General features: G+C 42.3%; 6 protein-coding genes across 10 annotated transcripts in view; 5 read left to right on the forward strand and 1 right to left on the reverse strand.

Annotated features, from left to right (window-relative positions):
• BCL10 (BCL10 immune signaling adaptor) overlaps positions 1 to 2016 on the forward strand; it is a 6771-nt gene extending 4755 nt beyond the window's left edge. For both annotated transcript variants that reach the window (XM_062606551.1, XM_062606553.1), the window contains exon 3: positions 1 to 2016. This exon is cut by the window's left edge and continues 394 nt beyond it. The gene's annotated coding sequence lies outside the window, so the exon portion shown is untranslated.
• A 916-nt stretch (positions 2017 to 2932) lies between these two features.
• On the forward strand, positions 2933 to 5843 carry CUNH1orf52 (chromosome unknown C1orf52 homolog). Its single transcript, XM_062606554.1, has 3 exons — positions 2933 to 3421; positions 3507 to 3714; positions 5276 to 5843. The coding sequence occupies exons 1-3, from the start codon at positions 3020 to 3022 to the stop codon at positions 5359 to 5361; spliced, it is 696 nt and encodes a 231-aa protein (XP_062462538.1). The 5' UTR covers positions 2933 to 3019; the 3' UTR covers positions 5362 to 5843.
• Positions 5844 to 24478: 18635 nt separating this feature from the next.
• On the forward strand, positions 24479 to 51531 carry SYDE2 (synapse defective Rho GTPase homolog 2). 2 transcript variants are annotated; one of them, XM_062606517.1, is made up of 8 exons: positions 24479 to 24758; positions 28344 to 29069; positions 38351 to 39444; positions 42055 to 42181; positions 45523 to 45704; positions 46413 to 46644; positions 48557 to 48615; positions 49198 to 49329. In XM_062606517.1, the coding sequence occupies exons 1-7, from the start codon at positions 24653 to 24655 to the stop codon at positions 48565 to 48567; spliced, it is 2478 nt and encodes an 825-aa protein (XP_062462501.1). In that variant the 5' UTR covers positions 24479 to 24652; the 3' UTR covers positions 48568 to 48615; positions 49198 to 49329. The 2 variants fall into 2 exon arrangements, with proteins under 2 accessions (XP_062462501.1, XP_062462500.1); XM_062606516.1 differs by lacking the exon at positions 48557 to 48615 and having other exon boundaries at positions 24481 to 24758; positions 49198 to 51531.
• Positions 51532 to 55362: 3831 nt separating this feature from the next.
• On the reverse strand, positions 55363 to 58724 carry CEP19 (centrosomal protein 19). The gene is made up of 3 exons (XM_062606573.1): positions 58618 to 58724; positions 56559 to 56757; positions 55363 to 56283 (listed from the first exon to the last, which is right to left on the reverse strand). The coding sequence occupies exons 2-3, from the start codon at positions 56686 to 56688 to the stop codon at positions 55922 to 55924; spliced, it is 492 nt and encodes a 163-aa protein (XP_062462557.1). The 5' UTR covers positions 56689 to 56757; positions 58618 to 58724; the 3' UTR covers positions 55363 to 55921.
• A 251-nt stretch (positions 58725 to 58975) lies between these two features.
• On the forward strand, positions 58976 to 63924 carry PIGX (phosphatidylinositol glycan anchor biosynthesis class X). 2 transcript variants are annotated; one of them, XM_062606570.1, is made up of 6 exons: positions 58976 to 59065; positions 59428 to 59491; positions 59966 to 60107; positions 61028 to 61238; positions 62497 to 62597; positions 63526 to 63924. In XM_062606570.1, exons 1-6 carry the CDS (start codon positions 58993 to 58995, stop codon positions 63682 to 63684), a joined length of 750 nt encoding a protein of 249 aa, XP_062462554.1. In that variant the 5' UTR covers positions 58976 to 58992; the 3' UTR covers positions 63685 to 63924. The 2 variants fall into 2 exon arrangements, with proteins under 2 accessions (XP_062462554.1, XP_062462555.1); XM_062606571.1 differs by having other exon boundaries at positions 61028 to 61342; positions 63526 to 63750.
• A 2986-nt stretch (positions 63925 to 66910) lies between these two features.
• On the forward strand, positions 66911 to 108819 carry PAK2 (p21 (RAC1) activated kinase 2). Of its 2 annotated transcripts, none has more exons than XM_062606520.1 (15): positions 66911 to 67077; positions 86497 to 86707; positions 92717 to 92817; positions 93335 to 93485; positions 94395 to 94426; positions 94747 to 94851; positions 95806 to 95938; positions 96581 to 96644; positions 97516 to 97564; positions 99451 to 99563; positions 100083 to 100200; positions 102060 to 102159; positions 104722 to 104918; positions 105355 to 105492; positions 106305 to 108819. In XM_062606520.1, the coding sequence occupies exons 2-15, from the start codon at positions 86521 to 86523 to the stop codon at positions 106389 to 106391; spliced, it is 1575 nt and encodes a 524-aa protein (XP_062462504.1). In that variant the 5' UTR covers positions 66911 to 67077; positions 86497 to 86520; the 3' UTR covers positions 106392 to 108819. The 2 variants fall into 2 exon arrangements, with proteins under 2 accessions (XP_062462504.1, XP_062462505.1); XM_062606521.1 differs by lacking the exon at positions 66911 to 67077 and adding an exon at positions 79303 to 79323.
• Positions 108820 to 112750: the final 3931 nt, after the last annotated feature.

Here is a 112750-nt window from a genome sequence, read left to right on the forward strand (position 1 = left end):
AGATGGTACTGAAACTCTGAGTGATGGCTCGTAAAGGTTAAAGCAATGTTTTCAAACTGCTAACTAGCAAAATCAGAGGTAACAATCCATTTACTGGTTTTAAGAAGTAACATTTTGGTTTGGTTTGGGGGATTTTTTTGGTGTTTTTTTTTGTTTGTTTTTTTTTTTTTAATAATTTGGTGACTGGAGCTGCTAGATTTAATGTTCTCTGGGAGCTGTTTTCCAAAAGATCATGGTATTAGTATTATATGAGCAAAAGGTTATTTTTTAAACCAGTGTATTTAATATTTCAGTTAGCTGCAGATCCATAATATAAACAGTTTTTTTTTCTTCCTACAGAAACTAAAAATCTACTTTTTTAAATGTTTTTGTGACGGGTAAATTGGGAAACATGGTTAGGAAAGACACTGAGTATTGAAAAATAACTTCCTGAACTAAAAGCTTAAGCTTACTTACCAAAAAGCTTGAACTCATTTACTGAATTAAAATTTATCTTACAGAGAAACATTTGCCTTCTATGTAGGTGTGGGCAGCTCCACTTGCGAAACAAAATCCAAACTGAAAACCCAAATCTGTAGTTACACTTGCAAGAGGTCTTTTAATTGTCTCAGCTTTATCCTACTAGTCAATCAAAAGGCACTCGGTATCACAGTGATTTGAGTTAGCAAATGTACTTCCACAAGTCTTAGCATATTATTCTTGTCTCTTAGTGACAGATTTCCGATTTGATGTGCACTTTAAATAAAAATTCTCAGTGCTGGAAGAGGAATGTAAACTGCTGTAACAGTATCATGTGGGCTATAAGAAAATGTTATTGTATAAGGCTATTAAGGAGCAAAGCTTGTATGTTTTGTCCCAGTAGGTAAGTAGAGGAGTCCTGTAGCAAGAACATATCCATACCTGAAGGATTCTTGGAAATGTTGCACTTCAGATACTTTTCAAAGCAGATAGATGGGTTTACATTTCAAATTGTTTAGAGTCAAATGCATTTTAAACTATTTCAACATGGGAAGGTTCTCATTTCTTAACACAGTGTAACATGCTTTATTCCTCTCACACTCTACTCTTGTCATCTTGTTTCAAAGTTGGCCTATAATAACTTTAAAATTACTTGGCAAAGACAAACTCATATGTGGAAATGGGTACGGTTGCATTCTGCATTACACTTTAAAGTCATGGGATGTTTTGAGCATATCAAAGGGTAGGTTTCTATTTAAGGCTTTAAATTACTTTGGCTCTCAGGCAGGGCTATAGCTGTGTAATTCTATTCAAATTCAAACCCAGGTGGTATTCCTAAGCTGTGTTCTGTTGTGGAGACAGACCATCTGCATGACCCCAGTGCAGCCTCTATTTTTTTTCTTCATAATGTTTACTCTGGTTTTGGAAGTAGGTTAAAATAAAGTGCAATGTTCAGCTACCCCCCATACTTAGTATATGAATAGCTTACATTCAGTAGAGGTGTGGGCTTCTGCTCAGTGTTTATAAAAATCCTTGATTTTCTTCTATACCTCTAAGTCATGAGACTGCCTGGATGGTAAAAATGCTCTTTAACAAAAGTACTTGGTTCAGAAGGTACTCTGGGAGTTAAGTGCCTAAATATATAAGCAAAATTTTGCTCTCTTAACATGAGATTAAGGGAAGGCTTAAATCACCCTTTCCCATTAACTTGAACTGTAGTTGCATGTACTTGAGATGTCTAGAATTTGATTTGTCTAAATACCCACTGTAACCACTTGAAGAGCTGTGCTCAGGTTTGGGTCCCTCCTTGGGTTCTTGTCAGTGGAGGACAGTGAGCAAGCTTGGCCTTAACTGAAACAGCATTAGCTCTGGGTGAAGACTGCCGTGCAGATTGAAATCCAACCATCAGGGCCCCATACAGGGATCGCTCCTGCACGCATCCTGTAAACCTGTGGCTTTGGATGAATGTATTATCTTTCAAAATGGTTGTTAACATGCTTTTTTAAAACTGGAAATATTTTTATCACAATTTTTGGAATAAATTCTTTTGTATAACTGTCTGTTTTCCTGTCTGCCTTCCTCATTATCAACATGCACAGGGTGTAAGAACAGTTCATGCCAGTGTCTGGATGTGTGGGTTTGGGTTGGTGTGTGCAGGCGGCTTTTGTTCTCGTTGGCTCATTAGAGAGGTTTGTCTTTGGTGCAAAGGCTGACTTAATGTGAAACAACCTTTGCCTGTGGTGCTGCATTCAGGCACAGTGTATAGGGAAAACGTGTGTAAAATGAAGGCTCTGCTGCTTAACTACGCTTTCTGTGGTTAATGACTAGTATTGCTAACCTGCGTCTTGCTTGTCTTTTTTCAAATGCTTCAATTGTTGAAGCTATGAGAAGTGCTGCTTCCAGCCATGCATATATTGACTGAATTCTTAAAGTAAGATTTGTTTTATTAATAGGGAAGGAGAAAGAAAGCATTTGAGTGATGAGGAGAACATTTGCAGATCCTTTTCTGAATCGTTGCAGACTCTGCTGTGTGGTTGCTTTCATCAAACTTTGTGTATAGGGTTTCTGTCAAACTAACCATCATAGTATAGGCTATGAGAGATAAGCTGGTTTATCCTTACAGTAAAGGAATTAATCCTATAGAACCAAAGCCCATTCTTTGGGCCTTACTTTGCTTTTGTGGTACCAGGTGACCTGACAGTCCCTGTAGGTGAATTTTAGCTGATGTAGATAATATGGACCTTGTTTACAAGGGAAGCCCAGTACAGGCTTTTTCCACCAGGTTTGAGAAGCCGTGTTTGGGTAAGGACAGCCCGAGTGTCTGGTTCAGCACTGGGAGGTGATGGTTGTGGCTTCATCTGCTCTGTTCTGGCCAGCGTTCGAACACAAGGAAGCCGTGTTTTCCTCTCTACGTCGCCGTGCAGGTGTAAAAAAGGAGACACGGGGGTTGTCTCGATTTCACGTCTGGTTTTCTGTCTCTGCCCATAGAGCGGAGAAACTCCGGGGCGCACGGAGCGGGCGTGGAGAGCCCCGCTTTTCCCTCCTCCGGATTCATTTCGTCATGTGCAGACCGGGGCCCTCCCACACGGACACACGCGTGGGGTTGGCCCCTAGGGCCCGGCTGGGGTTGCGGCGGCGGCAGGCGGAACCCTCGTCGCGGGCCCTGTTTCCGTGCGGTTGGTGTCGCGGCGGCAGCCCCGCCATGGCGGCGGACGGAGGGGACCCGCTGGGGTATTTCGCGGCCTACGGCAGCTCCAGCTCGGACTCGGAGGCCGAGGAGCCGCAACCCGACGAGCGGCAGGCGGAGTCCGGGGCGACGGCGGGGGGCAGCCCGGGGAGGCGGGCGCGGCTGCCGTCACCCGAGGAGCTGTTCCGTAGGGTTTCGCAGCCGCCCGCCTTCCTCTACAACCCGCTCAACAAGCAGATCGACTGGGAGAGCCGCGTCCTGCGGGCGCCCGAGGAGGTGAGGGCACGGATGGGGCCGGGCGCTGCCGCCGCCCCGGGTCCGCGGCCTGGTGTGACGGGACGGGTCTGTGCTCTCCCTGCAGCCCCCCAAGGAGTTCAAGGTGTGGAAGAACAACGCCGTGCCCCCGCCCGAGAGCTACACCCCGCCCGAGAAGAAGCCCCCTCCGCCCCCTGGCCTGGACATGGCCATAAAGTGGTCCAATATCTATGAGGACAACGGTGAGGACGCGCCGCGGCAAACGGGCAGAGCCAAGTTCCTGCCGGAGGAGGAGCAGGAGCACCTCGAGTCGGGTGAGGGCCCGGCGCAGGGCAGCGGTGCCTGCACGGAACGCGTGTTTACCGGTTGTGTGCGCGGAGCCCACCCTCCACGGAGCTGGGAGCTCTCCTTGGGGACATGGTCTAGTGTGAGGTGTCCCTGCCTGTGGCAGGCGGTTGGAACTGGGTGAGCTTTAAGGTCCTCTCCAACCCAAACCAGGCTGTGATTCTATGCAGTGCTGCCGGCAGCGCCAGTGGCTATAGGCATGGTGACTGCAGAGGTATCTACTGGTGTGCCCAGAGCACAACCTCCTTGTGCCCCGGCCATTGTCATTAGCCGAAGCAGGTCTTTGCCTGTATCTTGACTTCGTGTCTCAACACCACTGGGACAGCAAGGACTCCTCAGCTATAGAGTCTTTCCCTGTATTGGAGGAAGTGTTTTCTGGGCATGGTAACTAGAGGAAAATGGAATTGTTCTGCAGTGATCATCTAGTTTAAATGGTGGGCTGGACAGTGGACATCAGCTGATGGTGGACACAGGCTTGGTAGAGTCAGTGGAAATCCAGTGCTGTGCAGGGCTTTACTTCAGTGTTGGTCTGTAAGAGCATCCTGCAGGGTGCATGTTTTGGGAAGAAAGGGTGATACAAACTTGGCAGCATTATGTTTACAGTTGGACTCAGTGATATTAAGGTCTTTTCCAACCTGAATGATTCTGTGATTCAAGAGTCTTTAGAGCTGTATTTATATGAAATAGGCTCAGTTATAGTACTGCTAAAACAAAGTGGTGTGAGGGCTTCCTTAAGCACTGCTGCCTTGGCTCTGGGTGTAGATGTAGGTCTGATTGTCTTTATAATGTTTGTAAAACCTGGGGGCCAAGAGTGTAGTTAAATGTCCATGTGACAGATTACTGTCCTTGTCACTCTTCATGATGGTACAAGCTGTAGTGGTAATCTCAGAAGTAAAGGAATAGTTGACAGGAGGGAGATATTTTTAATTTATCTTTTTTAATTGCTGGAGAAAGAGACTAGGCAGCAACAATCAGAACAAAACCAGAAACAGAAATTCTGGGCTTTCAGAACACATAATAGTGTTTTGGTTCGCCAGTAAAGTTGTCAGCAAAGGAAGGTTTTATTGCTCTCTTGCTCCTTTTGTTGTTGGGGGTGTTCCTTCCCCAGGGTAGTTATTCTGTCTTTGTCTCACTCCATTTCTGGATGCTTTTTAGTGTTTTCTCCTAGACATTTCTCTTAGCCTTCATCCAGAGATGAAGAAGATAATCTGCTAATTTACCTGGACATTACTTCTAAAATGTAATTTTCTAACATTTTATCTTATCTGTTCAAATAATAAGGGTTGTTTTTTAGAACGGGTACTGTACAGTAGCATAACACAGCCTCTTGTTAGTTATCCTCAATGGCCTGTGGTAGGAATAGCAAGTAATCATTCTATTCTGTCCACATGCTGTCCACATTCCATGAGTGAGGATGTTGTCAGTTAATACTACTGTGTCTTTTTTCTAGGCATCTCAGGTGTGGCTAAGCCAGTTGTTTTGACATGAGGATCATTTGCTGACTTGATTAACTCTGTCTTTTATTTAAAGATGGTGAAAATGATGATGAACCAGCTTCTGCCAAGAAACGTAAACTGGACTCTGGGGAGCAGACAAAGAAGAAGAAGAAGTTATGATCAGGGTGTGTTGGATCTTGCCATAATGAGAATTTCAGTGAACTAGGATTCCTCTGCTGGAATGGGAGACAAATCCATGTTTACCGAGCTTCCCTCTCCTATTTGGTAGGGAATTTTATTTCTGTAGTATGCTTGCCTTTTGGAAAGCACAAAGTTAAATGTAAAGTGTCGTGATAGAAACTTGTCTACTGAACAACATTGTAAACTTGTCTATTTAAAAGAGAGATGTAGAAGAGGGATCCATTGTGATGGATACTTATGCTCATGCAGGTTACAGGGCTTCATGGAATTTTGTTTATCAAGAAACCTGGTAATGTGAGTTTTTTCTGGACTGACTTTTCCATTGTGTCAAAACCTTTTATAAAGGAGTATTATACTAAAGAGTTTTTAAGTATTGTCCTGTGATATGTTTGCATACTGTTGTTTTGAAATGTGTGTAAAGACTGCAAATAGATCACTGGAATAAAACTACATTTGAAGACCTCTCTGGTGTGTAAATACTGCATTGCATGCTTGGTGAATAGGAGGGATGAATTCTGTAGGTGTTCCAGCAATGTATTTCTTATGACTCAACACATTTCTCAGAGTTTTGTTTGTAGTAAATATACAACTGCAAACTGAAAAAAAGAAATTACTTAATAATGGAGTTTAATATTTGATAATGGGATCTGCATCCATGAAACATGAGACTGAGTTATGCAGGAAGGAGTTAATGTATTCTTCCTAAAATTGAAAATAGAGCCTATTTATTCATGTGGAAAAGAAAATTATGACAAAGCTGTGATAGAGTCTTTTTACTGCTGAATTGTATTTATTTCAGTACAAACAGCTGGTCAGGTGCTAGTCAGGATGTGTTGTGGTTTTGATAGGCTGCTTTATGGATTTTTGGGTCTGTATATGAAAAAGTATCAGCAAAACTGTGTGTGGATGGTTCTCTAAGTTTATTTTCAAGTAAAGCTTCTGTGTCTTAAGAAGTCTGCAGCGAGATTGAGCATACTAATAGAAGTTTATGTAGTTAAACCATTAATCTAAATATAAATTAGCAGGGAGCAGAGCACAGCTGGGCTCCGAGATGGAAGGAGAAACCTTAATGATGACCCTGTTGAATTCCAGTTGGGATAAAGACCTCTTCGCAGGTCAAATACAACTGCTTGCTGAAATTGAGCTTTTACTAGATGGACCGCTATTGCAGAATATCAATTCAGGAACTGTGGACATTGCATTTTGTCGAGTGAGTATAATGACCCTTACTGCACTTCATCTAGAATGTTCATGTAAATTCTCCCTCATTCTAGTAACAGTGTGTGAAACTTTCACTAAAAAGTTGTCTAATGCAGTGGGATCTCTTTCAGGAATAGCTGTCTCCATGCAGGTGATGCAGCCTTACATCCTCCACTTCAGGACGTGGATTGTCACAGACAATACAGGTAATTGGTCCCTAGGTCCTGGTCCTCTGAGATCAAATGGTTTCGGTGAGTTTTGCTTACAAAGAAAAGAGGGATGTTTTGCTTGAGCTGCTGAAAGTGAAGTCTCTAAATAGAAAGGCTCACTAACCTGTTGGATTTATTTCCCCCAGTATCTATGGTCCTAATGTAGCTAGGTTAAAGGTGCTACTCTTCAGAGAATGTGGTGGGAAAAGACTGCTTGTGATCCCTTTTTTTTTAACAGAAATATGTTTGTACTGTAGCTGGCTTAGAGAGCTGAAGGTAGGGAATAGCAGCGAGCTCCTGCTCAGATACGAAAATGGGATGTTTGCTCAGTTTCCCAAAGGTTTGGTTTGCATCCAGGCAGCAAGTTGCAGATCTTAGTATGTCTAGGAAGCACTTTTTAGCTATCTACCTCTGTTATCCTATACAAAATTTATCCCAGGGTTATGTTGGATGAGTGAAATTTAATTGAATTTGAAGGATTTGACATGAACTACATGGTGCAGCGGACTGCCTGGTAAGCCTTATAATAGTTCTCTTTGCTACTGAAACGCTCCTTGAAGAGCGTTATAACTGAAGGTTAACGTCCCCAGCTCTGGCAATAGATGCGTTCACACAACTGCTGTGACGAAGGAGGCTTTTGTCCTTTTGTTGTTTACTCTGCTATTCTACAAGGCAGCCCAGGAAGTTACCATGCCAACTGCTCCCTTTATTTTCAGATTGTATGATGCATGTAGTATGCAGTTGTCTTGAGGGTAAAACCATCTGATGCTCAATTTCCAACAAGAAAACCAGTGTATCTAATCTGGGAGAAAAATGCTTAGTAGTATTATTTACAGGTTGAAGAAATCTTCGTTGTAAGCAGTGACAATGGCTGCTTCCCTATTCAGAAGAAATAGCAAAACCAACTGTGCTTTTTCTTAAGTAAGACATCTCAAACAAGGCTGTGAGAGCCTGTCTGAGGCCAGGTTACCTGGGTGGCTTGGTTCTGCTGCTAGATGGTTGTTTTTTGGTAGAGATGCTCTACCATTTCATAGGGATACTGGATCAGGAGCTGTGAAATGTGTGAGTGAACACTTACTAAACTTAAACTGATAGCTCAGCTGTTTAAAAAATCTCATAACTAAAGAACAGTTTATCCTGGGTTGTCTTTCAAGAGGAGATAGTGACAGCGAACATACACCCCCACTGACAGGTGGGGAAAACTGCTTCTCAAAATTAGCCTTCTATTAACTCATAATTGCACTGTTTGTACAATGAATCAAATCTGATGATCAGCATCATGTGTAACAGGGATTAAAAAAGCAGTAAAAGACACAGAGGTTTGATTTGAGAAAATTCTCTTTAAAAATTAAAGATTAAAAAAATAGTAGCTGGAAGGCAGTTAATTTGCAGTTAACCCATTGTGTTGCCTCCAGATGCTAGCACAGCAGCAGCTGTAAAGCCAGGATGATCAGGAAAAGAAGTATTCACATCAAAATAGTAGTGCAGCTGTGGAGGATAATGGCTTTCATGGCAGGCAGTGGTTTCTACCAGAAATGCTAGTGGAGGTTGTTTAAGGCATCCCTCCAGTGGGACAGCTTGATATATATTAACACTATTGAGGAACTGGTTCGTTTACAGATGGCTGCCAATCTGGAAGTGAATCCAGGGAAATGCAGTGTGTTCCACACAGAGTGAGTTTATTGTGAACCTGGAATCTGCCTGGGAGGAGGATTTTTTATCAGCAGACAGAAGCAGAAGCTGTGTGGTGCTGGCTGACTTTCTCTGGGGACAGGAAACTCACCTGCCAGTTTGCTAATGTTGCAAAATCATGGCAGAATGTAGGTGAAAAGGTGTAACTCTCAGTCACTAGTAGGATGGTACAATTTGGGTTTTCTTTTCAGTCTGGAAAGAGTCTTGTGCCTGTTTCCATCTTAGCTTGCTTCTGTTTCCAAACCCCTTTGACTTCTGGTCACAGATGCTTTTGCTGTGGGTGTGGGGTTAATGTGAGAACAACACAGGACAGTTTTAAAACTGTGGAAGCTGATTACATCTGAAGTGTAAGTTTTTAAAGGATAAATGGCTGCACCAGTTGAAAGAGACCCCTGGCAGTGGCTACAGCTGTGCTGCATTTCCATTTGAAAGAAAATGTTTAAGAACACCCACAATTACTCAATAGCCTGGAAAAAATCTGAAAGCCTGGTTTCCAAATACCTGGAAAAATCCCAGCACCATCAGGCCTGGGCAAAACATGGTTGTACTGGTGCCCTATGGAGACGAGCTTGTTGACAGGCTGGTTGCTGTAGCAACAGCAGAGTGGGAATGGCTGCTCAGGCATGCTCAGGAGGGGACACCGGCTCCTCTAATTCACAGGAGGGCAAATGTGACAGGGGAAAAAGCTTCTCAAAAAGACTAGCATGAGATGTGTTTAGAAAACCCTTGGGCAAATGGGGCACCTTGCTAAGAAATCTGATTCCATTGGTGCCAAAGGCGTTTTCTGGATGCATTGACTAAGGTGAACAGCAATGAGAGGCAGCTATTATCTGGGCAGTCTGCAGTTGTCTCAGAATGTCCAGACTGAAACAAAAGCAGGATTTCTGCAGAGTAAAATGCTGGCAGAATACAGAAAATTACTGAAAGAAATACAGTGTTTTCATTGCACAGGATGTTTCCTGTGGGACACAGGAATCTCAGGGAATGGTTCTGTTCCGGAGACAAATGTGTTGGTGATAGTGGACTGCTTTCTAAAAGCTTCTAAGTCATATAATTAGGAACTAGGAAATAATGGGAGTAACAGAGGGACAGAGATTCCTGTGAGCTAATTCTTTATGCATAGATTCTCACAGACAAAAGGGAGCAACATCCACTTTGGAGGAGTCTACAGAATTTGTGTCGTCGATAGAAATGCGCAAACATCAGTTGGACCTGGAAGGCATAGTCACACCAGAGACTGGAATGGGTTTGCGCTGCTGGTTCCTTTGAACTATTTTCTTCAGGGCACTTCTTAAAAAGCAGGAATTTTCAGGAAAGCCAGGACCTGTGGAGCTGGATTGACAGAAGAATGCAATGAATTCAGTGAATGGAGATAAGCATTTTTGGTCTTTATCAAATAATTTTATCAGTGCTCTTCATTTAGAAGTTGAAGTCCTCTTCATCTTTAGAATTCTTTTAGTCTTGGTAGCTTCAAAAGATAAATCACATCTTGGCTTTGCTGTAGGGGTGAGCAGCAACATAACTTACTTTTTGGAGCAAACATCAATTTCCCATTCCTTCACTTAACTTCTCCCATTGTCTGTTTCTAGCTGTAGATGGACTGATATGAGAACAAACACAGGATTAATACAGGGTAACCCCAGGAAAGTGTAATGGGGAATTACACCTAAACCACAGGTCTCACCAAGAGATGATTAACACACTTTCCTCAGACCAGCCCGATCAAACAACATCTCCCCTCAGCCAGTGGGTTCCCAGTAAAAATAGTTGGACAGCCTTTTTGTTGGGAAGCAGCTGGGTCCCACAGAGGGCTATGAAGATTGTGAAGAGATTGGAGCACCCCTTTTCTGAGGAAAGGCTGAGAGAACTTGGCCTGTTTAAACTGTAGGAGATGACTGAGAGGGCATCTTATCAATGCATACAAATATCTCAAGGGCAGGTATCAAGAGGATGGGGCTGGACTCCAGTTGAGCCCAACAACAAGATAAGGGACAACAGGCACAAACTGAAGTACAGGGAGTTCTGTCTGAATATGAGAAAATGCTTACTGGGAGAACTGTTGAGACAGTAAAGTATCACGTAGCTGGCAGAAAGATGCACTGCTCCATTGGCAAAATCATCCAGCAGACCACTGGGCATACGAAGCCCTGCAATAATTTAGCTCTTGTATTCTATATCTGCTACCTTTATAGCTGTGCTACTCCAGTGGAGGGTGGTTTTATTTTGAATTTTCAAACAGGAAAATTCCTGTTTGAATTTCCAGCGCTACTTTAAACTATAGACCCTGATTTTCTTCTAATTTCCTTGATTAAGTGTCTCTTGAAACAGTACACATCTATTTTGGTTGCTTTCTTGATGTCTTGCTCTAGATTTTCTTAGTACTAAAAAATCATGATAAATTTTACATCATTTTTGAACGCTGTCTGGAGAGTTACCGTAATCTTTCCTCTTTCAAAAATACATCCATTAACAAAAATTACATCCATGGATCACAATGAAAGATTTATTGGCAAACACAGTTTTAGTCAAGTACCTTTGTCTGCATCAAAGCAGTGAAAAACAATATAACAATAATGAATGATTAAATGTCATGCTAAGATTCCATTTCAGCCAAACTAAGTTTTTAGTTACAGTTTCTAACTTAGTAGAGCAAAGCCTGAGAGCATGGGGTTTGTCAGCTTGCGATTGACAGAATAATGTATTCTGCCATATTCAATAATATTCAGAACACTTACACATACCTGTTATTTCTGCAAAATAAGAAACTAGGGAAGAATTAGTTTTCAAAAGTTGCATTTATCTGATTTCCTGTGGATTCATAAGCTTCTTTCATAGAACACTACCAAAATAAGGCTGGAATGTGCCTTCGCCAAGGTGACCCAGCCCATTGTCTGCCACAGGCCAGCCAGCCAGACCCACGCCATTCCTGGCAGAGTCCTCAGCTTCGAAACAATGCTCAAAGTGAGGACAGCGATGCAGTGAGCACCACCAGCCCTTCTTCCACTGTGGGCAAATTGGTACATTAATGAATCAGTAACAATCAGCAAAAACATGCAGCTGAAAAGAGAGTTTGTAACTTTCCTCTCTGTTTTGGGGAAGCATATAGCCCTGTCAAGCAGCTCTGCGTTTCATAGGTTTGTGTTCATACAGAGCAGATGTGTTGTAAGCACAGTGTAAATGGCTCACAGTAATGTATTTGGAGTTATAAAATGTGATTTATCTCAGGTTTTTCTTTGGCTCTTTGGTTGTGGCACAACCATGGGGAAAAAAAGCATTTTATGTAACAACAACAAAAAAAACAACCAAAAACAAACCATAACAAAACAAACTAATTCTAAGCTAAATGACAGAATTGTAGCAAAAAACACCATTTCTGAGGGCAGTTTGTCTGCTCATAGAACTTGCTCCAGCGCACTGTGTCCAGATTTCCTTGGAGCAGACTTCTGCCTGAGGATTGTGTGGCTGCTGTACTGGGGTAGCTACAGACAGGATTTAACAGTCAGGCCCTGCAGTTATCTCAGAAGTTAAATCAGCCCTTAAAAACAACTTTTGCCTCAGCATTCTTTAGAAGGAATGAAAAGAAACTATTATACTTGAGAGAAGAATTGGGGATCCTGGAGATGAACTGACCCACTGTATGTGTTTAGGCTTTTATTTGAAGACCTCATTTAATGTGTCACAGGATTTTGGCAACATAAAAAGCTGACAGTTAATGGTGTTTTTTTTGTTTTTTTTTTGCTGTGGGAATACCTAATGTGATTTACTTAAAGGACAAATGTTGCCAGGGGCTGAACATGCCCCATGGTAGGTAGAAATTTCACCTGCGGCTTGCTTTGGCTACAGTGAAACAGTAACACTGGGGGCTACACAGTTGCCTTCATGGATTGCTCCGAAATTCAGAGTTTAGTGGGCAACGTGAAGGGGCGTAAATGAAGTGGTCATTTTATGTCGGGACTATTTTGAAAACCTTGATTTTTCTTTTTCCTTCTCATTTTGCTAAAGTCCCATAGATTTTAATAGCATTCTGCAGAAATTAACCTGAAAAACTATCACATTTTATAACAGCACTAATTCCTGGGAAACTCCACAGGATTTTCCATCAGAGCTGTGTTTGTGTTTATATTTCAGAATATGCATACACATTTGAGCATTAAGAACCAGAAATATAAGCAGTTGGGAAATTGGTTCTCCCAGTGCTTGGGAAATAATCCACTTCAGAAGGTCAGTTCCATCTTGAAAATCTTTGTTTTTCTCCATGGAATATGGCTTTTGTTTGATAAATAGGGAGCTCTTCTATTTTTGTAAGAATAAGCAGGTTTACTGACTATTTCTAATAATTTATTCACTGGTTCTTATATTAAATTCAAGAGCTGGTGGAGAATGAGAGAAAGAGTACATTGCAACACTCATCATTGCTTATCTGTTCCCAGACCAGTAACATTTTTCTTTAGAGGTGCAGCATCCATTCCTGCAAGAACCTGTTATGTGTGTATGAAATTCAGCTATGTATGAATCCCACTGTAGGTAATGGAAATAAAGCTAACCACACACATGAATTTACACTGCCAGGAGCCACAGCATTGGGCCTTTGATTCTTGTTAGGGGCTGAAGCCTTCTTGTGCCCCTAGCAGTAGAATAAGGAAAGTGATTTGTGGTTCTTTAATCCTAGAAAGAATGGATCCCTCTCCCTTCTCTATGCTTTTTTCTCAGGAAAACTTAACTAGTGTCTGAATTCAGTTAGCTTACAAAAGCATTTTGTTAATTTCAATATAGATGTCTTAAAAAGATTAATTTCTCCCTGGGGATGTTTAGGCAAGGTGGAGAGAGAGACTGATAATTTCCAGATGCTCTTTGCTGACAGGCAAAGAAAAATTCTGCTTTGGGTTAACATTTGTAAGTGTATTTATCAAAAATGTATTGTGTATGCAAATATGACAGGGAGAGCACAAACCAGTCCAACAGACATCTTTAAAGTGCCTCAGTTTGCATAGATTTGCATTGTCATAGCTGCATTGGTAAGATGGGACTCACATCTGCTGACTGGGCTAAAAGCCTTTAGCTCTTCCCTCTCTGTATCTCCTATGGACAAGCAGAGGAGGTGGATGTATTTTTCAGACAGAAACACAGAGGCCACATCCAGGATGCTTTGCAGTAGACAATTGACTCAACAATGCTTGCTGGATCAGGCATGTAAAGAGACATCATTCACCTTCTCTCTGATAGCTGCATGCATTTCCTAATGGGATTCCTAAGCATTGCACACTAAGTGCTGGCAAGACTTGGGCACAGTGAATGACAAGTAGTTTGACTCTGGGCTTTTGGGGGCTACCCTGAATTAGAGAAGCAGGGAGAGCTGATGTCTTATATGTTGTCTGAGAAGGGAGCTAGTTGAACAAAGCAACTGTGCATTGGCATCCTGCTCATCATGCACTCTGCTTTCTTCCCCACAGAGCACGAGCAGCCCCTCCAGCCTCAGAGCTGTGGTTACTACCACTTTTGCACCTGCAGAAGAAATCAGTGCTTACTTTGATATAGGCTGTCTTGCCTGGCCGTAATGACTGCAACGTGAGGACTTCTTAATGGTGAAAGCCAAGCATCAACCTATTCTGTCAGAGACTCTGCTTCCTGGGAAGAGTGTATTCTTCTTTAGTTGATGCTTATCTCTAAGGCAACAGCAGCTGCAGCATTGAGCATGGGAAGTAACAGGGCTCATGCCTGTCAGCAGCAAAGGAAATTCCTCTTGGGGAAGCAGTCCTTCCAATGTCCATCCATAACAACTGTTGTCCTTCTCAAATGATGTGCGGAACCAGCAGCACCACTGGAGACCAGAATACTTTTTTGAGTCACAAGCTGTTCTTTTCACTGGGTGGGTAGAGGAGGTTGGGGCAGTCAGTGGAGCAGCCATGTGTGCAGCCTGCTGGTGCACATGGAATCCTGGAGACACAGGGTTCTGTTGAAATGATAGTAAACCTGTCACCATTCAGAGGCTGCTGACTGTTAAAACTGTCTTAAGTAGCTGACTGTCAAAAAGACTGATTGAACACATTTCAGCTATCTAGAGAGGGCCCTGCTCCTGCACGTGGCAAAGCTCAGGGCCCCTGGGAGTGATACAGGCAAAGCTCTTCCAGGGCCAAAGGAAGAGGTGTGTGAGAGTTGCAGTAGATATGAGGTCTAGAGATGGCAAAGTCCCACTTTGGGAAATGAATCGCCTATGGAGCTGTGTCATGGCACTTGACCCAAAACCCTGCAGTAAGCTCAGCTGTGACAGAGTAAGCGAGGGTCAGGAAGTGATGAGGGGAAGAGAGGAGGTAGAACTGGAGGTATTGTTCTTTGGAGCAGGTAAATACCTAAGGGTCTTCATTAAGCCCATTTGCTGTTTAGAAAGGAAAAGCAAATGCTGGCTTAGAGCATTAATTAATTTCTTGTGTTTCAGAAACAGGAAAAGTAGAGAGGGAAGATGACCCTAAGTGAACTTTTTGGAGTGTTTTCTATGAGAGCAGGATGCTGGTAGGAGGAAGGGGCAGGACCGGGGAAGGAAAAGGAACATACAGTTCTTGTCCATAAAGAAGGAAAACATACTGTGTAGAAGACGGTGTTGAATCCTAAGGCAAGGTGTTAATGATATCTAGATATTAAAGCTCTGAGACTTGATGCTGCAGGTAACAAAGCATCAGCTTTTCTGCATCAGTAGTGTTGCTGAAACAAACTGCCAATTTTGGGGTTGTTTGTAGAGCAGTGCAGGAGGCAGTCTTTGCTGTTTGTTCTGGTTTCCTTTTTTCCCCTAAATAACTAGTAGTGAACATGTATGAAGATCTGCAGAAACACATTCTCTGTATGTGTCTCTGTGTCCCCAGGGTTTTCCTTTCACAGCCTGCAGGCTTTGACCTGGCAACAAACAGTTGCTCAGACAGGGTCCCGTCTGTCACACAAGTGCACAGCAATATTTCAGAGAGGCTGCAAACTTGTAATGGGGTCTTTGTGCAAAATTTAGCCATAATATGTGATAACTGTATGCTTGATTATAATGGGCTGCTTGAGGATACATCTTCTGATTAAGGAACATTAACATTGGCAGCTTTTTGACTAGGTATTCCTTTGTGTCTGATTGTAAAGAAAGAAGCTAAAATACACAGTTAAAATCTGTTTTGTTGTGTTTGGTTGGTGGAGTTTTATTTTGAGAAGGAGATGGATAATTTTAGTCCTTCAGAACTAAAAATTATCCTGGCAGCTGTTCAAGATAAATGAGGAACCTTGCAATAACAGGGTTGCTGTTGCCTTGGAAGCACAATCTGAAAAAGCCAGTTGGAGTAATTTTAGTTTCAGCCTTCCCTCTGCCCTTCTCCTTCCCATGCAAATTCTGTTTTTATACTCAGTATATCCGGTTTAGCTGTGTCTCTTTTCTATATAGACAGGAGGGGAATTTCCCAGACAAAAGTGGAAGAACACTGAAAATTACCTCGTTTCACAGCAGAAACCAATGTTTGGAAACACACAAAGTTAAACCCATCCAAAAGTAGATTTAAAAAAACAGTAATTTTAGGTCTTAAAGCTCAATGTAAAAAATAAAGCAAACCCAAACCAAATAGTAGTTTAAGTTTAAACACTTTGTTTTTACATACTATTGAATCTTTTTATTCTGGAGAAGAATATAGCATTTAGGTAGCAAGTTTTAGCAATGGGAAGGAAGGTTTGAATTTTTAAACAGGGAATAATCTACTTAGAAAAATTGATATAATCTAATAAATATACATGGCCTTTCAGAATCACCCTGTTGTGATATCCCTCTGAAATTTGCTGTATTAAAATGCTGTGGGTCTTTGCTGTGGTCGTCACACAGATTATGCTGTCGCATGGCTGGAAACTCAAGTAATTAGAGAAGAGATTAGGATAAAGTAGTGCTTCTATCCACTAAAGAATGTAAATATTTTGAATATTTTCAATAGCTCACACTTCTCAATAACAGGTCTCACCTGAAGAGTGCCCTTATTGTGAGGGCCCACTAGAGAAAGCATAGAAGCCATTGTAGACTTTTCTTCCTGCTTGGAATCAGCTGAGGTACATGGACTTGCCACCATTCCCACTCGGAAAATGTTTCACTATGAAAAGTAAATTGATTTTCAATTATTACAAAGATTCAATTGCATTTAAATATATATTTTATTGTCCTGGAAACTCAAGAGGAACCCATGCAGGGCTGGTGGACAGTCCCTGTGCCAGGTTTTGGTGTCACTTCTGCTTGTTGGGCTGCTACGGGCTGTGTGGTCTGTTAGGCTGGGTAGGAAGAGATGCCACCTAGGACCATGTGCCACAGACTGAGCAGCCTCAGAAGGTTAGCGTGATGTTATGCTAAAACGTCATGTGGGATGTGACTAGATAGAATACCTAACAGTTGGGTTAAAAATTTGGACGTGCTTCCTAACCACATGACTGGTGAGACTGTTGGGATAACAGTAGGACTACATGACTTGAGATATTTAAGATCAGGCTGGTCTGAATACAAGCAAACGAGATGTGTGGTTAAAGGAGCGCAAATGAGATTAGAAATCTATGTTTTTACCTCTATTTTCTTGGATTCTGTTGTGTCTCTGAGGGGTGAGTTGATGTTATGCTGGACACTAATAACTAAAAGAAGCTTGACCATGCTTGACCTTCCTGTCAGCTGCTGCACTTTTGTCTCTCCTTGTTATCACAGGAGCGACTTGTTGGGAGCAAGCTGTCAGCAGATGGTAGGCAGCAACCCTGGCAAGTTTGCAAATGAGGGATTTTCCCTGCTGCAGCAGGATCAAGTACTAGTCTTCTCCTTGCTGCATTGCTCTTTACAAGTCAGAAAAGCTCATCAGGTCAAAACATGCACTTGATAGTGCCTGATCTAAGCACCCTTTTTTCTCTAGTGAAACCCAGTTTCATTCTGTTCTGCCTAATAGCTGCACTCCAGGAGATGCAAAAACCCCTCCAGGGCTCGCCCATGTAGCTCTACAAGAATGCTTTTCTAGTTTTCAGCCACTGCACTGAAGCAGTGTTGTTCAGATTCTGCAAACCAGCTGGGGATGAGCACGCTAATGTATGCACAGAATTCACTGTCATAGTTTCTTACCATTAACTTCTCTGATTGCTCTGTTTGACACACACACACCAGAAAGAAAGAAGAGAATATTTCACATATGAAATTCCACAGATCTCTCCGCAGCCTGAGGGGATATGGTGGGTTTCTCTGTCTTTCCCTTGCACCCCTTTCTTTTGGCTTTGCAACATACAGCATGACTATCATGAAATGATCATATATGCACACATATATAGTTGTTTGAGTAACAAAATCATTTAGCTTACGCAAAAGAGAAAAATAGACTAGATTCTTTCAACATGTGAAAGTCACTGGTAGATTTTGCCTACAGAAACAACATCTGTTGCTTAAAATTTAACATTTTAAGAACACATCTTCAAGGCATCCTTATGATTATCTTAAGTACTTTGAGCACAACACACTGTATCCAGTTCTTTAAAAGGATCAGTCTTCTAATTTAAGTACCTTCCCACTGCTCTTTTTAAATGCTGCCTTTCCTTTTACACCATTTAGAAGTCCTCTATGCTTTGCTCTAACTCAAAACCCAAAAGTTTCGAGGCCGATGATTTTAAATAAAAAAAAATTAAAATAAAATAGCTATTTCTAATGGTAGGAGTGGAAGAAAAGAACTTTAACAAAGTGGATTCCCCTAAGAATGGTTCATTAAATGTGTTCCTCATTCTGGCATTTTCTTGGCTGTTGGTATGTAACTGGAAGCCATTCAAGATATTCTTCTTATATTGTTTAAGTTTTGCAGGGTTTTTAATAAATAAGTTTTGCATAGGCAGCAGGTTTTAGGACCCTGTTGCATAATGGGATTTATGGTAGATGTACTTTGCAACAGCTCCTGGACTATGCTGTGTGGTCTGGCAGACCCCTGGCTGTGCTGAGGAGAAGGACGGACCATGGGCAGACGTGGCTGAGAGCTCTGCTTCTCTGCCCACAAATGTGGTTCTGGCCTAAAGAGATAGGACAAAGTAGATGGAGAAATGCTTATTTAGTGTTTTCAGTTCCTTCAGAGGATCTCCTAATATTTTGAGCATGTATCTGAATCTGTTTCTCTTTTGCTCAAACAAACTATACACTTTGTTTATTTTTTCTTCAAAAAAGGTGGAGTGTCACCCATGTGCTGGTTTTGTCTCCATGTTAGGAGAAGGTAATAATGATGATGGTCATGGTACCAACTATTTTTGCTACATGGGTAATGCTTTGCCTTCTTTGTATCCAAAATACTTTGGTATTTTTAGCATATCTTCAGTGAGACTGGCATCCTACCATAGCACTGGCATGCTGTAAGATTGCAGTCAGAGGTGGTAATGACAGCCCTGAAGTTCAATGTCATGTTTTGAAAAGCTCATAGGGATGTTAGCTTGCACTCCCTCAAAAGGCAAATGCCAATTCAAAAAATATAAGTGCAAACACTAAAAGGAGCATGAATTACTTTCTTATTTCTGTTCAAACAAAACACAGAAGGCAGAGCCGTGAACGCTTCTGCTGCTTAACTTAGCTGATAGCTATGAACAAAAGTATTTCCATCACAATGCTCATTTCTAGGTTAACCTTACATGGCTCTTAAAATGCTTTCCTGTTTAATTTTAGTCACACCTTAATACGACAAGTAGACCATGCCACTGGGAGAAATGGGCTCAACAGTTTGCATACAGGCAGGGTAGCCACCATCTTGATGCTACAAGTCACATCACCAGAGTCAGGTGTCCTATGCCACAGGAGTCAGAGAGGAACTGATGGTGGCAGTGGCTTCTCAGCGGTCTGGTACCTCCTTCGGAGAAAGCACCAAGTTTGGTTGGACACAGCCAAACAAGAGCAATGCAGGTGTGGTGCAGTGGGTATCACATCTCAATAGCAGTGGAGCAGTTTTGTATTAAGGAGGTTCCTGGCAAGGATGCACTCTAGAAGGGAGTCAGTGGTCTAAGACCTGACTGCTCTTGGAATTTCTCAGTTTTGCTTTTTAAAAGTGCAACTCCATTTGCAAATGGTTCCACTCACCAGGAAGCAAATGGTGGAGCCATTTTGATAATGAACACCTTCAGCTTTGGTCAGCCTGTTGTCTAGCAACCTCCTCAGGTTTAGAATATAAATGTTTCATTCTCCCATAGGTTTGTTTTCCTAAGAAGATAAGCAGCTGTATTCTGGACCCACTGGGCCCCTCGGGTGCCTTGGCTGGCCAGCTCAAAATAGGGTCTGGGGGTAACAAAGGTATGGATAACTGTAGTGGTGTCGGCATCTGAAAGAGATCAGTCTTTTGGCAGGCTGGAGATAATGCACGCAGCTATTAGCTGCTGATAGAGTTTCACAGGACTCTTATTTCAGTCCATTTTGATGTCAGGAAGGCAGACACTTTCAATAAAAAGAGTGCTCATAGATTTTATTGTGGCATTCAAGTGCTTCCAGTTCCCATCTGTCAGCAGCTCCACTTTGGTCATGTAATTGTCACTTTATCCTCCTGTCTGCGATAGGTGTTGAGAGAAGAAAGATACCAATTTGCTAAGCTTTAATGAAAAGGAGACTCATTCACCTTTCCAGACACTTTTAGTTTTACTCGCACAAATTAATCCCATTGAAGTAAAATAAAGTGTGTCTTTGCACAGTTGCATCATAAATTAATATGAAACTTTTATTTCAGGTACATCTGAGGACATCCATCTGATGCTGTGACAGATGGAATTTTCCTAGGTCAGACTGGAGCAGTTCAGAACCAGCCCTTGAAAGTGTACAGAAATGAAAGCCTGTGTACTTAGGAAAGTACAGCTTCTTTGACACTATCTGCTGAATTGGAGCTGATCTCTGACACTGTCAGCAAGGCTGTGAAGCACATTTGTGAGTCTTTTATTAGAATCTATTTATCTCTGTACTTATCTGTGTAATTTTGTAATTCAGCTCAGTCAGTGCCCAAGCACTGCCACCTGTGCATCAGCTTCTTCACCAGAGATAGCCTTCTTATCAAAGCTTTTATTTTTCCTCCAACTGAAGTTTGCGCAGTCATTTACAATCCTCATGTCATCAACTCAGAAAAGATTAAGTAATTGGCCAAATCTGTCTGTTAATAAAAAAAAACCTTTCATAACATTTCTCTTTGTACCTTCAGAAGAATACTACTGCTTTCTATTTGCTTAAAGTCACACTGTTTAACCAGTCCTGAATATTTGCCAGTCTCCTAATAAGAAGCCTCTTCAAGCTGATGCAAGCTCTAGTCCCATCCTCTTAAAGTTGCTTCTGCTTTTTGTAGAAGGCTGAGTAAAAAGACTTGTGTTCAGCACAGTGTGATTTGCAGCTCCTGAATGAAATAGGCTGAGCTGAAAACAAAAGCTCAGCTTTGACTCTTACTCCACTGCCTCAAGTTAGTTCCAGCCAGATCCTTAATGTTATTTTATCTGAAGGTTGTTTGTTTTTTTTTTTTTGGTGTGTGATCAATGCCAACTCTGTTGGGCAAATACAGGATGCATAGGGATTTAAAAAAAATCCATCTGCCAACAAGAAAAAGTGCTTTGTAACCACAGGTTGGAATGGAAACAAATTTCCAAGATACAGATCAAACTGTGTTTATAGGCTCAACTATTGGCAGCTTTTCACTGAGCTATTTCCTGTGTGCCTATTGCATAGAGGAATAATCTAAATGCTTAAACTAACATTTAAAACCATACAGAACATGAAGAAAACACTGTGTGAAGCAGCATGGAAAATACAATGATGTTGATTTTTCTTTTCTTTCCATAGCTAATAGTCATGGGAGAAGGCAGTACTGCATACCAAACAGCAGTGCCCCAGTTCTTTGCAGGATTTGTTCCTTACTCTGACTAGTACCTATTTTCTACTAATATTGTTCTAATTGCCAAAAGGAAATACCCAAGTAACAAAAATTTCCAAAAATGTCACCTAAATAAACAGAAATTTGCTAAAAGTTACATACAGCTCTTCGAAGTGCAGTAAGTTGTTACTCATTAGGGAACTAATTCAGACAAGCTATGGCACAGGTAGGCAGGAGGAATCTGATTTCTCATTAGAACAGGATGGAAATATGCAGGTGTGAAGATGACAGCCAAGGTAGGTGTAAACTTCCGTTTGCTCAATTTGAAATGGTTGCCACAACTATTTCTAGCTTGGAGTACATCTACTGCCTATTTTGAATCTTTTCAGTGTTTTTTGGTAGGGTAGATCTCCTCTTCCAGACTTCAAACACATGCCCTTTGTCTCAGGCATACGTATGGTGGTGGCACAGCTAACCTCCTGATAGCATCAGTAAGGTCAGTGCAGTTGAGCTGTGGTGCCCATGCAGAATTTTACCTGGGATTTTGTCACTGGTGTTCTGCTCGGCTGGACTTCATTCATGTTATCCAAGCCATCTCTCAGCTAGGGAGGGTGGCAGCTCCAGTATGAGGAAAAGTTTTGAGCTGGGAGAGTAATTTAGGTTGGATGGAACTGCTGAAGGGTAGAAGCCACATAGGTTTGCTTGGCCAGGGCCAGCCGAATTTTCAATGTCCCCAGAATGTATTTTTGATAGCTTTTCTGGGCAACCTGTTTCAGCATCCAACTATGAAATGAATAACAACAAAAAAAGTGCCATCAAATGTGTTTATACCTTTCTTCTTTGACTGTGTCTTTACAGACAAGGATCACAGTTCTGGAAGGTATCATTAAAGTCTTAGTTTTGCTTACCGATTCCAGACTAGAAATCAAAGTGTTTGTTGGGAATGAGAGCTTAACCACTCAGATGAGAGTAGGTTAAAGGAGGTGGCATTACCCCTCCTGGGAGGTGGCCCATAGGTTATGAAGAAACTGTAATTGTGAATTAATCTGTGGAGATAGATTCATTAACTGTGCACAGGAATGCACTGCCAGAAAAGCACTGATAGGTTTTGTTTTACGTATTTCTTGCATGCTACTTTGCCCGAGATGCTGTTTCTAACCCAGGCCATGGGTGCTGTGATACAACTATCAGAGGGGGCAGGATGTGATCCCTGCAGGATCCTTGCCTGCACAGCAGTGAGCATTGAGACAATCCCAGCCACCACCATCTCATCTATGCTTTGTCCCAACCAAAGGCATTCTGTTACGGTTTTACGTCTTGCTCTGAAACTCATACAGAGATGTTTCCCAATACGTGTATTTAAAGAAATGCAAATGGTTTCAAAGGACGTAATGTCAAAATGGCATTTCAAGTTGTTGCAATATGACACATGATAAATATCCTGAGATCTGGTTTCGATTAAATCACAACTATTCTGTAATGTTTTGGCTTGGGTTTTGGTTTGCATTGTGGAGATACAGGTATTACTGTGTTACTGCTGTTGGGTGAATCTAAAGATTCAACATTTAAAATTTGTTCTTCATGAAGATTTGGTTTCAAATGATCAAATTACTACTCCTCCCTTCAGAATCTGGTAAAAGAGGAAATTGTGAATGTGTGTGATGTTCTTGGGCTGTGGTTGGTTCCTCCAGAACTTAATGAGCCCTTCCTTTGGCCCTGTTTCTGGGCATTCATCATGTTTCAAGGCAGTGCTGTGCTTGGCATGTGGAACACGTGGAATGCCCACCTGCTCCCGGCTGCCTTCTGCAGAGAGGTGACATCCAACACACCGCTAAAGGGTAGGAGATGGCAACAGCTCCTCTGCTCTCACCCACAAGACAGGTGTGTCATACATCGTTCATAAGGTATGTAGTGTAAAAAGCTGCAAAATATATTCCTGAAGCTGTTTACAGTGAAATGAAATGTGGGAGACATAAACCCACATAGATGTTAACCAATGAAAGCTGTCCCAGTAGTTTATCTTGGTAAAAAATCAGTGCCACATCATTTCCCAAGATAGGTTTTGAAGGGCTGTGTGCTTGCATTAACATTGCACGATGTAGCTGAGCAACACATACACCAAGACCAGATTTTTGCTCACTTCAATAGCCTCAGTACATTGTTTGCTCTGTCCAAATGCCGCTTGTCTTATACCTATGTGGCATTTTGGCTGGAATACTAAAGGCCCCTGACATTGAGGCCAGCTTCATCCCTGCATTGCTGGTGTTAACTGCACTGAGAAGGGCACAAAGGCTTTTCATGAGAGTGAGAGGGCAGGTAAACAGTCTGAAAACCTGTCAGGGACTGAGAACTGCCACATGCACAGAAAATAAGTTTGCAGCTTACTTTGAATCCTGTGTTCAGTTCTGTGCCCCTCATTGCAAGAGAGACATTGAGGTGCTGCAGTGGGTCCGGAAAAGGGCAACGGAGCTGGTGAAGGGTCTGGAGCACAAATGTGATGAGGAATGGCTGAGGGACCTGGGGTTGATTAGTCTGGAGAAGGCTCAGGTGGGAGTTTATCACTCTCTACAGCTACCTGAAAGGAGGTTGTAGTGAGGTGAGATCGGTCTCTCCTCCCAAGTAACAAGCGATAGGGCAAGAAGTAACAGCTTCAAGCTGTGCAAGGGGAGGTTTAGATTGGATGTTTGGAGAAGTTTCTTCACCAAAAGGGTTGTCAGGCATTGGAACAGGCTGTCCAGGGCAGTGGTGGAATTACTGTCCCTGGAAGTGTTCAAATACTCTGTAGATAAGGCTCACAGGGACATGGCTAAGTGGTGTACTTGGCCGTCCTGGGCTAACGGCTGATCTTGATAATCTTAAAGGTTTTTATGATGCTATGAAGTATTTGAAACATGCTGTGGACCGTTTGGCAAGGAATGCCATGCACATGGCTACCGCAGGTGATGATACCCCTCTCTGTAGTCTGACAGACCATGCGTACAACTCGGGGTATTGCTGAGAAGTCCGTGCCCGGGCCGCCTGCCATAGCCCCGGGAGCCCCAGACCCCTCTGGCAAGCACCCGCGGGGCCTCCTCCCCTCAGGCCGACCAGGGCAGTGGAAGGGGGATCAGCCGTGGCCCCTCACGGGCGGGGCGGGCCGGGCATGCGCACTGCGGACGCCCTCTCACCCCGCTCAGCTATGCGAGGTATGTGCGCGGCGGAGCCGGGGCCGCGCTCGCGGAGGCACGCCGCCATGGGGCAGCGCGGCCCAGCGCTCCCGCTCCTGCCGCGCAGCGGGGCTGTCGGGTCCCGCGGGCCGGGGCGTAGCGCCCGCTGAAGGCGTCGGGGACGCAGCAGCCAGGCATGGCTGACCCGCTCCGTAGGACGCTCTCTAAGCTGCGGGGCAGGAGGTCTCAGCGAGGGACAGCGGGCGCCGGGCACCGCCACGGCGGGGTGTGCGCCCCGCAGGGTGAGTGTCTGAGGGACGGGGCTCCTCCACCTGAGACGGCAGGGAGGAGCGGGACGAGAGGGACGGGGAGCGGTCTGGGGTTGAGGTCTGGAGTCAGTCCGCCGCGGTAGCATCGTCCCGTCAGTGATTGCTGCTCCTATCGGGAATAAAGATTCCTCGTTAATGTGAGGGGCTCTCGGGTTTAGACCAGCGCTTCTTCGCCGTGCTGCTCTCTGTCACTCCTTGGCTTGGGTTTGCTGCTTGGCTTTGTGGTGGTTTGGGTTTAAGGTCGCGTTGAAAGCTTGCAAATCAATTTTGCTGTTGTTTCGTCTAAATTCGTAGCTATTATACTTTGTAGCTGCGTTAAGAAATGTAGTGAAAGAAAGCGTGTTTAAGGAGCAGCCAGGAGAACTATAGATTGATCCGTATATGGAGAGGCTGGAAAAGCTGTTCCCCTCTTCCTTACGCTTGGAAAAGCAGTGCACAGCATCATGTTGATTGTATGTCTGCGTAGTAGGCTGAATATCAGTTTTGACCTCAGTTGAGCTGAAATGTTGAAGTTCTTTGGCTTTGCTCATATATGAGCATGTATGTGTTGTTACCATAATGGCTTAACTTTAAATACTGCTCTGTTTATTTTCTTGTATATAAAGTGGAATGTGAAGGAAAATCCTGCATTTTTTTCACTTTTCTCCCTTAAACACCTTTTGAGGGCAACCACTGACATGTTCTGTATCTGTTTGGAGGCCTGGTCTGGTTTTACATTAAAAGTATTGAAGTTCTGCACGCACATTAAAGATATGAAAGTGCTAACAGAGAGCAGGCAGCATTCTTCTGAATGGAACTTTGCTCTGGAACAAAAAGTATGTGCCTGGCCTGTCTATGTCTGAGTGCTTTGTATTTATTTAAAACCAGCTCGTTACTATAACAGTTAACAACACTGAAAACTTGCTCTGTGATATTGAACCACTGGTTGTGCAGATACTTGCATGGGAGACTGTTTCTAAAATAAACACAGGCATAAGGGCTTTCAGGAGCATGGCCAAGTTCGAATAAAGGGGAAGCGGTGGTTGCAGGTACTGCTGTCAGTTGCAAAAACTACAGTTGGAAGATGTGCTTGTAAGTGTATGTTTTGGATGGGATTCAGTGAACATTTGCCATCGATGACCCCTGGCAGTGTGCTGGCTCGTTCAGAGATGGGGTGGCTGTGAATAGGTGTGATAGGTGCGGTGTCTCTGCCAGCAGCAGGGTTGTTGGATGTGCCTGGTTAGTAATCAGGTTTTTGCAGTAAGCTTTTGCACAGGGTTTGTAACTGAAATGTGTGCGTGGATGTTGGAAACAAAGCTGAGTTTGCTCTGTGCAGTCACTGCTGCTGGGACCGAAGGGCATCTTGAGGCTGGTGCCAGATGTGTTGCTGGCTGTATATTTAAGCACATTGTACCTCATAGGAGCCTACTGGTTTGGGAATTGTGGGCTGCCTTAACTGGTGCAGATGGGCCTGTGTTCCTACAGTGGAGCAGGAAGTAGCAGATACTTTTTTTGTGTGGAAGTACAGTTCTCAGATACTCCATCTATTTATGTCACTGGAGCAGAGATGTCTCCTTGCGCTGTCCATGCAGAAGTAGAGGGCTTTGAGATAGGAGGGTGCCTGCCTGAGAAGTACCTGATCCAACCTGGCTTCTTGGAAATGCAGGCCTAGCCCTGTGCCCTCTGCAGATTAGTTCCCTGTCCTTCTGGTTGTTCTTGAAATAGTAGTGAAATTTGTGTAAAGGGGAATGTTTGCCATGGCACATTTAAATCTTGAGGCTGTGGGTGGGGGAAGGAATACAGTTGCTGCCAAATCACTGAAACTTTGCCCAGAGATCTGCTCCCTCAGCCCTGCTTTCTTATTTTCCTCATATTCTGTTAATGGACTAACTTAGACCCCAGTGTAGCGAAGCACTTCAGTGGAGGTGTGCACAGGCTTCAAAATGAGCATGGTTAATTCTGTTACTTCTTTGAACCAAGTTAATTCTTCAGATCACAAGCTGTTCATATTGCAGTTTAGCTAAACAAGTGAACCTCACCTTAAAAAAAAAGAATCACCAACTGATGAATCTTTCATCAAATGGTGTATCAGATCTTATCAAGGATCTCTTCTGTCATTAAAGTACAAACCGAAAAAGAGGGTAGAAGGGAAGATGTTAAAGTGACAGTCTTTTTCCTGTCTCCCTGTCTGCAGTGAACATAGCTAGATTTGCAGAGCTGCTCCTTGAATTCTCCAGAGACATGTCCCTATTTTAACGTCTGTGATTGGTGTTCAAATATTTTTTTTCTGAGAATAACGTTCAAGCAGTATCAAATAGCTGCTCCCATATGGAATTTCAAACTGCGGAGGGCTTCCCATGAAAACAAGTTGTCTGTTTTAGGAAACCCAGTTATCCCGATTCAGTCTCAGTAGCTGAGCAAACCCTGTCTGGGTTGTTCTGTGCAGAGGAGCATGAGGGTTATCTGTCCTCCATTCCCTGTTTATCATTTGAATGTATTTGCAGCTTTCCTTCCAGTCCTAGTGACAGGACTGGTGCTTGCCTGGATGTGCTGCTGCATTTGGTGCCATGCAGCCTGCCACTGCTGGTGAGTGGGCTGCTTGGATGTGCTCTGACAAGGACCTTGAGTGCAGGTGAATTTTTGGATGCATAATTAAATGTTTGGTGATTGCTTTAAGGAAATAGTGTCAAGTCTTGGGAGCAGTCAGTGGAATCTGATCAGGTGTTGCACTAAATTTTTGGTGTGTCATTAGATATTTTAAAACTTTTTTACGTTTAGGTTAGACATGAGGAAGAAGTTCTTCCCTGTGAGGGTGGTGGGGCAACGGCACAGGTTGCTCAGAGAAGCTGTTCATGGAAGGTTAGATGGAGCTTAGAGCAACTTGGTCTAGTGGAAGGTGTTCCTGTCCATGACAGGGGGTTGGAATTGGGTGATCTTTAAGGTCCCTTCCAACCCAAACCATTCTGTGATTCTATGAGCTCTTCATTCTCCTTCCTTCCTTTTGTGATGGTTTTATTCCCTACAAATCGGGCTTGCGTCCATCTTAATTATAGGATAAAGCTGAAAAGACAGTCCTTTCTGGAGGTTGTTATGCAAGAGATATCATCACCTTAATTTATATAAAAATCTAGAAGTGAATCTATGTGGGTTTCTTGTAGCCGTTTTAGTAGTACATTATACCAAAAGTAAGGTCTGTTTCTTCATTGGCTAAGTAAACTGGAGAAAAAACACATAGCAACTTCTCAAACCAATTGTACCTGAACTTGGCAGAAAAACCCCAGCCATTTCTGTGTAAGTATGCATGACCTTTCAGCAGAGCTATCTTGCTGCCATTTATCTAAATTACATGGTGTTAAAAACTCAGGCAAACAAGTCTGAGTCTTTATTAATTATGTGCACATTCTGCTTTGACAGGCCGAAATCTAATTTTATAATCGCATCAACTTGTCTTTTGTCCTTTCACATGAGGTTTAATATAGATGTCATATGGCAGCTTGTGTGTTCATCTGTTGAAAGCAAAATGATATTCTAAACATTTATGTTTCCCTCTTTTTTTTTCCCCTTTCTTTCTGGGAACAGATCTAATCGAAAATGTTTACATAGCTTCGAGAAGCAGGAAAGAGCCTGGGTCCCCCCAGGCCAGCGCAGTCCTTGAGCCCAGGCTGCTGATGAACAGCATCACTGTTTCTAAGAAACGCAGCTGGCTGCAGCAGAGCATGCACCGACCTCCTCCTCATTCTCTGGAAGAAGAAAATGCCTGTAAGGAAATGCACAGGGCTGTTACCCCGGTACGCAAATCTCCTATCCCGCTGCCTGAACCCGCTGTACCACGGGTTCCTTCCGTGTCACCGGTGGGGCGGGAGCGCCCCATACAAGGCTGCGCTCCTGTCGGTGGCACTGCAAGCCCTGCCTTGCCAAGAAGCCCTGCTTTGGACTTGGGTGAGGATAATGATGCAGATGATGAAGGAGAAATATGGTACAACCCAATCCCTGAAGATGATGAGCCTGACTTGCCGAGGGTGCACCTTTCTGCTGTGAATAGCCCTGTTGCTGTGGGCTCCCTGGCTATTCAGTACAAATCCCTCCCTGGAGGTGACTCTGGGATGTCTGTGGGTCCCCGTGAGGGTCCCCCATGCTCCACGGAGAGCACAGGGAACAGTCATACAGCTCAGCCCAGCGAAGTGAGTCAGGCCGATGCTGCACATCCTGGGGAGCAAATGCAGCAGCATCGGCAGAGGTTTGCCTGCAAGGCTCCCAGTGTGCCGTCAGCGGAGGACAATCCTACCTTTAAGTGCCTTTCAACAGGTAAGAGGGTTCAGGAACATTAAAGTGTTTATGTCCTCTGTTTTCTTTTAGTTGAATAATAAACCCTTCTGATATCTCTCTTTTCTCTTTCTCCTTCCTTTATCTTAATCAAGCAAATTTCTGCTGGAAATGCTTGTCAAGTTCGTAAAATATGACTCAATTTGTGAGACTGATGTCTACTAGGTGTAGAGCTGCACAGTCTTTTCTCAGTCAGTTTGTCCATGGTATGTCCAACTGTGGTTGTTCTCTGTGCTTTTGGGCCCTCACCTTGCTGAAGACAAAGGTTTTACAAAGCAAACTTGCTAAAGCCTGGGTAATGTGAGGATGTAGTGGTGGGGTTTCCTTTGTTAGCTAGTGCCTAACCCTGGCCTAAAGCTACTTAATGTCTGCAGAACTTTCTTTAACTTGCTGTCTGGGTCTTTTTAATAAAGACTTTTTGGAAGACCATATAAATGCTATTCATCACATCCTTTTCCATAATTGCTGTCTTGTTGACTGTCTCAGGCTAATCTAATAGACTGGAGAGGAATGGTTTTCACTTTCAGAACCTAGTCTCTTTGGTCCTTGTTATCTTTGGCTGAGTGATTAATGGTCTCATTTCCATAATACCATTACTACATGAATTCAGCATCTTACTAAATATTTTTCCCAGTCTATTAAAAAAGCCCAAACAAAAATAAAACCACAGCAGAAAAAGTAAGCAGAAAAAAACCCCCAAGCCTTTCCAAAAGGTATTATTTTAATTAGTGATGTGTCTTATATTATCTTGAGCTTAACTCTAGTATCCTGTTGAGAGTTAGAAATAGCATAAAGCTCAGGAGACAGGGAATTCCAGGTTCCCCTCTTTAGAGAAGGCTCATGTTGTCTTTGCACACTTTTGCTCTTTGTAAGAGCTTGTATTTCTGCCTGCCTCAGCAGAGAGGACCTGAAACACTGGCATTGTGTCCAGAGGAGGACCCCCATCTGTCTTGCCCTGCTCGCCATCCTGGCAGGCTTCTGCCCTCACAACCTCACGTGTCCAGAGTTGCTGTGCCTGGGTTCCCAGTGTGGAGACTGCTTCTGGGAACAGGGCTTGTTTTCAAAGGCACCAGAGCAACTGCTATAAACAGCAGAAATAAAAACCACTTGGTCTTCTGGGAGCTCATGTTTTGTTCTTTTTGTGGGAATGCTGCAGACACAAGCATATTTTTAGTGGCAAAGTTACTGGACATTCATTTAGAAATAACTCACTTTATAGGTGCATTAAATACTTGGACCAGTTATATTTGCTTGCAAGATAACTGAAATACCATGTTCTTAAGTAGATTTTTGTCATCGTTAGAGCTCTAGGTGCTTTGGAGAGGTCAGTAAGCATGGTTATTTAGGGAAGCCATGTGTGTCCTGCAAACTGTTTGACCCTCACTTAGGGGGTTCGTCTCCCAATATACAAGTGACTATTTAATTTTAAGAAAAATAAATCCCTTAATGTGGGAGAAGGGAAAAATCCAAATCGTTTTCATACTGAAGAAACATTAATTTCTCAGAGAAAAATTGCCTATTTAAAAATATGTCTTATGAAACCGGGAGAAAAGTTTTTACCTGATTGGTTTGTTATGCATTGAGTTAATTGAGGTACTTTAGATGCAGCTCTCATTTTGCATGTATTGAACAGTGATCACGCTGAATAGATTAATTAATGATGAAGTGGATCCCTGCTGCTCAGTAATCGGCTTGATTATGGAGAAGTGACTTAGTAGTTGTTTTTAATCCAGTTAAGGTATCTACAGTTATTTTCAGTGAAATTTAAAACGACAGCTCATCCATACAGAATACTGCATGAAGGGCAACATGGCCAATTTAGCTTTATTTGTGTTAGGACCTTACTTGAATTATACAGCTGCTATGAAACAGATGTCTATATACTTAGCAAGCTGGGTACATTCAGCAGTAACTCCTGACAAATAAGTGATTACAGCTTTGGGGAAAAGTCTGCTTACCTTACTTAATGATATTATGTAATATATGTCAATATTGGTTAGAGTCTAAAGTATAAGATTTTGAGAAGCATAGAGGGATTAAAGGGGGTTCTATAAAAGCCAACAAAATATACAGTTCATTTTGTCGTTTGCTGCTTTCTTCTGTGGATAATGGAATCAATTTTATCTTTAAAACTTTAAATATTGTTGCCTTATTTGGATTTCCAACTTTGTAGACAGAAAAGGGTTGTGAATTTGTTTCTTTTTGCTATTTTTTTTTGGAAGAGACCTTGTTAGACAGAAGTTTAAGAAAAAATAAATTATAGAATTCAGTTATTTGGAGTCTTTCCAAACACAACAGCAGATAGATATTCCCTGTAAATGTTATCAGTAGAGGCTGTAGAGGTGCTAATTTGCCCCATAGTCTTAATTTGCACCATTAGTTCCTGGTGTTAATCTGGTTACTTTCTACAGTAAATGGCATTTGTTAATAGGATTTGTCAGGTAATTCCTTGGTGCGAAATTCTGGCCACACTGGCTTTTAAAAGGAGCTGATTAGACATAAGGTGCCCCTTGGTGTTCTCAGTAACAAGTGATTTCCTTCAGGGGTTGGCGTTGGGACCAGTCCTGTTCAACATCTTTGTCAGCGACATGGGCAGTGGGATTGGGTGTGCCCTAAGCAAGTTTGCTGATTCTACCAAGCTGTGTGGTTTGGTTGACACGCTGGAGGGAAGGGATGTCATCCAGAGGCACCTTGACATGTTTGAGAGGTGGGACAATGCCAGCCACATGAAGTTCAGCCAAGCCAAGTGCAAGGTCCTACACTTGACTCAGGGCAATCCCAGGTGCAGCTAAAGCCTCGGCGGCAAAGAGATTCAGAGCAGCAGCCCTGAGGAGAAAGACTTGGGGGTGTTGGCTGATGAGAAACTGAACAGGAGCCAGCTTCAGTGTGCGCTTGCAGCCCAGAAAGCCAACCGTATCCTGGGCTGCATCAAAAGGAGTGTGACCAGCAGGTCGAAGGAGGTGGTCCTGCCCCTCTACTCTACTTTCATGAGACCCTACTTGGAGTCCTTTGTGCAGATCTGGTGTCCTCAACATAAGAAGGACATGGAGCTGTTTGAGCAAGTCCAGAGAAGGGCCACGAGGACAGTAAGTGTGCTGGAGCACCTGTACAAAGACAGGCTGAGAGAGTTGAGACTGTTCAGCCTGGAGAAGAGAAGACTACGTGGAGACCTCACAGCAGCCTTCCAGTATCTGAAGTGGACCTACAAGATGCTGGAGAGGGACTCTTCCTTAGGGACTGTACTGATAGGACAAGGGGTAATGGGTTCAAACTTAAACAAGGGAAGTTCAGGTTAGATATAAGGAAGAAGTTCTTTACTGTGAGGGTGGTGAGGCACTGGAACAGGTTGCCCAAAGAAGTGATAAATGCTTCATCCCTGGCAGTGTTCGAAGCTAAGCTGGATGGAACCTTGGGCTACATAGTATAGTGTGAGCTGTCCCTGCCCATGGCAGGGGGGTTGGAACTGGATGATCTTAAGGTCCTTTCCAACCCAAACCATTCTATGATTTTATTGCAGAACTTAGGAGAATAATGTGGTTTGTTTGTAACAAGTACACAAGAGATTGGAGTAAGAAGATAACTTGGTTCTACATTCATAATATAGAAACAGGGCCTGCTTGTGCTCTTAAGTCTGTGGGAGAATAGTTTTAGGAGGAAAGCACTCTGGAGGTTGTTTTTAATTTAATGTCTCCTTGTGCAGATAAAATGATTGGATTTTTTTTTTTTTTGTTATAAATGCAGTATGAAGAATTCTACGTATAGGTTTTTTTTGCCTATATAAAATGTTAGATTTTGTTTACAGCTGTTTAGGATTGAATTCTACCTGTATATTTTTATAGATGTGTGTATCACCTGCAAAATGTTGAATTAAAACACCTCTTTACAATACCACCTCCTGTAATAGATTTACACTGTGGTGCCTTCTGAAGAATTTGTATTATTTTTGCTTTTGGGTAGGATTACTGTTGGTATTAGTGTCTACCTAATGAGTAGAATCATCTCACACGTGTGTGTATCTCGGACATCCTGATAGGACTTGATGCATTGTAGGTTGCCAGGATCTGGACGGTGCTTTTGCTGTGGAAAATGTGTATGTGTTAGCTGCCTGGGTGGAAGATCCTGGGAGGAATCACCATAAGCAGATTTCATTTCAGCATTGTAGGAAGTGAAGGTTGAGGTCCCTTCCAACCTGGTGTTCTGTGGTACCATGTTCACACTTGACCTCAATGTATGCCCGATAGAGGTTGCCTTAAATCACTTTAAAGCTACAGTGTTCTTTCACAACTTAGACCGTGACCACTATCCTAGTTTCCAAATACACCTTTTGGGGCCAATGCAAACAAGTATTTTTTGTGCTTAGATGTTGCAGATAAGCTTCCAGCAACATACAGAGTATACTGTGCAGCCAATTCTATGTACCAGTTTCATTCCACATATTGCAGATACTATTTGCTTAATTTTTGTTTTTCCAGATGGAAGATGCTTTGTGATTAAACTGTTCTCCAAGTGCAAGAAGCTTTGGGTTCATGAGGCAGAAAAGCATTCACGTGAAATATTTGCATAATATTTGAGATAACAGAATGGTTTGGCGTATGGCAGAAGGGTTCCTCTGCTCCCTTTTACTCCTGCAGAGCTGAAGCCAGTTTTTTAGTGGGCTTATGAGGAGCTTGTGCCCATGCTTTTGTGTCTTTGATCTACGGGATGACAATGCCATAAAGACCTGCTGGTAGAAGAGGCAAAAGGATGTAGCAGCTGCGGAGTGGGAGCAGTTCATTTAAAATAGCCATTGCCTGTTCCAGTTTGATTTGTACTGAACTGCAACTGTTCATATTCTCTGACTAGGGAAATAGGGGCAAAACTGCTTTTCATGTCATGAAAGACACACTGAGGGTAGGAAATCTATGAAAGCATCCCAAACAGGCAGTGCTTGGCATCAGGTGCAGTACTGCCGCTTGTGTCTTGGTGTGATGCCAGCACATGAACAGAGCCCGCTGCAATTTATGTGCATTGCAGAATCATTGATACTTAAAATATCTGCAACTAACTCATGCTTATTTGTAGATACTGAACTCTTTAAGTGTGGTGAGAGATCTAAAGTGCTGTTACACATGCTTGTTCCTCTCTCTAATGAGATACCACTTGTAAAGGATGCTCTGAGGGTCGCCACTGTGATGGAGAACACGCAGTGAGTGGTTAGCCCCTTCACCTCTCAGTGTGCATGAGCCTTGGGGGGGTTCTGCTGTAATCACTTCCTGTTTTAATTAATGGGCTATTGAAAGCAATTCATTTTATATCTTTTGCTCTAGGGATCAGGTGATCCCTGTGTTGATGGGTTTATCACAGCTTAATTAATGTCCGTGTGCATAGAATTTGAAAAAAGCAGACTATCTTTACCAGATTCATAGAGAGGTTTTTGTCTGTTTGTTTGATTGGGTTTTTTGTTTGGGTTTTTTTACCATTTTAATAATTTTTCCATTCCTTCACACTGAAACATTATGTGGGATAGAACTCAGACTGCATTGGTCAAAGTAGTAGTTTTCTAGGGGTAAAAAAGGACTTTTTTTACAGGTTAAAACAGGAGATTCTTCCATTTATTTAGATAATTAAGATGTTACATAGAAGTAATTCCATTCTATTTCATTTTTTAAAAGTTCTTTTTTTTTGTGTATGTCCTACTCCGAGTTGCTGATATGAGTAGAAATTATGCTTTCTTTGTATCCTAATTGAAATTGCTTGATTTTGATACCGCATGAATTCTTCTCTCAATGCTATTTACAGTTCTCTTTTGAAGTTTTGTATCAGAGCAGATCTGGAACTATCTGAAGATGGAGAAACCTAAGTTGCCTGCAGCTGTGTAAGCTAACAGCCCTTGACATCAGTAGAGTTGTGCCATTTGTGTCAGTTGATCATCCAGATCAGTATTTCTTGTAATCTAGCACGGAAGAGCAGTAGTCCGTTTTCACTCACCCATTGTTTGCTACGAGAACAATTTTGAGATATTTGAGCTTTTCTGTTTTGATTTGCTGTTTTTTCATTTTTAACACATCTTCCCCAAAAGTCCTTGGGTTGTTTTTGTAAATAATACTACTAAAAAGGCATGAAAAACATAGGCAGAAGGGAGGCTTTGGTTTTGAAAGTTACAACCACTTTGTGTAAACTGTGTTGGGTTGTTTTTTTTTTCTCTTTTCAAAATGAAATGGCTTAGATCTTCAATACTAATGCTGTTATTCTAGAGAAAAGCTTTCAGTGTTAGATTGTGGTTTACTTATTAAGTATGTCTGGAGAATGGTTGGAAAAATTAAATTACCTTTCAGGTTTAGTTTGGTGGGAGCTCAGCATTTCCATTAGTTGAGAGAATGGCCATTTGATACTTCAGTAGCTTGCTGTAATAAGGAACTAATAGTTTTCTGACTTATTCACTCACCTTAGCTTGTTGCCCCCAAAATAAATTACAGGTTTTCTGATGAACTTTAAAATAACTCAGAAACCCTACCTTAGGATAATCAAATGTGCCTGTAAAATAACATGCCTTGCTGGCAGCAGGTATGACAGTGATATATGTGCCCAAGCACATGTAAACAGTGTTAAACAGGGTCAGACAAGCATCTTTACTGTGCTGAATTACTGCATATGTCTGGCAGGGGCTGTGTTGTAAGCGCTTAAGATGGTTTGAGTTCTCTCTTCCCTTGGGGAAGTGTTGTGTAGGCATATGGTCCATGCGTGCCAGCCTGCTCGGTCAAGGGGACAGTGGCAATTGCCTTGTGGACATCTGGCCACATGGGGAGAAAAAGGGGGGGTAAGGGTTCATAAGGCACTGTGGGTTGGTTGTGTCTCTCCAGTTGTGTCCCTTTGGTTGTATAAAAGGTTTCATCCTTTCACATAGCCATATCACTGAGAAAAGTAAAAGGCAGCTTTACTAGTCAAGCTGATGGAAGGAGTCACTTATGATGTCAAGTCACTTTTATTTGGCTTGTGTTGGCCTTCAAAAGCTGGTTTGTTTTGTTTTTTTTTCCTTGTGTTGCTCATAATGCTAAATCTTCAGGAAAGCATAAGGTGTATGTAGGAAAGACAGCCTAGGTTGGAAAGTACCGCAGATGTCTGGTCCACCCTTTGGTGGGAAGGAGAGCCTCGATGAGATCACCTAGCACCCTGTCCAGTTGTGTCTCAAAAACCTGCAGTGATGGAGACTCTACTGTGTCCTAGGGGAGCTTGTTCCACTGATTGAGTGTTCTCACTGTAAGAAAGAAATCAATTTATATATATACACATAAATATATTGTCAGCTGCATACACAAAACTGACCATCCCGTTGCTGCCCTGGTAGTCATTTACTCAACAGGTGCCTCTTATGTTTCATCTTCTTCCTTCCTTCCTCCACCATCCTTTTGTAAGGGTATTTTTAAAGCTTAGCTGCTGAGATGGGATGTGGGATGTGCAGTGGCTGAGTGAGTAGGGGCAGGGACAGTGAGGAGTCTGTTTCCAGCAAGCCTTGTACTTTGGTAAAGGAATGAGGAGCAGCTCAGTTCCTCTGGCACCCCTGTGGGAAAGCTGTGTCAGATGGGGAAGGCTTGGAAGTGAAGTGTTACCAAACTAAGGTACAGCTCCTTTTGCAGCTTGTTCAGAGTTGTGTCATGTACACTCTTTAAAATGGCGTGCATACCTCAGCACATTGCTGGCTTTAGTGGAACAACATGTGGCTGAATGCTGATGGGAATACCATCATGCATAATACTCGACTGTTAAGTTTCTTCCAGCCACATATTTCATTTTAACTGTTTGCTGCTGAACGCAGCAGAAGTTGGACACATAAAAGTCAGGGTGTTAGATTGACTCTTCAGTTTCAAAGAGCTGGGAAGGGGGGGAAGTTTAATTTGCTGGCCTGCTTTTCCAGGCCCATGCCAGAGACTTGACAGAAAGGGAAGATTAATGTTAGTAGTCTGCAGTATGGCACTGATTGCTGTGGAGCACTCCAGGCCAGCCCACCAGTGGGACTGTGCTGTGATTTGCAGTACAAGGGAAGTCTTTGTCCACTTTTATCGAACACTACATTTCTAGCTAGCTGCTTTCCAGAAAAGCACAGCAGGCATGCTAGAAATAGCCCTTCCCCTGCAAGGGGGCTAATACCGTGAGATGCAGGGCCAAATGAATTTTCCTCTGTTGCTCTGGAAAACATATTCTAGGCGTTGTTTTTCATAACTGAGACTTTTATACAGATATTCTTTCAAGCAACTGTCTGCAAAAGTTATTAAAGCCAGATTTCTGTTGGGACTACAACTGGTCTTTGTAGGGGAATTTTTGGGAGAAAACCAAAACTACAACAAATCACCTTGACCAAAGACCAGATCACCTGATTAACTGTTTAAGCTAAGTGAAGTATTTAAAGTTATAATTAAAGGGTGAAAATTAATCTGGCTGGACAAGGGACTTGTAAAAGTCACTAGCTCTATGGTGATTTGGATTTAAGGTGATTAGTTCAGAATTGAAAGTGGTAAGCCTTTAAGAAATCTGCAAGATCTCTCTAAAGTATGATTTGCTGAGTATCTCATGAAAACAACACTTCAGGAATGAGGCGGTGTAGGAAGGAATAAATCCTTGTTGTACTCCTCTTTGTCCTGCAGTGGGAAGGAGGAGCTGAGAGAAATGATGGAAGAGAAGGTGTGAGATGTTCACTGTGTCTACACAGGAGTGATTTAGGTCTCTTTGGTGTAATAGAAGGACATGCAGAAGAGTACAGTCATAATCTTTTCTAGAGATGAGTGTCTTTCCTCTAGACCTGAGAGGAGTGGGCAGTGCTGATGTGTTGGCTATGTAGCTAAATGTTGGCTTTGTAGACAGGGGTGCGTTTGCAATATTCCAGTGTTTTCTCATTTAAGACTGGTTTCATTGCATCTGTGCCCCAGGAATTCAGCCACGTCTGCTTCTACAGGGGATACAACACAAATAGCTTGAGCTGAATGTCATGGCTGAGATAGCTCGTTTGTTTTTACGTAGTTTCTGGCCCTTTCATCTCCATAAAGCAGAACAAATCTAGCTTTTGACTATGAACTGCCAAACTTGGCTGAACGAGCCAGCAGAGCACAGCTTTCCAAATGCTCATGAATATCTGCCTGATGAATGAATGATGGTTGTCTGAATGAATTGTGTGTATCAGGTTATGACAAATCAACATGTTTCCCTCTAGCTCAATGTTTGTTTTTTCATTGCTGAGAACAGCAGTTACTGAGTGGTTTGAATATGATTATTCCTTCTGTTTTCTTCTAAAGGGTCTGGAGGTATACTTGCACACAAGGCTGATAGTCCCTCAACAGAGGTTTCTCCTCCAAGTCCCAGTCCTCTGAAAAAAAGCGGATCAATCAACTGGCCATTCCCTGATAGAATTAAATCTCCCAGAACTGTGAGGAAGCTTTCCATGAAAATGAAAAAGCTGCCAGAGCTGAGCAGGAAGCTGAGTGTCAAGGGAACTTCAAGCCATACTAGTTCAGATAATCCTCCTTCCTTGCTGAAAGCCAGGGATACAAGCCATACAGTATCTTTGCCATCTTCTGGAAACTCAACCACAGCTGCCAGCAGGAATGTGATAAGTCGTTACCACCTGGACAGTAGCGTGTTGTCACAACACACCCCCAAAAAGAAAAGGTCGAGGAGCTCCAAATCCTTCAGCAAAGGTGGTTACCTCAGTGATGGCGACTCTCCTGAACTTATAACAAAATCAGGTAAACATGGGCATGAAACCAAGTGTGGGAAAGGAAAGGAGAGCCTTCCAAGTAACAGTGGTAAAACTGAAATAGATATTGATGCCTTCAAACACTACAACTTTTCTGATCAACCCAAGTGCTCTCAGTACCTCTCTGGACTCATGAGCATTCACTTTTATGGTGCTGAAGACTTAAAACCACCAAGAATAGACTCAAAAGATGTCTTTTGTGCAATACAGGTTGACTCAGTAAACAAAGCAAGAACAGCCTTGCTTACATGTAGGACAACATTCCTAGATATGGACCACACGTTCAACATAGAAATCGAAAACGCTCAGCACTTGAAGCTGGTGGTGTTCAGCTGGGAGCCCACCCCACGGAAGAACCGTGTGTGCTGCCATGGAACCGTGGCTCTTCCCACTCTCTTCCGAGTGGCAAAGACACATCAGCTGGCTGTCAAACTGGAACCCAGGGGGCTTATTTACGTCAAGCTGACACTCATGGAGCAGTGGGAGAACTCTCTTGATGGCCTCGGTGCAGATCGGGAGCCTGTGATGTTTGGGGTAGATGCTCGGAAAGTTGTAGAGAAGGAAAACGCAGGCTTGATGGTGCCACTTTTAATGCAGAAATGCATCCTGGAGATTGAAAGGAGAGGCTGTCAGGTACTGTGCATATTTTAATTTGTTCTGTTAATACTTCTGTGTTAGAGTAACTGTTGTCACAGAGTGTATGCAGTGAGTTGGAAAGGGGAAATGAAAAACACCTTTACATGTCAGTTTTTGTTTTCTTTTGCTTTGCTGCTCCTGTTTGGTAAGCACTAATCACTGTAATGTGGGAAGAATAACAGAACTGTGTGAAATCAGTGCTTCCAATTTGGCCTTTGCAGGGGAGATGTACTCAAAATAGTGCTTTAGGACTGGGATAGTGAAATGAATGTGGAACCCCCAGAATGTAGTCACCCTCAGAATGCAGAGTTGGGAACTTGAAAATGCTTGATTCCTGAGACATAGATCATTCCATAAGGACATGTATCTAAATGCAAAAATGAGTATAATGTTCCCTCCTCCCCAAAACTGAGGCATCCTGTGCAGTGACACAAAGTGATGAGGACAGGTCTTTTGACAAGATTTTACTTACATGTGTTCAGTCTCAAACCAACATGCCAAAGACTTGGCTCTGCCACACTGGTGATGATGGAGACCCCAGGGGGCTTAATTAATTGTTTCCCCATGCTGCTGCCCCTGGCCTTTCTTTAGGTTGTTCTCAAAATCAGGACAGGAGATGAATGCTGTAAAGCAGCAGTGCCCAGTTTCTTCTCTTCATCTTAATACAGTTTTTTGGTTGATGTAAGGTAATGGACAAAAATATGTTTGAGGAATGAGGTATGAAAACAAATAACCAGTTATGGATGTTAGACAAGAAGGAATAGGAAGGACTATTCACAGTCCTATGGTCGGATGGTGGGAGGACTCTTGCATGCTATTCCACAGCATGTGTGAGCCCTTGGTTTCTTGTACACCTGTTCTTGCTCAGGTGAAATACCACTGTTTCTATTTTAAATTGCTGACAGGTTGGATATAGTTCCAGGTGTTAAGAGATTAACTCTGCCATTTATAACCTAGGTCATAAAATACAGAGAAATCTTACTTCTGTGTAATTACTTTGCTGAAAGTCACTGCTGATAACAACTGTATGATTCTTATTGTGAATGCTTCCATTGTTATGAAAAGCAGTGGAAAAGAGAAGTTTTATTCTTACCAGTGTATGTGTCCCATGGTTTCAGCATTTTATTTTGGGCTTATTAGCACCTAGTCATGCAAATGACATTGGGTAGTCAAGGCAACACTGGTAATGAAGCGATTGGGGTCTGAATTGTCTGAATTTACCTGGTGCTTTTTAGCATGAAATCTGTTTTGTGTGTTTGCACAAGGAGAACCAAAAATGAGAAATCTACTGTTAGCTTTTTCTTAACCACGTGCTTGCCTGGCGTTTATCTTTACTATATACTGCAGACTGCTGTCATGGTGTGTTACCTGCACCTGAATCCAGGTCTGGCATTAGAAAAGTTTAAATTATCTTAAGCAAATACTAGATTGTGATCAGTCTTGGGAAGAGTGGGTACAAATTCAGTTGAGTAACTTTCTATTTATTTAAATAGGAATTAATATATGGCCAGACAAATACTCTTGCTTGCAAACTGAGATTTGTATGGTCTAAGTCAGTACAGTCTAAGCCAGGGTTTGTTTTTTGTTTGGGTTTTCCTGTGTGTGTGTTTTATTTGGGGTTTTTTGTGTGTGTGTTTGTTTGCCCTTGGGTATTTTTTTGTCTTTTGAGTCCCTGGAGTTTTGGACTAACCATTTACTGCTCAGTACAGCTGCCTATGAAGTTCATTAAAATAAAATTAATATGTTTAAGATTTAGTTCCTTAAGATGATAGGAGTGCTTTGTGTAAATGGTGTTGATGAAAAGTAAATAATGATAAAATGCAAGATTTGAGTGCATGAAAGTACATGATTTAACCAGTAGTTCAGTCCAAGAGTGTTGTGGGTTTCATTCCTATCACTTTGAGCAAATTAAATAACCTCTGTTTTGCATAAAACTTTTAATATGATTTGAAACACATGTAGGTCAGCATCTTGTAATCTTTAAAATAGCATATTGTAGGTGTAATAATAGAGTATGGTTTATTTTGTTGCTTGTTGCTTGTTTCTTTTTAATTGCTTGTAACATTTCTTATTTTAATAGGTAGTTGTATGACTGCTTTTTTCTGCTTAATGATTAATAACCTTAATTTGGTATATATGTAAAATTAATGTGATTTTAAATACATAAAGCTCAAACCACTTCTTCTCCTAATTTCTTTCTGCTAAAGTTCCATTTCTGCCTTCTATAGTTAAACTAGGAAAAATAATGGTGATCTAAATAAATAGGATAAGAATAGATGTTTCATCAGTATTTCATTTCCTTAGTTGGCATAGAAGCAAAGCACTAAATTATTCCAATTTGAAACTCCTGTCAACAAAATACTGCTCAGGATGTTCACCATTATGGAAAACATGAGTGTTATTCAGCACTTCACAGACCCAACTGTGTGTCTTGTGAAATGTTTGATACTATATGTGACCATTTGATTTGCACTGATTGAATTTCTTTAATATATATTTCCAAACAGTTGGTTTAGTTACACTTCCTGGATGAGACAACACATGATGCCAGTTATTAGTCCCCTCTGCAGGGAAATGACTGATACAGGCTATTGTTTTTGCTTCTAGGTGGTAGGCCTGTATCGGTTATGTGGCTCAGCAGCAGTTAAGAAAGAGCTTCGAGAAGCATTCGAAAAGGACAGCAAGGCTGTTACCCTCTGTGAAAGCCAGTACCCGGATATTAATGTCATAACAGGTAATAGATTTACTTGCTTTCTTATAGTATGGACTTGTGCCATGTTCCTAAAGTACCTTTAGAAGGTGAAGTTTTGCTCTGAACTAGTTTTCTGTTGTTAACTGTTGCTTTGTATTTGATAAAAGTTAGGTGAGGGTGAGTGCAGTGGGGATGTATAAGTATGAAACAGCGGTGATTTGGAGGGAGGGTATGGAAGGAGCTGCTTTCAGTAACTGCTCTACCAGTTACAGAGGGAAGTCTGAAAGGAGCTGAGGTTCCCTGAGCCAGTTTAAGCTCTGCTGTTGGTTTGTATTGGAGTGGATCACTTGGCTGTGATCAGGCACGTCAGGTGCACTAGCAACTCTACGATGTGATTCCAAGGGCCGTCTCGGATAAACCCCCTGTCCTCCCTTTATGTTGTAGATTGCAGGACTTTTGGAAACCCATCATCTTGCTTAAGCTGGTTAGAACTGCAGGAAAGAGCCTTCATTTGGTCATTTCTTCTTCTAAAGCATAATTAAATAGCAACTTTCTTCTGCTCACTGGAGCGGCCATTGGCTTGCTGTCATGCAGCAAGCTCCTGGCAAAGGTGGGAAGGACTGGGAGTACAGGAGCAGGAGGTCCGCATCTGCATCAGCTCTTTACATGTGTGCCTTCACAGGAGTTGCATAACTGAAGTAAGCTGTTGAGGTTGTTTTTCTTTGCCTAAAAGCGGAACAGTTTTATGAGTATTGACACTTGTTATGTGAGCCAAAGTTACTTTAATTTCAGGTACCACTGAGTAAACCAGTTGCTCTGGTTTACTGTTGTTACATTATCCAGGGATGGAAAATGTAACAACAGTAGCCAGGGTATAAATTCCCTGTGCCAAAGCCCTTTCTGTAGCATCCAGCATCCAGCTGTATGGGACAGTTCTACCCTGTTTAGTGGTTTATTTCATTTCAGTGTATTGGAAATTAATTTTGTTCATTACACTTTAGTCTTCTGACACTACTTTATATAATTATACTACTACTTGGTGACATTTACTGGGTTAAATAAACCCTTTGATTCAGAACGTACAGTCTAGTCTGTTCGCCTTACTTGCCTTGGCAGATTTTTGCTGTTGGGTTCAGTGTTGCTCTGAAGTACAAGCATTCTCACAGCAGAAACCTGTGTTTCTGTTGGTGTACACAGATGGTATATACCCTTTATAAAGGATCTTTTAAACTGAATAAATTTCTTCTCTTTACAAATAAATTAATGAGGAAAAAATGGTGATAACTTCTAAGATCAGATTGTCCCATGAATTATTGAAGCCCTGTTTTTTCCAAATCAGTTCAGAATGGGGGGAATAAAAACCCTCTGGTGCTTTCTGCCAAACAGCAGAAACTGCCTGATATTAGCTTGTAAGCAGACAAACGGTCTGGATTGAAAGGGGAACCTGCAGTTTCTGCTGACAGACCTAGGTACCCACTGTGCTTAGTGCTAGCAATAAAAGAGCCCACAGAACCTCTCTTGAATTTCCTTAGGGAGTTGGGTTGCGGGGGAATGTTTTCCCTGGTGTTTTACTGCTATATTTGCAGTGCTGAGGCTGATGCGCACAATTCATACTTTTATCAGCCAAAACGTGTTCCATAAAATATGAATCCTCAGCACAAATCTTGGCTGATTTGGAGAGAAACGCTGCCTCGTGTCCCTCTGAAATGTGAGTAGCTCTCCTTTGTGAAGAGATTAAAAGGATTTTTTTGGTTTTGACAGGTCTCCAAAGACTAAAGAATGAACATTTAATGACTAAATCCTGACTGAGGAATGCTCTTGGGGTTGGCAGAGGCTTACACACAAATTAAGTCCGGTTGTGGCTCAAGTTGGAGTGTGCAGCCCAATTTTGGAACTGACCAGGAGTCATGTTGTTGTACTGTGTCTGTTCGCATCCACGTGAATTCATATCTCTGCATAAAGCATGCAATGCTATTAACAGCTCAGTGGGCCAGAAAAATGAGGAATTAATGAAGTGGATGGCAGTTTGTGCTTGCTGTCTAAATTTGTTGTGTGTGGTTGTGTCAAGGCAAATGTGCTAGTGGGCTGGTAACAGTGGGAAGTGTAGATTCATGACAAGAAATAGCAACAGCCTCTTACAGGGCTAATTTAGCTGAGTGAATAGCAAAAGGATTTAGAAAGGTCAGGGGGCATTAAACTGTCCTGTTATTCAGGGCTGAACAGGAGAAAGTCCTTTGACAGGTGGTAGTCCCATGACTGTGGATGCTATTACAGAATTTTCTACTAAATGATTTTTAATGGACAGTTGTGAGTTTTTCAGTAGTATGAAGGGATTTGGTTACGACAGACCAGTTCCTACTGTAAGCTGATTCTTATGTCAGCCTCCACCTCCAAAAAAAAGCACAGCTGAAGCAAAGATCCTGGTAAAAGTCAGCATCTTTTGCTACTGTTTTGCTTATGGAAAAAGGAAAGTATCCCAAACCATGCTGTATAGCACCAGCCTCTGCCACATTTGTCTCTGAAATACTTTAACCAGCTATGCATGGAACGTGGGCCTCTAAAATCCAGGGAAGATATAAAATTTGGTGGGCAGAGATGAATATAGTTAAGTTGTTAAACAAAAACTAGCCCCTTAAGTGGAGCTGTAACAGAAGTGACATATTCTTCATAAAACAAACAAAATACACCAAAACATATTCCAGATGAATATGGCAGGCAGGCCGGAGCTGGTGTTTCCCTCTCAAGGACATCCGTGTGGTTTTTGCTTTGGTAGGTGAGGAAATGTGTGTGCTTCACCAAACATGCTGCTGGCACTGGGATGTTTGCTTATCATTTTATAGCTGCAAATAAACCGAACAAATAGGCTGCCGTTGCACATAAAGGAGGAGGTGTCATGGAGCTGAAGACTTTGGTGTTTGTAAAAGCTCCTTTCCTTGGACAGGGCGCGGGATTGCTAAGAGCCCTTTCCTTGCCTCTCTGTCACCCTAATGAGGGGAGGTGCCCACTCTGTGCCTGGTGTACCCGCTCCTGCGCACACCTCTGGGGGCAGTGCACCTTCCTATCCTGGCTTCACTCCTTTCTTTGTGATGAGCTGCCTTGTGTGAGTTGGAGAAGCTGCTGAGATTGCAGGAATGGGGTGCTGGTGGCCCTAGCCTTATGGGGAGGTTGCAGAGATACCTCTTGCCTCTTCGCTGAGTCCGTGGTTCACTGTGCCATGTTGCTGTCATCCTCTCACCTCTGGCTCACAAGTGTAAGGAGTGTCACTGACACAAAGGATTTTCTTATGGTTCAGATGAAGCTGATGTCCCTCAGTGGTCCCAAAAAGTGCTGGAAAGTGAATCTGCACCTTGTTAAAGGCAACTGTTCTTGTGTCTCTTGTGAAGGTGTCCTAAAGGATTACCTGCGAGAGCTACCCTCTCCCCTGATAACCAAGCAGCTCTATGAAGCAGTGTTGGATGCCATGGTGAAAAATCCCTTGAAAATGACAGCAAGTGGCTGTGAGAATGACCCAGCTGACTCTGAGCACACAGCAGCCCTTCTGGATTGTCTGCCAGATGTTGAGAAGGTGAGTGGTGCTAGCAGGGGCAAGTAAATTGCATGCTTCAGAAAATAAGGGACATTTTCACTCTGTAAATAAGACATGTCAAAATGTGTACACCCATTTCCTGACTTAACCGTCCACTTGGATTTCTGATGCCCCACATCTTTGAAAATACTTCCATGCTGTGATTAATTGGAGGCTCTGCATTACTGGGTTTATTCTGAGTTGAGTTTTATATTGTCTCTGTAAAACTGAATGAAAAGCTGTGACCATTACTTTTACACTGTTAGATTGAAGATTATTCTCCTGTGGTATCCTCCTCCATTTCTGTGGAGCTCTCTGATCTGTATGTCGTAATCACAAGGGCAAATGCATTCGCCTTCTTAAGTATGTTCAATAAAGTGTTTACTACTGTGCAGTGTAATAGTGGTGTGTGCTGACACCTTCCAAATGTAGAAAACCACAGTTAGCCTCTTTCTTGGGGGGACATAGGGAGTGAGTGGCTTGCACAGTACCTGGAAGGTTACCTGGAAGCTTGTTCTGATGCTGGGGTCATACTGAATATTTCTTTATTTTCTAATGTACCTGGATCATCACTACTGCTTCTGCAGCTTCTCTCCCCTCTCCTCCTGTCCCCATTCCACTGTGAGAAAACTCATAAATGTAAAAATGAGATCAGGTAAGACACAAGCTGTATTTTACCAGAAAATCTATCTTAATTTGTTCTTTTAGGCTACCCTGAAGATGCTGTTGGATCACCTGAAACTAGTGGCTTCTTACCACGAAGTAAATAAGATGACATGCCAGAATTTAGCTGTATGTTTTGGGCCTGTGTTACTGAGCCAGAGGCAGGAGACCACTAACCATAACAACAGAGTCTTCATTGACTCGGAGGAGCTTGCTAGTGCCCTAGACTTCAAAAAGCACATAGAGGTTCTTCACTATTTACTCCAGCTGTGGCCAGGTACCGTTTCATGAACCACTGTTGTGCGGCTGTACTGCGTAACAGTGTATGTTAATCCACAGGATGATTGAGCAGCATTGTAGTTCCTAAAACACAAGGTACTATGTTGTCACCTGGTAATCTAAAGAAATCTTGACAATTTTGTAATCTACTCTTTATATTTGATCACTTTGTTTAATAGGAAATGTGTTGTTTTGATTGCTTTCTTGCCAGATGGCAGAGTTTGAGTATAATGTCAGAAATGGTGGAGAGTGATTTATGTGATTAAAGACATGAGAAAAAACAAACCTAGTAACAGTGAGGCTTCAGCATCTGAATTAAGGGGTTTTGGAAATGGTTTTTTGTTTGTTGTTTGGGTTTTTTGGGGTGTTTTTTGGATTGTTTGGGGGTTTTATGGGGGCTTTGTTTGATTGTTTTTTTCCCCCACTTGCTCTCCTGCTTTGACCATTCAGGATTAACTGTGTATGGAATTCATTAGTTGTTTGGTCTCATAAATGACCCAAAGGGCTGCTTTATTTCTTCCCTTGTAACTTGGCAGAGTTGGGAACATCCTGACAGCCTGATTGATAACAGTTTGCTTGCATTAGGCAGTGCTAGCCACTCTGCCCCATTTCCAGCTGAGCAGGTGAGTGGCTTTCCATCAGCTCAGATGTGGGTGCTGGAAGGATATCACTGCAGGAGCTGCTTGTGGATAATGCTCTTCACATTATTTCCATACTCTGGTGACCTGGTGGTGGCTGTGCCCTGGAGTCACCTCCTGTGACAAGCCAACCCTGTGGCTGTAACAAGCGCACACTGACCATGCTCTGGGTCAGCGCAGCAGGGAAACTGCTGGCTGTTGGCTCTGCCTGAAGATAAGAGCAAGAGGAGAGTTAGTTTGACAAATGGTGCATCTTCATGATGGGATTGAGATGGTTGAGGACACTTCTGCTCCATTGCGAGCTGCAGCTGGGCAGTCCTAAGCTGCTGACCACCAAAACTGAAAACAGGTTATCAGTTGGTGAGCCCGCACAGAAGAGAAACATGGGTGGAGGAAGAGGGAGACTGAGGGCTTTTGGGGCAGCAGATGCTGTGCAGGAGCTAATTATGAAACCCTGGGGATGTCTTATTGCATAGCAGCTGTGGAAAACAAGTAGGTAGATGCAGCTCTGCCCATAGGAGTGTGTATTGCTGTAAAGGGGACAGGAGTAGGGTCAGTAGTGGAGTTTTCCTTCACCTTGAAGAGTAGAGCCGAGCGTTGACCCTTGGATTGCAAGAACTGAACATTGTGCTAAAAGGGTGGTAAAACATGAGCACAGAGACGTGAGCAAGTGTACACCTGGCAGTGTAAACAGAACAGTTGGACCCGACGGAAGGATCCCAGCCTCGTCCCTTACATTTAATCTTCTGTAGATTGAGACAGCTTGATAATCAACATGTTGTGCAATACTTCAATTTCCGTATTTTTCCAACTGAAAACAAATAGTCCTTGTTCAGTTAGATCATATAATACTGGCAAGTTATTGTTAAGCCACGGCCCTTCCTCTTAATGGAGCATAGCCTAAACAGAAGGGCTTTTGTTATAGTAAGGGAGGGTGGGGGGGGAGAAGCAGTGATAGTTATTGCATGTTACTGTGCAGGATGCAAAGTAAGACTAAAATCCCCTGGAGAGACCTGTAATGCAGACCTAGAAAGAAAAGCATTGGGCACATCTCGGGACTGAGCCTTTGTGCTTGTGGGTGAGGAGTCCAATGAGGATTGGGTGAGACTGTGAACTGCAAGGATTTATGTGCATCACGTTTTCTATTCTGTGGGAATAGAAAGTCTCTGCTGCTAATTCCAAGAGGTGGTCTGTGTAAAAGCAGAAGTTTTGCAGCTCAGATGCTTAATGGGCTTAATAGGTCGGTAAAAATATTTGTGCTGTTTACCGTAGGAAGCCGGTAACAGTGGAGGAGACTGTTAGTAACTTATGCTGTAGAATCGTGAGCTCAGGTAACGCTGCTGTCAAACCTGTTTGAGTGTACATCTGACATGGGGTTGTGGCTGCTTAGGCAAATTAATGCAAATGAGCTGCTTTAATAGTGCAGAACGTTAGGGTAGAAGAGAAGTGCAAGAGTTCGGCTCTTCAGCTTCTCTAGGTGTTTCTCAGCAGTGGGGTTTTTGTTGCGTTTTAACCTCTTTTGCTGTGCCTGCTTTCTGTTACTCCTGTAGCCTGAGCCAAGTGTGTGAGCTGAGCTGTTTGCTTTCCTTTGACCTGGAGCCCGATGGTGATTAACTCACGCTATGAATTTAATCGGTGCTCTTGGAGTTTCTACTTTTTAGATAGGCTTTTTTCTCTGTTGCAGTTTGAATCTGGCATGAATCTTCAAAACTGAGCTTTGACAGTAGTTTTCTAATTATTTCGTATCATTCAGTGGTGGAAAATGTAATAGTGGAATGTGTTGGCTGTAAGCTTGCATGTATTCATGCATGCTCTTAGCGTGTGACATCAAGGGAGGAAAGTCGGCATCTGTTGTCGACTTTCCTTGTTTCAGCGTGGATTCACTCCTGACTGGTGTAACTTCTCTCTTCTAGTACACCACTCACCTGCCAAAGAGCCAGCACATCTGAATGCCTTTCCCGAGCACGCATCCTCCCTGAATTACCTGAGACCCAAGAGGCAGAGGCCTCAGATGCTGAATCTGAGCGGTACCGAGATATCTGGGGTACTCAGACCAAGGCCAGCAGGTCTAAACAGCCCGTCGAGCAACCGCTATGCTGGAGACTGGAGTAGCTGTGGGGAGAACTACTTCTTAAACTCAAAAGACTGCCTGACTGAAGCAGACTACGATGACGTCCCTTCGGAGGACTCAGAGAGCGGGGATGACAGCAGCAAAGCTGAGGAGCTGGATGCCCTGGCAGGACACCCCCAGTCCATCCCCAGAGAGCACACGTTTCAGAGCTATTTGACAATGCAAGCGATAGACTCCACAGTGGATCACAAAGCAAACCTCAAAGACCTGCAGGAAAGCATCGATACTCTGATAGGAAACCTGGAAAGGGAACTCAACAAAAATAAACTAAATATGAGTTATTAAACCCTGTCCTGCACGACGCCTCCTCCTTGCCCCTCACTTGCCCCCTCACACCTAGTGATAAGGCCATGGCTACCTGACGTTAACACACTTTAAGCCATTCTGTTATGTTTCTGCCGTTTTGTTAGAAGGTGTTGGCCTGATTCAGCTGTTGGAGACAAGCTTAAAGACTCTGAGGTGATTCCACATAGTGGCATTTCTCCCTAAAAACACTATGCACTTAGGTGGTGTGGGCAATATCTGGTACAAGATAAAGCGGTGGCTTTACTGGAGGAGCAGAACTCCTCAATCTTGAAATCCTGGCTCCGGTACAGATGCTCCTCTCAGAAGAGGATGGATGCTGCTTGGCCTCAGTTTGCAGCATAGACTTCACAGACTTGTTCTACTATATATGCAATGGCTGCTATGAAAAATGCTTTATATATATATAATATTTATATATAAAGTTTTAATTGTACAAATATTAATGTATTCCTGTATTAACACTTTCCAGTAATTATTTAAACAAGCAAAAATTAAATATTTTTCTAACCTTGTTTGTATATATCTATGTATAAATGTGCATGTGTCTGTAGCCACCTTTGAAGAGGAGAGGTCTCAAAATGATGCAGCGTCCCCATGTTGAGGAGGACGTGTTCAGTGATGCCGGGAGGAGGTTATCCCTTGGGTAACACAGTGTTTGTTTTATGCACAGAGATATGGCCAGGGGGAAGGCAAGGGAATGATTAACGTTAATGACCTTGTGTTCTCTCTCACACACCACCTGCTTTCCCTGTTTTTTTTTTTTTTTTCCTTTTGTTCAGGTTTTGTCTCTGCATCTTTTTTTTCATTTCCCCTCCATATATAAGGAAGGTCTGGAAGGTATTTACCTTTCAAAAAACACTTCTGGTTTGTCCTTGTAACCTGTTACATTATTGTGGAGTTTCACATGTTTCTGTTGTGGTACCTTTGTCTGGCTGCTGTAGTTAGACGTGTTTGAGCCCACTCTGAAGGCTCTGGAGATGCAAGACTCAAGTTCAAAGGCAGTTACTTCTTTTCTGAGTCTTTATTTCAATGAATCTCCCCAAAATGGAAACCTGAGTTGTTACATGAGGTAGAATGGGTTGAGTGATGTTACTCCTGGGGAGTTTGGGTGGGATTGCAGTTCACTGTGACCTGATTAGATAGAGCTGTTTCCATCTTCTCCTCTTATCTTTAGGTATTTATGGTGAGCAATTACACATTTCACATTTTGGAAATGCATTCTTGGTTTAATTAAAAATAGTTACCAGATCACATACGGATGTTTTGATAGTCCCTGTAACCAAAAGGAGATGAAGAGTCATTCCTTGTCCTTTACACATCCCCCCCCCGTGAGGAAGGGGGGAATTGGGTGGGTGAGGGTAAGAGAGTTTTGTGTTTTGAGAGGTCAAAGTTGCTGTCAGGGTAGAAGTTAATTCTCTTCATGTTCTTGGTACAATGTTGGTATCCCACCATGGCTTCCTGTTCACCCAGTAAGTGCTGTTCTGCTAACCTTGTATTGCTTAATGGAAGAGTTATTTATTTACAGTAGCAAGGAATTTAGAATTACTATGGCAAACTTCACCCCTCTTTTCTAAGGAATTATTCTAGCATGGTTTCAAGTGATTTATCCAATCCCGTTAATTTATTTTTTATGTGTTAAAAGATGCAAGACAATTATTGCAATATAATGATAATGTATGAAAATGTAAATTTAACCTGAAGCATTTATCAATAAATCGATGTATTTTTTTAAACTTTTATACCTACAGAATGTGCATACTTTTTGAACTATAAATTTAAATTCTAAATAAAATTTGAATTAAGAACAAAATCTGACTAAGCCTAGTTAGTGATTATTTAAAACTGTTGAAGCTGATGCTGTCCATTTGCACTGGCTGCACATGTGAATTAGTTCCGTGAAGACATTTAGCTTTTCAAAAGATGTTTTGTTCTGTTGTCATTTCTAGATTGACTCAATATTTCAATTACATAATTGAAGAGAAAACCAAACCACTACTCAATTTAAATCCAAAAGGAATAATACTCTTAAGGAACCTGCCAAACCAGTGTTGCAGCAGCATTTCTTCTTCTGTTCAGGATTGTGATGCTTTTGAGAATAGCGTGGCTTCTGCACTGGGTGTGTACATGTATGAGCACAGGTTGAAAGATGTTTGCCTTAAAAGTTATTTGGTAAAGGATATATCAAGTTGTCATTGTCTCTGATAATCCAGATGTTGTAAGTGAGCACCTTTTGAATGTGTAAGCCTTTTCTCCAGGAGGGTTCTGTAACTCAGTGCAGCAGTGCCCTGCTCTGTCAACTTTAATGTTTTAACTTTGTAATGGGGAAATGAATGACTTGATAAACTGTATTAATGTTAATCTAATTAATTAAAATACAGTATTCAAATGAAACATTTGTTGTTAATCTAGTTATAACAACTTGTAGATTGTGTTTTGCATCTTAGAAATCCTTTTTTAATGAGACATTTCCAAAGTGGTATTTTTCTTTTATGTTGTCCCTTACATATATTCTTACAGATATTATTATTATTGTTACAGATGCCTGAAGAACAGGATTAGTGTGGAAATTGCCCTAATCCTGAAACACTAAACTGGGAGAGGGAAACAACCTGCTTCTAGCAAAGCAGTGATGAGCATTTTTTTGTATACAGAAGAGCTGTGTGTGGTTTGCAGGGTAGGGCTCCTGTTGAACCCAAGGGGCACAGACAGGAACTTCTCTTCCACATGAGCTATCCACACGTTCTAAAAATAGAGGGGAAACATCCATCAGAAGTACGTATTCAGGGGTTTTACATAATAAATCTATAAATCTGATAAGCCAGAGACACATCTGCTATCTCTGCTGCCAGATCTTAACCCCTTCATCCTCCTTCCCATCCCAAGGTATAGGTTTTCTTAGAGTGAAAAAAATATTTGATATAAGAAGTCTTTATCTCAAATTCTGGAGCTAGCAACAGTTGGGAGATGGTTATTTGGGGTGTGGGGAGGACTGGAGTTACACTTTGGTGTAACAATGATGGACTTGTTTCAAAATGTCATCTCTCATGCTGAATTAACTGTTTTCATTCTGTTTGACTTTTTAGAGCCATGCAGGAAACCCTGGAATTTGTCTTAACAGCACCATTTGTTAGGCGAAACTAACCTGTGGAACAGTCTGCCATGAGGTAAAGTCTTCCCTACAGGTATTTGAAAGTCTAGGATTGCATTAGAGTGGATAAAAGATTGTGATGGGATGTGTAATGTCACATCTCTGGTTTTATTTTGAATAGAGATGAGAAGTTAAATGGCTCTCAAGAATTCTACTCCCTTTCCACTGGGGGATTCCTCCAGCTTCCTAGACTGCTTTGCCCTGGGGAGGGAAGGGGGCTGATGAGCAGAGCCGTGATGCACTGCCTCCTTGTTTCGCTCTTAGAAATTCAGCTGTTTTTTTGAATATTTCTCAATAAAAATACCAACATCTCCAGAGTGCCTCTGTGGTGGAGAACAAGGCTCTGAATACATTGATGCTGCCTCTTCTGGGTTGTAGTGACAAACTGCAGTGGGAGGGAGACGTTGGACTTTCCAGGTGAACCAGGACCCTGTGGTTGACTTCAGTGTACATGTAGTTTGTAGCCCTGTTAATCAAAATTCTGTGAAGATGATCTGAGGTGGTGTTCTAACGAAGTCCAGGCCTGATAACAGAGCTGAGCTCTTTAATGTCAGTTGTGCGATATTTACATATCTGTCTGGAGCAGGCTGTTAGTTAAATACTGATTTAGCAGAGGAGCTGTATTCTCTTCCTGTTTGAGCTGACTGCACACACCATGCTGCAGCTGGTGGGGACAGGCTTGCTGAGTTTTCCTTTATTTTAATTTAGAAGCAGTTTAGTATGAAGGGCAAGGAATAGTATTTAAACTTCAAGAAACAAAATACTGTTTTTCAAACCAAGTGCTATCTGATGGCACCAAACCTTGCTTAAATCTGACCAAATCTTCTAGCAAAGTGGTAAAAGTATGTGATGGAGAAATTGTGACTGTAGAAAAATTGAAGTGGCATATTTTCAGCACTGCCCAAACCCAATTTGCAGTGTTTATTTCAGGATGCAGGAGGCTCATGCTGCTCCAGTTTCGTATTTGGCTTCAGTTTCATTGTGATGAAGCAGAGCACCGAGGCTAGTTATCGCTTGTCACCCAAAGATCCTCTCTACAAATCCCCTTGTGTCACCTGCGTTTTGTGCTTTAGTGTCTACTGTGACCATATGGACACTTGTTTGACAGGAGCCTATGACCCTCAAACAGCTTGGTGAGTCATGGAAAGAGTGAACTCACCCGTATAGAGTTTAATCTGTCCTCTGATAGAGCTGATTTCTGCTTGACAGGCTCTGCTCAGTTACATGGTGTCTGACCTGGCTATTGAAACCAAGCTAACAGCAGAACACAGCTTGCAAAAGAGCTGTCTCTGAGAATGGAGGAGGAACATGAACATTCATGAGCTGTTACTCGTTTAGGCTGGTAAATACTAAAACTTCTGTATATCACTGTTCAGTCTCTCAAGAATAACTGTCTTTTGACAGAGATGTGCACACTCCACAGCTACAGTGTGCTTGGTAAACCTGACTGTTCTAAATAATGCTGATTTCTTTACGGGAAGAATGTATTTTGTTTTGGTTTTCTGTTTGTAAGCATTTGCCTGGCTTAGGTAACAATAATTTTCTAATCTGATGATGGCAAGTAGAAGTGGTTCAAAGTGCAAAGTTTGAAGGGTTTAGGAATAGTGTGGTCATATCTATGCTTCTGGTTCAGTAGCCCCTGAAATTTGTTTAGTTATTTATAGTCCCCCCCCTTAGTGTATCAACATATGGATTCAGTAGAGATGCAAGGGGCTGCCCTATCATTTAAGTGAAGTAAGTAATAGAAGACCTTATAGCTTGTTGAACATTTATTGTGGTTGCATTTAAAGGAACAGAACCAGGTTGCTGTTGAGGGAGCACTGATGTTGACTGCATAAGCAGTAGCATTATATGATGCTTTTTGAGCATTGTGGCATTCTCTTTTGAACAGGTCCGCTTGTAGCAGTGATGACCACCTCTATTCCCTGCCGTAATCCAGGTGACTACACATGCTATCTAGGGAAACAATTGTTTGTGGAAGTTATAGTGGGTAGAATAAAGCTGGCTAATGATGAAATCCTCTTTAGTGTAAAAAATACCTTTGTTCCTATGGTTCGTAAGTTGCAATGGCTCATTGATTTGTAGGAGCAATTCAGGGTTTGGTTTTGATCTTCAAATCCCCCAGGTTAGAGCGGAGCCTTTGCATGAGACATTTTTCCTTCCGTCTCCTGTGTGACTGTGATTGCTGTGGTCACCTGAGGTACACGTGTGCCTGCATGCCTCCCCTTCTCCCTTCAATGGCAGCTTGGGGACATGGGGCTGCAGAAGTCTTAGGTGAGCATTCTTTGCTCTGAAGTGCTTTCTGAGCCCATATCTCCAGAGCAGGAATTGTCCTGGTTTTCTCAAAGAAACCACAAACAAACCCCAAAACCAAACAAAAACCTCCAAACCAAACAAAAAGTCCAACAAAAGAAATAGCCCTCCCCCCCCCCAAAAAAAAAACAAACAAAAAACCAACCTACTGTTTGTCCTTCCATTTCTTAAATATAATGATTTATAGTTGTGTAAGCTGGAAATTTAAGCATTGCCCAGGAAATGTGAGCGTAATATTCTGAATGCAATGTTGACTTATCCAGAAAGACTAATACCCACTTAACATTCCAGCAAGTAATAATAAATACCATACTTACACAATAAAGCTTTAACACTGCTTTCAAGACATAAATATTTAACACTTCATTTTCAGCCAATGCAGAATAGAAATGGCAGCAAAGCAAGCTGGTGATGAGGTTTTCAGCCAAAGCTGACTGAAATATAAACAAGTGGAAGATTAAATAACTTAAAATTATTTTGGACATTTATACATAGGAAAAGATTAAAACCATACAGTAAGTTCAGCTGTCCAATTTCCATTTCATCAGGTCTGACTTCTTAAAGTTCACTTAAAACTGGAATTGCTGTAGCTCCTTAGGTTTCGCGTTTTCCGCAGCCAGTGTCATGTACATCAACTGCATGAGCTGAAAACAATGTGGCTGTGTACGCCGACATCATTCTCCGTTAGGACTCCAGGATTTGTCTCTGAGCTGTCCATCCAACACATCTTTGTCCAGAATCAGATTTCTTCACCTGACTCTATGTCCCAGCTACAGGATTCCAGGTGCTCATCCTTTGGAAACTCAACCTCAATGTTGTAGATGAAATCTGGGTCATCCTTCTTCTTCCTGTTCTTTTCAAACAGCTCATCCATGATCCTCTTCCTTTTGTCTAGCTCCCTGTCATCCAGTTTGTTCATATCCTCTTCTGGGTCAATGGGCTTTTCCTGCTGAAACTTTTCCAAGCTCTCAGCCAGGCTCTCTCCTCTCAAATGACCCTTCAGCAAACTGTACAGCTTCTGCAGCTGACACAGTGAGACTCCTTCCAGATAAGCCTTGTGCCTAGAGTTATTCTTCAGCTGCTCAGCAGCCATGCTGCAGTCTAAAGAGAAAGCCACGTTGAAGACTTACAGGTATACTCTTCTCCCAAACCCCCATGAGTGAGATGTCCAGACTTAGAGAGCCACTGCTGAGGTTAAGACATAGCCCTGGGCTTCTCAGGGGAGACAATGTTACCCCAAACCAACCCCTCTTTGCACTCCCTGCACACTGGTGAAAAGCTACCCAGTGGCCACTAAAAATGCTATTACCAACTAGCTGTTGCTCTCACTGTGTCTGGGGGGGGAAGGGGGAATGCTACAAGTAAACACACCACACCTGAGAACATGGAGAAATTCCTGACGGGCATGATCCGCTGGCGAGTCTTATTCTTGCTGGCTTCTGTGTAGATCAAGATAATGGATGGAGGCTGAAAGCAGATGCCACACTTCTTTGCAACGTAAGTCATTCCAGTTCTTCCTGCTGGCTGAAGTGTGCTCAGCTTTATGAGAGATGTCCTCAGCAATGTCGAAGCTCACTGAAAAACAGGGAAAGAAAAAAGGGACTGCCTCCTAGTACTGTTACTTTTATCAAGATCAGAGTGGTACAAATGCAGAAAACCATGCAGCCAAGGTGTAAGTCTCCCCAGTTTCAGTGGAAGCTGAGCATGTCCCTGTGTGCCCGGCTAGCACCCCAGTAGCAGGGTGCAGAGTGATTCCCGGCTGCTGGTTAAGACTTCTGTCACTGGTTGGCCAGGATTACCTTTTAGTCTAACAGCTAAGTAAAGTACTACACAGTCAAATGTTAACTAAAATATGGTTGGTCTTAATACTCCTTTTTTAAAGTGAAAAATGTCATAAGATAGTAAATCAACGTATTACAGTTTCTTCACAAGCAGTATTTACTGCATGTTATATCCATTGCTCTGGAAAGCCAGGAATTGCTCACCTACCAAACCCTTTGCTGCTCTAACTGGCAGGCTTCTAACTTTGCGTTGCCTTGTAGTTCACATGGAAGCTCCATGTGTGACATCAGGGAGAATCTGACTTTTCAGTAATGATATAACAATACAGTTTTGCTGTCAGGTTATCTGAGCATATTTGAAAAATTTATCTTTAGAAAAATGCAGGTAACACAAACATTGGAAACGTCTTGGAACCCCACTGAAAGAGTTAACAGAAAACTAATATGAATTTTGCAGGAGATGCAACAAAGGCAAAAACCTTATACATACTTGTATTTGCTTTGAAAAGATACAAACTGACTGATATGTTTCAAATATCCTTATGTGTCTCTATCACAAACCTGGGGATATCATACTCCGTATTTCATATGGTAAGGGAGAACCTGTCAGTGCATCGGTCAGCTATAACATCAAGAAGGTTAGGAAGTTAATCCATAATCATCCTTTTATTGTTATCTGAAGTATTCTGTCTTGCAGCAGGAGAGAGGAATGTTTGTCTGACTGGGAGCAGCAGCTTCTCTTTTTATGTCTTATTGCATTTTTCTGTACCCAAAATGCTCTTGAGAACAACTTGGTGTCAGCTCTGCTCTTGGCTTCATCCCTGCGTTGAGTCAGATAAAATGTTAGAGGAGACTGAAGGATCTAATTCTGCTGCAGATCCTTCTTACCCAGTGTAGGGCAACAAATAACACCAAACGTGTTATTTTTCTTCTGGTTTTAAATAAGTGAAAATATTCCAAATGTGAAGGTTATCTCCTCCAACTGCCCTACAGACTGCAGTAATAAGAAATTTTACACCCCCCCCAATAATGTATGTCTCCACATCAAGAAAAATTGCATTATTCTTCAAAAGCTACTTCAAAGTTGAGTAAAAACTCTTCGTCAAAAAGAATATAAGAAAGAGTTCAATTTTGCAATAATGTTCTCAGTACTGAAAATTTACTGCAGCTGCTTCTACCTTTTAAAAGCAGAATTCTCTCAAGAGCCACTTTTACCATCTGAAAATGAGAAATGATGCTTCAAACTGAGCTGAAATAGCTTTTTGAAGGGTCACTGGCGATCATTAGAGTGGGACTCCACCTCTGAAATGGGAAAGAAATCCTTAGATAAGAAATACAAACATAAGAAGCTGTTTGGATCCGCGTAAAAGAAGAGAAAGAGGTTTCATATCACTAGGTAAGGCAAGCAGTAGACCTCTGCTACCAGGCGTGAAAGACGGGCTTCAGGAGCTCTGAAACACAATCACGTGAGTGTTTTTGACTTGCCAGTTTCTGTGCTGCAGAAGACTACTTTTGCCGTTAAAAACCCGCTTTTCTATCGCGTGTTTCTGCCAGATAAGTAATCCCTCGCGGTGGAAGCCTAAACACTGAGGGAGAGGAGGTAAGTGGGAAAAGATCGGATTCGCCCTTCCCACCTCTCGCCCCTTCCCCTCACCTCGGGCAGGAAACCGTTCCGCAGCGGCCTTCTGCCGGCACAAGGGACGAGAAGCGGCGGCCAGGGCGGGCCTCGTATCCATGGTCTACCCGCTGTGGTTGCCATGGCCACAGCTGCGCCGCCGGCCCCTGGCGCCGAAGGCCCCTTCTGGGCTGCCCAAAATAGCGCCTGCGGGACGGCTTGGGGATCGGCTGGCCTCTACCGCTGCGGATCCCCGCACCAGGTGGGGACAGCGGCAGAACTGAAGCGTCGGAGAAGGATTTAGCGGTGAGTCCCGCTGTCGCCGAGTAGCGAGGGGCAGATATGTCCTCCGGAGTCAGGCGGGCTCCGTGGGCGCTTGGAACGGGAGCCAGGCCGTGTGGAGCTGGACCCGGAATGGCGGGCGGCCTGCGGTGGCGGGGAGAGGCGCTGCTCAGTGCCGGGCTGGCCGCGTTCCTCTGCGCCTTCCGTAAGAGCCGGCCTGGCTTGGGCGCGGGGCAGCAGCTCCTCGTTGTCCCGGCCGAGGGTCGGGGGTAAGGCGGGACCATGGGAAGCTCCTTCCTCTTCCTGCTGCTGAGGGTGCTGTGGCTGAGGGAGCCGGCCGGGCAGTCCCGGGCCAGTGCTGAAGTGGTGGAGGCCCTTCGATCAGTGACCTCATAAACTTCTGCTGCTGGTCTCAGTGAATTGCTGTTGCCCTTCTCTGTGAGAGATTTTGCAGATAGTGTGCTCATAGTTTATATGTACATATATATTATATTTTGCTTGTTAAAATTGTCCATGTGATAATGATGTGTGCTTGTGCTGTTACTTGTTCATTCTGTGCTCTTTTAGGTGTGCAGGCTGTTTGTGAGGGTGCCACTGTCACACAGGAGCTTTTGAAAGAGGGGTTTCACAGGTAAGATGTGAAAGCTGCATCAGAATAACGTGCAGGGTAATTTTACCTGTGAAGAAGTTTCTCTTAATTAATGCATAGTTGTATCCATGCACTGAGGTTTTGATACATAGGCATGGTTAGGCACTAGGATATATTAGCATGATCAAGTAACTGACAATTACAAGCTATAGTGGAGGAGGAGGAGTAGGAGGCTCTTTTCTGAGAGCTGTGTGGAGGCCGTTGGTAGTACTGAGACATTAACAAAGAAGCAAAACTTCATTCTGGTTATGGATGTGGAGTTAGGGTGAACTACCTCATCCTAACTAGAGAAGCATAGCATGGCTTGAGCGGGATCCATTTCTTAATTGATTGCACATAGTAAGAGCTGCAGCTCATTTTTGCACATTTGAGAGTATGTCCCTTGTGCGGGGAAAGAGGGGTTGTCATCTTTTGAAGCATGGGTGTAAATGTTTTGCTTCTGTTGCTTGTTTTAAGGGACCTGCTACTGAAGGTAGAGCTTGGTGTAGTGCGGGAGCATTCAGGAGAATGCACAGTGGCAGCTAGAACTCATCTTCCACCAGGAATCTACGTGGATCCCTATGAGCTGGCATCCCTACAGCAGCACAATTTAACAAAGGTAACAACCCCAAAGCTAAGACATCTGGCAGGTACTCAGATAAGGATGCTCAGGAAGTGGTAATCTCTGGTCATCTGGCTCATTGAACCAAGATCATGAACTCCTTTTCCTGGAAGGAGGTGCCACACAGTGTTATCTTCATGACACCTCATTGTATCTCTTGGCTTGATCAGCATCACCTGGCGTGCAGGGTATTTTGTGTTGTGAGAAAACTCATGGGTTGAGATAAAGACAGTTTTAACAAGTAAAGCAAAAGGCTAAACAAAGCAAAGCTAAACAAAGAATTCATTCACTATTTCCCATGGTCAGGCAGGTGTTCAGCCATCTCCAGGACAGCAGGGCTCCATGACATGTAACTGTCACCTGGGAATACAAACACCATCACTCTGAATAGGGGACATTCAGTCCTCTTCTTTTTTCCCCAGTTTTATATGCTGAGCGTGACACCATATGGTATGGAATATCCCTCTGGTCAGTTGGGGTCAGCTGTCCTTACTCTGTCCGCTCCCAACTCTTTGTGCACCCCGGCCTGCTCGCTGGTGGGGTGCTGTGAGGAGCAGAAAAGGCTTTGACTCTGTGTAGGCATTGCTCAGCAGTAATGAAATGTCCCTGTGTTATCAACCATTTTCCGGCACAAATCTAAAACATAGCCCCATACAGCTACTATGAAGAAAATTAACTCTACCGCAGCCAAAACCAGCACAGGACAGAATTTTCTTCCTGACCATGAAATAAGGCCCAGTGTTAAAATAAGGAAAATACTTTTTCCTTCTGTCACTGCAAGCAGGTCACCACAGCAGACAGTGGCTTTTTAAATCCCCGAATCATGCACAAAATGTGCATACGTTATTTTTTATCCCACATCTCTCCCTTGCATGGAGTCTGATCACAGCCACATCTGTATCTTTCTTCACTTGCAGGCAGTGCTAATTCCTGATGTTGATGTGGAGGCTCCTGAGTACTTAGCAACAGATCTTCTAGTTCTGCTGTACCTGGAACCCGACCCTTGGTGTTTTCACTGCTTTACAGCTACCTTGCCTGTGCATGGCCGGTACCACCGGCCGGCAGAAGACAGTGAGGAAGTGTTGGTTATGCTGAAGAGCCCAGAAGTACTGGTCTGCTGCTGTGACAGTGAGATTCTTGTTACCTGTTCTACTGGGGAGAGAGGAGTAACAGTGGGCAATACAGAGGTTGGAATCTGGTTCTGTATTTGTCTTCTGCAGATGGAGCTCTCGGTAGTCATGTGAACATGAAGGGAAGATAGTGGCCCTGATAAAGACCCCCATTCTTCCTCTTTGAATGCTGCTGCTGTCTGACCAAAGGCAGATTAATTGTTAATACACTTCTTGGTGTTGTGCTGCTGCTGTTGTACCATTGTGCTGTAGTGGGCAGCACTGGCAGTTGATCTGCTTGTCACAATCCTTGGCTTGTAAGGAGTTGGGTGTTCACATGGCTTTTTCAGTGTTTCTCTTCGCAGCTGAAGCCATGCAGGGCATATTTAATATTCACTGTCACGTATTTAGAGTAATCAGAGTATTCTGATGGTTTGTAACACTTCCTGCATTCCCTGCATGGTAAGGGGGGGGAATGTAGAAAACTCTGTGCCTGAAGGTTAGCATGGTTGGAGTCTCAGACTCGTGTGAAACAAGAATCTGATAATCCAGTGACAGTATTTCAAATTACATGAACAATGAAATCCTAGATTTTTGCTACAAATTGTATTTCCTTTCACAAAATTATTCTTACTTGCTGCCAAGTCAAATATGCTAATGATTCTCAGCTACTTTATCGTCATTTGCGCATTATCTGAGCAAGCATTTTCTGGGATAGACTTAAGGGCAGGGAACAATGCCTGGTCAATTAAAAAGGGTATGAAGTCTTCCTATTTTTCTGCCACATTTACTACTTATGTAAATAGTAAATAATAATAAATAAAACATATTTATTTTTCATTTGAAAGCATTTGAAGTATTGGAGGAGAATTCCTGCATGTGCCAGCACGAGGCCAGCAAGAAATGAAAGAATGACTTTGTTTTGGGGGGAAGAGAAATAATAACTGTACGGCTAAAGTTGAGGGGTCTACAGGCTAATGATGAATTCTTTGCCCTGTTAAGGATGGAAGGGCCAAGATACCACCCAAGTGAAATTGTTTCTTGGGTACCTACCATATTGGAAAGAGTTACAAAGTACATGAAAAGGACTGCCCAGTACCACTTTAACTGTGCAGATTAGTTGGCACATTTCTGTCAGTGCTGTTTCACCTGGTGGCTTTCAGGGAGTAGATTCTGTCAAGCTGTTGTGGAGGAAGGATACCTCATTTGGAAAAGCCTTGTAGACTGTATTGCTTTATCCCACATGGATCTTGCTGATGCATTAACATCTCCCGCAGGTCGCCTGCCAGCAGAGTGTTGGAAGGCTGCTGAAGTGGAAGCTCCCTGCTCAGGCAAAAATGCTGGCCCCTGTCAGTGGTACAGCATAACACACAAGTCTGTGAGTTATTTCTGTGGGAATTCTTGCTTCTCTTCTAACAATTGCTGCCTTTTCTTTTTCCTTGTGAATAGCAACTTCCATAGCACAGGAACTAATCAGTAAAAGATTAGTTGTGCAATTCCCTCTTAGGGAAGCTCCTTTCTTCCTTTCTGATTGGCTTTTAGTGGGGGTTATCCTGCCCTTCTGACATACTTGTAGTAACTGTGCTCTTCTGGTCTTTATGATGAGCACATCCTCACCTTTTTTTTCCTTTTATTTTTTACTTGGAATTTTGGGATATAAATTTACTTGGAATTCTAGGATATAATTAGCACTGGTCAAACTAAGAGAAGTCTTTAGAACATAGGTGCTTCAGAAGAGTAGTGAAATGGAAAACTACTTTATACCCAAACTAAAGGAGGAGTAAAACTGCAGAGGTTGATGGAATAGCATCTTAAAAAAAAGGTCACTTCTATTTGGTTGTTATCTGATTGGCTGAGTATCTAGGAAAACACATAGTCTCTTTATTCTAACTCAAAACCAAGGAAAGTGGGATCTTTAGTGTTGTCAGCAACTGCATTTGATACTCAAAAGGGTTGCAGTAGTGAAGAGATTCAGAAATAAGACTCATTTGGCTCATAACAAATTTCTTGTTTTTGTAACAACATATCACACATCAAAGAGAGAAACCAAATAGTTATTCACCTTTGAGAAAATTGGCGTCTTGGTGATTGGTGAAATGCTCATAAATTGATTTTGAGCAGATAAATTTATTGTGCTTTGTACTGCAGGAGCAGCTGGGGCTCCGTTTGCTGTAAACAGTTTTGATTTTGAGTCCAGGAAGAAGCCTTAGCAAAGGGCTAATTAAACATATTTATTAATCATCCAAATTGCAGTCAAAAATAAATAGCTTGTTAAATGTGTGTCATCCATTTATTTTTCTTCTTAGGCACATGAGGAATCCATTCTGCAGGTTCCAGTGGGGCTCAGGCAACATATTTCCATGGTGTGTGCCGTGACTCTTCTTGCCACAGTGCTCTGTTCCAGTCTGATTCTTGCAGCCATGTGCAAATATGGACAATTCTCTGAGGTGATCTGCTCAGAATAAAGAAATATGGAATGACTGACCTACATCCAGCAAAACTTACAGTATTACATTTGCTTCCTAAATGAATCCTATTTCACTTTTATTTCGATATAAGTAATGTGTGAGGGTCCCATAATGGGTTATAATCATTTGGGCCAATTCTTATGAACACCTTACACACACCAGAACCTGTGGTGTGTTCTTACCCATAGCCTGTGGGTATGAGAAACATCAACTACTCATTAAATTTCTGAATTTTAAGCTTGTTGTCCAGATGTGTTATGTATGAATTTGTGAAGAGACATCCTGTGCTTGCAGGAGAACGCTTAAATAATCTCTCCCATCCTAATAACTGTTAGGGATTAGTTGCTCTTGGTCAGATTGGTTTAGAAAGAATTTAGACAACTTGAAAGAAATTTCACTCTATTTCAGATGCGGGAAGAAGTAACCCTTGGAAGATAAAAACTGGTGAAAAGATACTAAGTAGAAGCAAATAATTAGAAGACTTGCATTGAGCTGTCAGAACAGCTGATAAAGACAAGGGAATGGGAAGTAAAATACTTGATGGAAATCCTGAGTTGCTCTTGATTGACAAGGGGTTGGCTGCTGTTTCTTCTCAGTGTCAGTAGGTGGCATTATGAGTTTACAGTAACTCCTGGGACTGTTGGTGGAGAATAGATTTTATTTTCTATAAGCCAAGAATAAGTCAATAAAAGCAGGTGATTTTTGGGAGTGTGTGTGAGGGGACGAATGAATATTCTGGTTTTCAAATTCTGTCCTCTTTTGAGGGCTCAGTGTGCAGCCAAGGCTTCTCATCAGAATTGGCCTTTCATCACTGTCCAGCTGTAGCTTCAGGATCCCTTGGACATCTTTCTTCTGCTTCTGCTGAATTCAATAGAGAGCTCGTCTTGTGACTTCGCCCACGACAGGTTGGCAAGTGCTCTGACACTGGGCTCTTGTTTTCCCTCGACTGTGCTGAATGATGGTGGCTGCGCCAGTCCTTCATCCGCTACCTCAGAGGAGTCATGCTCTGCATCTGCTTGGGGGAAGGGAGACACTGAACTGAAAAATTGCAGTGAGATTTGGCGGCCTGTTTAACCACATCACAGCAGGGCTGTGGACCAGTGTGGTAATGCTTGTCTGAGTGAGATTTTTAATTGTCTGAGTGGGATTTTTAATTCCCTGAGTTCTTATGCTCTCTGTTACAAAGGTAAGTCATTCTGTGTTGCAGTCTGACCCTTGGAAAGGCATCATCTCAGGTTGTCACCCGTTCTGGCAGGTCTCTTATCACCTGAAAGCTCATGGTTTCTTTGTTTGTTTGGTTTTGGGTTTTTAACATCAGATAGTACCAGTTGAGTATCACAGGTTGGATTCTTCAGCTAAAACAAGCTGCCTGGTATCACAGCCTTGTGAAAGAAAATGCTAATATCCTTTGGACAAATGAGAGAAAATATAGTAAGTGGATAACTTGGGAATCTGTACAAGTGAAGATGTGAGAATGGAAACTCACATTAGTAGTAAGATGCCATAGGAGAAAGTGAGGGAGGAGGGTCTTGAATTACAGGGGGCTTGGCACTGTCAATACTAAACAAATAGTTGACTTCAGAAGGGTTTAAAAGTGCACTAATAATTTTGTTTGGCACGTGGCTCAGTGTATCTAAAATACATGAAGATCCCACCAATAAGCTTTTCAACTTGAGTAATTCTTCTGATCAATGTAAACTATGAGAGAAATCACAGAACTTCTCAATGGATGTTAGTTTTATATCTCTAGCATTTGTATTATAGTAGACAAGTTTTTGGGGTGGGTTTTGGTGTTTGGGTTTTTTTGTTTTTTTGTTTGTTTGTTTGTTTGTTATTTTGGAATTTTTGTAGTTTGGTTTGGCTTTTTTTTTTTCCCAAAGCTGTCAATAAATCTAATAACTCTTGTAAGCGTTCAGTTTGAAGGAACTTGCCAGTTAAGCTTTCTTTCCCATACTGAAAATTGCTCTCATTTAGCAAGCCCTGCATTTAGCAAGAATGCCCTGATGGTGTGCCAGACACTGGAGGATGCAGGTGCCAGTCCTACAGGGATCACTCCCAGACACAGAGGATGAGCTGCAAAGCAGTTGTTGCCCTTTGGAAAATTCCTGGCAACTCTGGAGACAAAGGAGTGAATTCTCAGCAAGAGAACATACATAGAGGGGATGGACACAAACATTATCTATCATTAGTATGTGTAAGGCCTGAATCAGAGCAATGTAAGAAAAGGGGTAGGTAGGGGTGTTAAAGACCATGCTAGGAGTTAAGATTTTTCTGAATCACAAAACAACCCTCCTAGTTGGTTTAAAAAGATGTACCTGGGGAGGGAGACAGAAGACTGGGAGGGGGGAAAGGATTCGGAGAGTGGTTTGTAGTGGCAGCTGACTGGGTTTAGGGGTACAAGGCTGAAGCAGCAATAAGTAGGGAGACCTTATAGGGAAGGGAAGTAGAGCTGAGGGAAGTGTGAAGTTCAGAAACCTGCTGTGGTTTGTTGAGAGGTACATGCAGAGATGAATTAGCAAAAACTTGGTCCTGGGAAGATCAACTATAGAATTGAGTCAGAATGGGAAAGTAACTGCAGCATGCAAAGAGGAGTGAAAATGACGGCTTTGCCTGTGGTAGGAAGCAGACCAAAGCAGTCTATACCAGCTTATAGCAGGGTCACTCTGGTGTACTGTTCTTGAAAGAGTGGGGCTGAAATAAGGCAGGTCTGTAGGGGTGAGTTTTCTGTGACCATTTGCTCTGCAGTAATTCTGCTGCCACCAGCTCTGTTCACTCAGTAAGCTGGGGCACACCCCAAGGAGCCACTGACACACAGATGACACCACTGTGCTGTGCAAAACCAGTTTTCCTCTCACAAAATGACGCATTGAGTTAATAATGTCAAATTTAAATACCAGAAGATGGAAAAAAAGGGTGAAGAAGAAGCAGTTCAGAAGTGCTCTGCCTCTGTTTTTCTGGTCTGGTGGGTCTCTGCTCTGCAGCTGGCTATAGGCCACCGCAAAAGAAGTTATGTATGTAAAGCTTAATGACGTGACCCCAAAACAGCGCTGCTCTGCCTTGAGCATTTGAGGGAGGACGCAGGCCTCGAGCAGTGATGCCTCAGCCCTTCTCGCCCCGTCCCCCAGCGGTGAAGCGGGGCATGCAGGCCGCTGCCGCAGACACCCGCTTCCGGCGCAGGCGCGGTGCCCGCCGGGAGTTGTAGTCACCTGAGCATTGCCCCGCCCCCGCGGGCTGTGGCCACGCGCGGCGGTTCCGCTTCCCCTCCGGCTCCTGCCGCCGCCGCCGCCTCGGTGGGTTCCCGACGCCGCCGCCATTGCAGAGGCGCCGAGTGGCGGCCGCGCCCCGCTCAGCCCGTCCGTCCTCCGAGGCGGCAGGCGCCGCCCCAGCTCGGTGAGTCCGCTCCCACCTGCCGGCCGCGCCTTCCGTCCTTTGTGGAGCCCGTCGGGCCGGGCCTGAGGCGGGCGGCGAACTCGGGGCGGTGGCTTTTCTCTCTCCCCCCCGCCCCGGTCCTGCTTCACGGCGCTTCCGGCAGCGCGGAGCCGCTGTCCCTGCCGCGCCAGGCACCGAGGGCGGCCGGGCCGAGAGCGCCTCGCCTGGTCTGGCTTCAGCAGGGCTGCGGTGCGGGACCGGAGATCGGCCCCGGCTTCCTGCGGACCGCGGTGGCCCCCGCCTCGGCCCCCCGCCCCCGGGAGCTGGCCCCGAGGGGACTCGCCGCCTGGGTGGGGGCTGTTCGTGCTTGTGGGGAAGCAGCGGTTCGGGTGTTGCCGTTACAAGTCTTTACGGAAAGAAATGTGTTGTTTAAGTAGCGAAGCGGAGTGCAGAGCCCTACCCGTCCCGTGCAGCGAGTGCAGGCTATGCGGGCACTGCAGGTTGCTGGATGGATCGCTTGTCTTTGCTCTGGTACCTGGATTGCCGTTAGGCCAGGTCTTTCCGTTCCAGTTACAAAGCTGTTGCTCTTTGTGCACCACACCTGCTTGGTTTTTTCTCCTCCCTGTGTTTTCTGTTTTATTTTTGTTACCGCTTTTGGCATTTATTCAGTCAAAGCCGTACAGGATGATTTAGTTGTTTAATGGGAGGCTCTTCGGGGAGCAGCTGAAATCAAATAAAGTTGATTTTAGCCTGGTACGTGGGAGCAGCTGCCCAAAGGTTTGTTTGGGAGTAGAGAGTTCACCAGCTGGCTTTCAAGGAGCAGTCTTGCACTTTGCCTGTAGCCAAAACAAACCGGTTGGTTCATCTGCTGCCTTACGGTGAGTGAAGACAGTCCAGATACTGCAGCATTTTAATATTTGTTATTTTGGAGATCTTGCAATAAAAGCAATGTTAGGTGCAATTGAAACACAGCATATTGTGGGGGTTTTAATTTTTCTTATTTCCATCTCTTTTCTGTCTTTTTTTATGCTTGAAAAAAGGGAGCTGCTCTTGCGGAAGTCTAGGACCCACCTTGCAGTATGGAGTGTCCTCACAATGTGAGCTCTGGAATGGTACCCCCATAAAAAGAATGGGGACTAGCTCCTTCATTTAGGAGATAGAAGTGATTTAACTTGCAGAGATACTGTGGAGGCAGGCTAAGAAATACCCATGTGTAGCCAAATGAGCTGTTGCAGTTTTAATGTTACTAGAGAACTGATAAATCAGTGATTTCGTTCTTACAGACTAATGGGCTGAAATAGAAGCAACATAGAAATGTAAAAAGGTGAAGCCTTTGTGTTACGAGTTGTTGAGTAGAATCTTTAAAATAATAGCATTTAAAAAAATTGGCTGAGTAGTATTTTAGAGGAAGGAAAATCCTTACTCTAAACTTCACTGGTTGGATATTTCAGTTCTTGAGGCTGGAACAAAAATGTTTGAGAACAAGTAACAAATCTGTGTTGTTAACAAAACTGCTGGGCTGTTAAATGGGGAATAATGCCTCTGTGGATATATCTTGCACTTTTTAGCACAGTGCAATGTATTTTGGTGGATCTGAGGTATGTGACAAGCATGGCAGCGTGTCACAGGCTGATTTACTGGGATGAAGCTTGTGCAGTTAGATATTGGACCTTCGGCCAACTGTGGGGGAGCTTCTTTCCCGAGGCACCTGCTTGTATTCCCTCTCTGGGATGGATGCTGGAATGGGTGGGTAAAGGCTTTGCCTGTATATGGTAGGTCACATCCTGTGCTTGTTTTAAAATGTATCCTTTTAAAAACTCGTGTGTGCTTGTGGTGGTAAACTGAACCTTTCAGTTGTGTTTAAGGAAAAAAGTTACTCAAGCACCTTTGGTTTCTCAACAACTTCAAAGTAAGTGTTACGGGTATTGATGCTGCAGATTTTTGTTCTTGTGATCTGAAAAGCTGTGGGGATCTGAATCTAGGTCTGTGTTTTATTAACAAAAGATGCTTCTGCTTCAGAGTCCTTGCATCAGTCATTTGGTTTTGTTGTTGTTTGGGTTTTGGTTGTTTCTTGTTTTGTTTTTTTTTTTTCATTTACTGTGTGGGGTTTTTTTTTTTTTCATTTACATTTTATCTGTTTTCTGCATTTGGAGGTTTCTAAGGCCCTGGAAGCTTCCCTGTGAGTTTTGTGCCAGTATATTCTTGTTTCTTACAACACGCACATCTATTGACATGTCTGTGTAGCAGTTACAACAAAGAAAAAGCTATTTGTTCTGAAAACAACCCCTTAGTTACAGAGATGGCCAGGCCCAGTGATAACACCAGCAGAGACGCAAGTCCTGAGGTCAGAAATTGGGATGCAGGCAGAAAGCTTTGAAAGTGAGTTGACTCACCAAAACATCTAGGAATAGATAGCAGAGTCAAGGTGATGGGGTGAGCAAGGGGAAGGAAAGGTCTGCAGCAGCCAGGCACCATGTATTAGCGTGCATCCTAATGTGTTTATGCTGGCAGTTGGGAAAAGGCAGCTGAGTTGCCAGAAGAAGGTGGTTGTGGAGCTTTCCCTTCATTTTCTAGAAATGTAGTTGCCGTGATCAGTTCTGCTCTGTTCTCGTGAAACCAGGGGCACTCTCTTGGACTAGGGGTGAGGTTTGGAAAGGCTGCATCAAGCTCAATATTTAGTTTTCCAAGATGGCACCTCCTTCCTTAAATCTAAATCAAATTTGTCTGTCTAGCTCAAAACTTGGAGAGAGCTTTGTGATTGCAGAATGTTGTCTTGAGGAGATTTCTGTACCTGCTGTGGTAGTAACAGTACATTTTCAGTTAAGTTTTAATGTGATAAACGCTGAGCTTACCACTTGCTGTGTGAAGTGCAGTGGTGCTAAAGGTAACGAATCGCGCCCAGCACTTGGATGGATACCAGGCTGAGCTTCTAGGTCCATTCTCAGAAACAATACAGTCCTCTTAATGCAGTGCTTGACTGGGTGTTGTGTTGATTCTGCCTCTTGGCAAGGTCAGTTTGACCAGGCTGCATCTTCTGCAAGCTTTCAGTATTTGCAGGGCTTTGTTAGGCAAAAATCAGCATTTTCTCCAACTTTCTGGTATAGCAAGGACATAGGGGAAGGGGTACATAAGTGTGTGTGAGCAAGAGGGGAGCTCTGAACTCTTGGTGTGGTGTGAGGGCAGCCATGCTTGTGCAGGAGGATGGTAGGCAGTAGGTGGGAAGAGGAAAGGAATCCAGGGAACTTTTCTTGTGGCGAAGGGCAAGAAACGGTTAGGCAAGGCACTGATTTTGAAGGCCTTTTAGGAAGGAAACTCTGCAGTGTTCCCGTAAGACCTGAGGGTTCTTACTTTACTTTGCTTTGCTGTTAGGAATTATGGTGTCTTGAGGTTGTGATCTTGTAAGATTTTAGAAAGCTCTTATTTGCATTTAAATGCAGGTGGTAAAAGGAGATGTGTTTTCAGGTGAAAATAAGAGATCTACTGACCTGTCTAGCTGGGGCCCATGTTGCAATTTGTAGAGTGAGCTCTGTTAATGCAAGTCTTCAAGCCTTACTTCACCACTCAAGGTTTGCCACATCTCGAAGTATGATTTTACCTGAAGTTGTGCCTTACTTCAGTTGGACAATACGCACATTAGTGCTTGTTATTTTGACTGATTAAGTGGATGGTGTCTGTTGCTAAGAGCTGGAAGCACTGGATTTGGTCTCAATTCTGTATCTGACTTGCCAGGGTTTTTTTTAAGTTGATCATTCTATTTTCTCAGCTTCTGTTTTCTCAGCTGGGAATGGGGACTAATCAGGCTTTGAAAGTGTCTCACGCAGCAGGTCAGGCAGAGATGTACATGTTAGGAACACGCCTTAAAATTGACAGGAGTTTTATTTGTGCTGTTAAATTTTGGGTGATAAAGCACTGTCTGTGAATTCAAAAGGAATTCCTCATGCTTTTGAAAGGCTGAGGTTATGGTGTATTAAACCACTTCAGAAATTGCTGATGCTTCTTTTTATTTCTTTTTGTCACATGTACAAAATGGATGTATCTAACATGTTCATGAATTTCAAAATGCTCTTAAAAATCTTCGCTTCAGCTGCTAATAATTTACTGGTGCTTAGAATTGTTTTAATTGAACACACCTTATTAGAGAAATATAATATTTTTAAGACTCCTAGAAAATATTGGGTGCTTCATATAATAGATAGGTCGTTGTTTCCCCAGAGAAGTTAAGCCCTGCCTTGGTGTTGGTGTAGCTCTGGCATTAACAAAATTTGCACAAAGTTGAATGCTTAAAAAGCATGAGTTTGCTTCTGAAATACTTCATGTTGTCCTGGAAGACACGTGATTACCTGTTGGCAACAACTGTATATATTTGACTCTTTGGTCAGGGCTGTTCTCTCTGCCAATTAGCAAAAATCATTTCCTATCTCTAAAGGAGTTATTTCTATAAGACAGATTTAATTCTTTCTAATTCTGTGGTTTCATTTCAAAGAAAAGCAGCTGTAGGAAAGAGCCAGTGTGTTAGGGCAATGGTGAGTGTGATTTTAGAAGTGGTGTACTATGTCAAGAAAGGGATTTAACATAATGTGAACCAGAATGGGAGCAGCTGGCAGGTGCATTAAGGAATGGAAATATGCTAAAAAGTTTCCAAGTCAACCTTTTTTCTTTCTTTTTCATTTCAAGTTTTCTGCTTCCTGTTTAGGTGCTGGATGTTTGACTCGGTGTGTACCCACATGAGTATGTAACTGTCAGCATATGTAGGCTTTCCCCTTGCTTCTCTAATGAGTGAAGTTAGACTTTTATCCAACAGCATGAGGTTTATTTTAGAAACAAATGTAATACTTTATGCTCTAAGTTGTATTCTTTATTTACAATCCTTCTAGAACTATGTTAGCTAACAGGTATCTTTTGGACTGCCTGTCTACTGTAAAGGGCCATCCTCATTTAAAGGGGTCTTCTGGGAATTTGGGCTTCAGAGAGAAGCTGGCTGGGCAGTTTCTTGTGGAAATAGCTCATTGGAAGGGACTGAACTGGAAATACACTTCAGTTTGGGTATTATCTGCTTTAGGATGTAAAAACAAATAATGCTTTATTTTTAATAAATGCTTTAAATAATTAATAAATAATAAAAAATATAATTAATACTTTAAAGTGAACAACTTCTAAAATTCCAAAGCATCGCTGAAAAGGTAAAAGGAGAAAAAAAAGTGTCTTTCAACTTTTAATTCTGTTTTAAACTGTTTGACAGATCAGGAATTTATAAGACAATGAATTAAGTATTTTTGACCTTTTTGCCAGGACTCAGCACGTCAGAATTGAGGAAAAACAATTTCTGGCCCAATTCCAGGTGCTGCTGAAAAGGGCCTCTTTGGAAGTTAGAAGGTCATGGAAAGGATCTCTCTCTCTTGCTACAGGCAGGTCACATCCGTCTGACAGCCTAGATCCGGGCTGCCTAAAATGCCAATAGCAAACACTCCCTGAAGGTGCTAGAGAAGGGGCCAAGTGGTGAGAACATTCATCAGTGCAGAGTCTCAGTACATGTCTGTAAGAGCTCTTTTTGGCCATGGAAACGTTATTCTAAATGCGCACGTGGCATAAAGGATGTGATTTTAGTTTTCAGGTTGTGTAGTTTAGGAATACGGAATGTAGCAGTGGGGTTAGTGATCAGCTTGGGCAACTTCAAAACATTTGGATTTTAGCTGAATCTTCTTCTGAACCTGGTTGACTTCCTGCATGATCTTGGGTGGCTGTTACACTGTGTTTGCTTACATTAGGTCAACAGGCTGATTGCTCATGAGATATTTAGTGTTTTATACTAGTGTTAAGTAAACTGAGTGCTTGACATTAAGTCCACCTGACTGCAACTAATTTAGACCAGGAATAGCGGTGCTGCTTGATTTGACACCAAGGTAAACATGAGAACAGCCGTTTGGGTTAGAGGGGGAAAGGAGAGGGTATTGTTCTCCCCAGCCCCAAACCAGTTGTTTCTACCCACTCTGATAAGCTGGCACTGCTGCATCCCTGAGTGTGGTGATCTGGGTTAGGGAACTAAATTGGTGGGAAAGGAATCACTGATGTTAAACGTGACTTGAAAATTCTGCTCAGTGATCTTACACTAGTGGCCCAGTTTGTAATAGCTGGAGTGTTGTGTGTTTGGCTTTGTGCCTTTCTTGTATGTTTCTGAGCTTTTGGGAATGTTAGTTCAGATCAAACACAAGTGAACAAATGAGTGTTTATTTGTACATTTCATCATGAAATCCTACCATCATTTTCTATCATATAGAAAATAGGTTCCTAATGTTCCCACCTCCATGTATGAAATACTCGCTGTCACTATTACAAACACGAGTTACGTGAAATGTGTGATTTTTCAGAGTTGAGACAGCATCACAAAGTGTGAAATACTTAGTCTTTTATGCTGTTGTCTTGCTTTTTCTACTCAAGGGTGCAGGTGAAGTTCAGGATTTTCAAAGATGTTTAGCAACAGGAACAGTTAATTTTAATCTGGTGTTAACATGCTAAGACTCTTCTATATTAATGTCCAAGCTTACAAATTAATTCTTAGTGGTAAAGAGGGCCTTGACAGCCACACTCAGGAAATTGATGCAGGTAACTCCTCCTGATTTTTGTTGCTGGCATGTTGCAAAGTAAATGGCAGAGCAGTGGGATGAGGATTATTTCACAGGAACCAAAGTATGTCTTGGCAATGCTGTGACTCATTGCTTTTGTGAATGCCACTTTTTCTTTCTAGCCCTTCTAGACCTATTTGCAGTGATTTTATGTATGTGGTACAGTACTGGTTTTGTGTTTTGGGTTTTTTTAGGACTAGATCAGTGTTGAGATTTTTTTTTAATGTAGATTATTTTTCCAGGTATCTGTTGGAAATGGAAAATGGAAAATAAAAATTCAGAATAGTTCAGTATGGCTGGTTTGGATGCTCTCTTCACAAGCAGGGCTGTGTGTTCTAGTGACTGGTTGTGATATCTTTTATCTTCTTATTAATATTTATTGCCTTGTAAAATATTTTACTTCTGAGAGGTATAACTCTCATTCTCCTTGGCTTGTTGTGTATATGATGGGTAGTCTTACAGTCTTTTTGCATCACAAGCAAACGTACTCATGCTTGGTAAAACTGGATTGAGTATTACTCATTGAAGAAGTTAAGATACCTGATAATCCTAAATGATAACACATCCACGGCAATACTACTAGAGCTTGGAGCTCTAGTACTTTGGCAATACTTTTCTCTCGGGTCTTATTTGGTGAAGTGATGGGTGATGGTTGTTTTTTACTTCCTTATTCTTTCAAAGCCTATGGGCCACAATGAGATGCCAGCTTTCTAAATTTAAGATTGCATCTGAACTGGAGAAATCTCTTTGTTTCAAGGATCTTGGTCAAGATTGAAAACAGATGTAACTCTTGCTCCATGTCACTCTGATTAATGATCGTGTTTCCTATGCTGCTGAAAGAGCTTTCTCTTCCTAACCCTTAAAGTTTTTGTCATTTTGTCAAATAACTTGTCAGTAAACCTCAATGTTTGAGGTCTTAATTGTCCCTTTCTCTTGTTCATGTTTTTAATTTCCTAAATGAGGTACTGGTAGTATCAGTGCTTTCTCTTGGGCTTCACATTTGCTGCCTATGTGCTCATACATACCTGGTCAATCAATGGTGGATGATAGGCCATTTTCCAGTGACCAGTGTGATGGCAAGTGACTGCTCAAAGGGATATTTTGTGGGCTCTCTCTTTGTTGCCAAGTTTAATAGAAATCCTTATCTCTATTTTACTCTATTGAAATGACTTACTGAAATTTGCTTCCTGTTTTCTTAACAGAATTGAAAGGATCTGAGAAAATTTTCCCTTAGATGAAAAACTCATGGAAAGTTGACCATTTCTAAAGGTATTATATTGAGGTCAACCTTTTCCATAGCTGCATGAAATTTTCTGAGAGGAAACTTTTTTTTTTATTAGTAAGAAAAAGCACTGTGTTTGAATTTTCATAATCACAGAATTTGTAAGTTTTCCATGCTCATTTGTTGCAAAAAAAATGTGTTATGTTCATACTTTCAGACTCACTGGTATTAGCTAATAGTTTTGTAAATTAAAAAGAGGAAGCCTTGGTAGGTACAAAATTGTTGTTCTGGGTCAGGTTGTCTGTGTCTCGCCCAGGGTTCTGGCTGCAGTCTCAGTGGATATCTGTTTCAGTGTAAGGACTCTCTTAAATGGCTTTTTGAAGGTGGAATGACTTGCTTCAACTGCTGTCTGCAATTGCCTGGTTTTGCAGTAGCTCCAGATGAAGGAGTTGGATTATCACAGAGTAATGTTTTACTGATATATCTTTCATTTTCTGTGATTTAAGGCTCAGCTAGTGCTGAAGATTAATGTAGTGCTGTAATGCAGGTCTTCAGTTCTTGTGTTGGTAGCACAGCATGAGTGATGCCTTTCCTCTGTGGGTTTCTTTTTTTCCATAGATGATTATCATGCATCCCCTGAAATGGAATTAGAGACCCTCAGATAAGTGTGATATCTCTTATTTCTATTACAGTAAATAGTTTTAATTTTTTATTGGAGTGGTAGTCATGTTAATGAGGACCTTGTGGATGGAAGCTTTCATTTCATGGGTGAGTTTTTATGTGAAACTTGCCTGATGCAGAAATGGGGTGCTGCACAGAACTCTTCTTATGAAGGAGTTTGAGTATTTGAAGAAGTCATTGTCCTTGTGTCACATGGCATAAATGAATATAATTCTACGAGGAGAAATTATCTCTAATTGTCTGCATGGTTTTTGGTTGTTTTTTGAATGACCTGTTGCTATGCTTATAGACTCTTTCTGGCTAAATTTGTGTTCAGTGTGGGTATGAAGAAGTAAGCATCTTGAGCTTGGGTCTGTTCACTGGTAAACTGTTCCAAGTGGTTATGACCATCCAGGCAGCAGAATGCTGTACTGGTGTCCACTGGTGCACAAAGTGGCTGGGAAAAGTGACTTGAAAGAGGCAGAATTTCCCATTGTGGAAATTCCCACTGTGCCAGGCTAGCGGTGTTCGACAGTGCTGCAGTAAGCTGAGGGTTTGGCCTGCAGGGCTGTTGAGCTAAGCTAAAGTTACCACTATCTGCTAGCATTAAGTGCAGTTGAAGTAAGCCTTGGCCGGCCACTGGAGAGAAACAAAGAGCTCTATTCTGTGTGCATATGAAAAAGATAGCTTTTTCTGGAGGGAGGAGCTATTTTTCTCTTCCCTTTGTCTTTTCACTAAGTATTCATTTTTTCTGTAGCTGACCTTTGACAGCTCTACCAGTGTGATGGGGAACGGATGGATCCCTTACTCTTGAATTATTCCTTTTTCTGCTATCCTGGTATACAATGTGTGTTGTTTCTTCTCTGTCCAGTTAGCCCTGCATCTTTACTTGGGATGGGTAAGCTACGGCCTTGTCTTACTGCTGCCTATAGTATTTCCAGAGGTTAAAAAATGCCTTTGCTTTCAGTTAAAGCTATTGCTGACCTCTGCATAGCACCAGTAGCCTGAACAGTTTTTTCATCATTATCATTGCTCTGTTGGGTGGTGATTGTGAATCCTGTTAGACGTGCACCAAGCTATATAAGTACCTTGTGTAGGGTAGCCTTTATTCAAATAACTTTTGCTCTGGAATGTGTGATCCCTCCCTGTCTGTAAATGCCAGCTTTAATTAAGAGAGACTCTCAGCAATGAGATGCAGACTTCATTTTTGTTTTTCTTCTTGTAAACTTTCCGTACTTGCCCTTTTCCCCATTCTCCTTTGATCTTTATAAAACCTCAGCTCATGAAAATAAAGGCTGAAAAGTATCTTCTAGTTAGTGAAAAATGAGTAAGCACAAACACCTTGAACCATGGATTTGCATGCAATGTGCATGCTGCAGGCTCTCTTGTCTGTGTTTAGTTGACTCAGGTTTTTAGGTAGGTAGAGCAGGGGTAAGTAATTTCCTTGTTGAAGGTTGAATAGGCTTTTTCAAACACCTTTGAGTACATGTTATCATTATGCAGCATTGCACAATAGTTCGTTGAAGGAAAACTGTGGCTGTGGGCTGTATAAAATGAAGCGTGGTCTGAATTCAGCTGGTAGGCGGTAACTAATACAATCCTGCGGCAGAGGGTGGAAATGGGTCCCTCTTGGTTTAATTCCTCCTCCACTCTACTGCAAGAGGGCTGCTTCTTGGAGCAAGGTGTAACGGGTGTCCACGGCTTTCAGCTCAGCAGTCTGCCTCGTTTCATAGAATCACAGACTGGTTTGAGTTGGAAGGGACTTAAAGCTCATCCAGTTCTAACCCCCTGACACAGGCAGGGACACCTTCCATGAGAGCAGGTTTGCTCCAAGCCCCGTCCAGCCTGGCCTCGAATTTTTGTGTGTTGCTGTAATCAGCTGGTGATAATGACATTGTAGCCTTGCTGAGTGAGTTTTCCTGACGAACTTGGAAAGCGGGAAATAAGGGTAGTTGGGAAATCACTTCTGAGGCCCATCTGGTGCTGTTGCCTGTGTTTGAGCTGTTTCAGAGGTTATAAAGCAGAGAAGAGATTTCTAGTTCAGTGGTGATAAGATACACCACCACAGTTCAGAATTCACCACCAATTCATTTTGTGAAGCAGAAATGACGCTTCGGGTGGGAGTTGGTTGCTGTGTGTGGTTTAAAGGGAGAAAGTGGTGATGTATCACAAGACTCAGAGATGGCCACAGTATACAGTGAAGTCAAGTATCATTAATTTGCTTAAATTTTCTGGTCACTAATGGGCTTTTACCGTGACTCTTGCACAGCTTGTCTTTAGCTTTTTCTTACTTTTCCTGTTGATGTCATCTTTAGTCACAAAATGTAGCTGATAATTAAGAAATGACACACACAGAGTTAAAAGTCAAAAATTGAAAATCTGTGAGGAAAGAAAACCTTACCAAGGTTTCTGTTATTGCCGGTTTGCTTGTTTTTTTTTTTTTCTGTATGTATACCAGCTTTGTGAATCTGCTCTTCCAGTTTGGGAGGCTGCCAGCATCTTAGCAGTGCAATCTGCTTCACTTGTCTTCATCAGTGATGGTATGAGAATTGTATTTTGTCACGCTTGTACCGCAGGGTGAGGATGACTTAGCTGTCGGCATTGGATGGTGAAGAAGTTATAGCTGAAATACACTTGTTTGGGTTGGCTGTCAGTGGGATGAGAAGGTGATGTCCACCACTGGTCACTTCTTAGAAGATGACTGGGATCAGGTTTTATTTTGAAAGAGACATTTTCACAGACCAGTTGTTTGTTTTCAGTGCAAGACTTTGCTCATCTACTAAGTGCCTTAAGGAGTAAATAATGGCTTTAGGTTGTAATGTACTTTGGCAATGGCTTCAAGGAATATTTTTCTTTAGAAGCCTTAGTAACCTTTTCAGATACCCCATGAATATGATATTTGTCTTCTGTAACTTGGTTCATGGTAGGCACATCTCATTGCATTTGTGGAAAGACTATTCCTTCTTCTGAACAAAACATAGTTTGCTTTCTGCTTTTTACTCTTCTTCACTTGTCAATTAAATGGGAAATACTTTTCTCTGTACTGTGTTTTCCCATGTATTTGTGTGATTTTTCTGTGCTGTGTTTTCCCTTCTATTATGTGACTCAGCAAAAATCACAAGGAAATTGAGGGGTCAGGAAAAGGTAAATTGGAAAAAATTTAGCTGTGTATGTTCTGTGTGTCATCTAGTCTGATTCTGCAGGAGACTGAGGTTCTCCTATGCTGTCATTAGAGTGGGAGTATTATGCCTTCTCTCTGTCACATGTAGCAGTAAAGGGAAGACAGCAAGAAAGGACTTGTTGATAAATTTTATGGTTGTAACCTTGCTCATTGAAGGAGGTATATTGGTGCTTATGGCTATTAATCTTGGGGGGGGGAAAGATGCTGGCCATTTATTGGCTCTGACAGTGTGTTGGCCTTGCTGAGCAGTTGGTTAATGTGCATCCCTTTGTAAATCCTAATGAAAAATTCCTGTTTGACAGGCTCAGATATTCTTATTTCTATTTTTCAGCTGTTTTCTCAACTGCATCATTTGAAGGGGGTATCTTGTTTGAGTTTGTAAATGAGGGAGAACCGTACTTGTTTGGAGTATCTTAGGTTAGTCTAATTTCCTCTCCTTTCCCCATAAAGGAAAGTTAAATAAAAATAACTGTTCGTTTTTGCAAGCGTGTGGTTTGGCATTGACTGAATACTTTGAGACCCACTAAAGCTGGAAAGAGACATTGCAGCAAGTCCAGTGGAGTTTGGTGCCTGCCTTCCTAGAGGTGGGAAGGCTTTGAGAGCTGCGTGTTGCGTTACAGCATCTGCACGTGTTTTTAATAACTGTAGGTGGAACAGATTATCCTCCTGGCTTTTACTGGCCATTATCAAGGTTACTCTTGTTCCTGCTTTTGCACAAGTCCTTTCTTGGCAGGCAGAAGATACGTGACTGCATTTGCCAAGTCTGTGAGAAAGTAATTCTTTGTCTGCCACTGCTGGGTTGTTTTTTTGTGCAAAATTTTTCTGAGTTGAAATGACGATATAAGTATTTTCAGCCTCTAAAGGTAGTCTCAAACTGTTCCAGAAAACTCCTTTTTGGATCCAATTAAATAAACCTCATGGATCCAAATGCTTTAAATTGGAAACCAAAATATCCCAAAAGGATTTGTTTTGCTTGTCATGGAGAAGACAGTCTGAGATTTACTGGTTCAGTGAATTTTTGTGCAGTGGTGAAATGATTTCAAGTTGATGAGCTGCTGAATTAACGTGCTGTTAGTGCTGGTGCAGGAAGTGAGCTGTGGCTAGGTAGCACCATCTGAATAAAAACTTGTCAGAAAGCTGCTTTCAGCTAATCCCTGGGAGGAAGTGAGCTATAATCAGTACTAAGTGAGCTAATCACAGGAAATCTATTGCTCAACAGGAGCCTCAGAGCAAAAAGAAAAGGGTGTGGGGTGGGAGAAAGGGGGAAAGAAAAATACCCATGGAGATGTTCATTCTGCTTTTGGGCTCCAAAACCTGCTTGATCCGAGAAAAGGGAATATCTGGTGAAATGAGCAGCCCTCTGATTTTAAAAACTGCACGGTGTTTGTCCTCACTTCCAGAATAGTCATAGGATAGTTAGAGTTGAAAAGGACCTTAAGATCATCTAGTTCCAGCCCCCTTGCCATGGGCAGGGACACCTCACACTAAACCATGTCACCCAAGGCTCCGTCCGACTTGGCCTTGAACGCTGCCAGGGATGGAGCATTTATCACTTCTTTGGGGAACCTGTTCCAGTGCCTCACCACCCTCACAGTAAAGAACTTCCTTATAACTAATGACTCTCTTATGTCTAATGAAGCATCAAGTCTCATCTCCTCCAATAAGGTGTTTTTTTCAGGAATTAAAAGGTGGTGGTGTGGAGTGGCTGAGGATAAGCCAGCTGCTGAAACCACTGGAGTCTTGGAGTCAATGTACTGGGAATCATGGAATCATAGAATAGTTAGGGTTAGAAAGGACATTAAAGTCATCTAGTTACAGCCCTCCAGATGCTTTCAACAAGGATTATTATAATATAAACTAAGAGTGGGATGTGATCATCTTTAATCTGTCTTGTTACATGGGTCTTTTCTTGGAGCATCACATGCTAGCTCTGTTATTGTATTGTTTCTTAATTACTCTGTGCTTCTGTGCACTTGACTTCTGCCGGGGATTTGTTTGTGAGACACATCTACTTTGCTGTTTATCTCTGCTCTGGACCTCGCTGTCCCAGATGCTGCTCTTTGTGTGTGACAAATGTTGCCAGTAAGCACCCTATAAGGCTCTGCAGGAAGACAGCAAATGACAGCCACCAGCATGCAGATTGTTTTGAGGATAACTCACTTTACTCGACCCTTGTGCCCTCTTATAGAGTGGGGGCAGGGAGGTGCACTTACCATGAGAGCTTTTTTCACATTCAATCTGTTCTTTCCTTCCATTCCTTCTGTCAGACAACAAATGGTTTTAGAATCGTAGAATGATACAATGGTTTGTGTTGGAAGCAACCTTAAAACTCATCCAGTTCCAAACCCCTGCCATGGGCAGGGACACCTTCCATTAGACCAGGTTGCTCCAAGCCCTGTCCAACCTGGCCTTGAACACTGCCAGGGATGGGGCAGCCACAGCTTCTCTGGGCACCCTGTGCCAGCGCCTCAGCACCCTCACAGGGAACAATTTTTCTCTAATATTTAATTCAAATCTCCCTTCTTTCAGCTTAAAGCCATTTTGCCCTTCTCCTGTTGCTACTTGCCTTTGTCAAAAGCCTCTCTCCAGATTTCTTGTAGCCCCTTTAGGCACTGGAAGCTGCTCCCACGTCTCTCCACAGCTTTCTATTCTCCTGGTTGTGTTGGTTTCAAGCACAGTGTCTGCTGTCTCTGTCTGTGGCTCAAATGATCTGCAGTTCTCCTTGCAGCAGTAGACGTAGTGTCTCAATAAGGTCCTGCAGCCGCAGTGGTGCATCAAGTCTTATGGTTTCAAAAGCCAGGTGGTTATGTTTCTTAATGCCTTAGTGTTAGCCTGAAATCTGTCACTTGTGCTTTCTGGTCAGCCCTGCAAAAGAGGCTTAAATTTGATGTGCGTATGCCTCCTTCTGTGTTATATTGCTGATAGTAAATGAGTTGAGTAATTTTTACCTGCAGTAAGCAGAACTGAATTCAGTTTGCAGCTCTCTGAGCCTCCTGTCAGGGCATATATACACAGAGGATTAGATTTATTTCACTGACTTAGTTCTGGCTCCTCAGAGATTTGTTGCTTAAGTGGTGGTGTAAAACCCCAGGATGTGTGCCAGGAGTAGGAATGTATGTGCATACATGTTATCAAACAGCTCTGAGCTTGATTTCTTTTTTTTTTTTTTTGGGGGGGGGGCTGTTTGCTTTGTTTTGTTCTGTTTTCCAAGCAGTAGTCTAATTTACTTCTGCGTCAGATCCTAAGCAGTGAGATACAGATGCAGCCTCAACTCCTCAAGTACATTTATTTCAACATCTTAAGAAGACAAATTCAACTTATGAGAACTTTCTACACAGTCTGTTGCATTTGACAGATGGTACCATCTTCTTACCTCTCCTTGGGGCCTTACAGTGCTGAATTGCAAGACTGATGTGTATGCACGTATAATGAATATTTAAAACTTAATCTGTTCAAATGCTCAACGAAAACTGACGGTGCACTATAGCGGATAGGAAAATGATTGTCTTCTATTTCGTTTTATTTTCCTTTAGTCATTCTGAAAACAAATTTGAGAGGAGAAATGTTTGTCCATTTTTAGAAGTCAGAGGAGCTAAGTAGTGCTGTGCTGCAGAGGGGCCTCGGTGGTAGAGCCTGCTGCCGAACAAGCTCTCCGCTTCAGCGGGGATGGGAGTGCCTGTCAGCCGTGATACCGATCACGAGGGAGGCTTCGGGAGCCAGAACAGCACAAGAACTGTACTTAGGAAGTTCTTCAGGAAGCAGCCCAGCTTTGTGCTCACACAGGGGGCAATTGAGGGGAAAAAACCCCCAAAACTCAACCAAAAAAAAAAAAACCTAAATCAAAGCCAGAGCATCCAAACTAATATGCTGAAGCGGTGTGTGTTCATCAGCATTTCTGAAAATGCTGCCAAATTCTCACTTTACAGCTTTTATTCACCGTCAGGGTTATGTTTCTGGGTGTTTTTCCCCCCCCAGTGACAGTAGCAGGAACTGATGTCTGTCTTCTGTGACCTTGGCATGCCATAGGCCATAGGACCCTTTTCTTCCCCAAAACAAAGAAAGCTAATGAGCAACAGAACTGACTCCTAGAACATTGTGGTAAAAAAGAATCTCTGCAGGTCTTTTCAGAGGCTGAGAGGAGGAGGGTGGGTTAAGCTATACAAGGAGCTTCCCTGTGCTTGTCTTGCCTCAGCCTCGCTGGGCAGAGGTGGAAAGAGAAGTGTTGCACTTCTGAGCAACCTGGCTGCAGGTTTCCCAGCGGTGGTGGTGAGTGAGTTTAGGATGTCACTTGCTGCTGCCTCTGCAGCAGAGGAGAGGATGCATTTGCTCTTCAGCTGCTGAGGATGAAGAGAGTATTTCCATTTCTGCTGCATCAGTGCGGGGCAAGAAACCTTTGTCAGAAGGGAAGGGACAGCTGTTGAGAGTAGTTTCATATACTGGAGATGAGGACTGAGATTTGGAGCCTTATGGTCTATAGTGGTGATACCTGTGAGTGTATTTTGTGGAGTAATCAGCAGAACTGTTGGGAGAAAAGCTTTTAGCTGTTTTTGTGACTCTTTTTTTGTGAGTGTAATGGGTTGCAGCACTGTCCTGTGGTGGGAATGAATCTGCCTGAAGTCAATAGTTAAGTATTGTTTGCAGCTTCACAGCTTGTCTCTATGGTTCATTCCATTACTTTCTAGCTGTTGTAATTAAATGTAGCACAATCAGTGATTGTGGGGGAGTTCCTGATGTGCTTGAATGCGTTATTATTACTGGCATTGTCTTCACTGGCAAAGATGAAAGTGAACCCTTTCCCCTTATCCCTGTTATTCCCATCTTCCGTATGTTACCTTTGTCGCTTCTGTCCTCTTTCTTCATGATTCAGCATACCGTATGAGGTTGCTCAAAGTTAACCATTTTAGTAAATGTCTTTCAACCAAGCTAAAGAAACCCCCAAAACACCCCACTATTGTATAGTCTGATTCTGTCAGAGAAACATGAACCTGACATCTGCTTTGCCACTGTACAGACTCCTGGCAGGCTCTGGAAAAAAAGGAAAATTTCCCATGTCTTTCCAATTCCTTGTGCAAGCCATGATTCAGCAAGGCAGCCACGAGGATGATGGTGCAAGAGAGATTATGCCTAGCTGCTGTTAAATAAACAGCCTCCTTTTTCTCTTTGTGGGAGAGAGCTGAAAAGGAGCTTCAGGGAGTGTTTGCACTCCTCTTTCTTTTTCCCCTTCTTTAATCCCACCTCCAGTCACTGGCCATAATGCCAAACCTCCACAGCAATTTCAAAAGTACTTCCTGATGCTGTGGAAACTTTCCCTGCATAATGAAGACAAGGAAGGGATAAAGGAGAGGGGAACTGCTCTTTTCTTCACTCAGCTGTCAGAAAGAGACTAGCTGTTTGTATTAGAACCTGAACAAAATGATTGATTTTTAACTTCTGAGGATGACTGAAGGATCAGACTTTTGTTTCTTTAAGTGATTTGTTGTGACTGAAGCTGGACTAGTGTATTTAAACTATGAATTCTAAGCTGCTGTGCATTGAAATGATCTTTCGTGCAAAATAGTTTTGGATCTAGCACTTTGTCTTTGAAACAGCTATTCATAAATTATAGTACCTTGAGTTAGCAAATCAGTCACATGTGTCAAGTTTTTCTGAAAAGCTGAGGTTTTATTGAACCACAGATTTAATGATTTTGAAGGATTTTGTTGGACTGCAGTTGATGGAGACAGTCCCTTAGTGGGAAGTTGGTGCCCGAGCTCTTTCTGCCACTCCAGTCTGCTCTACCAGCCCTGCAGCATCTCTTCCTCCTGACTCTTCAGGGAATTATTATGGGCTTGGAGGGCCAAGTCTGTTCTTGTCTGGTTTCATATGCAGGTTGGTTGTTTATCCTTATATCCTGCTCCTGCTAATATCAGGCAGTACAAAAATACAGAGAAAATAATAGGGCTTATTTTAGAAAGATAAAAAAAGGGCTACTCATGGTGTCTCTTTCTTCACATAGCATAACATTCTGATGTTAAAGTTATGTGATATGCTTATTTACCTACAATTTATTTAGCTGCCTGATTTAATGTCTTTGTTCAAAAGGAGAAGTGCTTTCTTTTTTGTTCCCATCTGGATAAGTAAGTACCCTGTATCCTGCTTTTTTGTGATATTAGCATAAGCCCCACTTTAATATGACCATCTATATCTCATTTGGTGGTTCAGATGAGAAATTTGTATGTCTCAAATAAGTTGCATGCATTTTGTCTAAACAAAATGTAACGTTAGGGAACCATTTGGAGTTAAAATCCCTGTGCTGAGACCAGCTGTTAGATTGCAAGGTTCTTAAATTTTTTCCCATATTGCAGTGTAGGTACTGGAAAATCTAGAAGATCCTGTAGATAACTTGCAACATCTGAAAGAACAATTACTGAGTGAACTGGGAATATTGTTACAGGATGGGAATCACAGTCTGATTCATAACAGCATCCCTGCAGCTAGGTTTGAATGTTGCAGGTCAATTTATCAGTCCATCATCAGGCAGAGGGCTTGAAGGCGCGTTTGTCTAGGTGGGTGCTGCACAGCTTTGACTGCTGGTCCCCACTGGTCTTTAAGTAGATGGAGAAACCAGCACATGTTCAGTTTTTAGTTGCACTGCCAGAATTTTACTTTATGCTGCCTGTGCCTCTGAAGGTATTTGTGCAGAAATTATGTTTTCATGGGTGTTTATGTTGATAATTTTAATCGTTCTTGAGCCCTTCTTCTCTGCTCTCGTGAGACCTCACTTGGAGTATTGTGTATAGTTCTGGTGTCCTCAACATAAAAAGGGCATGGAACTGTTGGAACAAGTCCAGAGGAGGGCCGTATGAAGGTAGGCTGAGAAAGTTGGGGCTGTTCAGCCTGGAGAAGAGAAGGCTGCATGAAAACCTCGTAGCAGCCTTCCGGTGTCTAAAGGGGGCCTATATGGCTGATGGAGAGGGACTATTCCTTAGGGACTGTAGTGACAGGACAAGGGATAATGCATTAAACAGGGGAAGTTTAGATTGAATATAAGGAAGAAATTCTTTACTGAGGCACTGGAATGGGTTGCCCAGGGAGGTTGGAATGCTCCATCCCTGGCAGTATTCGAGGCCAGGTTGGACAGAGCCTTGAGGGGCATGGTTTAGTGTGAGATGTCCCTGCCCATGGCAGGGGGGTTGGAACTAGATGATCTTAAGGTCCTTTCCAACCCTAACTATTCTGTGATTCATGACATAAACCTCTTGCTTTGTGTCATGTGGGGCCTCCAGCACAAGAGGGACATGGAGCTGTTGGAGCAAGTCCAGAGGAAGCCACGGGGATGCTCTGAGGACTGGAGCAGCTCTGTTCTGAGACAGACTGAGAGAGCTGGGCTTGTTCAGCCTGGACAAGGCTCCAGGGAGACCGTAGAGCAGCTTCCAGTGCCTAAAGGGGCTACAAGAAACCTGGAGAGAGGCTTCGGTCAAGGACCTTTAGGGACAGACAGGACAAGGGGGAATGGCTTTAACCTGACAGAGGGGAGATTGGGATTAAATATTAGAGAAAAAATCTTCCCTGTGAGGGTGCTGAGGCACTGGCACAGGGTGCCTAAAGAAGCTGTGGCTGCCCCATCCCTGATCCCACATCAGTGTCTGCCAGTGCAGTGCTTACTGAGTTCTTCAGAGTTGAATTATACCTCCTTTCCCTGTTGTCCAGCAGAAGAAATTATACATTTATGTATTCTATGTTCCCTTCTTAAGTTAAAACAAATATTTCTCTTTCAGTGCTTTCACTAGCTATTGGGAACCATGTCTGTCAACGGAGAAGTGGAAGACAAGCCACCAGCTCCTCCTGTCCGGATGAGCAGTGCTATCGTCACTGCAGGGGGTAAAGACCAGTTGTCTGCCAACCACAGTTTGAAACCCCTGCCCTCTGTACCAGAAGAGAGAAAACCTAGGAATAAAATCATCTCCATATTCTTTATCACTGAAAAAGGTGAGATTTCTCTGTTTTTCAAGGTTACTAGTTGTATTCCTTTACTCTTCTTGTAAGTTTTGGTAGTGCTTCAGACATTTGGATCCAGCCTGGCCAAGTGCAGGGGATTGGAGGAAGGGTTGAAAGTTGGATATGCGTGTTCTGTGAACTGAGATGTTTTTTCCTGCTTGCACTGGGATGTTTTAAGACGAAGTGCTAAGTAAGAAAAATTGAACAGTTCACGAAGGAAAATCAGCACCTATTGCTTCTCATGCTTGCTGCCCAGTTTAAAGTAATGCATTTCTAAACAACCCTGATAGATGTTTGTGATTCCTGGGTGTCAGATCACTTACCATTTTGCTACACTAAATGCAGGTTTTTAGTTTAAACTATTTTGGGAAGTTGCTTCATGTTGATGACTATTTATGTGGTACCTTGAGGAGAAAAAACGGTAATAAAGAAATAGTAGCGAGCGTGCACTGTGTTTGAAGGAGAATTGAGAAATTAAGTCTCTGTCACTGTACCATTAGGAATAATTACTAATGGAAAAATCTGGAATGCTGTAAGCAAGGATTATTTGTGAGAAAAAATGACTGGAATGAAACTGGACTGTGTTTGTGCTTTGTTTCTATCCTCTTTTTCTGTATGATGAATGTATATACAGCATTAAGAGTCCTGATCCTGGTTCTCCAGGATGTCTGTATCCATGTAGAACAAAATAGTGGATAGAAGTATCTTCTAACATCTGGTATGGTAAAACTGTTGCAGTGGTGTACAAGCCTGATGTTGCTGATGTGCTGGGCAGACTGGTTCAGTCATGCTGGCACAGGTTTGACTGTTTCAGGAGACTCTGCTCCTCTGGTTATGTATTCTCTTGGCTCAGTATTTTCCCAAGGGCTGGAATTTACTCTTGCTTAGCTGTATGAGCAGTTCCTCTGCAGCCATGCCTCACACAGGAGACAAATGCTGGAGGCTTCCCTGTATTCAGAAGGTCAGGCTTTTCATGATCTGGCAGAGTTTTCTGCTTTTGACAGCGGGTGTGCTTTCCTTTTTGGAGGATGGAAGGATTTGACCAGTGTAGTTTTTGGAAGCAGGATAGTTATTTCACAAGGTCACTTACTGTGAAATAACTGTCGGTGGCTAGATTTCACCAGTAGAAGTAGTGGTGTTTTTACTGACATGGGTAAAACCTTAAGGAGGTAAATCTGTAAGGAGAACATGAGAAGCTACTACAGGTTGGTGGAAGCACCCCAAGAGAGAGACTCCAGGCCCCTGTGGCTGGTAAAGGTGATGAATCTGGGTGCTGTCAGCTTGGTGTAGTGCCATGTGTCTGGACCAGGTTCTGACTTAGCCCTTCAATACTGCAGAAACTGGTGTTTTATCATTATGTCACTGGTCATGGGAGGAAGTGCCTTGAAATTCTCATGGTGAGTGTTGCAAGGAAATCTTGTGGAAGGATCACATCTGCCATCTTCAGGCTAGGAGAACAGCTTATGAACTGATCTGACACTTGTCATTAGGCTGTTGGATTGATTATTCATCAGACCGTTTGTAACCCTTTTGTTACAGTTGGGGATATGATGAAGTGGAACATAAACCCCACGTAAAGGAAGCTTTTCCTTGCTCTGAATTAGTAATACTATGTAAGACTTGTTTGTGTTGTGAAATGAATTATGAATGCAAGTGGCTATAGTGCAGTTGGAGAGCTCTGTGACATTTCACAGTGTCTTTACTTCTCCTTGGACGTTTCCTCTTTCCATCTTGAGGGTGGGTTTGTTCATTGCTGAAATGGCCAGGGAGGCAATTGAAGACTTGTCTGAAGTTGTATTTGCTCATCTGAAATTGCTTTGCTAAAGTGCTTTACTAAAGCTTATTCAGACCACTCTGGTAAATGCTGACATGTATCAGAGTTACGGATGTTGATCTGCATACTTGTTTAGCAGATGTCTGTGTACTACTTCCATTTAGTGATGCACACTAAAAATGGAGAAAATAAATTCTGCAGAATAAAACACTTTTTAGAGAAAATAGTGTCAGTTTATGTTTTCTAAATGTTAAAAAAGTATTTAAAGTAATGTCCTTTACATTAAAGGCAGGTTGGAAAAAAGCAGGTTTTACTGCATGGCAGTAGTGGTTAGGAAAAATGGTAATTGAATTACTTAGTTTAAAGAAATTATCTGAAAGTGGCATTTTTTTAATCTGGATTAAACATGGTGGATTGGGTCACCTGCTGCAGGAGTAATGTAAGCATTTAAAGAAATTGTTTTGTCTCTCAAGACTGCAAAACTGGCAGCCAAATGTAAGCAGAATGGAAATGGGCACAGTGATTTTCTGGCACTAAAACAGCAGTCAGAAGTTAGTTGTTCTGTTCATTAGCATGACTGAGCACCCTTACCAGAAATGCCCATTTAAATGCATTTGAGGAAAAAAAAATTCTGTTGCTGGGAAGCTTTAGAATGTGTGATTCTTTACAGAAATGCTAATTTACTGCTTGGATTTTAAAAATATGTTGGAACTATATGCAAAATAATCTGTCAACCTGAGACAGAAATTTTTTCATGGGAAAAATTTCTCCAGCCAGTGTAAATGTTAACAAATTCCTACCGGAATGATAAATTCTCCTTTTCAGAATCTGAAGGGATGCTTTACCAGGAGATGTACAATGCCACCACAGACCTGTTGCTGGATAATGTTTGGCTTTGTTCTGTAGATCTGTCTGTATGATTTTGCAAGGTCCTTCCTGGGCAGCTTTGGCCCTCTCTGTCCTCTCTTGGCAGCTTTCTCTAGCTTAGAAGGTGGCACTGGGGAGTCAGTGGTCTTGGGGGATGACTCACTGCAGATGGTGAGGTTGAGAAAATGCACAGTCTCTGCCCCAGGTAGCTAGTTCTGTGCTGAAGCAAGTCCAGAAGAGGTCACGAAGATGCTGCGAGGGCTGAAGCACCTCTGCTATGGAGACAGGCTGTGAGAGCTCCAGGCTGGTTCAGCCTGGAGAAGAGAAGGCTCCAGGGAGACCTTAGAGCAGCTTCCAGTGCCTCATGGGGCTGCGAGAAACCTGGAGAGGGGCTTTTGACAAGGGTCTGTAGGAACAGGACAAGGGGAAGTGGCTTTAAACTGACAGAGGGGAAGTTCAGGTTTGACACTGGGAAGAAGTTCTTCCCTGTGAGGGTGGTGAGGCACTGCACAGGGTGCCCAGAGAAGTTGTGGCTGCCCCATCCCTGGCAGTGTTCAAGGCCAGGTTGGACAGGGCTTGAAGCAACATGGTCTAGTGGAAGGTGTCCCTGCCTGTGGCAGGGGGTTGGAACTGGATGAGCTTCAAGGTCCCTTCCAACCCAAGCCAGTCTGGGGTTCTTTGACATAATCACAAGAGTTTGAAGGGATTATTTAATGACCTAGTCATGGAGGGGTTTTCCCCATAGTTTCACTGCTTAGGATAAATGAAGTGATAGTCATTTTTTACTAGAGTACTTAATTGCCATTAATTTGCCAGTCAAATGAACTTGTTTGTGTTTGAAAAGCTTTAAAATAGTCCCCTAAACCAAGAAATGCTTGTCTTCAAGCAGAACTTACTAGAGGAGGTGCTGTGGGGCATTACCCAGGACCAGGGATCACGCATGGAACATGCTCTGCCCTGCTGGCTCAGGGCAATTTTTGTTGTGGTTTCAGCTGCAGCTCAGTAACTCAAAGTGTACCATTTGGAGTCATCTAACTACTACATCCAGGCTGTTGAGAAACACCTGTGTTTCATGCCTTATGTACGAAGGGTGGCTGGTGGGAAGTGAGGTGTACTTGAGGATGGGTTTGTGATGTAGGAGGGTGTGTGAAGTACCTTGGGTGATGCCATGTAGAGCGCCTGTCGCTTCAGTTGGGGAAAAGTCCAGTTTGAGATACTTCATCAGAGCAATTCTCCAATTTGCTAGATCCTTATGAAGGACCTGTGGCTTCCTCTTCCCAGGAACAGGGGGACTTCATGCTGCTTTCTCTGCACAGCTGAGGGACCACATCTTAGATTCACTTGACATTTGAAACTAGTGTTGCCCTGTAATAACAGGATTCCCATTTAAGTACCTAACTGTGTTGCAGATATAATCAGAGATTGAAAAGAGCAGTGTGGCCTCATGGTGGCCTTGTTCACAGAGCCCTTGAGTGTGTTCTGCCAACTCAGGACTCCAGGGACTTGCTCTTGATTGAAGCTCCCTGCTTATGTTCATTTGAAATGCTGCTCTGCTGTTCCTGTGGGCAGAGGAGTGAATTTTAGTCTCCTTGCCTAGGCTACCAGTAAGATCTATGTGTTTTTAGGAGTGGGTTTTTTTGCACAGCACTTCTGAGGGTCTGAGTACCAGCTCCTGTTCCCTACATGTCAAGTGCTCCTTAATAGGAATCTTCTGGGGAATATCCCATCTTCCTTGTTTTCACATAAACAGATGCAAAAGACTGGGGAGAAACAGTACTTTCCTTAAAGGTTTTCACATAAGCAAGTTTATTCTGTCCTATGGCGGCTTAACAGTGTTAATGGGAACATTTGACAGTCCATTTGCTTTTTGGCTCTGACCTGTGCAGCCATATTAAAGATATCCTGTTTATAATAGCAGCGTCTTTCCACTGCATTGTTCAGCTGGAGATAGCCCACATGGCTTTTCATTTGTATGTATTGTGTTCTGTTCCTTGTCCTTCCCCTCCCGCCAACGTGAGGGAATTTCAGACAGATTCTCTGGCTCTGAGCAGCACAATCTATGCTTGTCCCATGTTGGGGAGCTGGACTAGATGAGAGGTCACTTCCAGCCCTGACAGTTCTGTGATTCTGTGATATTCTGCTATATGCAGGAACTCTTTACCATGTTGTAACAGAGGGTGCTGTTTTAGCTGCGCTTTCTGTACCAAAACCATGTTACTTTCATTTTGCAGGTGAATGTAAAAGCAAAGCAAAAAAACCTTTTAGGCTGCAAAATAGTGTGCTGCTTTCCTTTTGGGAGCAGTATGGCATTCCTGCCGGCTTCATGCACACTAGAATAAGCGCAGCTGATTCAGCTATAAGTTTTGCAAGCCCACAGGCATTCCTGGGATTACATATGCAGTTTTCCTGGTATCAGGTTAGTCACGTTGTAGAGCTCACTGCCAGAGCTCTGCCTTTCAGCAGAGGACTGTGAGATGAGGCCCTGAGCATCATCTTTCTACCTGGACAGCAAACAGCAAGTATACTTCTCTGCTCTGGCAGAGAAAGAAAGCAGGGCTCAGGCTTTTTTGCCAGAACAATAAAACATATTCCTGAAACCTTCCAATTTAACTCCAAATCCCTTTTGAGTAAAGGGAACAGAATGGTGTATTTTACATTTAGAGTTAACTACAAATTGTCTTTCAGTTTTATTTATTTTCTCTTTGTCAGGAAAAAAAAAAATAAAGCCCTAACCAAGCCCCAAGCATTATAAAACATCTTCTGAATGTAATTGAATCTAAGTTGGATTGAGCACACGGTCCTTCTCATTATCTGTTCCTGCTTTTGGTACTTAGTATGCTTGCTCCCCCCTGCCTCCTTTAATTGAAATTAGGTAATTGCTCCGAGGCTATAAATTCTTATCTTCATCACAGGAAGTCCTAGTTTGCATTAATTACCTTGAATTGCAGCAGTGAGGCAGCTGAGTTTTAACTGTCTTTAGGGTGAACTTGAGGTTGAACTGAACTTGTCTTCAGTGGTGTTTGTAATCCATATTAAAATATTCTCTTTTGCATTGTAAACATTTCATATGTTTAATTTTCATACGCTCAACAGAGCTCTTTGCACTCTGGTGCTCTTAATCTCTTTATATCCTTGCTACCATGTTATAAATTACTTGAATGAAACAAGATGTTGATTCTTACATGAAGTCTGTATCCACTTGAAAACACCAACTGTGCTGCATCTTTAAATGCTTCCATCCATTATAAAGAATAATGTTACATTCATCCTAATTGTTGTAATGCTTGGATTGATTATATTAAGTGGAGACAATAGTACTTTAAGTCTTTGCTCAGTAGATCTTTGAATATCTTTTTCAGGAAGCAAGAAGAAGGAAAAGGAAAGGCCAGAAATCTCCCCACCATCAGATTTTGAGCACACCATCCATGTTGGTTTTGATGCTGTTACTGGAGAGTTCACTGTAAGTATACCTGCCTTGGAGTTGCTCAGAAAACAGCTGTGAGTCAGGGCTTTAGTGAAGTCATTGTGATGTTTTACAATAAAGTCTTTGCTTTTATCAAAGAAATAATTTTACTGTGTATTTGTACAGCATGCAGAGTAAAGAGTCTGTGTTCTGTTAATACTTCTGCAGTGCAAATGTCGTATCTGATGAGTTGGGTAACCTGGGAGAGCCTTCCCTGAGAAACCCTTTTTAGCCCACTTTCATTAGTGGGTAACACTTGTTCTGTTGAGTGGTTTTGTGTTCCTGTTCCTCACATCTGGCTTCATACACCTGAAAGAGGTGTCATCGTGTTGACATAGTGTTTTGCGTTGTGTGACCTATGGACGTATGTGCTCCCCATTAAAACCCCATCCTACTTGTTAAGGTGTTTAAAGCTCAATGTGTTATGCTTTTTATAGAGGAAAACAATTGTTCTATTTCTGAAAAATCTTTAAAATGTTGGAAGTATGCTTCAAATAGCCTATTTTTTTTTCAGGGAATGCCAGAGCAATGGGCTCGGTTGCTTCAGACCTCAAATATCACAAAGCTAGAACAGAAGAAAAACCCCCAAGCGGTACTAGATGTGCTGAAATTCTATGACTCCAAAGACACAGCAAAACAGAAGTACCTGAGTTTTTCTGCTCCAGGTGAGATCCAAGTGTGTGTAAGACATATTGAAGAGGAGTACAGAGAATAATAAATCGAATTCAAACACTGAAAGAGCAAACTTTTCAATAGGAAAAAATACTTGAAGGCAGATTTAAAACTCACCGGAACTGGTTTTGTCCAGTTGTTTTCCTGGTTTGAATGGAGAAGGGAAGAAATGGAACTAGATAATGCAAAGTAGCAGCCAAAATTAACTTGAACAGGCTGTGTTTATAAAGCTATAATCTCTGAGGCTGAGATTAACTGATTTCATGCTGGCAATCTTGCTCCACCTGTCTATGGCGAAAACAGCTATCTGTGAACTTGATGTCGTGACATGTCGTGACATCAAAGAAGCAAAATAAGTTGTGGCTTCTAGGCCAAGAGCTATGGGGCGTGGGGAGGCTGAGTAAATGAGTGTCCTATGAACAGAGGCAGTTTTACCTAGTTTTCTTCCAAATTATTTCAGAAAATAGCTTAGTAATGAGGCTTTGTAATATTCTTACCCTTGATTCAAGAGACTGCTAAGGGAACAGAAACATCCCTTTGGTGGTGATTTCACATCTCAGTAAGACAGAACACAGTAAGTGTGACAAGCAGCTCTCAATTGGAGAACTGTGTGTGGGTACTCACGTGGGTGAAGAGCATGTTGGGAAATGAATGGGTTTCCCTGCTTTTAGGGGGAGTTTTAGAAATGTACATCTTCTTTCTGCATGGTCTTTAGTGCAGTGCTGGTGTCTGATTTGTGACCATAAAATTTTGCTTTTTGGAAGATGGAAAAAAAAAATCTCCAAAGCAGTCTGTATTCTGTACTCTTCACTTTTTAAATTCAAAGTTCACTTTGAATTTAAAGCTCACTTTTTAAATTACTATTCTGATGATTTTATATATTCTGCTGTTTGTCTTTTTAGAAAAAGATGGTTTCCCTTCAGGATCACCAACGGTGAGTGTCTTTACTATGCTTTGTAAATTCTTAAACATGTAAAAATTCAGGTCTTTTGTATTTGTTCCATAATGAATCTTGCAGTATAAACTAAAACTAGAATTTTGTGGAATAAAAACATAAATTGGGGGAATCAACAAAGCATATTTCACTGGAGCAATAGTATTTTAGCCTCATAATAAAAATATTTTCTTTTGACATCTGTAAGAATTCTTTTATATGAGGAGAAGAAGACCTGAATATAACACTGTGGGGGAGACAATTTTGTTTAGTTTGTTTTGGTTGGTTTTGTTTTGTTTTTTACTTTGGTAAAAATGTAGACCAATGCCAAAGGAGAACCATCAGCAGCTGTGGCAGATGATGATGAAGATGATGAAGAAGCTCCTCCTCCTGTTATTGCTCCACGGCCCGATCACACAAAATCGGTGAGCAGCTGTAAAGTTTATGGATCAGATCTGCATTTCTCAGTATTTTTACTTCTGTTTTCTAGCAAAGTATTACATTTGTGAAATGAGCTGTTGTAAGTTTTTTATTTGAGTTTGCTAAGGAAATGCCTAATTTCTGAATATCAGGTGGAACAGAAATCCTGACGGTAATTCCAGTTAGTTTGTTGGTTTGTGTTGAAGCTCTACAGTTATGTGTATCCTTCAATCCAACATGTGAGGAGGAGGCTTTTTTTACTCCTAAAAACTATAGCTAGTGTCTGTAACTTTGCATAGTACAGTGGGGCAATGTAGTCTACTGGATTTTCTTTATTTTATTTGCTCCAGCTCATTCTTTTGGCTGTGATTGGTGTACATTTTGCTGCTCTGCCCACTTATTCTTGCTCCAGGAGTGCAAATGTGAATTGTGTTTATTTGTCAAGTGATAGTGTCCCTGGGTTACATAGTTATCTAAACTATGACAGATATACAGTTTGATCTCGAGTAGCTGCATGTATGTGAACAGCTCAGGAGGAAGTGAAATGAAGCTCCAAGAAAATTCCCTAAACTGGGGACAACTGGAAAATTTCTGGGAGTCTCATGCTTCTTTTCATGGCAAAGCATGAATCTTTTTCCTTTAGGTCTTAGTAATTGATCTCACTATTAAATAGTGATTTCTGTTCTATAAACTAGCATGGGTAATAAAGAATAAGCAGGTAGAAAACCTGCAGAACGTCTGTTCCCTCATATCCACTCTGTTCAGGAGGTGCCTGGGGCTTTCTGTCAGAGGTTGCCAGCGTCTTGGTTTAATGGACTTTAATGTTTCTCAGGTCTAGTTTCTGCCTCCAACCTGCCATATAAAACAGTGCTTAGGGATCTTTGAAGAACTGTGATTGTTTTCAGCTGAAGGTCAATAATTGCAAGGAAAATGCTCAGGTAAATGGTCTCTCTTAACAGATCTATACACGGTCCGTAATTGACCCCATCCCTGCGCCAGCCGGTGACACTTCTGTTGACAGTGCGGCAAAATCAGGTGATAAGCAGAAAAAGAAGACCAAAATGTCAGATGAAGACATCATGGAAAAACTACGTAGGTGTTTTTTATTTCAGATAAACAAAGGCTTTAGGTCTGGGGGAGGAATATTAAGGTTTTGCCTTCATTTTTGTGTCAGGGTTACTGTGCTTAATTGGGTGCGTATCAGTGGCTGCAAGAGCTGCATTTGGAAGTTTTTCCAATTCATATGCTTCAGAGCCCTATTGGGTAAAAAAAAAAACACCCTGTAGAACAGTTGTTTTGGATTGAAGTTCAGTTGTGATAACGTGATCTGTGTGTATAATACAATCGTAATAACATAAAATAGTTTCTGTGGTTGCTTGTTCAGAATCATCTTGAAGATAATTTTGCACTATGTTAAAGTTCCTGTGCTTAAGTTGAGATTTGTCATAACCTCATACATGGTTTTGCTACACAGAAGATCATAATAAAATGGAGATACGAGAGGAAACAGTATGACCTGTCTCATGAAGAGTATAACATAACAAAATCATTGCCTGAAGCTGGGCTATTCACAGCTGGAACTGAATCAGGAAGCTTTGGCTGTTCATGCATAAGCCTATAATATTTGGGCTTGACCTATCTTGGAAGTATCTTGGAAGTATCAGTCCTAATAAAAGGGGATAGTGGGATTGACTTTTTTGGTCATTGTTGTTTGTTTGGTTTGGTTTTTTTTAGGCACTATTGTGAGCATAGGAGATCCCAAGAAAAAATACAACAGATATGAGAAAATCGGGCAGGGGTAAGTGTTCACCCCAGCTTTGGTTCCCTGGAGTCAGTGTTTGAAAGGGTGTTCTGTTCCCTGTTTGATACTGTCACGTAGCCACCACTTACTGAAGCAGGCAGAAATGGCTGTATTAAGCCATGCTAAACAGGCGCTGAAGGCTTTACACAGTGATGGAAGCTTTGCATTGTGTCTCTTAATGCAAAAGCATAGGTCTGCAACTTCTCTGTGGGTGTATCTAGTGTTCTCCTCTCCCAGTAAGGTGCATTCATCCAACTTTGTAATATGACTGCTGAATGGCGTAAGGGCATGTCATGGCTAAGTTACTCATCTAGTGGTCCTTTGAATCCTTCTGTTATAAAAAAAAAAAAATGTATATACATGTTCTAACTTTTTCAACTTCAATATGCCTAATTTCTACTGTATACTTTCCGAATAGATCTATATGTGTTTGTGGACGGGCTTCCCCTGGGGGAGAAGTAATATCTACTATAGAAAGGGCTACCCAGCTTATCTCAGTATAGGGAACAGCACAAGTTCTGGAGAGTCTTGGGTGACATGGTCTGGTGTGAGGCATCCTTTCCCATGGTAGAGGGGTTGGAACTTGATGATCTTAAGGTCCTTTCCAGCCCTAACTATTCTATGATTCTGTTGTTCTATGACTTTGTCTCCTATATTCAAGATGTCTAAGCTGGTGTCAGAAGAGAGTATATTTGTAATTGTTTTGTTTTGTGTGACCTGACTGGCATTTCTGTGATGCCACTTACTTTTAATAGCCTTCTTTTTTGATACAGCTCTTGCAGGATCGAGAGCTGACACAATTTTGTGTCTGTGATTTGTCTGTTCACGTGCGTGTTTGTTACACTTGCTTTAATGTTCTTCTTCACAGGGCTTCAGGTACAGTTTTCACAGCTATTGATGTGGCGACAGGGCAGGAGGTAAGATTTCTGTGTTCATTGCAATGAAATATAATGGATATAAATGCCCTTCTCTAGGTGGCTGAGATGATTTGATTGGGCTCCTTTCTGTGGTTGCCAGCTCTGCTGTCACCTCTCAGAATATGTGTTGCCCTAGTCATTTCTAACAGTGTGTGCCCTGGTCTATGGCAATAAGATGGTGAAAGCTAAAAATAGTTTTCTTTCTTTACAGTGAAAAGCAGAGGGTGTGAGGTCTTCCAAAAATGGGTCTTGAAAATAGTTTCAGGAGGTTTGAAAACCCTTCAAGAACTGGACAGTGATGCCCTGCATTTTCAGAAATATAACTTTGTTTATTCTTTGCCCACTTGTTCTTTACTCTTGTCTCAGGAAAGGTGATGGATGTGCCTCTGTTCAAACAGCTTGCCGCATGTGATTTTTCATTGTATTTAGAATGCCTTTTCCACACATCCTGTTCCTTGCTATTACTGTTTGGTGTCTCCAAACCCACTTGATGAAATTGATGGCTCCTGGGACTAAAATTTTAGGAATTGCCTGCTTCTCTTTAAATTCAGATTTCCTTAACTTATCCACAAGTAAATATTCCTCAGGTCACTGATAAGTAATTGCCCTTTCAACAGTAACCACATTTACCAGTGTGGTAGTGGAGCAGCACTTCTTGTTAAAATGCAAGCCTTTTGATCATCTCAGTATATTGTCTTTTAATATGCTTTTACATACTGCACTGCTTCATGTTGTTTTACTGACTGCAGAGCAAGTTTTGCAGTCCAGTGCCTTTCTTAAGCCTCCTCTGCATCTTGTCAGGCAGGTAGGCTATTGGGTTGATGGCAGTGTTTGTGCCTTAAACAGATGCAGTATGCTGCTTGCTCAGTGCTTGATGTCTGAGAATAGTCAGGTCTTTTCATTGGTAGGTAAGAAAAAAAACCCCCAAGGAGGATTTTATTGCCATTTTCAGCACCCTAATGGGAAGGTGTAGAGAATATGGAGCTAGACTCCTCTTAGAGCTACACAGTGACAAGTCAGATGTAACAGACATAAACTGACATAAGGGAAATTCTGGTTAGGTATTAGAAATATTTTTTTTCCATCATAGTGAGGATGATAAAACACAGGACAGAGGACCCAGAGAGGTTGTGGAATATCTGCTTATTGAGATCTCTGTTCAAAATCCAGTTACACAAGACCCTCAACAACCTGTTCCACGTTGGCTGTGCTTTAAGCAAGGGATTGGGCTGGATGACCTCCAGAGGCCCCCTCCAATCTTTATTATTTTGTGATTCTGTGCCACAAGTTCTCTTAATGCTCTTGGCCATGTGATAATGATTGTGTCTACAAGATTATATTGGTTCTTGTGTTTGGTTTTGGACTCATGGGTTGGTTAACTTGTAAAGCTTCGAACTGCTGACTGAAAGTGTTGTAGCTAACGTAGCTGGGACAGGTCTCCATTTTAAAGTCTGGAATACTTGTCCTGATTATCTTATTTCCTGAATAAGATAGGTCTTTATCTTTCCTTCTCTCTCTCTCTCTCTCTCTCTGGGATAGTTCATTGGCTTAACTGCTTTGAGAGGAATTCCTTCTGCCTCCCAGCATTCCTTATACCCAAACACTAATTTGAATAGAATATAGAAAAACTTTGCTTGCATTGGAAGGTTTATATTTCTTCTCTTAGTTGCTACATGATTCTCTTCTGCTTTAGGCTTGTTATATGCTCATCAGGTTGCATTCTTTTAAGTTGTATGCTAATAAATAAATCACTTACGAGCTGCAAGCTGTGCTCAACTCCTTTAATCCTGTTAAAGAATTTCTTCTAAATTTTCACTGTATTAAGAATTATCAAAATGTTTTGATACTCAGGTTTGAGTGATTGCTCTTACTTTTTTCCTGTTCAGGTTGCTATTAAACAGATAAACCTGCAGAAACAGCCTAAGAAGGAGTTGATTATTAATGAGATCTTGGTAATGAAAGAGCTGAAGAACCCCAACATTGTCAATTTCCTGGACAGGTAAATGCAGATAGCTGCTGATTCCTTCATCCCTCAGGGTTTCAAGGGGTTATAACATGACATACTTGCACAGACGTAGACTTCTTGTACCTAAGGGTCTTACAAGCAAATGAAATGGTATTTGCTGTCATCTGAAAAAAAAAGGGGGGGGGGGCAGGGAAGGGAGTAATCTGTTATAAGGAATGGTCTTCATTCAGTAGGAAGGCTTCTTCTGTCATGAATGCAATGCTGTATGTAGGTGAGAATCAGTGGTACACAAGAGCATAGCTGGAGGAGTGCTTCTGTTGTGCATGATTGTGTGTGAGACATGTAGGGTGTTATCCTCCCTGTTTAGGTAATAAGAAGCAGGCAGCTTTTATTGTCAGCAGGTACATTTCTGGCTACCTTCCAGAGATTAACTTTATTTACTCTTGTCTTTGGGCACTTATGTATCACTTTATTGACTGGCTCTTATCAGTCATTTTTCAGTTCTCGATCTCTTGATGGTGAACGGACATGCTTTTTGTTTTGTGTTTGTAGTTACCTCGTAGGAGATGAATTGTTTGTGGTGATGGAGTATCTGGCTGGAGGCTCGCTAACAGATGTGGTCACAGAAACTTGTATGGATGAAGCACAGATAGCTGCTGTTTGCAGAGAAGTGAGTATTATAGTTGATGGACAGAGGAACGAAGGTGCACTCTATTCCCCTAGGTTTTATAGTATAGATAGGTTAGGACTAATGGCAGCAATTGCTGTTGGAGCCATTGAATTATAACAAATGATACTGAGAGCAGAAATCAATATTAAAATTACAGAAAATAGCAGAATTAGTTTAACTCAGAAAATTGGGAGTTTACAAGTTGTAACACAAAAGCGCTATGGCAGTTTTTGAGCTAGGTTTTGGGAATGTTAAGTGATGGAGCAGATGAAGATTTTGGGTTTGGTACCTGGGTTACCTTGTCCTGACAATGTTAACAGAAACAGAACTGAAGTTCAAGGAAGAGCAGCAAACAAGTTTAGCAGCTGGAAGCAGTGTCTTTTTTAGCTTTGACTAGCAAAGAGTTCAGAAGCACCAAAAAGAGAACTGAGTATTCATATGTAGGTAGTGTAGAAGGTAAAGGTGTGAATATAATTTAAAAAAAAAACAACAAAAAAAAGAGGAAAAAAAAGAATTAAAGCTTTGGAGTGTTTTTCAGAAGGAAGAAGGTTAACTGCTTAGAACATGAAAGTAGATGTGATGAAACCAGGATACTTTAAGGAACATGTACTAAAATAAAGATGAACTTGATGCAGATTTTCCCTTTTCATTTTAGTACTTTTTGTAGTGCATGAAATCCATGGTCCTGTGACATGATTTCTCAGAAAAAGAATTCTCTAGAAGATTGTAGGTGAAATAATATGAAGATTGCATGAAGTTTTCAAGTGATATCAGCAATTTTTAACTCTTCCACAACTTATCAGTGGTTTCTGCCCTGAGTTAGAGTGCTGGCATCCAGATCAGGCTTCATTTTTTATGGCAGAAGTAGTTGTATTATCTGCTGTGCAGGAGAAACTTAGACTTTTAAAACTCCCATTTGACTACATCGCCATGATTTCTGCTTTTGATGACTCACCCAAAGGGAGGGGATGGAAAGCAAACTTGTACATTAACGTGTATGGACAGGTAATGATTTCCAGGGAAACCGCAGCTGGAAGCAGAGAACTGAAAGTAACTATTTACTGTAACAGTAATTCACTTTTCTGAAGAAAAAAATCTACTATTGTTGAACTATTGTACTATCAAAACTCTGCTGCTTAGCGTGTTAGATGTGCTTCATTCTGTAAATCAGTGCTATTGTGCTAAAGTGAATGAAGACATGGAAAACCCCACTGGGCACTGCATCCATGTCAAGTTGCAAATGGTAAATGTTCTGCTTATATTAAAAGAGAAAAATCTCACAATTACATTCTTTTCCTTTTATTCTCAAATAGCAAAAGTAAATTCCATTATGTTTTCAGGCAGAAACTGAGTGTGAACGGTTTTTATCTAAGAAAATGCAAACCCAATATTAGTGACTTGAATCATGAACATGTTTTACAGCCTTTACTGTAAGAGAATTTGAATGAATGTTGAGAAAGAAGTCTCACCAGTTCCTCCTGCTGAGACTTCAGGCTAAAAAGCACTCACATAATCCTTTATGATTCCTTTGTAGAATTCATAAAATGTGCCAAAATTAACATCTGGGATTTTTGAGACTCTCTTGGGTGATGATGAGTTTAATTTATGGGTTTGTGTTAAGCTATCCGAGAAACTCCATGTTTAAATGATTTTTGACTTCATGAGACCTGGAGGGTATTTTTTAGCACAAGAGCTTCCTCTACTGGTTATTTAAAATAACAACTGTTGTATTTTTGTACTCTGCACTGGCTAAGGGTATAAGCACTACTTTTGAATTCGTGTTCACATACACAAATTGTGTTTCCATTTTCTGAGTATCTTTTTTGGTTTGGTTTTGTTTTTCTTTTTCTCTCATCCAGTGCTTGCAAGCACTTGAGTTCCTACATGCCAACCAGGTCATCCACAGAGACATTAAGAGTGACAACGTGCTGTTAGGAATGGATGGATCTGTTAAACTAAGTGAGTACCAGAAAATGGAAAAAAAGTGTCTGTTTTCCCTTTCCCGGTAAACTTGGACTTACAGAGTATAAATTGGTAGGAGAGCTGGCAGGGAAATCTGAGGTGAATTTTTATTGACTATGAGCAATAGAAATTCATTCAGTGCTATAAAATGTGTATCTCCCAAATAGCAGGTATTGAAATTCTGAGGGCTCTGACACTAAGGCTGTGAACATATTTGACCGGAAGGATGTTGAAGCAAACTTGTTGCCACATGAATATGTTGGTAAATGTGAAGTAACTGGCACCGTACAGTGAAGCAAAGATATGAATGATTGCAAGAGAAAAGTTGCAGCCAACTTTTGTTAGTCTCTTCAGGTTGTAATGACTCGCTTTTAATGTTTTGCCCTTTTCATTAGAAGGTCACTAACAAGAAAATTGTACATTATTAACCATTTGTGTTGCAGTCTAGTCTTAATGCTCTGCCAGTTCTGGGTCTCCTTTTCTTGGACTGAAAGTGTAACACACTTTCATTAATATAATCACGAAATGACAAAAGAAACTGCTTGCTTTTCAGGTAATTGTTATGCATGCATGGACTTGTATACAGTGAGTCAATTTCTGGTATGTGTAAACGTGTGTGTGGCAATAAAAAAATGTGAAACCACTTGAAGAAGCTGTCAGGATTGTTGAGAGAGAGGTACATTATCTTATTTCTTCGTATGTAGGAATGTGCAAAGCATGAAGTGACCAAAGAGTTAAGGGATGGTGTTTTTACAGTTGGGTAGGCATTTGAAATGCCATGAAAATGTATCTCAGTAATATTCCTTAATCTAGTTTGTTTGCAGGCTCATATTGTTTATGAGATGGAGTGTGAGGAAAGATTTGGAGCAACTTGGTTTGTTTACCAGCGTTGTTGGATGCGCTGCTCACCTGCATAGGTTTTATGTTTTTTAAGGGTGTGATGTACCTGTGCATAAGCTGTGTAGATTCAGAAGCTCAAGTGAATAGTTACGATAGAGGATGTAGCTGAGAAGAGTTAGCTGGAGAAGGCTCAAAAATGTAAGAGCTATAAAGTCAAAGCAGAGTGGCAAAAGGACAAGGTTAGCAGCTTATGTAAAGAAGCATCAGCTCCAGGAGACTGGGAGAAGATGAAGAGGAAGGAGAGACAGGAGAAAACCGTAGTCAGCTGTAAAAATGTCCTGTATGAAGGGGAGGTACTGTAATCACTGTTGAGACTAGCTCTTCTTTGGTTGTGTGATTGTATTGCTTCTAGCAGTTGTTTAGGGTGGAGAGTGGAAGAAGTTGCACCTTCTTTTCAAGCTCTTCCTACTCTCTGGGAGAGCCTGGCTTCCAAGAGACTAGAAGAAAGAGGCACCAGGCTGCCTGTCACTAGTGCATACCTACACACGCTGCTGGTTGGTGAAACTGTGTTCTGCATCTTGCCTGTCTTTGCTGGTGACATCGTGCTGAAGGCCTGGTTGGTAGGTCAGGAGATGTATACTGCTGTTGCTTCTCTGGTGTGTTCATTGAAATAAGCTGTGCATTGTGTGGAGTATGATGCCTGGAGAAAGGCCAAGATGGAACTCGTCGACTCCTATAGGTTTGATTTATATGTTTCTGTTTTATTTGAGGCAGCATTTTGACAATCAGGGTGGGGGTAGTTCTTTGTTAAATTGTCCTCTTGGTACAACTTAGCACTCTCTTGACCGTGGCTCTTTTGTTAGCACTGCTTGGCATAACACTTTCAAAATCTTAAATTCTCTCTCTCTCTTTTTCTCTCTCTCTCAAACTTAGTGTCAATGATAAGGTAATATCTGTCTCCTGCCTTAACTGTGTTCTTATTGATGCTTTACATGCCTGGGAAGTGGGAGTGCTGCAGCTGGATAAAGTAACATGATGGAACATGCATTGCTGCTGCACCTGAAGGCTATAGGAATAGGTGACTTTTCTTGTTTTCTTGAGTGTGGTTGTTCTCTTTGGTAGTTAACCATGTGAAAAGGTTTGTTTGTCCAGGTTCCTTCTGCTGAGTGGGCTAGCACTTCACTTATCTGAAGCCTTGTTTCTATGTCTCTGTCAGCTGTAGTACCTGTATTTGGTGGCCTATTGTGTGAAATGTTGAACTCAATAGCTGCACAAATAAAATCTGTTTAGCAGGGCAGAAGCCATGGTTTGTGGATTTGTTTTTTTTTCTAGTTCAGGCTGTATAACATACCATGTGCAGAACACTTGCCTTCTGAGATCTGCTTGATTACTTTTTCTGGCTATTGCCAGTCTAAGATCCTTGAATGAAGGACTGGGCAAAATACTGTTCTTCTGCAGAGTAATACTTCTGTGCCTGCTCCAGAGAACAAAAAGCTTTATCTTCATTCCATGGAATTCTACCCTGCTTAAACACCTTCAGGTTTTGTATCTATCTTGTATGACAGATTGTGTAACACGGAGAATGTAGTGGGGAGACACCCCCCAAACCCTGCTCAAGTGTAGAGGAGTAAAATGTATGTGTAGTATTAGGGAAGTCTTCTAGGCAGCCACTTATTCGGGGTGCACCAATTTAACTTTTACAATTCTGTTACCTTACAGCCGACTTCGGTTTCTGTGCTCAGATCACCCCAGAGCAGAGCAAGCGGAGCACTATGGTTGGAACTCCTTACTGGATGGCTCCTGAAGTGGTCACACGGAAAGCATATGGCCCTAAAGTGGACATCTGGTCTCTGGGCATCATGGCTATTGAGATGGTAGAAGGAGAACCCCCATACCTCAACGAAAACCCCCTGAGGGTAAGAAGCCTGGATGTTCCTGTAACTGTTTGCAGGTGTTTACCATATGAATGGTTTCAGTAATTGTTCAGTAATAGTATCTACATTAAAAAGAAAATGAATTGAATAAAACAAGCTTCAGCAGGGCTAGAAAACTCCTCCACAAGGAAGATGGCTGTCTTGAATTTGCAGTGTGAATTTGTCTGTTTAGAAGATGAGGACCTGCTTGTAACTTAAACACTGGTCTTTGAACTCAATCTTCTGTGATAGTTTAGGGAAAATAAATCCATTAGGTTATGAAAAATGCTGCTTGTGTCAGAATCTAATGTCTTCTTTGCAAAGGTAAGTATCTGTTGCCAAAAGATATGGAACATTATTATGCTACTAGCAAGAACAGGTGATGACTTGGTGTCATGTATAACCAAGCCAAATCTTTACAATATTCCTCATTTTACAGGCTTTATATTTGATAGCAACAAATGGCACGCCAGAGCTGCAGAATCCTGAGAAACTGTCACCAATATTCCGGGATTTCTTGAACCGATGTTTGGAGATGGATGTCGAGAGAAGAGGATCAGCCAAAGAATTGCTACAGGTGAGGGTCAGCTTCTTCTCACAGTCTTAGAAACAGAAACCACAAGTAAGGTCATCCTGTGATAAACCACTCTGTAGACTGGTGCCCTCCTTTTTTGTGCCTTCCTCTGAGTACTCTGATGGATAGTAGTTGGTAGGAGCTACAGTCATGAAAGATTGTACTGTGTACTTTGAAGTCTTTGAAGTCTTTCCATCAATAATGTCTTCATTCTTCCACTACTAAAGCATCCAGCAATTTATGAACTTGCTGTAATAGAGCCATTGAAGTGAGCAGAATGGGACTAAGAGATGTTTTGGTCAGGAAACCTCTTTGTAGTGAATTACTGGAAAAGGAAAAGCCTAGGTTCTTTTGGGAATCATAGTATGGTTAGGGTTGGAAGGGGCCTTAAAAGCTCATCTAATTCCAACCCCCCTGTCAGGGCAGGGACACCTTCCACTAGATCAGGTTGCTCCAAGCACCATCCAGCCTGGCCTTGAACACTGCCAGGGATGGGGCAGCCACAGCTTCTCTGGGCAGCCTTTGCCAGCGGCTCAGCAATCTCGGGGAAGATTTTTTTTTCCTAATACCTAATGTAAATCTCCCCTCTGTCAGTTTAAAGCCATTCCCCCTTGTCCTGTCGCTACCCGGCCTTGTAAAAAGCCCCTCTCCAGGCTTGAGGAGCTCTGAATTTGTCCCTTCAAGAGCTGGGCATTGGCAGCATTTGCATTGCTTTTCATATCTCGGAATGAAAAGGGCTGTGTAGATACATGGCTTTTACTGGCGTTTTAAACCATGTCTTTCAGTAGTTCACTGTGTTTCTCTGTTCCTGGCAGCATCCCTTCTTGAAACTGGCCAAACCTCTGTCTAGCTTGACGCCATTGATCCTGGCAGCCAAAGAAGCAATGAAGAGTAACCGCTAACATTACTGCCACAGCCTTCATCCTTTTTTCGTTTGTATTTTACAAATCTTTATAATATATGAAATTTTTACACTTCTGGGGGAGGGAAGGGATTGGAGGGGTGGGACACGGGACAACACACGTCTGTGAAAGGGAAGAAACTCTCATCCAGAGGATGCCCAAAATAAATTATGGTGACTCCAGCGATCCCTGTCTGGGGTCCAGAAGGAATTGAGGACTGAATTACTGGCCTTTTTTTTTTCCTTTTATTATTTCCCTCCAGAAACCTTAGAAATGCCACTTAATGTGCCCAAGGTTTTAAGGGTTGTTAACGACTTTGCTGTAACAGCTCCCATTCATTGTACCCCCTTGTCTGGGTACTTTCAATACTTGAATGACAGATTCAAGCTTTCAGAGAGCAGTAGTAATTTTACCTGCTGATCTCTTTCACACTTCTCTTCCTCCCCTCTACCTGTTTATTTTTAAATCACTCTAGTAAAGCTCCCATATGACAAGATGCACAGTGAGTGTGACAAATGTGAATGTGCGTCTTGCCTGTCATTTCATTTATGGATTAGTTGTCAGAGTACTGTAGGATTGGCAGTTCGGCTACTTAAAACATGGTAATGTATTGAAACATTTTTCACTTCTAAGATAAATATGGAGAGAGGAGGAAGACAAGTATTCATCTGTTTCTTATGTGCCTGTGCTCTGTGGACTTTTAATCAAAGATGTGGCCTCTTTGTAGAAACTTAATGATTGGTCAAGTCTTTGGATGTCGGTTTATGGATATGTAGTTAGGGGTCAGATACTTTATTTATGATCAAATGATCAGCTATAGTCAGGGCAAGAAAAAAAATTCCAGCTGTCTTCCTGTCTGCTCTTTTTTTACCCCATTAGAATTGTTGGCCAGAAGCTTAAGGGATAATGTGCTTAGTGCGGTGGATGGTTCAAAAATGTATTGTATCTGTGCTCTGACTTGGGCTTTGGAAGTTATGCTGGTGCCTTTGACTTTTTTATTTTACATTTCTTTTCTTTGTATCAAATACATTTATGTATATGTTGTATTTCTCCCCCCAAGCAAATAATCCATCAACCTATGGAGTTGTCAGAGTTTAAGTATTAGAGCTATTTTCCCCAGTTTCTTATGTGCTCCATTTGTACTAATGAAATCAGAAGAACAAGTAATCAGATCTGAGGACACTGAAGATACAGGATTTTTAAATAGGATTCAAATGGAAGATTATGAACACCTGGAGTTGCCAAAGTGCTGTTCCGAGAAGATGAAAGCTGCTAGGGGAGAACAGTGCTGTCAGATGTTCATGGGGCTTATTTGACCAGCTAGTTCGAGGCTGAGGAGACGTGATGTGTCACACTGACCCTTTCTCACCTAAAGACATTATACCAGCTAGAATGGCTGAAGTCAAACATTCAATGCAAGAAAAAGTGCCTCACTCTGAAGGACAGTGAGTGACTTGAGCAGTTGAATTCTTGAGGTTACCAGGGTCAAGTGTAGAAGAGCCTGTGCCTGTGGCTGCTTCCAGCACTACAGTCTGTGTATTTCAACTTCTCCAACAGTTTAACGAAGAGCTAACTGTAGTAACAAAGTGCCAAATGATTCTGTGAAATAACAACCATTATTTTAGTGGGGTTTTATTGCATTCCCAGTAGGGCAGGACCTGGGACAGGTAAGGTTACAGCTGCGTATGGGTGGAGGACCCTGAATAAGAATTATTTGCACACTTTTACAAATGTTGCTGGCAGAAGATAGAGGTCATTTCAGATAATTTCAGTATTTGTATAGTAATAGAGAGAACTCTGTTTTGGGAACTGGTAGCCAAGGTATGACAGAACCACCTTCCAGCTGAGAGCAGTTGGAGGCTGTTTGTGTTGATGATGGAGGGGAAGCAGGGCATTGGTGTGGTACCAACAAGATGCCTTTGTTATGCAGGGCACTGCAGTGTCACAGTTCAGCGTGTGTTCTGCTCAGGCATGGTAGTAAACTTCTAAGTTGGGTAAGTTATGTTACTTGTTCCATCACAGGAATTAATCCCTCTAGCTATAAGCCTAAGAAGAGAGTTCTGGTTTTAAACTCAAGTGTCTTATTCCAGGCAAGGAAATCTAGATGCATTTCCCAGGCAAAATGTATTGTGAGCCATAGACACTGTGAACACTGTAGTGGCAATGCCCCTGGTTTGAGTATGTCTGGCTCCCTGATCAAATGAAGTAGTGAGGAGGCTTGGCTGAGAGAAAAAACCCTGTCATACCAATGATTCCCCCTTTGTCCATTGCTGGCAATGGACTTTGTGAAACTCCTTGTGCCAGAGTTAAACTGGGAACTTTTCTTTCTTCTTTCTTTTTTCCTTTTTACTTTTGATGGCACAATCTAGACAGTAAAATAACTTGTGGTAAATTTAGGGTTTGTTGTTTGTTGTTTTTTTTTATAAAATAGAAATAAAAAAATCCTAAGTAATTTTACCTTATTAGTTCACTTCTATTGCTGAATGAGAATGGTTTAAAACGTTACAAAACTTGTCCAATTTAGTCTACTTAGGAGATGATTTCCAAACTTTCAGCCGTCTTGGCACCCAAAACTTGGCCCAGTCCAGCACTTGCTGTGTGACCTGCAGAGGTGTTAAGCTCTGAGGTTGAGAAGTGTCCCCATCTCTCCTTCCCCATGCAGCAGCTTTATCGTTACGTGGTAAGGTTTCTTACCCCTATGCTGCCAGAAATCAGGGTCAGAGACGGAGCTGGCAGGAGAGGAGAGCCACAAGAAGGTTGTGCTTTTGTGTCTTAGTGGATTGGGCATTGCTTTTCTAAGGATGTCAGCTGGATGTGTCTGCAAGACTGGAAAAATGCAAACTGTGAGGTTTTTGCCCTGGTGGGAGCAGATTTATGTCCCTAAGACTTGGCTGCTGTTCAATTCTGCTGTATCACTAGGGCAGACAGGTAGAGACCAGGCAGAGTTTGAGTAGATGATGATAAGGGAAGGATTGCATCTGAATGCAGTCTGGGATTTCCTGTACATCTCACTATCATGTGCCCATGTAAGATCCTGATTCAGAATCGGATACGCATGTGATACATATGAAGTGTAATATACAGTGGGGTGGCTAGTTGGGTAGATGGAGCTGGGCAGCTAGTGGCTGAGATGCACATATACAGGCAATGTGTGACTCCTGAGGTTTTCTTGTTACCATGGAATAAACTGTGCTTCTTCTTAAAAGCAGCCATGGCGCTGGGAATGTGCACTTTGACCTGCCTTAGGTGTTAATGAGACTAATTGTAGGCTTTCCCCTGGCTGTCCGGTGCAGGGAAGTGCAAAGGGGTGGTTAGAGCAGATGGGGGGAGCCTGGGTCCCTTTGTCAGAGGGGATAGTGGGTGGGCTGGGGAGGGCGCAAGAAGGTTGTTAAAGGTCTCTCCAGCTAGAGTTGAATAAAATAAATGTCTCTGGTCTGTTTTTCCCTTTGTTCTTCATGCTGTCAATGGAAATGGAAGTAGGTGCAAGCTTTGTTTTTATTTTTTTAACTGTCTTCAGATTTTAATGTTGCCTTTTATGTAATTTAATCCCATTATGTTATTTAATTGTTACTGCAATATTAACTACTGTATTTGTTGACTTTGTTTAATAACTGTTCTTTCAGGGCTAGAAATAAACTTTTAAAAAACATTTGGGTCTTCCCCATCATGAGTTTATACCTTCTAAGACAAAGAGTACATGTTTAGATGTCTTAATGAGATTGACAGAATGTATTTGTAATTAAACTTCTTATGAATGCTTTAATGATGATGGATATAAGTTTATGCTATACTAGTCTGCCCTGTTTCTTTTAAAACTATTACTTGTCAGAGTCTGTACCAACCTTGGGATAACTGCAAGCTCTCCTTGCTGCCACTGCTGGTGGAATGTTATGCTTCCCACAAAGCATTCCAGGTTGCTGGTGGAAGGACAGCAGCTCTGAAACACCCTTTTCACCCACTGTGGAAAGAGATCCCTTGCCCTGCTTGCAAAGGGAGCAATGCAAAGGCTAGCCTATTTTGCCACAGTCGCATCTCCACCATTCATTTGCTTTAAGGTAGCCTTTTGGTAGTGACTGGGGTGGGACTCATGGGCCAGTCACAACCATGATTGTGGCAATATGGTGATACTGGGGAATTAATCTGAGCAAGACTGCTTTAGTGCATCATAAATGTCATCCATTATCCTGTGTATAAACATTACAGCACAGGAAACATGGGGACTGAGCTGTCCTGGTGCCTGCTTGGAAGACATGGCTCCTGGGTCTGCACTGTCACTGCTGATCAGCATTTGAGCCATGGAGCCTAATGGGGTGAGGATACTGGGTGTCGACAGCTCACCTAGGACTCAGGAGGAGAGCAGTGGTGCCTGTTTAGGCTGTGGAGGGTTGCTTCTGTTTTCCACTAAAACAAGAAGAGTGCTGTGGTGTGTTGGTATGGCAGTCTAGCTAAAGAAAAGGACGTCTAAAGGCATTTACTTTGGGGTTGAGAATATTAAGGACTCATCATGTTGTGTGTTTCCTGTGTGCTATTGGGAAATTGTCTCTTCCCCTTTCTTGCATGTTGTACAAGCTTTGCTCATACCACTGACAAAGGGAAATGAAGAAACCACTCATCTTCAGAAGCCTTTTCAACCAGACATGAGAATGTTTTGCACAAAGTGCTGTCTCTTCAGGTTAATTTGTTGTAAGATCTTTGTCTTTATATATAATTGATGCATTTAAACTGATGTTCTCTTAACACTGCATTTAAGTGATTTTGCATTTAATTTGTGGGGGGAAATGTTGACAAGAGGAGGAAGAAGGTGCCTTAGGTGGAACTCACTGATTATCTGTGTGTTCATCCTTGTGCTGCTTGAAGGAGAGCAGTGTTTTGGCTCAGTGTGGTTTACACAAGTTAAAAGTTGCTAGTCTTTGCTTGATAAATTGTGTTAAATCTTGTGTCAGCTTGCTTATCCCTTGCATATAGCTGGCCTAGACTAAAACCAAGAGCAGCCCCAACTTTTTTGATCCATTTATTGAAGATGGGTATTTAAAGCATTGTTCTTTAAGATAGTGAAGATGGGGGGCAATGATTTCTCCCTTTCAGGGCTATTTGGTTGCAGTGAGTTGAACTCAATTATTTGGACTGTGCCAGCAACACTGGTTAAAACCAGGATGGCTGAAAACTGAGGATCTTCGTTTCTAATTCGTGTTTTCACAGCAGTGCCTTGGGGAGAGTGGTTGTGTTTCAGCGCAAGTCTTGTGGCTCACATGTGAGCACAGCAGTTGCCTGCAAATGCCTGCTCCCGGGTACTTGTACAGCTGCATTTTCCCTATTTTTATAACTTGCATTTTGCTCTGAAGATTTTTTTTTTCCATAAAAACAGCCATCCTGAGTGATGTGAGAAAGATAAGTGCAATTGTGCTGAGCTCAGCTCCATTCTTGATGCTGCTTTCCAGATGTGTGGAGGAAGCAGGTTTTTCCAAGGGATTTTTCCCCCTACTTTGAACTCCAGCCAAAGGAAGGATTTTCTTTTTTCTCTTGAGGCAGCAGAGATGCCGAGAAATGAGAACAATGAATCTGACTGTAATTTCTCTACCTGTGCTCTGTTACAAGCGAGGAGGGCAGTGCTGGTGCAGCTTCTCGTGCTGGTGCAGCTTCTCATGCTGGTGTTCCCTTAGTTCAATGGTGATACTGCTTTTTCCTATTCCTGCCCACCAGTGAGCAGGGGGGAGTATCTTCCAGCACATTGTAACTTCATTTCAAATCCCATTTACTTATTGATCTGATTATTGGAACAGCATTTAGGGAGTGATTGTTGTTATTATTTTGTTTATTTTTGGTTTTAGTGGGATTTGCCCACTGGGAAGTTAACGATTCCTCATTCTCTTTTGGACACTAAAAGGCCACCAGATTTCTGCTTTGGAGAAGATGTATTAGGTCAGAAGCAAGGAGGATGGGACTGGAACAGCAGGCAGTATGTCTTAATGCACAGTTGTGTCTCAGTGCACGGATGTTTCTGAATGTGCAGATTCCAGTTTCTGGTGTTTCTTGATGGATTTGTGATAACGAATCTGGCTTGGTTTAAATGTGGATCAACATAGAAGGTGCTGATGTGATTCCAGGCATCTCCACAGAATGTTCTTGAGGGGGAACAGCTACGTGCTTTTTATTCCCCATACCAGGTTCATGGGTGACCTTCCCAGGATCAGATGTGTCCCTTGGAGTCAAGGTGTCTATAGCCAAGGATGATGATTCTTTATTGCCTCCCAGTGCATGTTTGTTCCATGGATTCAGTTTTTTTCATGAAGCACAATTAACTTGTGCTTCTCCTTGAGCCATTTTCATCCAGCTGCCTGTGGGAGGAAACCTGCTGGTGG

Source organism: Pezoporus occidentalis, unplaced genomic scaffold, assembly GCF_034315485.1.
Source record: "Pezoporus occidentalis ecotype Australia unplaced genomic scaffold, CSIRO_AGI_Poc_V1 ctg97, whole genome shotgun sequence".
In the NCBI taxonomy this organism is placed as follows: domain Eukaryota; kingdom Metazoa; phylum Chordata; class Aves; order Psittaciformes; family Psittacidae; genus Pezoporus; species Pezoporus occidentalis.

Coding starts and splice junctions, on each gene's coding strand:
- CUNH1orf52 (XM_062606554.1), top strand. CDS start 3,020: ATGTGCAGACCGGGGCCCTCCCACACGGACACACGCGTGGGGTTGGCC. Junction 3,422..3,506: donor TCCTGCGGGCGCCCGAGGAG/GTGAGGGCACGG, acceptor CTCTCCCTGCAG/CCCCCCAAGGAGTTCAAGGT. Junction 3,715..5,275: donor GCAGGAGCACCTCGAGTCGG/GTGAGGGCCCGG, acceptor TTTTATTTAAAG/ATGGTGAAAATGATGATGAA.
- SYDE2 (XM_062606516.1), top strand. CDS start 24,653: ATGGCTGACCCGCTCCGTAGGACGCTCTCTAAGCTGCGGGGCAGGAGG. Junction 39,445..42,054: donor TTGAAAGGAGAGGCTGTCAG/GTACTGTGCATA, acceptor TTTTGCTTCTAG/GTGGTAGGCCTGTATCGGTT. Junction 45,705..46,412: donor GTCTGCCAGATGTTGAGAAG/GTGAGTGGTGCT, acceptor TTGTTCTTTTAG/GCTACCCTGAAGATGCTGTT.
- CEP19 (XM_062606573.1), bottom strand. CDS start 56,688: ATGACTTACGTTGCAAAGAAGTGTGGCATCTGCTTTCAGCCTCCATCC. Junction 56,284..56,558: donor GAATTTCTCCATGTTCTCAG/GTGTGGTGTGTT, acceptor CTTTCTCTTTAG/ACTGCAGCATGGCTGCTGAG.
- PIGX (XM_062606570.1), top strand. CDS start 58,993: ATGGCGGGCGGCCTGCGGTGGCGGGGAGAGGCGCTGCTCAGTGCCGGG. Junction 59,492..59,965: donor TTGAAAGAGGGGTTTCACAG/GTAAGATGTGAA, acceptor GCTTGTTTTAAG/GGACCTGCTACTGAAGGTAG. Junction 61,239..62,496: donor ACTGGTCTGCTGCTGTGACA/GTGAGATTCTTG, acceptor CATCTCCCGCAG/GTCGCCTGCCAGCAGAGTGT.
- PAK2 (XM_062606520.1), top strand. CDS start 86,521: ATGTCTGTCAACGGAGAAGTGGAAGACAAGCCACCAGCTCCTCCTGTC. Junction 93,486..94,394: donor CCTGAGTTTTTCTGCTCCAG/GTGAGATCCAAG, acceptor TTGTCTTTTTAG/AAAAAGATGGTTTCCCTTCA. Junction 102,160..104,721: donor GGATGGATCTGTTAAACTAA/GTGAGTACCAGA, acceptor GTTACCTTACAG/CCGACTTCGGTTTCTGTGCT.